Source organism: Cannabis sativa, chromosome 9 (assembly GCF_029168945.1).
Source record: "Cannabis sativa cultivar Pink pepper isolate KNU-18-1 chromosome 9, ASM2916894v1, whole genome shotgun sequence".
NCBI classification, from domain to species: Eukaryota; Viridiplantae; Streptophyta; class Magnoliopsida; order Rosales; family Cannabaceae; genus Cannabis; species Cannabis sativa.
This window is the reverse complement of record NC_083609.1, coordinates 8,425,879-8,543,288: the sequence shown is the minus strand read 5'-3', so window position 1 is coordinate 8,543,288 and position 117,410 is coordinate 8,425,879. Positions and strand designations below refer to the sequence as shown.

The window sequence follows — 117,410 nt, the reverse complement described above, 5'->3', positions numbered from 1 at the left end:
TTCTGTAATATTAATGTATATAATGTATATATATAAAAATTTCCCAAAATAAAATGATATACTATACAATAAAACTTATATACCATATAACATAAAATATATACCTTACAATAGAAATATATATAATAATAACAACAAATAAAAATAAAAATATATAAGAAGCTAATAAAATTATATATCATGTCCATAAGAGTACAATAGAAAAAAAAACTAAAATTTTATTTAAAAAAATTATATACCGTATAACAAAAGATACATATACCATACACCAAAACATATATATATATATATAAAAAAAAATAATAATAACAATATAGATTACTAATATATATATGTATGTATACTATACAAACCAAATTATATACCACAATTAAAATATATATACCATAACCATTGTATATAATAAAATAAAAACTAATTAAATATTATTTAAATTAAATAATCATACAATCAAAAAATATAAAAATAATAATTAAATATATGTAGCATGACAATAAAATTATATACATAATTTAAAATATTTTTATTATGTTAATAAAATTATATACCACTATTATATATATCATAATAAAAAATAAATAGCATCTAAGAATAATAATATACCATACAACAAAATAGAAATATACCGTATAACAAAATCTATATACCAACAACCCAAAACAACTCATAAAAAATTAAAAAAAGTGACATAACTTTAAAATAAAAAAGATTTGAACAAAACTAATATAGATATACCATATTGTTTAAATAATTTGCTTCTAATTCTAAAAAAATAAAAATAAATTAATGATTTTGAAATGAGGACATTTACTAACATAGTCTTATGATTTAGGGTCATTTGCCATTTTTTTTTAAATGAGGACATAAACTAACATAGTCCTATGATTTGGGGTCATTTACTATATATAATTTCCCATATAAAAAAGTTATTTTTTTTCTTTTTTAAAAAATAAAACACTAAAATAAATTAAAAATGATCTCAATTGTAGATGTTATTTTTTTTACAGAAATTAAACTTATTTTTTTTTTTATTTAAACTACTGTTTGTTTGTTTTTTCTTTGTTTTTTCATTAAAAATTAATTATTTCATTAAAAGCAGCTGAAAAAAAAGATCCAGTTTCATCAACATCATCCTTGAAAAAAAAAACAATATAAAAAATTATAATTTAAAAATAATACAAATTTTAAAAATCAGTTTCATCAACATTGAAAGAAACTAATAATTTTATTAAAAGAATAAAAAAAAATAGTTTCATTATGTTATTATAAATTTTTTATTTTAAGTTATTTTTTTATTATTTTGTTTCTAGGTTTGAAACTTACACTTATATTTTGTTTTTAAATTTTTGGTATGCATTGTGTGTTGTTTTGATTATATTTATGATTAGTATTTTTTTTTTTTTTTTGTATTTGTGTGTGTGTGTGTTTATTTTTTCTATTTGATTGTCTGATGAAACTGGTTTCAGTTAACTTTATTATTAACATTTCATATTTTGTTATGATTTTTTATAGCGTCGAAACTGGTTTCACAGGTTTTAACTATTCAATAACGGGGTTGTTCTATTTTTATGATATTATTGTATATTTTTTAGTTTGTATAAAACCAGATTATTGTATGATATTTGAACAATAATTTTTATTTTATTTTAAATAATCAATTTCTGACATACATATTATTTTATTATTTCATAACTGGTTTTTTTAAGTAACTAGTTTTTTTTATTATTATTATTGTTGTTCAGTGTACAAAGTGAAATAAACTGAATAACATAATTTTCGATTAGAAAAATATCTAAATACACATATTTAATGAAATAAATAAAACACACTAAGGATAAAAAAGACAAACTCTCACTGAATCTAGATATCATCATAATCTAAGATACCAATACGAGCAGTGTGTTCATGAAAGATTTTGGGTGGCAAAATCTTAGTAAGGGGGTCTGCAATCATGGAGTTTGTACCTAAGTGTTATATGTAAATCAGTCCATTTTTCCCCTTTCTTTTACAACAAGGAACTTGATGTCAATATGTTTTGACTTCATCGAGCTCATGTTGTTGTTGGAATACAATATAGTTGATTTATTGTCACAATACAACTTAAGTGGACTTTCAATTCCATCCACAATGTGCAACCTGGTGACAAAATTCCTCAGCCATATACCATGATTGGATGCCTCATAACTTGCAACAAATTTTGCTGCCAAAGTGGATGAAGTTATGAGTGTTTGTTTTGCACTCCTCCTCGATATAGTTCCACCACCTAACAGATATATGTAGCCCGAAGTGGATCTCCTACTATCTTGACATCCCTCAAAGTCGGAGATAGAATATCCAATGATCTCAAAGTGATATGACCTCCTATATGTGAGCATGTAATCTCCTATTCTCTTCAAATATCTCATAACTTTTTTGGTTGCTTTTTAGTGATTAATTCCTGGATTGCTTAAGTATCTACCCAACACTCTAACAATGTACGCTATATCTGAACGCGTACAAATTTGAGCATACATTAGACTCCTAACAGCTAAAGCATAGGGAATCTTTTGCATTTCTTGAATTTCAAGGCTTCTTTTAGGGCATTGCTTAAGAAAAAATTTGTCTCTTTTAACGACAAGGGTATCACATGGTCTACAGTCTTGCATGCCAAACTGTTTGAGTACTTTATCGATATAGCTCTTTTGTGATAATCTAAAAATGTTGGGTTTTATGCCCTAAATAAAACCCATTACAATCTGATTAGTTATCAATTTAGAATTTTGAAGTGAATCATGATTACATGTATGTTACATGTTTATGGTTTAATATATATATATATATATATTTGATATATGCACAAAATCAGTTAAATCCAGAACATATAGTTATTCACAATTACAGTATTGTCAGTACAGTGAAATGTGATTGTGATTATATGATTCAAAAGATTTGGTCCTTGTTCATCAGTGTTTTGGATTTACACTGATGTGATAATCAGCGATGAAGTATACTTATACTTGGAGTAAGTGTTATGTTCTTTCCAGAACATTGGCAAAGTATACTGGTTTCAATGTATGGAGCATGCATTGGACTGGACCGATATTGAACTTGGTCAAATATATTGTAAGCTTACCGTTGTATCTTTCCAAGTCAATGTCAGAAGTTGATCTTAGATTAAGAGAATCTAAATCCTGATATGCTTAGGCTCAATCTCAGGAGTGCTATTCTTGTTCTTTGATTTATTAGTTAAGCCTACCTCTGGGTAAGGATAATACATATATTTTGGGAACATGATAGCATAACTGAGTGGGAGTGCTAAACATAAATATGGAAATCTATAGCTTCTACTGGTGTATAGAAGTAAAGTGATGATTCCTTTTGAGCTTAGTTAAATAAAAGTAAATGGATGAGCTCTTGTTTCAGTGACTGTATATCAGATCACTAAAACATCATTTACAGGTAACTAAGTGTTCAAAGGGGTAAAATACATTGAGGGGTGTAAACGGTAAATTGGTCCCATCTCGATGTAAATCATCTATATAGATGATCTCTAAATCACATTAAGATTATAACAATGGTTAAATGAGATAGCATATTGATATCGTGAAACATATGATATGCTCTATATAAGTCTGAGAGTGCAATTCCAAGTTCTAAGAGTGGATTCAACGAGGAATTAATAAGTTAGGGATTTACTTGGTAAATCGGTTCAACTTATTGGAAGCTCAACATATAGATCCATGGTCCCCATTCTAGTTGAGACTATACTGTTTGTAAGACTCTGTAATTGATTTATGATTAATCAATTATAATTCTAAAAGTTAGACTATGTCTAATTTGTGAATTCTCACAGTTTAAGGATGAAATTGTAATTAGGAGGATTTCTAGGTTTAATTATTAATTAAGAGACTTTGCATGTCTAATTAATAATTATTTTAAATGGCAATATTATTTAATAATCTATTTTAGTTATTAAATAATTAGTTTTGGCATTTAAATGATTAGAATTAGAAAAATGGTATTTTTGGAGAAATAGAAATAAAATTGAGGAAACTGCAAAATTCATGTGAGGCCCATACACACCATGGCCGGCCACATGCTTGCATGTTTCCTAATTATTATTTTCAATTTAAATTGCCATATAATTGCTAATCAAAACCTAGCCTAAATAAGAAAGTGGTGGATCACACTAAATAAGGCAGTTATTCAATTACACAGTAAAAGAGGAAACTGTCTATTTGGAAAGTTGTGCTCTTCCCTTTTCCTATTTATAGCCGCCCTTCTCTCTACTCTTGATAAGGTTTGGGCAAGCTTTGCTTTGCTTTGTGTCACACGAAATCAAGAGAGAAAAACAAGAGAGAATTTCGAAATTCCTAGTGAGAGAGAAGTGCCCACACACATCACTCAGTACCTCATCATAGTTTGGAAGACTGTGAAGGATCACATCCAACTGAAGAACTTTCGAGCTCAGATCTTGATTATACTCTGCTACAGACAGGAATCAAGGGTTAGAGATCTGAGTGGAAGGAGACATTAATTCTGCTACCATCACTGTAAGTTATTCTTAACTTTTATGTGTTTAGTTCATCGTTTTAGAAGTTCAATATTAGGTTGTTAAATTAACATACTTGTGAGTAGATCTAAGATCCTGGATAAATATAATTCCAACAACTGGCACAAGAGCCATGGTAATTGATTTGCTTGCAAGAAATTTGGACTTAAAACGATTTGTTTGTGATTTGGATGGTTTCATGATGTGTCATATTGATGTTTGATTGGTGTTTGTGAATTCTGGGAAAAATAATTGATTGTCTGTATCTGGAATTATTTTTATTGGATAGTTTGGAAAATTCTAAGCAATTTACTTTTTTACAAAACTCGATTTCGATTTAATTTGAATTAGTTATGAATTTTTAAAAATCGGGAAAAATCGGGGTGGTGATCACCCTACCCATGCGCGCGGAAGGGCTGCTGGCAGCCTCCCAGCGTCGAAGAAAGTGGGCAGATCACCTTCCTTGCGCGCGCGGATGGTATGCAACGCATACCATCCGTACAGTGTGTGATTTTTCTTCGTTTTCTTCGATTTTTCATGCTATTTCATGGAATTAAATTCCGATTTTTTGTGTAGTTTTGTAATTTGATTTTTATTTTTCAATTTTCAAATCTAATCATCAGAAATAAATTAATTTTATTTTAAAATTAATTTTAGATATTAGTGTAATTTGAATTTGAAAAATAGGATAAAATCAAGTATTGCTTACCCTTTTTCTTATTTCTTTTAAATTTTGATTATTCTATCTTATTTTGAATAAAAGGTTAGATTTTTTGTTAAAATTTTCTTTTGGTAAATTGACCTTATTTAGAATAAGATTACTATAATCATGGTATTTTAAAAGAGGAAATAAGATATTTTTGTTAACTCTTTTAAATTTTGTTATTTTACCTAAATTAGATTGTAAAACAAGAAAAGCGTATGTATTTACCATTTTCTATTTTATTATTTAATTTATTAAATAACATGAAATTTAAAAGGAAAGTTAGCAATTTATTTTGAAATGACATTTAGGTTACCCAAAAACCTAATTTTTCAAAATGGTAGGTTTAATTTTTTAAATTTTATTTTTCGAAATATATGTTTTAAAAATTAAATAAATCCTACATCCAACTATTCAAATCTAACCTTGTTGCAGGAGTATGTGTTTTAGATTGTTTGTAAGTTTTCTAAAACCTATTATTGCTTGATCTAAATTGCCAGGGTTAACTTGATGACAGATCAAATGATCAGATTTTAACCCATGGTTCAATTGATGATAGATTAAGTAAACAATTTGTAACAGGTAATTTTTACAAACTTCTTTCATCTATGTATGACCTAGTAACATGATAAGATCCATCCAAATCTGTGTGCCTGTGTGAGCCTATATGTTTAATTTCTGTTATAGATACATATAGGTTGTTGTTGCTAAATAAAATGTCATAACCTGATAGATTTTATTTAGGCTCATTTAGTTAATGGGCCTATTCAATTAATAACAGTTGTTCATTTTAAGGTTAAATTCCTCTCTTTTGGGCCTTGTGTGAGAGTTGGGAGCCTTAGAAGTGGGTGCGACATACTGGACCCAGCCCCCCTCACATGAACAACCCCAATTGTGAAGGCCCATTTGCTTGATTTGGATAACTGTGCTAGGTTAATTATACTAGTTTGACCTAATAAAATTGAATAACAATATAATTAATTTCTTCGAAATTAATTTAAGAAAAACATAGTTTAATGAATTTCATTTCTAGATAAACTATTTGTATTTTTCTTGTATTTAATTAAATAAAGAATTTTAACTAACTAGATTCTTTCTGAAACTTATTATTTCTTTAAATATTCCTATTTAAGTTATGAATTAGTTATTACTAATTTTTCCTTATAACTTAAATTTGAATATATTTTGAATTTAATATTAAGTTGAGGAATTCTATGAATTAGTTATTGAAGATTCTTGAAAGATATTGTTTAAGTTGGTTTTAAACTTAAAAAGGGAATATCTTTAAATTAGGTAGTTACCACCTAATTTTGATATTTAATTAAATTTTGTTTGGAAAATTTTAAGTTTGTAAATTATAGATTCTTTCTATAATAACTTAAATCAGATATTTTCCAAATCTTGAAAAGATACTTAGTAGAATTGAGATATTTTCTAGATAGTTATTTCTATACTTATTATTATTTCTAATGTAGAAAAATATCATTGATTGTGAAATTAATTGTTTAATAGTTAATTTTGGTACAATTCAATTAAGGATATTTTTCCTTGTATTAAATTGAAAATTAATGATTAAGCCTTCTCTATACTTAATTATTTATTTCCTGAATTTAATGCATTTAATTAAATTGAAAATTAAATATCTAAGTTGATTTTCATAATGATACTTAGGTATTGTTATTTTCATGATATTTAATTAAATAAGAAAATTATTTTAAGTTGGGTATTTCCATAACAACTTAAATTTGAATAATTTTTAAAATATATTTTATTTATTTTATTAATCATTTTTTTTTTTCAAAATTGCATTTAATTATGCAAGATGATTTTAAATTTATCTTGAAAGATAGATTGAAGTTGTAAATTAATTATTTTAATTAATTTTGAATCAACTTAAATCAATGGTCTTTTCATTTAATGATTAATTTAAAATAAAGGAACTGAAATATATTATTAGAAATTGGATTAATCAGTCAAGAAAATCTAGATAGATAATATTTTTGCTTGTAGTATTTTTTCTAAGTAAAGTTTGATTTATTTTAATGTATTTCGAAAATTGTATATTTTTGGAAATACAATATATATATATAGAAAATTTTAGTTTGAGTTGCAAATTAATTTAAATTAATACAACTTAAATTAAGTAATTTTCTTAATATTTGTTGGAAAATTAATACTAAGATGGAAATAATTTATTTTATTTTCTTAACCATCTAAGTTTAATTTTACAGATATTAAATTAAATTTTATTTAGATTCTATTCTAAATTTAAAATTTAACAAATATATATATGGATTTAAAATAAATAAATAATAGAAGAAAATACAATTTTAAATAATGAGCTTTATTATTTTAAGATATTCGATCTCCATTGTTGGTTTTACATAGCTATTGTTTTAGTGAGTAATCCTCCCTAATGGAGGAACGTTCATTAGCAAGTTAGCGTCGTTTAATCTCGAAAGATAAGTATGTTTGTAAATGTTTTATATTGGTATTGATCACCCTAATGGTGGCTACTGTATAAGACTTACAAACGTATGAAACAATGGTAGAAGCTCATGAAATAGGAATGACCTTGACTCTCGCCTAAACGGGACAACGTCAGATTCTCTTTTTGATCGAATAAAAGGTTGCTAGAATGTTTGCCATTTTAGATGAGCTGACAACTCTATTCAATGGATGATAGCTTTGACTCTCGCCTAAACGGGACACTGATATCAGTTTGTTGAAAACCTTGGAAATTATTTAGGATTGAATTTCTTTTTGTATTTTCTCTAGTCATTCCTACTTGTTGTGTGCTAATAATTTCTGAATAAGATTTTGTGATAAACCATAATTGATATCTATGTGTTATCTTGTAGTATCCTGAATTGCAATGTCGAATCCCATGTTGTCACTCTTAACTGAAAATAAGCTAAATGGGTCTAACTTCCCAAAGTGGAGAGAGAACATTAATATTGCTCTCATAGGTGAAAGTGCCTTGTTTGTGTTGACTGAGCCGTCCCCTGAGCAGCCAGGTGACAATGCAACCAAAACTGTGAAAGAGAAGTTCGAGCGTTGGCAGAATGCTAACAATAAAGCTCGTTACTTCATGCTTTCCAGCATGGTTGACACCTTGAAAACAAGGTTTGCAAACACTGTCATGGCTGCAAATCATGACGCAGCTTAATCGAGCTATTCGGTATGGCATCTATCCAAGTCTCGTTTTGACGCGACTAAGAAATTCATCAACGCACCTGCGATGGAACCCCATCGAATGTGCGTGATCACCTACTCCAGATGGCTAGTTATTTCCGGGAAGCCCGTAATCATGGTGTCGAAATGGATCAGACTACTCAAGTGAGTCTCATCTTGAATAGTCTGACTCCAGATTTTCTGCCCTACACATCAAATTATGTCATGAATAAGAAGGAACAAGACTTTCATACTTTAGTCAATGACCTTCAGACATATGAAAATTTGATTGGAGGTCCCAAGAAAAGAGGGAATAAACCTCGGAATTCTGGAAATGGTAATAAGACGAGTAATCTTGAGGCACATGTTGCTTCTACTTCCAAATCCAATCATAAGAAGAAGTGGAAAAATGCCAAGAAGCGAGCTCAAGCTGCGAAAGCAGCTAAGAACAAAAAGGCTGGAGCTTCTGGTGATACACTAAAAGGAAAGTGTTTCTACTACAATGAGAAAGGCCATTGGAAATCCCAATGTCCTAAGTATCTCGCAAAGAAACAAGGTATTTTCTTTATAAATTGATGAGTTTCTAGTGAATTATTATCCTTTTGGATTATTAATTCTGGACTACTAACCTTGTTTATTATTCTTCTTATAGCTCAAGCTTCTTAAACTCGGATGCTGTCTTAGCGAGTTAGATTAGAAAGCTGGATGGTGGATGGAGATCGTCTACGATAAAGAAGAAGCTCAATTTTTTTTGAATTAATTGTTTAGTTTTTCAAACAATTTGGATTTCAAGTTTTGGGATTTTATTCCCTGTTTGGTTCTCATAATATTGCAAATAATTTTTATTTTCTTAAATAAATTGCAATTTATGAGTTGAGCTTCAGTACTTTATCTTATTTATTACCAATTGTTATATTTATTATGTTTGTATGTGTAAGTATTTTTATTATTGATACAAATTCTAAAGGTATTTAAACTCCTTACAGAGTTATTACTACATAAACATTAGAAATTATTTCTATGTTTATGAATAATTGTTAGTTCCAAAACAATTATTTGAGAATTTGTTTAATAAAAGGATCTTTTGATCTGATAGGGGTGGAGAAAAGTTAAGAATAATATGCAGTTCAAACGATCTTTTATATATAATGAACTCTGGATTATATTCAACTCCACAGACTCTCTATCACACACAGAGATTTACAACTTTTAGGGGTGGATCTTAATCTCTATAAACTTAGGGGTGGACTTTATTCTACAGTACCCTTTGTGACACATAATGTTAAACATGGAAATAATATAATAAATTAGCTATTATCAGAATAAATCCTTGATCTTGATTATATGTTCCAGTTTAAATTTACTGTTGTAATAGTTATTGATACCATTGAAAGTTCTTTGATAATGTATCACATTACCTTAGTTGAGTGGGAGAATATTAAAATTCTTTACCCATCTTCGTTTGGTTGATAATTGTGATAGGAACTTAAGAACACCTCTGATAAAAACAAGTCTAACCATTCACATGGATAGAAATAACTTATCAGAATTATGAGAGTAAGATAGAAGAATTCTTGCATAGTCTATTCGAAAGACTTGATTCAAGATGTCTATTCCTCATAACATTTTATGGTATCTTGTTTTGATTGCTTAAATCTCTAGCAAGTATTTTACACTTCAAATACTAGACTGCTATTTTGTTGACTTAGTCTTAGAGAAACTTATAGTTTCAGATTAAGATAATAAGTCACAATGAGATATTCCCAGAAACAATAGTAGAAGGTTAAAAGTTTCTAACCAGACATCTGCTATTGAGTGGGAGCCATCTGAGATGTAATCAAATGGGGAACATTAGGGGACAATCAAGAAAGATTTATAAAAGTGACGTATATGTTATTAAGGAACTATGCATTAGTGATCGCTATATCCACACCGACTCATTAAGAATTGTGAGATGGTGGTTACTCTGGGGGTGGAGGAATCATTATAGAAGAGTGTTAAAAACCCATCTATAATAATTCAAGCTTCATCAGAGAAGATATAACTTTGTAAATTCGAAATTACCAGAAAGTTATTTTACTGAAGAAAATTCTACACTGCATTATCTCAATTCCAAATTTTAAAATTTGAGAGATATATCTTCTGTTTGTTCAGATGTACTTAATGGGCAGTAAGGATTTCAGTATCCCTTAATGAGTAAAGCATATAGTTAAGGAGGTTTCATAAGTTTTATGAACCTGGTTCCAGATATATGGGTGGATTCAAGTATACTACAATTGATCAGAGGATCGAGGTAAAAGATTGATTGTAATGTACAACTTGTTTTATGTTAGTGCAAGTGGGAGTTTGTTGGGTTTTATGCCCTAAATAAAACCCATTACAATCTGATTAGTTATCAATTTAGAATTTTGAAGTGAATCATGATTACATGTATGTTACATGTTTATGGTTTAATATATATATATTTGATATATGCACAAAATCAGTTAAATCCAGAACATATAGTTATTCACAATTACAGTATTGTCAGTACAGTGGAATGTGATTGTGATTATATGATTCAAAAGATTTGGTCCCTGTTCATCAGTGTTTTGGATTTACACTGATGTGATAATCAACGATGAAGTATACTTACACTTGGAGTAAGTGTTATGTTCTTTCCAAAACATTGGCAAAGTATACTGGTTTCGAATGTATGGAGCATGCATTGGACTGGACCGATATTGAACTTGGTCAAAGATATTGTAAACTTACCGTTGTATCTTTCCAAGTCAATGTCAGAAGTTGATCTTAGATTAAGAGAATCTAAATCCTGATATGCTTAGGCTCAATCTCAGGAGTGCTATTCTTGTTCTTTGATTTATTAGTTAAGCCTACCTCTGGGTCAGGATAATACATATATTTTGGGAACATGATAGCATAACTGAGTGGGAGTGATAAACATAAATATGGAAATCTATAGCTTCTACTGGTGTATAGAAGTAAAGTGATGATTCCTTTTGAGCTTAGTTAAATAAAAGTAAATGGATGAGCTCTTGTTTCAGTGACTGTATATCAGATTACTAAAACATCATTTACAGGTAACTAAGTGTTCAAAGGGGCAAAATACATTGAGGGGTGTAAACGGTAAATTGGTCCCATCTCGATGTAAATCATCTATATAGAGGATCTCTAAATCACATTAAGATTATAACAATGGTTAAATGAGATAGCATATTGATATCGTGAAACATATGATATGCTCTATATAAGTCTGAGAGTGCAATTCCAAGTTCTAAGAGTGGATTCAACGAGGAATTAATAAGTTAGGGATTTACTTGGTAAATCGGTTCAACTTATTGGAAGCTCAGCATATAGATCCATGGTCCCCATTCTAGTTGAGACTATACTGTTTGTAAGACTCTGTAATTGATTTATGATTAATCAATTATAATTCTAAAAGTTAGACTATGTCTAATTTGTGAATTCTCACAGTTTAAGGATGAAATTGTAATTAGGAGGGTTTCTAGGTTTAATTATTAATTAAGAGACTTTGCATGTCTAATTAATAATTATTTTAAATGGCAATATTATTTAATAATCTATTTTAGTTATTAAATAATTAGTTTTGGCATTTAAATGATTAGAATTAGAAAAATGGTATTTTTGGAGAAATAGAAATAAAATTGAGGAAACTGCAAAATTCATGTGAGGCCCATACACACCATGGCCGGCCACATGCTTGCATGTTTCCCAATTATTATTTTCAATTTAAATTGCCATATAATTGCTAATCAAAGCCTACCCTAAATAGGAAAGTGGTGGATCACACTAAATAATGCAGTTATTCAATTACACAGTAAAAGAGGAAACTGTCTATTTGGAAAGTTGTGCCCTTCCCTTTTCCTATTTATAGCCGCCCCTCTCTCTACTCTTGATAAGGTTTGGGCAAGCTTTGCTTTGCTTTGTGTCACACGAAATCAAGAGAGAAAAACAAGAGAGAATTCCGAAATTCCTAGTGAGAGAGAAGTGCCCACACACATCACTCAGTACCTCATCATAGTTTGGAAGATTGTGAAGGATCACATCCAACTGAAGAACTTTCGGGCTCAGATCTTGATTATACTCTGCTACAGATAGGAATCAAGGGTTAGAGATTTGAGTGGAAGGAGACATTAATTCCGCTGCCATCACTGTAAGTTATTCTTAACTTTTATGTGTTTAGTTCATCGTTTTAGAAGTTCAATATTAGGTTGTTAAATCAACATACTTGTGAGTAGATCTAAGATCCTGGATAAATATAATTCCAACAAAGAATACCCTGAGAACTGTCTCGATGTATTTGAATTTTTAAAACAAATTAAAGAGGCGTCATCGAGATCTTTCATCTCAAAATGCTCAAAAAGAAATCTCTTGGTTTTGTGCAATAAGCCTATAAGCCTATATCATTAGTGGTAAACAATATGTTATCGACACATAGAATTAGAAATATGCACTTATTCCCACTAAACTTGTGATACACACAATCGTCAACATCATTCATCTCAAAACTAAATAAGAGAATCACTTGATAAAATTTGTAATACTATTGTCGGGAAACTTGCTTGAGTCCACAAATAGATTTTTTTTTAATTTACAAACTATTTTCTCTAGGTCACCACACACAAAATTTTCTGGTTTTTCCATATAAATTGACTCATCAATGTTGCCATTGAGAAACGTTATTTTAACATCTATTTAATGTAACTCAAGATCAAAGTGAGCAACAATTGTCATTATTTTCCTAAAAGAGTCTTAATTAGCCATCAAAGTGAGCAACAAGTGCCATTTAGGCTAATTAGGATTTTTACCCCCAAATTTTAACATGTACCAAATCATGCTGCTTGAACTTTTAAGGTCGTTAAAAATGCCACCTGGATTATTGAAATTGTTGGATTTAAATACTTTTGTCCAATTTTAGTAAAAAAAGTCTAATATGGAAAAAAGTTTAGGAGACATGATTTAATGCATGTAAAAGTTCGAGGAACATGATTTGGTAGATATCAAAATCTGGGGAGCATGGTTTAGTACATAAACAATCACTAAGATAGTAAAATTGAATGAATCAGATAAAAATCTTTAAATCTAACAATCTTAATAATTCAGGGAAAATTTTTAACAACCAAAAAAGTTCAGTGAACATAATTTAATACATATTAAAGTTAACATATTAAAGTTTAGATGACAAAAATCTAATTAGCCTAATATTTAAATTTAAACTATTATAAAAATTAAATTAGAGTAAAAAGTTTCTACATACCTAAAGTAGAACAATCCGAGTGTACTTTAAACTTACCCTAAAATATTTAAAACTTTCCATTATTTTAGGGGCGAACAGAGCTGAGGGTAAATCTTTGGAGTACATACATACTACATAGGCCAGGGTTCCGATTCCATGTCCCGCTTCCTCATCCGCATATAGTGCACCTCCTCACTCTCTCAAATGTTTCGCAGAGTTCTCTGCAATTCTCTCCAACTTCATCCCCAACTCCAAATCCTTCGCCCAAAACCATTGAAACCCATTTCTCCAATCCAAAGCCTCAAACCCATTTCGCAATTTTCAGAGACTCGCCGGTTCTCCTCTCAAATGAGCGATGCCCGAAGACCCATTTCGGTTCCCATTCCGGAAGTCGAGAAAGCCGACCCCACCGAGCTTTTACGCGCTTTAGAGACCTCTCTTGGTTCGGGTTTCAGCCCCTTCCCATTATGGCCTAACCCAAACCCTCTCATCATCGTCGTGAGCGGGCCCAGTGGTGTGGGCAAGGACGCTGTGATCAAGAAACTGAGGGAAACCCGTCAAGGTCTTCACTTTGTGGTTACGGCGACGAGCCGAGATATGAGACCCGGCGAGGTTCATGGGAAAGATTACTACTTTGTTAGCAAAGATGAGTTTTTGGGTATGGTGGAAAGGGATGAGCTTTTGGAGTATGCTCTTGTTTATGGTGATTATAAGGGTATTCCTAAACAGCAGATAAGAGAGTTCATGGCTAAAGGTTATGATATTGTGCTGAGAGTTGATATTCAGGGTGCTGAAACTTTGAGGGGGATTTTTGGGCAGTCTGCGGTTTTCGTGTTTGTGATGGCCGAGAGTGAAGTGAAGCTCGTGGAGAGGTTGATTGGTAGGAAGACTGAGACTAAAGAAGCACTTCTTGTGAGAGTTGCTACGGCTAGGGAGGAGATCAAGCATGTTAAGAATTTTGATTATGTGGTTGTGAATGCTGAAGGGAAGTTGGATAATGCGGTTAAGTTGATGGAGTCCATTATTGATGCTGAGAAAGCTAAGGTCCGCCAGAGGAATGTTGTCATATGATTTGGTTCGTTGGAGGTAACTGTGAATTAAGTTTTGGCTGAAATGTTTTCCTTTGATTTGAATGAATGAAATTATTTTATGAGGAAGTTTCTGTGTAAGATTCAAATGATATGCAATTTAGTTTGCGTTTCAGTTAAATGATATGAATCTGAGGGAAAACTCAGTGCTTTAAGTTATCAATGTTTTTGGCAATGCACATTTAGCTGCTTGGAGAGGAAGGAAATATTATTCTGTTTTATTTGGTTATCTCATGACTTCCATTTGCCTGTTGTGGAAAGTTTCTAGTGGAATTCTCTTGTTGCTAATAAAGAAGTTCAGTTCAGTTCAGGTAAGGTCAGCACAGTTTTTGTTGAGAGTTCAAGTGAACACAGCTGTTTAGGGAGTTTCAAATGCATTTTAAATATTTATAATAATTAAACTCAACTCTCTTAAGATGCCACCTCATGTGATGCTGTTGGAGTTGGGCTTGGACACCTTAAGGGGCTGTTTGGTATACCGTTTTCCTTACTCGGGAAAGGGACTATGAAGTCCAACCTGTGTTTAAGCCTATTCCCATGAAATGATATCAAACACAGCCCCTAAGGTGGAGTTAAGATACCTTATAGCAATACTCATTTGGAAAAATTAACCTGCCTAACATTAGTAGTTTTTGCATTCTTACCTTTGTTCTCAGGGCAAGCGGCATTCCTATTAGTTATATTTAAGTTTACAGAACAGGTTCTTAGTTGTTTTGAGTTTCTGATAGGCACACACAAACACCAGCAGAGAACACATAGGAATAGAACAGTACGGCAACTTTATTGACAAGAATTAAGACACAAAGATTCAAGAATACACAACCAATTCCCACAGGACTCTGAGGAACACAAAGATTCAAGAATACGCAACTAATTCCCACAAGACTTTGAGGAATAGAAAGATTCAACTTTCAAGAATGTGCAACCAATTCTCACAGGACTTCGAGGGCCTGGTTCCTCATATTTCCCAAAATTGCGAAACCCCTAAGGCTATGTGTGGAAGTTGAATTTTGGTGAGGAAAAAAATAGGTAAGAAAAATGTAGGAAAAAAAAGTTCTCATGTTTGGTATGGAAAGAGGAATTGTTTGGAAAAAAAGTTGATTCAACAAAATTTTCCATACTAATTTTTTTATACTCTACACTTTTTTTCCCAACATTTTCTTTACCTTTTTCTTTGCACACCAAAATCCAACTTCCACACAGCCTAAAACAATCTCTAACTCCCCTTATATTTCCCTCCACGTCAGCATCTTACATCAGTTTCATTTCTGAGCTAAAATTTGACTGATTGGAAGATGGAAATGATGATCTTTTTAATTGTTTCCGGAAACTCATGCACAATAAGTTGGTTACCTTTTTTTTTATTTAATTCTTTATCTGTGACTAAGTTGCATCGGTTGTAGACATAAAATTTCACTGATAGATAGTACTGGTTGCTCTAGGGATTTCTAAATTCCTCTAGCTGTCTGCCTTTTCTTTTGGTAATCAGATGCAAATAATGGGGTTCTCTGCTCCCTTTTAAAAATGCTTGGATTCTTTGTCAAGTCGAGTGTTTATTTTTGCGCTCTGCCATACATGCTGCTACAACATTTTTATTCCTCTTGCAGGTGATCATGGCTGCAAGAAAAAAAAATTACAAGCTTAGTTTTTTGTACCCCATTTCCAAGTTGTGTGAAAACAATCATCAACTATACATGTTTTTGCTTCTGGTATTTTTTCGGTCATTAGATGCCATGGAAACAGATTTGTTGTCTACATTGTAAATCCCCAGTCATACAGATGATGATATCAAAAGGGACATCATAGAAATTTGATAATTGCATAGTGATCCTTCTTGTGTTCAGAGCAACTTCAGGGCTCAAATGTAAAAGTTCATACTGATATTCTTTGGAATCTATAATAGGATGTAGCAATTTTATGAAATTAGTTTTCACTTTTTTGTTTGATATCATATAAAATAGCTTGTTAATTTTTCTACAAGGTACCAAGATACCTCTTTGATGAATGTTGAGCATTACTTGGCTTGCCCCTATTAAATTCAGCTCCTTTTTGCTTTCTAATTATGACATTACATATACCTTATGCAGCTTTGAATTCACATTTTAAAGTACCATATGAGAAATTAATTATCTGGGGGTGCACTGAGAATGCAAAAATTGGTTACCATTTTTCAGGCCTGAGGTTACTTTAAAAGCTTCAAATCAAACATTGATGAAAGCCTAATTTTACTATCTTACAGGCCTGAGAAAGTGCATTAGTACAAGCAACTCTTTTTAAAAGAGTTTTTTATTTTGATCATGGGGAAAAATAAAACAATCATTTTAGGTTTGTATCCTGTATATGGATTTGGGTTTTTTCTCCAGTATGAAAGATAAATTTATTTTAATTAAATTCATTGATTGAAGATGTTTTACTTGATCACATTAAATTAGACATTTTGAAGAAGTATTAATGCTAATAAAGACCTGCCCTCATATACTCTTTTACTATGATTTATTTACTTTTTGTTATTATTATGATGGATAAATTGCAGCATAAATACATAATGTTTTAGATTTTATACACTTAAATACTTAATGTTTATTTTTGGAGGCAAAAATACCTAATGTTACAATTTTGTTATACTGTTACTACTATTTCCGTTAATTCATAAATATAGACACGTGGAGGGTTCAGATGCGTTACATTTATTTTTATTTTATTTTAAAACTTAATATTCTTAATATCAGAAGTAAAATGTTACTTATTCAAAAAAAAAAAAACAGTTCTCGTAACAATTTTCACATGATATTGGCACTTCAATTCGATAATCATGTTCCATATACTGCACCGGTTCACTCAGTTATGGTAATTTAGTATTGCATCTTTTTTTTATTATTATTTTAAACAAGTAGTATTTAGTTTTTTATATTAAGTATATTAAATTTTAAAATAAAATAAATAAATGTAATGCATTTGAGACCTCCACGTGTCTATATTTATGATAAGTTAACGGAAGTGGTAGTAACGGTGAAGAGAATTGTAACATTAGGTATTTTTACCTCCAAAAATAAACATTAGGTATTTAAGTGTATAAAATCTGAAACATTAAGTATTTATGACACAATTTACCCTAATATGATTTAACAATCAATCAAATCCCCCTTCACCTAAATTAGTTACAAAGGCTACAAAAAAATAATTATAATTTGTCAAAATGAACTTAAGAATATTTTGAGATTTTAAATAAAAATCTTATTAACATATATATGACTATAATTTCATCAGAGTAAAGGTTATAAGTTTATATCTTATATTTGGCAAACAGTTAAAAGAGTTTTCTATAAGATATTGATTTCTTTAACATAAATGATGAAGTGCATGTAATTGACATGTCACATTTTGGTTGTAACATGTCATATTTATACAACACAAAACAAAACCATTAATTATTGATCGAACTCTTTATTAAAGTTGTTAATTGTACATTTGTATTATTTGATATATTGGATTGGAAGAGCATAAGGGCAATGAAACGACATCAATTCTATAGAGGCCGAATTTGGTCAACCAACTTATGTTGATCATCATCGTCTGCCACGTGTACGGCCTGATTTGGACGCCTAAAATCCCTGATCCTTCTTGTGATGAGTTCTTTACATAATAAGATAGTTCTCTTTCGTGTACTCAATGCTTAAAAGGGATAAGCTACTATGAGTTTGGGATTGGGACCCATTTAAAGCTTTAGCTTAACACAATTAAACACTCTTGTCACCAATCTCCTTTAAGCATCATCCAACTAAAATGCAAGATTACACGTTTTAAGAAAATATTTTTTTTTATGAAACCAAACCACTAATTAAGCTAATAGTAATTTCTTCATTTTGTATGAGATATAGTAATAGTGTAATATTAATCCATCAAAACATGAAATGAAAAACACCATTTCCGGGCATCATGGTATCATTCTTATTCTTGTTATTATTATTCAACATAGTTTCTCTATCATATTTTAAAGTTTATCTTTTTTTAAAATACCAGTTTAGACTCTCAACCACAAACAATTTACTAACAAAAAACCATTTTGAAATAACAAAAATATGATACCAAAAAATTTTAGATCATTTTTGAGTATATTGTCGACTAAATTGGAGCTAATACTAGAAGATACTAATTTTTATTTTATTATTTTTTTTCTTAACAATATTGACAGTTTCATTTGTAATTGTTTGAAATGGATGGTCCAAAATGATACTAAAAAAGCATAGTTACACAAAATGATATAAACCCCTATGTTAAACCATTGAAACATATTTCAAGTGTAGTTAGTTCTCATTAAGGAAATAAAGAATGAAAGAGGGGAATATAGTTAATTAATTATAGAAAACAGTTGGGGTTTATGAAAGTCAATGTCTCAAAGAAGAGGACTCTTGTACTTGGAAATTGACAAGAAAGAAGATGAGATTCCCTTTTCCTTTTCTGAAAGAAAATGTTAAAGTCACAATACAAAAGTATATTTGATGAATAAAAAAAGCTATATTCCAGCTGGGGCAGGCAGAGAAAGGGTCCACAGTACACCCTTTGATTTAAGATAAAGTGAAGAAATGTGAAATTGAGGTAAGAAATGAAAATGAAAAGTAGGCTATTGTGCCTTTTTGTATGAGTAATTTAATGAGCTTTAAAAGTTATAAACTAGCTAAAATCACAACATAACTAACACTTTTTAGAAGAAGAAAAAAAATGACAGAAATAGAAGCAATAAAAACGTTACTCTTCCCTAACTAAGACAATTGCCGCAAAAGAAACGTGCCACCCAAGTTGGGTTTCCTCTACGTTAGTAGTTAGACCAATTCAGACCTTTGTTGTCTTCCCACATATCTCAAACTCTCATTTATATAACTCTAAATGTTCTAACACTATCTCCAAACTCCAACATACCATTAAAAAAGAACATAAGAAAATATGAATCGTTGGGATTCTGAGGAGGGTGGTGGAGGAAGAAGCATTCACCTCCAGATATCAGACCTCAACAGGCTGAGTGATAACATTAGTCCAGTCACAACAATGTTTGAGCCTCAAAATAGTATAGAGAAAAGGGACAATAGTAGCAATGCAAATTCTGGCTCTGCAGCCTTAACAAAAACAGTAAGAGCACCAGAAAAGAAGCTTACCCTCTTTGCTCTTCGGCTTGCTGTTCTTGAAAAAGCAGCAACTGGCCTTGGAACACTTGGTTTTATCTGGGCAACAGTTGTTCTTCTTGGTGGTTTTGCCATTACTTTGGACAAGACTGATTTTTGGCTCATAACAATCATATTGTTGATTGAAGGAGCTAGAATATTTAGCAGGAGTCACGAGCTTGAGTGGCAACACCAGGCAACATGGTCCATAACTGATGCTGGAATCAACAGCTTTCGCGCTTTGAAGTCCAGCTCGAGTTTCCTGATTGGGAACATCAAAACAGTTTTCAGTCCCTTTTTTGTAGCAGGGAAAAGCAGGCAATGCAGTAGAGATATAGCAGGAACTGGTGGTGTAGCTAATGCACAGAATTGGGATTGCCAAAGAAAACCAACTCGGAGATGGACAAGCTCAGAGGTGCCTCTATTGCCATATGCCAGATGGGTTTTTGTTACAAAACACATCAGTAAGCTTCTTTATTGGCTTCAAGTTTTGTCAGCAACAGCTTGTGTTGTTCTCTCAGCAATGAAACTCATCAAACACAACTATGGGGATGTGGCTAAAGGAGACACTGACAAGAAGAATAGAAAGGCTGCTCTTACTATTTTCTATGCCTTGGCCTTGGCTGAAGCTCTGTTGTTTCTAATGGAGAAAGCTTATTGGGAGTGGAAGGTCACTTACTGCAAGCTGCTTGATGAGGTGAACAAAGAGAGTGAATTGGGAGGAGCTTCTGGTATGGTTTCAATCAGAAGGTTCTTCTATGATGCCTATTCGAGATGTGTTAATGGAAGCATATTTGATGGCTTGAAGATGGACATGGTCACTTTTGCCATGGATCTTCTGGCTTCTAATTCCCCTGATGAGCAGCTCATTGGGGCGAGAATTCTTCGCCAATTTTCGCTGAATCCACGCTTCTCTGATGACACCTTGCAGAAGATTGGATTGAACTTTCCAGTTATTGAAAAACTAGTTGAGATGTTGAATTGGAGTGATCCACAGGAAGAAGAGAGCAGAAAATATGCTGCTGAGGTTTTGTCAAAGCTTGCAGGAAAGAAGCAAAACTCGCTTCGAGTGGCTGGGATTCCTGGTGCAATGGAATCAATATCATCTCTGCTACAAACCAACCGAAGTTCAGGTGGTGCAGCTGATGAGATTGGTGAAAGAAACATCATCTGTGACCATCCAAACTATGAGTTTTGGAAGTTCAATCACTTGGGACTTCTCATCTTGAAAAAGCTTGCTCGTGACCATGACATCTGTGGCAAGATTGGAAACACAAGAGGTCTCTTACCGAAGATCATTGATTTTACACATGCTGAAGAGTGGTTGCTGAAGAATGACAATGCTGCAGCATCCCAGATTTTGACAGTGAAACGATCCTTGCAAGTAGTGAAGAGGTTGGGGAGCACAACAGGAACCACAGGGAAACTTCTAAGGAGAGAGATTTCTGAGGTAATATTCACAGTCAGCAACATCAGAGATATTCTAAGGTATGGAGAGAAACAACCAATGTTGCAACAACTTGGGATAGAAATCTTAACTAGCCTGGCATTGGAAGAAGATGCAACCGAAAGGATTGGGGGTACAGGTGGAGTTCTTAAAGGGTTGTTCAATATCTTCTTCAAAGAAGGACTGTCTCAGAAATATGACCAAGTGAGAACTGCAGCTGGTGAAGCTCTAGCTATGTTGGCATTGGAAAGCAAAAACAATTGTCATCGTATGTTAAAGTTGGATATACTTGATAGGCTTGTTCAAGCTTTGGAACTTCCCTTGCTGCGAGTTAATGCTGCTAGAATTTTGAGAAACTTGTGCACTTATAGTGGAGAAAACAGCTTCAAACAGCTCAAGGGCATCACTGCTGCAGCACCTACAGTAAGTGTTTTTCTCAATCTTATATCATTTGGGTTATAATTTTGACATGTAAATACTAATCATTTTGGTGCTTATTTCAGGTGATTCAAGCAATCATGTCAGGAGAGAACAAACTACAGGAAGTAATGGTTGGACTAGCAGCACATGTTTTCAAATTCATGGATTCACAAGAATCAAGTCAAATGTTTGAGAGAGCTGGGATAACTGAAGCTGAATTAGCTTATGCTTTAGTTCAAATTCTGAAGAAGTACCAAAAACCCCATATTAAAATTCCAAGAATAAGGAGGTTTGCCATTGAATTGGCCATTTGGATGATGACAAATAAAGCATCAAACATAAGAATCTTCAATGATTTGGGGTTGGAGAAGGAGTTGGAGAGTGTCTTGGAGACCACTGCAGAGCTTGAGAGCTTTAATATGTTCTCAGGTACTGTTGGAATGAGCCGCCATAGCACAACTATTCATTCTTTGGTTGAGACTGCATTGAATTTGCTAATGGAAGAATAATATATAAATATATATATAAAAAGAAATGAAGTTTGTATTCATGTCATTCCTTCTGGTCTCAAATTGCCCCGGACTAGATGTAATAATCTGTAAATAAGCCTTGTATACCAATATTGTCTCTAGATTCTTTTTCAATTTTCTTTGATGAAAAGTACATTATTACATACCAATTAATACGAATGATTGAATTTATTGTTAAAAGTTTTCTATTTTCTTCTAAGAGAAAGTAATCATAGAATACTAATTCCATATAACTAACATTCCTCAAGCAAATTATATCTCAAGAGATTAAGATTTTTTGTGAAGGAATGGTTTTAAGCTAATCCTTAGACCATTAAGTATGATACTTCATAGTCATCCATTTGTAACCTATGCCTAAAGAAGAAAATAGTTTAAGTGAGCTCTGAAATGTGATTTGAGTGGGAAGTGCACTAATTTATGTGATGTTCCAAACAAGCCTTTAATCAATTCCATCAATCTGACTTTGCGAAAAAATAAATTCAATACCATCAATCTGAAATGTTACATAAAACATATCTGTGTTAAGTATATTAGTATTGCATACTTTAAAAGTCGCAATAGATAGTGGCAAACCAAACCATGCATTTAGATTGAATAAAATAATGAGAAATGAAAGTGAATTAATCGAAACCAGATATGCTAACTTTGTTTACACACATTCACAAAAAAAAAATTAAAAAAAAAAAAACCCCTTTCCTTTACCACTTTTTTCTTCTTTTTTTTCCCCTCTTTCTATTTGGGCAAGCACCCTACAAACTACAGCTCCAGAAACTTTTCTTAATTACAAAACAAATGCAATATATTGTTTGCTAGAAGTAACAAAACATCTTTAAAAAAAATGAAAATGAAAATCTCTATCTACTTTGATTGTTTCGAAAGAAGCTGAAATCCCAACGACGAATCAAACCATCCATGACATTGCTTGCAGGATTTCGTTCAACAGTTAATGTGGCTTTTGTATTTGCTGACAAATCAGTTTCTGGTGCGCTTTGGGTGCTTGATGAGGCAACTTTTTGAGTAGGCTGTCCCGAGCTTCCGGATTCTTTGGCAGGAGTTTTATGCTTGGGATCAGAAACATGAATCTTGGTTACTGAAGTTGAAGTAGATTCTGCTTTCAAAGACTCGTGTTGGTGTACAGAAGTGGAAATAGATTCTGTCTTTAACGAGTCATTATTCTCTGCCAAAGAAACAGCACCCGGTTTGACATCTTTCTGTAAATCTTTTGAAGAATCTGATCCAACAATAGACGGTGATTCGTCTCCATATGGTTGAGGATGTCTCATATCCAAATCTTTCAATGACAACAGCATTGCTTCCATGATCATCTAAAGATGTTGGAAGACAGATTATTTTCAAATACAAGCAGCACATCAGAGGACTAAGTTAAAAGATATTACAACTCAACAGTGTACTTACCTTTTCTTCTTCTTCGACATCAGTTGGAAAACCTGCCAAGTCGTCAAGTTCATATTCTACGTATTGATCATCATCCATGGTTGTCGGAACATGGGGTCCACAGGGATCACCATTGGTGAACTCAAAACTAATCATTTTGGACGATGAAGAACAAAGATCGTCATCACATTTTTGATCCTGTAGAATCAAGTTACAAGACTTGGTTCAGTTTTCATTGTAGTCCTATTTTAGGTTTTGCCATAAAACTTGTCCCCTATAACCCATTCCTACCCCTTTTTCTCTAACCTACAAGTACTAAAAAAGTCAGAACAGAAAAAACTTACAGCTGTCAGACATATCAGTTTACATTTCTAGTCAAACCCATTCCTACCCCTTTTTCTCTAACCTACAAGTACTAAAAAAGTCAGAACAGAAAAAAGGTTTGTTTTTTTTTTGTTGTACAACCATCCAAATAACATGTGATGTTTAAAATTAAAAACAAATAAATACCATCATGCACAACACCAGCCTAGACTTCAAAAATTCACGAACAGTTGCTCAGACAAGTACTGTACCTTATTTTTGGATTGATTTTCGTCAGAAGGAATATCCGAAGGAACCTAGGAAGGAGCAAAAACGAAAATAATGAGTATATCTTCACTGCATGAAGTAGTATGCCTTCCAAACCTTTTACATCTGTCACATTTTGACATCTGAGCTATCCCAAACTAAGTAATTACTACTAACCTCTGTCCGACTCATAGGTCTTCTTGAACGAAGTTTCTCAATGGCGTCTTCTGTGCTGCCAGTTGTTGGTTCTGCATGCAATGAACAAATTGAAGGTTAATAATGAAGTTCCAATTGAAGATAGTAATAATATTTGCAGGCAAACAGTAGAAGAGACAGCAAGTTTTTATGTCCATGCCTGATGATGGACTTGAAAATTTGAGGTCATGGCCATGGTCTACTGGAGGTGTCATTCTCCAACCAACCTGAAATTGCAACAATTAACTACCCTCTGTCTAAATAATATTATATTATAATATGGAAGTCAAAACAGATATTAAATGTTGTTTTATTTACCTTACCAAAGTAATCCTGCATGGAGTCAAAAAATGCTTCCCCCACCTCATCATCAGGAGGTTGCAAGACATTATGGAAAAATATATTTATAGAGTCAAAGTAAAATTGAGGTCTTGGAGAGTTGTGATCTCCCTCAAATTTGATAATATTTTTGTCTCCCTGCAAAAATATTCATCGAATGACAAGCCAAACAACATCCAATGCCAAACCAAAAATGTCCAAAATCATAACCGACAGTGGGCATCAACAAACAGAAGTCTACTAATTTTATTGCTGACAATCAAAATATGTATGCTCAGAGACGACCAAAATGCAAATTTGCTAGTTTCTTTGACTTGATACACAAGGTCATTGGTAGAAAATTTTGAGATTTCAGGTTTGTTTGGTTTAGAAGAATTAGGCTAGAAAATTGCAAGATATGAAAGGCATGCAAAAGAAAGTATACTTTGATTTTTCTATGCATATTATTTTATACTTTTCTTACTATCAAGAAAAAAACTTACAACATAAGCATCAAATATACGATCTGAATGGTGGGGCCGAATGAAATCATCATCTGTAGCATGCCCAAACAGAACTGGAACAAAGCATGTTTTTGCTACCTACATAGTATGAAAACGAATCAAGTCATTTTGATAAGAATAAAAACGAAAAAAGAAAAAGAAAAATTAACAATATACACTATTCTTTTATTACATGTTTTGAATAATTGAGTGAGCACAAAAACATGCATCTAGGTTCATTTATTTTTCCCTTGGACGCATCTCAAAGTAATCAAGAAGAAATTCCATCCTAATAGATAAATAAATCATTAAGAGGTTAATACCTTGATTGTGTTCAGACCAGTTATGTCAAATTTTGCCTTTTTCTGAATAGCTCTTCGCATATATTGTATTGCAAACTTGACCTACAAAAAGCAGAGGAAAGAAATTAAAATTGAGGAAACCTTTCACAAAAGATGCACAATTGAAAGTTTACACAAGTATATACTTACAGTGAACTTTGGTAAACGGACTTTGTACGTATCCACCAGCTCCATCATCAAGTCAACCAAATCAGAAAATGGACTATCAAGAACCATTCCAGCAATCGAAGGATCCTCGGCTCCATACATAAGGCTGTGCAGAATAGCAGAAGTTGTTAGTAAAAATGGCCTAAACTATTGAAGGTTGCCTAAGTTAACGAGGAAAAAGAAATGGTACCACATTTAACTGTATTTTATAAATCTTGTTAACTTAGTATGACTACTCAATTGCTTTGCTAAGTACACAGATAGCTCCTAAAAAACCACATGTTCCATATATGAGAAATGTTTATGAAAAAAGGAAAGAAAAGTAAATCAATCCTATATGTTAGGTGAATAATGCATGACATGTAATCAAACATTTAAGATTTTGTCTACGATTTTCCAAGGCTTTCAATTGTTAATCTACGGTAATAATGATTTAAAAAACTAGCTATTGGCACCAAAAAAAAAAAAGAACAAGAAGAAGAAGAAGCCAAATTGATCTTCATTCAATAAAAGATCTTTGCTAATCTTCAATGCAATTATGGAAAGATGATTTTTAATTTTACAAGAACATTTGATATTTTTAATTGTTTGCATCTTATATTATGCAAGCTTACAGGAAAACACTAAGTGAATGAATGAAACTGAAACCTAGTGACTGCACCCATTGACCGGCCCCACAAGCCTATCATAGAGACATTTCCATCTGCTCGCAAATAATCGACCACAGCTCTTAGATCGTCCTTCTGCAAGGAAGAAACAAGAAGAAAGAAAGAACTAGATTGTCATATATCTGCATTTTATGATAATAGAATACATCATGGAACACACCAACATGCAAAATGGCAATTCACTACTAAAGGATCCTACACTTATGAAAAAGAGTGATGAAACACCTTACGTAAATTTAAGTTGATTAAACTATATCTCTTGCTTCAATTCATGTTAGACACAATTTTATGGGGCTCATATATTGAATAAACAAATAAACACGAAAAAGTATGTACAAAATTGCATTATAAAGACTTATAATTATACTTTTGGAAGCATCTGATACGATCAGCATGCTGCTACATAAAAATTCAGATGTAACAAAAAATATACTTTCAAATTTTGAACTATTATTGTCATTTAAGTACAGACAACATCATACACGACATTCGTCCTGTAAAAATGGAGAAATTGGAGACCTAAATGATCAGTTATGACACTTGATGAATGTAATATGGCTTTAATTTTAGATAATTTCTCTGTACTTACTTCATTCCACCCAAGAGTAACGTGATCTCCTCCAGATATACCAGACCCAGAGAAATCAAGGGTGAAAACTGTAATGTTTGAAGGCAGCAAAATAATAGCTGCTTCACTGGCATCAGCCCTGCACCCACTGTGAATATAGTGTATCAGTTAGTAAAGAACTGAAGATAATTTTTTCATATTAACAAGGCAGCTCATTAATAAGTTAAGCATAAACAATGAAATGTTGACTACATAAGTGATTTTGTTTTTTTTAAAAAAAAAAAGAAAAGAAAATTCATTTTTCACTGGTCTCATAAATCATGACATCTGTGTAGATACTGTGAAGTGTTGTGATAAGGTTGCAAGTCAAAGTCAATTGGGTATGCACAGTAATTACATACCACAAAAGCATGTGTTTAATTCTGGCAGTACAAGTAAACTTAAAAAAGGGATTCAGCTGTAGTCACTTTGCAAACAATGTCATGACCAGTATCACAGATTCACAATGAGGCACAAGGGAGTGCAGCATTAATTTTCCATTACTTACGAGTAAGTATAGCCCAAATTATAAGAAAGCAAAACGATTTTTGTTTCCTCAGTTATGATAGGGTCAGTACTAGAGACAAAATACTCTGAGGTTTGTCCATTATTGTATCAGTCATGAATGATCAAAACCTTAAATCGAGGAATTACCTGTTTCCATGGCAGTATATTACACAGGGCAGAGGCTTCCCTTCAGGACTTACAATGGGCACATAATGACTACACTGAAGCAAATCTCCTCGACAATTCTTAATCTGCAAAATATTCAAAATACTTTCTAATGAAAAGGAAGTGATCATTAAAAATAATAAATAAAAACAAATCCTGTATTATACTTTGTTTATATGCCCAAGTAAGATAAAATCCCTTTCAGTACCAAAGCACGTAACACAAATACAACACTCGTTAATGATTTCCCCTAATACTGTATATGAAAGAAACCCCATATTCTAATATGGATTACCATACTCTTTCTACAGGCAATTTCTGAAAGTAACAGCTGATTTTCTATAGCATCTGACTTACACACAACATGGGAAGCAACCATGAAAATATAAATCTTGAATAAGTAATGAAATACTACACATAACACTTAAACTCACCTCCAAATCTTTTCTTTGATACCATTTTCCCCTCAGCATAAACTCTTGTTCCAATAGATCATGTTTTGGATCATACTCAGCCCTGCAACCCAACAATATTTTTAGTCAGCACATTAAGCAATTGCTATAGTTTTCTGATCCCCAAATATTGTAAAGTTCAGCAGGTATTCTAGTTAAAAAACAGGTTTTAATTCCAAGTAGAAAAAAAATCAACAAAGTGATAAGTTATATCAAATTTGAGCAAATTAACCCTTCATATAGAATATGTTCACAAGAATACATTAAACAAAAACACGATTAAATCAAAGCAGACTACGTAGATCTCAACTTTTCCACAAAGGGGGAGAAAAATGAAGCTAGTAAGTGCAAATCCCACGTGAATAATTCTACACCAGTTTTAGAAAGAAAAGAAAAACACAAAACAGAAATATGTTATTTCCAACCACAAGAACACTAAAATGAATTCTAGCATAATTCTACTTGCTCCCCAATAAATAAATTCCTTCAAATTACCCAAAACCATTATGGATGCTACAAAAATTCAAAAACTTCCAAATCCTAAAATTTCACCAAGACCCAATAATGATTAAAGAACAACCAAAACCCATACAGAATTTTCGTGATACATATACTCAAAAGCCTCGAATTCTCCATTAAAATAAAGGCAAAGAATAATATACCTGGGAGGCCGAATGATAAAGTTGACGAGTTGCTCCATAGATTCAAAATGATGAAGGTGATCTCCTACTTTGCTACCTCTCTCTTTTCTTAAGATGGCTTTTTTTTAGTTTTTTAAAGCGCATAAAATATTACACAGTATTAAAAAATTATACATATATATATTTATATAATATAATCAAAACAGCCAGGAAAAAATTTAGTGGGCAAAGAAGAATTTATCAGACCAATAATAGAAAATAAAAAAGAGAAATCGAAAAGAAACAAGAAGAAGACGAACCTAAGAAGCTTTAGCTTATTGGTTGATTATTAATGGTGGAACTCTTAATTTATGCATCTTTTTTAATTATTTTCTTGCAATTATTAATATCAATAACTATGTATTATTAGTTATATAAATATATATTTATAATATTATATATTCTTCCATATCTGAACCCGTATCCGGTTCTGTTCCGGATCCGACCCGTTCACACGTGTATGACTCGTCCCGTTATAGAATTGACCTCCCACACGTGTTATCACTTTCTCTCTGTTTACAGTCTGTTCTGATCTGAGTTCTGAATTTGTTGGACTTTGAACCAATGGGCTTTTTCTCTGGACTGGGTCCAGGCCCAAGTCATGATCGGCTCTTAGAAATTATAATATTTTGTCTAACAATTTTTTATTAAATAATTTTTTCAGTATTACCATATAAAATTGTTTTTTTTTTCTTCCTAATTAATGTTATGTAAATTAGTCATCCAATTCCACATTAAGTGTTCGAGTAAACTTTATTCACTATTAAAGGTATCTGGCAATACGTGAAAATTAATACTTTATAAAAGTAACCAACCAACAAATGAAACAAAGGAAAACTTAAAAAATATTAGAATTTAGAATAATTTTTACAAAAATACTGTCACATGGAATTTTTTTTAAAAATACTATATTTTAATAAAACAACAGTGAAACACAAAACATAACAACTAAAAAAACAGTGGAACAACAAAAAAATAACTGTAGAACAACAGTAAACACTTAACACAGTACACAGTATTTTTTAAAAAATATTCGCCCCACAATAAAAAAATTAAAAAAATAACTGGTTTTTTATTGGATTGAATCCATCCAATTCATTTTAGCTACCATTTAAGTTAATTTCATTAAAAAGAAAATATATATATATAAAAAAAAAATTAATTTAAAACCTAATAATTCAACATACTTAATAAATATTAATTTAATCTAACCTAATTCTCATAATCTTATAATAACGCCAAAAAATTAAACTTATTCGCATTGACAATTTAATTAGCGTTTAAGAAAATAAGAATTAATATTTTAGATTATTTTTTTTTCTTAATCTCATGTGTTAAATATATAAAATTATAGATATATTTTAAAATATATAAATATAATTAGATGACCACTGGATAATAATTTGATCGGTTCGGTTATCTATTGGATCGGATGTCTCATCCAACAACCGATCTGATCCGATTCGATTGATTTTTTAAAATTTACATTCGGTCCTATCCAATTATGATTGGATATCCGATTCTATTGAATCAGTCGATTATAATTGAATTGGATGACTTTCTAAACACCCCTAGTAGATATTTCCTACCCCCGAAATCTAGATACCCACCCCATGTGTAACCTTCATAAAAATATTTTTTATTCCTATTAAAACTCCTCTAATACCCGTATCAAAAAAAAAAAAAAATCCTTGAAAATGAGTCCTAGTTGTTGCGCTACGATATGTTTCTCACTTTGTTTGTAAAAATTATAATTTTTTTATTTATAACATTGTATACTGTAATTATTAAAATTTTACATAATATTTAATAATTCTAAACAATTTGATATGTCAAAAATAAATTATTAAATAGAAAAAGGAATAAATAAATCAATTTTTTCTTTTATTTTATTATGAAATAGAAAAAGAAATAAATAAATAAAAATGCCTAGATACATTTTAAAAGGAATCTTTAATTTAAAAGAAAAAAGGTAGAGATTCATTTTTTTTTTAATATTAAAAAAAAAAAGTAAAGATCTTGATGAGCAATAAAGTAGGGTTATTCAAAATGTTAAATTCAATCCAATTCTGATGATTCAATCTAATTTTATTTGTAAAGTGCATATATTTATATTTATAAGGACTATATTGAATTGGATTGGAAAATTTAAAATCCTTACGGTGTGGATTGGATGTTTATAAAGAAAATATAATTTAAAATAAAATTAAATAATTCTTTATACATACAATATTTTTTATTTTTCCTTTTCAATTTATTGTTTTATGTTTTAAATGTTGTTGAAAACATAAAATAACAATCATTTATTTTATCTTGTCGTTAATTATGTAAAAAAAAATATTTTAATAAATATTAATTAAATCAATATTAAAAAAATAATCAATTTAAAATAACTAATTAAATTTGTATTTTTACGAATTAGATTAGATTAAATTTAAGTTATTATATGAATTTAATTGGATCCAAAATATGAAATTCGGATTGAATGTACAATAAATAAAATAGTATATATTTAATTTGATAAATAACCTTACAACAAAATAAAGGATTTTTTTTTAATTTTTGAAAAAGAAAGTTTATGTTGTTAATGTTTTTCTTTCAAGGAAATTGATGATGTGAAACATCACCTAACTTTCTAAATTCTTGCACGAATAAATATGTTTGCTCTAAGAATATTATGTATTCTATAACAAATAAGATCTCCTGTAATAAATATTCTATTTATTGATAAATACACTTTGCCCAAAACTCAAAATGGAATTAATGGCTTTCTTGCTTTAAATTCCAACCCAAAAAAGAAAAAGGAGTATATAGAGTCCTTGATAGTAGATTATTGCCAATGTTGTCCCACCATACTAAGAAATATAATGTTTTTTAGTTATTTGAAAGGGGAAAATGTAGTGTGTTTTAAGAAGCATTAATTAATTGGTTAGTCTTAAATCAAAGTGTCTTCTATGACAAACATTCATGTCAAGTCAATCAAACTTCATAATAAATCGGAGGTGGTCCCATTTTACCAAGTTAATAAAGTTGGATTTGAGTTAATAATTATTAATATTTTATTGTATTTATTGCTTGAATAATAATATGGAAATTTATAATAGTATTAGAATATACATTATATATTTACTATCAATATACATACCTAATAATTTATTTTTGTATGAATTATACATTTTATACGAAATTATTTTAATTTATTGTATAATGTATAATAAGTATTTGATTTACCTATCACTACCTATGAATGATTTTATGTTGGTGATTATTTTATATTTTTTTTTAATTAATTTTGAAAATCAATTATTATTATAAATATTAAAAGTCGTGTATTATAATAATGTTTACCGAAATTTTCAAAAATTAAATTAAAATAAAATTGAGCTAAAGAAATTGTATTTAAGAATTAAATAAGATGAGATTTTTATGTGGTTGAGATGTTAAAGAATCTTAGTCCACGAGTCAATAATATTAAACTCTGGCTATAGAGTATTTTTACTATTTTTTCTATTACAAAAATGACTGCCTAAAACTGGTAACCCTTTGCATGAAGGGATAAAACATTATTTATAGGTGTTTTAACTAATGGGTTGGGCTAACTTGGCCCATTAGGGTGTGTAAACTGGAAAAATCTCACTGATGTGATAAATTACATTTAAATAATGATTTTTGGGCCGATTAGGTGAGGTCCAATGTGTTGGTAACCTTCGCCCGTACGCGGACATACTATTGACAGTGACAACCTTGCATGAGTCGTCAGATTGTTGGAGGAATGTCAGAGTAGTGGGCGTTAGTCCAAAAATGTGACTTCCTTTTGTTGTGTGCTTATCTGTAACGCCCTAAATAATTAGGCACGCTACCTAAAATACTTATGAAACTCCAATCCCCTAAACGGGATTACTAATAAAAATTAGCACAGAATTTAAACTTTAATAACAATAAAAATGAAAATAAACTTGTAATACTTTAAACTTTACAAACTAAAAGTTACAGTAGTTGGGATCCCAAAAACATTTATAAAATATTATTACAAGTCCTTTTCTTTTAGCCGACCTAAGCGGCAAAACAGAGTCTCAAAAATACAACACTGGTAAACCCCAACCCGCTTGGTCTGATATGGCCCGGACATGTACATTCTTCGTCCAACTCCAGCACTCATGGCTGATCAGCAATATTCTTACCCTTTCCTGCACAGTAGAACACCCGTGAGCCAAGCCCAGCAAAACAGTATAAATAATAACAATGATATGCTTATCATGCTACTTAAACAGTAATGACATATATATATATGTCTGTGTGTCACAGACCTGCATGTTGCACTCACATGCCTATTTATGTCTACGTGGCGTAGACCTATGTGTTGCGCTCACACATCTATTTATGTCTACGTGGCGTAGACCTACGTTTTGCTCTCACACGTCTAAATACAATAAGGCCTTAGAATAGTTCATCTCGGCTATGGTTACCGAGTCCAACCTGATTATGCCTTAAGCGCATAATCCTTGAATCTCATTACATTTAACATGGCATGGCATTTACACACATATATCGCTGGGGTAATAACCCTAGGTTATTAGACCGTTCTTATTAGGGTAATAACTCTAATCCCGGTTATTCAACAATCATATATATCATTTTCAATATAAGCGCCACTACGCATGCTCTACGTGCTAAATACTGTCTTACCTCTTGTCCCGCAATAAAAGAGATTCTGAATCCCCAGGTGCTCCTAATCAGGTGCCGGTAATCCTAGTCACACAATCTAAGATTTTCAAACATAGGGTTAACCCCTAATTCCATACTCATAAAATATACACATGGCATTTAAAACTCAGATAATCATATAGAGCTCGGAACGTGCTTTCCAACGATATATAGAGCTCCCAAATCGAAGTTCGAAATCAAAAGTTATGGAATTTCAAAGTTTGCACTCAAACTACCCTGAAAATCTACCGCGGCACCTGGGAAAAATCCCAGGTTCCACCAAAAGGGGTGGGCCGCGACATGCTCAAACCATGCCGCAACACTTAGGTTTCAAACCCAGAAATCAGCAGCCTGAAACACGAATTTCAGCAAACAAATCCAACCAATTCATCCCAATTCACAACCAAACTTATAAATCACAACGCAAGGTTTCTACCAATTAATAGAGAGTCAAAATAACTTATTTCATGCATCAAAATCTAACACTAAACCCCCAAAAATCAGATTGCAATATCAACTCAAAATCATGCTCAAACATACAACTTTCAAGCTCTAGAACTTGAGCTAAAATCCTTCAATTTCAAATATATTTCTAGCAGCATATCACAAAATAAACCATTATTTCCAACCTAGAAAATACATAAAACATATCATCCAAACCCAACAATTAACCCACAACAACAACTAGCAATTTCACACACTAATTCATCAAAACAAGACCAATTCTCATAACATGCAACTACAAGATCAACACAACTTTTCCATGCTTTTACAACAATAAAATTCAGCACGAAAACAAGGTTAAAAAATCTGTAAAATCTACCTCAAATCCTTGCACAATCAAGCTCCAAGCTTTCAACACAATTTTCCCAACAATCAAGCTTTAATCCTTGTTTTTCACCAAATAAACTTGAAAAATCAAGAGGGTTTAGAGAGGGAGAGAGAGTCGGGTTTAAGAGAGAGAACACACCAGAAATTTCCAATTTCATTTCATAAAAATTTAATCTTCAATTCAAGTAAATCAATAGGTCAAAAGACCAAAATGCCCCTAGGGCCAATTCTCACATATTCATACATATAAGGGCATAATTGTCATTTCATGCACATTTAATTTGAAATAAAATTCAGATTATCCAATATCAAATCAAATGCCAAATAATTCAATCCAATTTGCATTTCGGGCCCGAACCCAGTTCGACCCGAAATACCCAGTTGTGACTATACCGCGCCAACCTGTCAGAACACACCTGAAAAGACAACACAGGCATACTATATAATCATATAGTTCCATTAAGCATGTAATTAAATTAATTTTATCAATTTACCCTTCTCGGATCATAATTACTAAAATACCCCTAACTCACCAACGGGGTCTTAACATATAATTAATCACATTAATTTACATATATTGAACTATATAATAATATAATTTCTCAATTATTCTTAATTATCTAATTAGGATTTTGCTAATCCATTTCTTAATTTTAGGGTATTACACTATCCAAGGCCTGGCACAGGGGACAAGTTGCCAGATTTCTTGAGATTCTTGTGAGAGGTGTGCCATGTAGGATGGTTCCCAAACACTTGCACGTTTTACGCCTTTTTGACTATCATTCCCGAATGACCCTTGAGGGTATACGACTTCGCCTCTTTGAATGCTTGCTAGTTGAATGTATGATTACCTTTTAGAACTATTAAGCTTAGTCACAAAGAAGCGACTATCTGATCCAGAAGTGTCATTTGGCTTTACTTATGGGTCGACTGATCGATCCACTTGGACCCAGTGAATGGACCCGTCATTCTTAATGGGCTTACTTGAACATACACGTGTCACTTATTCAGAAATGCAGATAATATTTACCACCAAGCCTTCTAGGCTCAAGAGTCACAGAGACTTGCAACCATCATCCGACTTTGTCATCGCAACTAGGGCCATGAATGGTTTGAGTCTTTTGGGATTCCATGATGACATGTTGTGGAAGGTCCTGAACCCTTCATATTTTGCTAGTAGAGTACACATGTCGAATATTCTTTGGGTCGTGTATGTTACGCGGTTCACGGTAGCGCGTGTTGCCTTAGGTTGCAAACTTATGGTTGGTTATGCCAACTAGTTACTCGAGGCGAATATTATCATTAATGTGCATGTCATTGGTTTTATAAATTGCATTAAATGTAACTTTTGGCATTCTCGGACCATTGGATCCCAAAGATTATGCTTTCTCAAACTCAATTTGAGCCCTTGGATCGGAGGCACACGAATTGCCAAGATTCTTAGAATAAAAGCTCTCCCAATATGATTCGGATGCCTCAAATATGTTCGTGACATGTCTAGTTCATGTCTCAGTATAAATTTTGACCCATTTACACTAAGACGGTCCCAAAAAATGAAACTCTAGATGGGTTGTTGACTTGGGCGTTAGGTGAAATCCTAGACACCTAGGTTGATTTTTGTGGTGTTATTTCATGTATTTTTAACTCCCGGGCCTTGAACTTGGATAATTTGTAACACCCTATTGCCTAGGCACGCTACAGTAATTTTTCTACTTACTGTGCACTCCTTTGCTAATCAAAAGGTTTTTCAAAAATCATGACAAATTTAAACTTTTAATTAAATTTAAACTTTTATAAATATAAAAATATTCGTACAAAAGTCGAGATCCTGTCTTTAAAATTTACATTCTTATTCAAAATACACTTTAAAGACATGCCACTCCGCGACTACAAAATGAAGGCCCAAGTCGTCCCGAGACCGAACTCTCTAGGTATAACCATCCTGATATGTACAATTATCCCTAAGTTCTGGACTTACTGGTGCTCAGCCTTAGCCTTTCTCTTACGTACACATGCAAATAATATTTGTGAGTTAACAGACTTAGTAAGAAAAGCATAAAACATATAATATATTACTGACTTGTATTTTAGCGCCCACACACCTATTTACAAGGCTTAACAGATGATCAAGAACATTCTTAACATAAGTACGACCTCTGTACCACATGCACTAAGTACTCATCCCGTTCTAGTGTTGGTAAGGCTGAATCGTACCTTGAGCACCACTGAGTGTTGTATCACATGTATTATGTGCTTGACCGTACTAGTGTTGGTAACACTGGATCGTACCCTTTGAACATCATATACTATACCAATGCACTTTGTACTGCTACCGTACTAGTGTTGGTAGTATATGAATCACATAACATATCATGCAATTTACATACATACACATATACATGTTTTATACTAATCTTACCTCATTTCCAGATTCAAGTGTGTCAGTCGACCTATATAGAAATTCACACACTGAATAGAGGCCCTATGTCACAATCACATAAATCGGGTAAACAACTTGCTAAAACCTTCTCGGGGACCTAAACTCAAAATTAAAAGTTGATAGATAGCATGACAATACCTTAAATATCGAGGAAACACAAAAACTAAGGCTCTCAAAACTACTAAAATCGATAAGCTAGATTTCAAAACGGTAAACTATTTTCTGGGATCCTTCCTGGGAAAATGGTTAACCATTTTTGGAGAAACGATTCTGCAGAAAAACCCAAGAGCTTCGAAACTTGCTCAAAACTTCCCTAAATGAAGTAAAACCTTCCAAAACACCTAATTCAACATCCACAAGCATAAATCAACATGTCATCTACGTAGACCTCTATGTTACGCCCTATCTGGTTCTCGAACATACCATTAACAAGACATTGGTATGTCGCTCCAGCATTTTTAACCCAAATGACATGACTTTATAATAATACAGTCCCATATTTATTACGAAACTTGTATGCTCTTGATCTAGGATATGCATTTTAATATGGTTATAACTAGAATATGCATACATGAAAGTCATTAGTTCATGTCCTACTGTTGCATCTACCAATTGGTCAATCCTCGGTAGTGAAAAGCAATCTTCAGGACATGCTTTATTCAAGTCAAAAAAATCTATGCAAGTTCTCCAGTCCCATTTGGCTTTGGGACAAAATTTGGGTTAGATATCCATGAGGGATAAAATGGTTCTCAAATGAAGTTATTGGTCAATAATTTGTCAACCTCTTCTTTTAGTGCATTCTATCCCTCTAGATTTGAAGGTCGTCATTTCTGACGTTTTGAAGGGTAAGTTGGTTCGATGTTGAGATGATGGCATATCACATTTGGGTTAATCCTTACCGTGTCTGTATGGCTCCAAGAAAATTGATCTTAGTTTGCCTTCAAAAAAGCAATTAATTACTATCTTGGATGTATAGAATTCCTTGTGGTGGTATTAGATACCACCTAGTGGAGACAGTTTGACCTGTGGATATTAGTGCGGTACAAGAGTTCTTGGATGTATTTCCAAAAGAACTTTTAGGATTACCACTACAACAAAGATAGACTTTGTTCTTATTTTGGCATTTGAAGTAGAGGTGGCTTCTAGGACACCCCATAGTATAACTCCAACAGAATTTAAGGAATTAAAGTTATGATTTTAGGGGGATGCTTGATTTAGGGTTTACCTGACCCTGTGTATCGCCCTGAAAAGTTCTAGTTTTGTTTGTTAGGAAGAAAGATGGCTCGCTTCATATGAGCATTTGTTATCAAGAACTAAACAAGTTGATGATAAAGAGCAAGTACCCTCTACTTAGGATGGATGGTTGGTTTGATCGGCTTCAAAGAAAGATAGTCTTCTCCAAGACTAATCTTCACTCAAGCTATCATTAGTTGAGAATCTGAGTGGAGGACATCTTAAGGACTGCCAATCATACTAGGTGTGGTCATTATAAATTTCTGGTGACGTCTTTGGGGACTAACCAATGCACCGGTAGCTCTTATGAATTTGGTGTTCAGGGTACTCATGGATTTTCTTGATATGTGCTGTAGTAAATATCGATGATATCATTGTGTATTTTTTAATCAGAAACAGAGTATGAGCAACATCTATAGATAGTTTGTAGTGACTATAGTCGCATAGACTGTGTATATCATATTAAGAAGTATGAATTTTGGTTATTCTGAGTGCCTTTCAAGGGCACGTAATTGGTAAAGATGGGATCACAGTTTATCTGGGAAATAATTAATTTGATGAAGACTGGCAAAGGCCAAAGATAGTCACTAAGGTTAGAAGTTTTCTAGATTTAGATAGTTACTACCATTGCCTCGTCTAAGGGTTTCTAAGATCTTTACGCCCTTTACAGGGTTAATCAAGAAGAAACGACTATTTGTATGACCAAACAAATGTGAAAATTAGATTCGAGAGCTGAAGCAATGATGATTGATTATGATTTTAGTGTTAGCTTACGCATCAGATCAAGAAAACTCGTGGTGCATTGTAAGGCATCCAGACAAGATTTGGAGTGCATTCTGATGCAAGATGTTAGGGTTATTGCTTATTCTTCTCGTTAGTTGAAGGAGCATAAGTAACGTTTAACCAATTTATTACCTAGAACTTGTAATAGTGATTTCACTTTTAGGTTTTGGCAAAACTATCTCTATGGAGGAAAATATGAAATATTTTATTATCAGAAGAGACTGGAATAAGACAAAGGTAATGGTTGGAGTTAGTCAAAGATTAAGACTATGAAACTCTCTATTACCCCAGGAAGGCCAATCTAGTGGAGGGAACCCTAGGTAGGAAATGTCTCAGGTGGGTTTTTAGTACAACTATGATTTCTCCTTAGTTAACGATTGTCATGGTCAGGTTAAGTTTGGAGTTTGCATGAGTAAACTCAATAAGTTAACACTTCAACCAAATTTATTAAACAAAAATAGAAGTGCTCAATTGGTGGATACAAATTTAGTGAAAACTCAAAAATATGTTTTAAGCTGACTAAGTCAGAGAATTCTCAGTATCAGATCACAAGATGTTACATTAATAAACTCGAGTTTGTGTCTCAGGCAGTGTTGAGCTCATAAGAGAGACTCTAGGAAAAACTTATACCACTCCTTAAATTGTTAAAATTTTGGTACTATTAAGATGTACGAAGACTTGAAATTCTACTTACTAATGAGGTACAATGCAAAATGATGTGGTAGATTATGTATTCAAGTGCTTAATTTAACAGTGTACTAGGTTTAACCATCAGAAACTGGAAAGGTTATTATGATTTACTAAATTTTCTCGAGTGAAACAGGGAGATGTTACTAGAAATTTATATAATTAGAATACTTAGAACTGCAAGCATATTTGCTTTTGTATGATTGAAAATGAAATAGAATACTAATTTTGGTATAAGAGCTAGTATGGAAAATTATTTAAGGGAAATAGTATGACCTTATGCGATTCTAAAGTTTATTATTTCGAATAGAAAATCGAAATTTACCTTTAGGTTTTAACAAAGTCTATAGAGGGTCATGAGCGCGAAGCTGAAGTTTAGTATAACTTTCTACTCGTAGATAGATGGCCAGTCTGAAGGACAATTTTAATGCTAAGAAATATGTTGCAAGTTTACATGATGAATTATAAAAACTCACAAAACAAGTATCTACCTTTGATAATGTTTTTACACAACAAACAATTATCAATGTATGTTAAGGATGGTTCCTATAAGATGTTGAATGATATGAAATATTATTTTGAAACTCGTACCAGAAAATATCTAGATCCGAAGTCAGATCATCAGATCAATAAGGCCTTAGATATGTAGATCTGTAGCTCGAAAATACTGAGATTCCGAGTATGGAAAATCATGTCTTTCTATGAATATCATCAGTGAAAGAAGTAAAATATTTTTGGGACAAGGGAAAAATATGCCCTAGGATCCCCAAGACTTTTACAGCTTCTCGAGAAAATTAGATTAATAATTTCTCGTTTACCCTTATGATTAACATTGTCAGTATACATGATGTTTCCATGTTGTATGTTAAGGAATTTGAATCATATCCTAAAGATAAAGGTATTTGATGCAAAATCATAGTATTGATTTGGGTACTTAGCTAAATAGTAAGGTGGGAAACCACTGTGAGGACTCGGTGTTTGGAGTATATTAGATGAAATTTCAACGGGAGTATAATTGTAATGAACACATGGTTAAATCATCGGAACTAGTAGATAATTAATGATTTAAATAGTAATTTATGATTATATGCCTTTTAGTAGAAATTATGGCTTATTGTCAGAAATAGACCTTAGAAAAATATTTTCTCAATTACAAAAATATATTTGAATGCTAGATGCATTATATATGTTATATGTGAATTTTTATGAATTATATATTTTATGCCCGGTAATAACAGAATGTGACGTTTTGGCTATTCGTGTCACTTTGATATGGTTTAGTAACTTATATTTATCAGGGAAAGATAGTTAGACATTTAGAATATCGGGTTCCTTTCATAATTATGGCGTTAGACTATTTTATCCCTATATAGTTAAGTTACTTCTTAGTGAAGTAAGGGGCAAAATGGTCTTTTGCTCTTATATGTTTTACTTTTGGAGTTAGTGGATTTTAGAATATCCTTGGATTATTGTAGTATGATAAAAGCTGATATCAACTAAGGATAAACTTAATACACATAATCAACCTACCTCTTCACTCTCTCTCTCTTAAGCTTCAACCAAGCTTGAACCCAAGGGAAACAAGAATTTTCTCAGCAATTTCAGACCAAAACTAGAATTTTTGGGTTGGTGGAGAGGAAGATCAAAGGTAAGCCTAGCAACCTTTCTTTCTTGAATTTTATAGTTGAAAGTTTAGATTTTCATGCAATTTGTGGGATTTTCAATTTTGATTGTTTTGGAGTTTTAGAGAATATTTTCTCGGGTTGTTGTTAAGTTATATATATGGTTATATTCTGGTTTGAATGGTTATGGTTGAGATTGAACTAGGTTTGGGCTTTTGAGTTCAAGTTTAGATCTTTAATGGTGATTTTGCTTCTAGGGGTTAAGGATGTTTTTAGTTGTTAAAATAGGTTTGTTTTAGCCTTATTTGAAGTTCTGGACAGTTTGGCAGGTTTGGTATCGTTTTGGTTGAGTTTTGAGGTTTTGGGGAAAATTTGCTATAAAAATGGCAGACCGTTTCTGGTAAAACGACCTACCATTTTTCCAGGCAGAAAACCCAGAAAAACGGTTTGCCATTTTCACAAAAATGGCCTGCCGTTTTTTGGGGTACTTTTCTCAAAATTTTATTTTCTGTGATTTTCTCAATATGTAGGATTTAGTTACGCTAATTATCGATAGGAAAACTTTTAGTTCCTAAGTCCCCGAAAGTGATTTAGCGAATCATTTACTAGTTTTACGTAAATTGTGACTTAGGACCTTAAATCGTCGAGAAGCAGTTTCCACTCAGAGTTATCGGCACGCTTGCATTCGAAATTAAGGTAAGGCTAGTATAATAGTTGCATATATGTATACATGTTTAGTGTGCATGTTAGTTTCCGTCAAAATAACATACTAGGACATCAGTGAGGTGTACATAGAGTTGCACTGAGATGCCAACTGATACATGGTAGGTAAATCAGTAGCCAACAGATTAGCATATTAGGATATCAGTGAGGTGTACATAGAGTTGCACTGAGATGCCAACAAATATATGCTAGGCTTTCAGATAGTATGAATTAACTGCTACCACATCAGTACGACTAGAGTACTGAGTATAGGTTGGATTCATAGTTAGTTATACTTAGTCGAGAACGTTCCTGACCTAGTTATCAAATCACGAGTAGGTGAATGTGCGCCTAGTTACGGTATGGATATATGTTTATGTTTATGATTATGCTTTCTTATTGAGTATATCGACTCACAGTTATTACGTGTATGTGTAGGTAAGAGCTAGATGCGAACCGGGATGAGTCTAGAGCTAAGAGTGAGGATTGTACATATCAAGACGGTTAGACCTAGATCGTTCAAGATAGTTGGGACACTTTAGGCTCACATTTTGATAGTCGCTAGATGACGACTTTTATAGTACAAGTATTTTGTAAACTTATGAAACTTTTAAACGGGATCTCAAACTTATGTAAATCATGTTTATTTGTTAAAGTTTAAGTTATTTAAGAAAATTTTAATTATCCATATTTTTTAATAAACCCTTTGATTAGCAAAGGAGTGCACAATAAATTAAAATCACGATAACATGCCTAATCTATTAGGGCGCTACATCGAGCCTTTTGATTTTTTATATTTCCAATATTTGGTGGATTTTCTCCATCCATTGGGATATCCCTCACATTCCCAAATTGTTCTTCTTGAGTATTTGTAGGATTACCTTGATTGTTCCCTTATCTCCTGGTCCTAGAACCTCGGGGCATTTCCCGTGGTCGTCTTGCAGATGGATCAGGTTGAGTTTGAGGAGTCGCCCCTTGTGCAGCCCTTGTTGTCGCTACTTTTCTTTCTAACTCGGCATTCCTTCATGTTCGACTCAGCCAGACGCTGTCAAAGTTACCTATTTTCTAGTTCCACCAGTGGGACATATCTGGTTGGATCATAAGCATCCTCGCTTCGCCTTTTTGGGATCTATTCACCAGTTGGATTGAAATCTCCATCGTCCCTTCCAGAATAGGGAGTTTCAATAGTGTTAGTTCTCTGCGAAGCCTGAGGCTCCTTTCTAGGGCAATGGGTTGTCTCCTCTGACTGATTCTCTTCATCATACTAAGTATCGTCCGCCATAAAGGATAACATTAAATAACTGCATAATCGCTCTTTGTCTTTATCCATCAACGGTTATGCTGACTGTGTTAGATTGTTCTCTCCATTTGCATGTTATCTCTCTTATCCATCTTTGTAAAAAAATATTGTGTAGAGATACAATGCTTCCTGCTGTTCTCTTTTGCCGTTTGGATGGTATTAGCGAGGCGGTTACTTCAACGCGTCAAAAGCGAGGTGAACGAATGTTGTTGTCATTCTTTAAACATACTCACGAGTATATGGATCAATTAGCTGCAAGTTCTTTGGTTACTCATTCTGAACAACTTTCATTGTGTATTCTGTTTATCCCGAGATAGACTTGTTATCTCGCCAATCTCACCTGTTAATTGTTATTATTCATATCTCGCTATTGCTTATATAGTAGCGAGTTCGAATATTTCTATTAACTTTAATTTCTAAGGCGAGTTATTTAATGTGCATTTAATAATGTATGATTTTGGTTGGTTCGTATCACTGTCTTAGTACACGTGTCAGCTTTTTATTATTAGTCGAAATTTGAGTATAAAACAAAATATCACTTTTCCTTTATATAAATATATAGATATATATTTTTTTTTAGTGCTTTACACACTTTTTTTAATATTAAGATTTTGACAGAATAATAAATAAAAAATTTATAACCACTTAAACAAGATTAGATTAAATAATAATAATATTTTATTCAACCACCATATATAAATATTAAAAAATTAATTTGATTATAAATAAAAATAAAAATTAATACTTTATTTATACTATATAGTATAACATCCAAAATGGTTGCTAAGATTATTTTTAAAACATGTATAGTCAAATTTTTTTCATAAAATGAGAAAGTCTTACAAATGAGTAAAAATAGAATAAAATCACATAAAATGTCACATAATTTCTTATATTTTTTTTTGTGTCATCCTTTATATAAATACATAAATATATAAATTTATAGATAAAAAATTCATAGTTGATTGGATACAATTAAACTATACATTAAAATTACATGTACTATTGGATCTACAGTAGTAAATATACCAGCAGCTAAGTTCGTTTGGATCTTGACTTTCTTGTTATAGTGAATCACAATACCTATAATAACAGCCATAAGATTACCATTTTCATATCAATATGTATATAGTGACCTTTCTTTGGAATTATAAACTCAAATCTAACCAGATAGTGACTAAATTATTGGTTTTGATTACTAACACTAGAAAAACCTTATCTGAAATGTTACCAAGTTAGAAGCTTCTTTTGGTGCCTCTCAAAAGGCCAAAAACCATTTTCCTCCACTCATAACATATACCCCTATCTTCTTAGCAAAGGCCAATATTTCATTTGCCCATCAACCACAAATTTTTTTTTTTCTCCTCTCCAAAGATAAAAATAAAATAATTAATAATATTAAAAAAAAAAAACAATTTCTTATATTTATGACACCTCGATTAAAGACATCACTTCTCTCTCATTTCTTCAATAGTGATCTCTTTTTACAGACATAACACACTCTCAAAGCTTGCTCCAAGTAATTTTTCAGCAGTCCTCCTCAGGTACTCTTTTTGGAACCAAATTTATTTACAATATGTTTGATTTTGTTAATGGAAACATGATAATTGTGTACTAAGCTTTAGGTGATTGGAGGTTCAAAAAAACTTCTCAGTGGTCTTAATATGTCAATACCCTGCTTTTTAGACTATGATATCAGCATAATCTCACTCTTGTTTTATTGGAATTTCATTCATTTCTTTTTTTTTATATGTATATTTTTTTACTCTGGTTTTTCACTCAAATTGACAAGTGGGTTTTGTGATGGCGGGTAGATCTGTTAGAGATTTGTTGTTTGGGTTTGATTTGATTATTGTTGTTTAAAGCTTATACATAATAGTGTGCAGTGTTCACACTTTTGTCACGGCATTTCAAAAGGCAATAGAGAATAGATAAAGTAAAAGGATAAGTTAAAGTGAACAATAGGAAAAGTTGACAACTTTCTATCTGGGTTTTATATTTAGCTTCCATATATATGACTGGCATTGTATAACTTGAGGCTTTTGGCTGTGTTATTTCTCAGTGAGGATTACTATCATTAGGGGAAGATGGCACAGATTTTGGCACCTTCTACACAATGGCAGATGAGGCTTACCAAAGTCTCAACTGATGCAAGTCCACTGTCTTCAAAGATGTGGAGCTCTCTAGTTTTGAAACAAAATAACAAGAGAGGTGCAATGAAAACTTCTGCTAAATTCAAAGTGTTGGCTCTCAAATCTGACAACAGTACCATCAACAGGCTTGAGGGTTTGCTAAACCTGGATATCACTCCCTTCACTGACAGAATCATTGCTGAATACATTTGGTACTGCTCACTTCTTTGCTGACATCTGTATCCTATAGCACCTGTAAGCTATCTTGTAATGAACATTACCAGGAATAACAATGTCATAGTTTTTTGGTAAATTTTTTGTTCAATGCACTAAAATGGGAAAGTCAAATATGAATGTCTGCTCATTTAGGCTATTAGGATCACATGACTTTGTCTCTCATAGTTACATGTGAATGCACTCCTAGAATGTAATGACATTGTGTCATTTTTGGAACAGGATTGGTGGGTCAGGAATTGATGTCCGTAGCAAATCGAGGGTACAATACCAAACTCTGTTAAAACATTCTTATCAATTTGTCAAGGATTGATTTCGTAAGTCATTTTTTAACATGTTATTATCACATTCTTGTACAATCTTTTCAGACAATTTCAAAGCCTGTTGAACATCCTTCTGAGCTTCCCAAGTGGAACTATGATGGATCAAGTACAGGGCAAGCACCGGGCGAAGATAGTGAAGTAATTCTATAGTAAGATCTCGAAAACAGAAGCTATTATTGGTGTTGGATATGTATTTTATTATACAAAAGTTTCCATTTACACCTCTTTTTTTGCAGCCCTCAAGCTATTTTCAAGGACCCTTTTCGTGGTGGAAACAATATCTTGGTAAGTATCTGAAGATCAAACAAAAATTACATAAAAAGTAAACCTTGTTAATATCAAAAAAGTAAATAAGAATAAAGTAAGTTCTGTAATACATTTTCATCTACATAGGTAATTTGTGATGCATACACCCCAGCTGGTGAGCCTATTCCCACAAACAAAAGATACCGAGCTGCAGAGATTTTCAGTAACAAGAAGGTTGCTGATGAAATTCCATGGTAATATTTACGTTGAGATAAGTATGTATGAATATTTTGAGCAATCACATTCTTTACCTGACAAGTGTATGGTCTTATCAGTTATCATCAATGGTAAATGTGTGTATATATATATTTATATAATTTTCGTATATTTAAGGATGGAAACAGCTTGCTGATAACTTATGACAAATTATATGTAGGTATGGAATAGAGCAGGAGTACACTTTGCTTCAGCAGGATGTTAAATGGCCTTTAGGTTGGCCAGTTGGAGCCTACCCTGGTCCTCAGGTAGTAATCTAAATCATTACTTCTATGGTTATCAGATCATATTAATTTAGTTTAAGAAAATCAACATGACTAGTCACATTATATGGTGTTTCTATGATTCTATCAGGGTCCTTATTACTGTGGTGCCGGGGCAGACAAATCGTTTGGCCGTGACATATCAGATGCTCACTACAAGGCTTGTTTATATGCTGGAATTAATATCAGTGGTACCAATGGAGAAGTTATGCCTGGCCAGGTTTTATTCTCTTACCATATGCAGTTTTGTTCTGCTCATAAATATAGCCTATATAATTACTGTATGTGTCTGAGCTTATGTTGCCAACAATAATTACTTTGACTAAAATTCAGTGGGAGTATCAAGTTGGTCCAAGTGTAGGAATTGAAGCTGGAGATCATATCTGGTGCTCAAGATACATTCTTGAGGTAAATCATGAAAATTTTCATTCTGGTTATTTTTTTCCAGTTCTGACATTTGGGGTACAATACTAGTTTCTTTATTCTCAAATGCTCCTTATTCCATCTGATGACAGAGAATCACTGAACAAGCTGGTGTTGTTCTTACCCTTGATCCAAAACCAATTGAGGTATCGTGTTGTGATTCAGAACATAATCTAGTCTGTTACAAAACATGAATTCTATGTCAATATGGATAGTTAAATATAACATTTTCTTACTTTGTTCACCTCAACAGGGTGACTGGAATGGTGCAGGATGCCACACCAACTACAGGTACTCAAAAAAACTCGATTGAACAAAATGAGTAATATTTATTCCGGGAATTCTTTTTGTGTGAGTGAGTTTTTCTAGCAATATTGAATAATAATTTGTTTTGTAGTACAAAGAGTATGAGGGAAGAAGGAGGCTTTGAAGTTATTAAGAAGGCAATTCTGAATCTGTCCCTGCGCCATAACGAGCACATTAGCGCCTATGGAGAAGGAAATGAGAGGAGGTTGACTGGAAAGCATGAAACAGCTAGCATTAACCAATTTTCTTGGGTATGTACTGAAAAATATACTAATTTTCTGATGTGAGCTTGGCCATTTTTTGTTGCACATTGTGAAAAAATGCATCCATAAACACTGCTAAACACAATATAATGCTTATTTTATTCATGGAAGCTCTAAAATTTTAACTTGCAGGGTGTTGCTAATCGCGGTTGCTCAATCCGTGTGGGGCGTGACACTGAGAAGGAAGGAAAAGGTACCACTATTAACATTTTATTGTATTAGCATGAACTTTTTTGAAGTTTATGCATCAAACACTGATCCTTTACATGGTGTTTGGTAAATGTTGTTTAGGTTACTTGGAAGATAGGCGTCCAGCTTCGAACATGGACCCGTATGTGGTTACCTCGCTACTGGCAGAAACTACGTTATTGTGGGAACCTTCACTTGAGTCTGAAGCTCTAGCTGCTCAGAAGCTTGCTCTGAATGTCTAAATCAATTCATTGACAATAATCTGAAGGGGCCTCAAAATGCAATTTATTAAAGACAAATTCATCCAACCACTTTAGAGCTATCTCCTTCTAGATCCTTTAGGGAATTTCCTTGTGTAAATAAAAGTCTTGAAGTGAGTAGTTCCACATGCCCAAGTTTGTACAATGGGTTTCCCATATTGGAATGAACCTTGCAGATTGGCATGTCTTCAAGACTTAAGTTTTTCACTTTCACATGGAATTTTATTTTGGACATGTTTCCATTCAATGCCAGGACCCCATTTAAGTTTTTCTGTTTGAAACTTGTTTGGCTCTAATTTTGATATTTGGATTTTAGATATCGGCAATATAGCATAAATTGTCACATTAGATGATGCAAGGTCTTGGTATGGTATGGTCAAAATGTCTACCTAAAACAAAAGAAGAAAAAGTGTAAAGTTAGATCTAAACTGCAATCTCTATTATTTTAATGCATATTTTCATAACAATTAGTAAAGCTCTGGCCAATGGCTTATAAAGAATTCACAAAAGGGAAAGCTTACACTCCAAATATAAGTATATTAATTACTTTTCTTCTTTTCCATTGAAAAAAGAACTAAAGAACTTTATTCTCCCTATTTCTTCAGCTCAGCAGAGAAACTATATTCCAGTTCAGAACTTACAAACTAAATTACTGCCAAAAAACAAAAAGGCACTCTTGTCATGATTCTTTTCCTTTCCAAGAGGCAAAGCCTAAGAAATGAAAGGAATTTAAATGTTTCTTTAATTTAAAGACAACTAAATATAATAGTTCCTTATTCAAAATATGTTGTCTTGGTTGGGAAAGGAACAACTCAATTCTTGTATATAACTCTCTACAAGTCTCACAAGAGACATGATCCTATCCAAGTCTTATTTCCTCTACTAAAACTCTAAAGTTTCAAAGCCATGGCATCTCAAGGATCAAAATCAGTAGCTTCCATTCTCTTAGTCCTCAATCTCGTCCTATATTTCATTGTCATAGTCATTGCTTCTTGGGCTGTAAACCATGGAATCAAAAGGTCTCATGAATCAGGTAAGGACTGTTAATTTTCCATGATTATGAGCTAACCAAAATCACATTAAATGCTAATCTTCATTACTCATAATCATTAACCAAGATTTATATTTTATTTAGAGCATCACAAATGTAAAACACATACCTCCCATATTGCTATTCTCCATTGTTGCTAAGACACCAACACCTTCAATGTGAAAAACACCAAATTGGTAGAAGAGAACCTATGAGAGCAAACCCTTTTCTTTTCACCACACACCCTCTCTTAACTCATACTAAACACATATTACCCTTTTTATATACAACACTTAACCCTAAGGGGTTATATTAGGCTTATTGGAGTAATGAGTATAATTAATGGTGGACTATAATTTAATGGGCCAATTATAGTTTTAGGGTGCTCCCATGTGCCTCTAATACATTTATTAATTATTAACCATCTCATTATGGTAGTGAATAAATATTGGGCACATAGTTAATGATTGTGATTATGGTATTATATTAGTCCACAAATAAATAATTACAACTCATACACATAATCATTTGAAATATATATGTATAAACACTCTGCATGGTTTTATACATATTTATATATGTATGTGCAGCTTCTGTTCTGTCCATTCCAGCTAGAATATTTCCAATCTACTTCCCAATGGGTAACATGGCAACTGGTTTTTTCATAATTTTCTCACTCCTTGCTGGTGTTGTGGGCTTTACTACATCACTCACTGGACTCCATAACATTTTTCAATGGAATGGCCCAAACATGCACACTGCTTCAGCCTCTTCTCTCCTATCTTGGGCTCTCACTCTTCTTGCAATGGGGTAACTAACTCAACATAATAAACAATAGTTAATATATAAATAACACATGTTTTCTTGAGAGAGATAAAAAAAATGGCAATACAATCTTTGAGATTTAAAAAAGTAACAATTTTATTTTCCTAATGGTATATTTTCTTACAAAAAAATAAATAATGCACAAAATTCAGTATTTTTATTTTTAAATAGGAAAAATCAAAATTTTCGGTTAAAAGTCAAATAATTGTGTAAAAATAAAGAACTTAACGACTTACAAATATAATATTATTATTGGTATAAATAAATATTAGGTCTCTCTTTTTGTTTAGTAATTATTAAACTACTATTAATATTGGACACAATCAAGGACGACGGACCCACTTGTATTAATGTGGGAGCTACAGCCCCACTAATAAAAATATTGTCTTTTAAAAAATTAAATTATTTTTTTTTAATTTGATAATCATAAACTAAAATAGTAGAAAAACTCCTACAAAATTAAATAAATCGTGTAAGAATGATTATAAATTATAATATATGTATAAATATTTTTTAATAATAAAAAGCCCCAAAAAAAAAAATTCTCGATCTGCTCATATTTCTATTTAGTAATTATTACGAAAAACTGCTTTAGTATTGGGCAACACTAGACAATTAAAATCCTAAACAAAAACAAAGCAATTTGCTTAATCTCAATTGGATTCTATCCTTATATTTCTATTCTTCTTCCTATTTGTAGATTGGCTTGTAAGGAGATTCAACTTGGTTGGACAGATGCTAACTTGGTAAGATATGGTGATGTTAATTCAATAATGATAAACAAATTATGTCTTTTTTTTTTTTTTATTTCTTTTAAATTGAATATTCAAAGAGATGACTTTATAAGGGCTTTGAATGCAGAGGACTCTAGAGGTGATAACAATAATAGTGAGTGGAACACAAATGTTTTCCATATTTGCTATCCATGGTGGTGTGGAGGAAGCTATTGCTCATGAAAGGGCCAGAACAGGAAGAGTTTGAAGTCCCTCATATTGATCTTCAATTAACAAATGCTTTCATATATTCTTTCATTCTCTAAGTTCATGAAGATTGATGCTTATAAATTATATGTAACTTTTGTTCTCTCTCATATTTTTTTCTTTTTTAAAGCAATAAAGTTGTAATGTAAATTCTTTTGATTTTAATAAAAATGTTTAAGGGTGTGAGTTTTTGCTTCTTTCTTTTTTCTTTAATTTTATGCCAAATGTTTATGATACCTTAAATAAAATGCACAATCAATAGAGATACCCACACTTTTTAAATTGCATCTTATCATGTAGAGTAGTTCTCTTAAGTCTCCTCAATGTATCCTTTCTATTTTCGAAATGTGATAATTATATTTTTAATTGTTTTTCAAAAGGGTTGTGTATATTGTAATTATTGCATGCATCCTACTAATTTTTGAATTTCTTTTTAATAATTTATGGTATTAGTTTTAGGGTTCTATAAGAATTTTTACACTTAGTTGATGGTAGTTGCCGGGTTTTCCCAACTCTTTGGAGCTCATTTGCTTGTCCATATAAGGAGTTTTAGTTCTCAATTCTAGGTGACGATCTAGTGAGAGAAATTAAGAAGAAATTTTTTTGAGATGTAGGTTGTACACAAGTTGTATGTGTTTTATCACAACTCCCTCAAGCGAGTTTTTTATAGGTACAAGACGCCATCTTTGTCCTTGATCCTTTGAGATCACTCTCTAATTTGAGCTACTATTCTGCATAAATATTAGTCACAAGGTGATTTCCTGGGGATTAAATCTAAGCAAAAAATTATTTGAGATTAAACCTCGTTAAATTTGTTGTCTCCTGTTATCGATGCTACAACATTCTGTCACAGCTTGTTTTTAGTTATTTTTTAGGTTTTACTTAATTGCCATTATTGTGTTATTCCGCATTATTATTGAAACTGACTTGTTCTTGAAGTGTGTTAACTCACAACAATTGGTATCGAAGCTCTATGCCTAAGATCAAAGATTTAAGAACCAAGTTTCAAGTTTCAAGAACTTGGCATCAATGGCATCAACCAGATTCAAAGTTGACAAATTTACAGGAAAAAATAACTTCGATCTATGGAGGATTAAGATGAAAGCTCTCCTAGTTCATCAAGACATTTCTAAAGCACTTGATGCTATTGTTCTCAAAGAGCTTGGAGATGACAAGAAGAAGATTCTAGAAATTAGATCGAAGGCTCACAGTGCAATCTTGTTAAGCCTTGGAGATGGAGTACTTTGAGAAATTTTTGATGGGTTTTTGGATGAAGCTTGCAGCCATTTACATGAAGAAATCTCTAGCCAATTGTTCAGTAAAATTCAGTATGCAAATATAACTATTTTTCTTTGTTTTCACCCTTACTTCATAGTATTAGAATATTTTATTTATGGAAATTATTTTCTAATTAAGGAAATGATTTTCTATTTAAGGAAATAAATAAATAATTGATTTTCTGTTAAATGAATATTTTATATTCATTGAATCTGGACAAAATCAATTATGTAATATTCTATATATAGTCAGATTTCTATATTCATTACCTGATTTGATTTCCTGAATTAATTGTCAAAATATTCTGACAATTAATGTGGCGCAGATACTGATGGAAAGATCTCACCTATAACATGTGGTCTCTATTCCCCGAGCGACTCATTCATTCTGTTCATAACAACAAATTCCATCTAAAGAGAGTTGAGAGAGCAAGGAAGCCCGATTACCCACATCAATTAGTTTCTTTTGCAGATCAAGCTTATGTGGGACTAAAGCTCAAAGATTCAATGGCTGGAGGTATTTCGATCCTTAAGTTATATAGTGTATATATTTTAGATTGTTTATTCTGCATTTTATATATACATACATATATTTCAGTTTATACATATAAATGTCTAACAGTTGGTATCAGAGCAGTTTTTATCTCTGCCTTGATTTTGTTTGAGATTCATATATATATACGTATATACGGTGTTCATATATATATATATTATATATATATTCGTTTTCGGGGTTCGTATATATATATATACGTTTTCTATACGTATATACCTATATACATTCATTTCTATATATATATATTCATATACATTCTGCTTATTATATATACATTCACATTATTTTATCATTCAACCAACATAATGTTTTGAAGAGTTAAAAACCTCAAATCCCTAAGGTTCATAATCTTCCATAATAATAATAATGACAGTTAAATAAATAAATAAAAAAAGGGAAATTTTATTTACACCCCAAAATTTTCTAAAGGCACCCCATTTTAATAATTTTTATTTTATATAAAATTTATATTTTTAATTGTACTAAATTTTTTTAACCTTTTTTTTTTCCAATTCATATTCTTAAAAAATATACTTATCAAACAAAAATAAATTATATTTTAAATATTAAGTTTCATAAAAAATTCATAAAATTATTCATAAAATATTCATAAAACTTCCTAAAATGAATAAAATATGAATAAAATGTAAGTAATTTTATGGTTTGACATAAGAAAACATGAACTTGGGACAAATGCTCATATCTAGAACGGTTTTTAATGATCTTCGGACGACCACACTAGGAGCACTAATCTCAGTGATTGTTTATTATGTTAATAACGAAATTACTTTTAGGTAGAGCCCAATACCTAATGTCAAAGTGAAAATATAATTTTACATAATTAGGGAGTAGCCACAGCATCCTTATTTGTATAAAATTATATATTAATTAAAATTCACCTTAATGGACATAACTTGTAATTAATTATATAGGTATAATAATTTTACCCCACATGGATTTTATTATATTTGTATAATTAATTAGGATAATATGTTAAATTAAATTCTCTTAATTTACCCCACAGGGAGTTATGGGGATTTAATTTAATAGTGTTATCACAAATTTAATTAAAGATAGATAATAATCCTTCATTTTCCTAAACTAATTGTTTAATTAAATCTATCATAAGGTTCATCTAATTTTATTAAACTTAAAATTTAGCCCACAGGCAATTTTAGATTTAGTAAAATTTTAATCTTCAGTTTATACTTTGGTGTCTAGTGAACCACATAATTTTAAATAATTAGGGAGTAGTCACATCATCCTTAATTATATAAAATTATATATATTAAGTGGATTAAGATCACATAATGGACATGAATTATGTGAACATAATAATCTTACCCTACAGAGATTTTATTATTTTTACATAATTAATATGTTAAATTAAATTCTCTTAATTTATCCCACAGGGAATTATGTAGATTTAATTTAATAATTTTATCAAAAAGTATAAAATTTTGAAACATTTATAAATAATTAAGTGTTTCATACTTTTCATTGAGATAGAAATATTAAGAGTAATTTTTAAAAATTATTTAAGTTTATATTTTTTTTAATAAGATTTCATATTTAAGCATGTTTATTCCACATTGGTAAAAACATGATTCATTTAAACCTCAAAACTAAGTAATTTTATTACATCCTTATTCATAAATTTCTTCCATACGGTAGAAATTTTTAAAATTTATTACGATAACTTCATTTAGAATATACGGTTTTTTTCTTGTATTATAATTAAGAAAAATAAATCACACTTTATTATCACCGATTAAATTTTAATTTGTGTGTATGAATTCATTCTAATATAGTTAATGTGATTATTAACACATAGTGGATTATTTTAGATTGTTATTCCCACATTCATAATTTCTTAGGTTCTACAAATAAACACTAAGAAAGTCGATATTTGTAATGAGCAAATCTTATCCACGGACAAGATAAGTTCTCACATTTAGAAGTTTAAGGAACAAGCAATATAGTAGTGACTTTGTTTTAAAATTGGCAAAGACCTTTATAGTTCCGAGATTCTATTGAAACTTGATTTAGACACATTTTAGAGGGTCTTTACTACGAAAACGATGTCACTCATAAAGATATCTGTTAAATTCGGATAATACGACGATAAGAAATGTGTTATTAATAAGAATTCTTCTACATTATAGCACCAAAAATTATGGAACATATCTCCATAAACAGAATAAATGTTAGTAAATGGTGGGGATATTCATTACACTTGATTTTACTAACTTTATTTAGAACTTGTGTGAATTTCATTAAAAATATGTATTCCAACAAGTCAAAATCGGTGCATACTAGAATTCTATCATATTAGAAATCATACAAGTCAATTAATTTTGAAGACATGGACTCAAATTTTGCATCTATTTTTTAACGATTACTCACATAAATAATTTTTCTACAAAAGTATAGATTTATATGTTTCAAAGACATTTAAATCTTAAGTAGAGAAATGGTGCATTTTGCATATTAAGATAGTGAGATCAAAAATAAAATGGAGAATACTACATTAAAATTCGTGAGTATATGGATAAACTCCCAGTCTATTTGCAAAGTTTCTTTAAAAGGATGGGTTCATTGCCCGATACATATGCTTGGTACACCCAAATTATAGTGTGTGATAGATTTAAGAAACTAAGTATTTTTTGGATATGGGGTGGAGCCTACATAGCAAACTCCAATCTTTCCTAAATCTTTGTCTATTGATACTCTTCAATGGGGTGTACATATCGAATCCTGTTCTAACCAAAGTTGTTTCTCAAACATATTTTGAGTTGTGATAAGGTTGAAAACCGACTTGAAGACATGTACACATTTTATAAATACTCATATATAGTTAGAGTACAATTGTCAAAGAAAAGATCTGGGTCCTAAACCATAAATGAGCATATTTCATTTGAAAAGCTATAAGGTTTAAGGGTTACATATTTTATTATCCATCTCACAACACTAGAAATGTGGAATTAAGAATTGACTTGATCAGTGGGAGTGATCAATCTAGGAACCTAGTTTCTGAGAAAAATCATTCATATTTTCTCAAACTTCCACCTCAAGTATTAGATTAATTATGATTCACAACAACCCTTAAGATTACTGGTTATTGAGAATTCATAACTAATCATTAATAATATACAAGTCATTGGTAAAATTCTAATAAGTTACGTTATTTAGTAATTGCTTACAATTTCTAAAATAACATGCTATTGAACCATTTGCTCTTTTAAGAGTTTGTTGGTCCATCCTTAAGATGACTTATTAGAACAGTAAGATCAATGTATTCTAGTGATCACATTTTGTACAATAAGAGTTCAACTACAATATTAATTTGAGACACAAATTAAATTATAGAATGATAAAGAATTGAAGTTGTAGTACAATATGCCATGAATGAAGAAATGAATATCTTAAATAGCAATAAAGTTTATCTTTAGTAAAGTTGCCTAATGGGGTGGAGAACATTAATTAAGCATAGGTTTTTTCACCAATAATATTCATTAGGCAACATTGAGAAACATAAAGATATAAAAGAATATTCATTGCTAAGAAGTTCATTTTGAAATAAGAATCAATAACAAAGGAGATTTACATTCTCACTTGTTTTTATAAAAGATTCTATTATAGACCTTGGCATTTGTTGCTTGTTTTAATTCATTAATCAATTCCAAATAGTGAACTAGAGGAGAAGGTATATAGGTTTGCCATAAAGATTTTCCTCTAATAGTGGTGAACATATGCAAGCTTAAAGTGTCTACCTATAGATTAAAACAAACATCTCACAAATTGGTATTATATCACCTTTTCTTTAGGTTTGAAAAGAGAATTATGGAAACAATTATATACCAGAAAGTTAGTGGGAGTAATATTTGTTTTATACGTCGACAGTATGTTACTTGCAAATGATGATAAAAGTTTTCTATATAAGTTGAAATCATTCATATCTTAAATTATTATTTTGAGATAAGGAATATAAATAATATATATAATTTTAATTAATTAGAGAGTAGCCACAGCATACGATTAAATAAAATTATGTATTATTCATCGAGATATAACTTTTATCTTTAAGTGTGATAAATTCAACTCGAACCGGCATACGAAAAATGATACAGGTGAGAATAAATTAAGAACATTCATTTGCTTCTATTTTAGAAGCCTAATGTATGCCTAAGAGTCTGAATAAGACTTTGCATTACATTTGTTTCAGGATCGTTAAGTAGTATCAGAATAACTAAAGTTAAGACCACTTTATTTTTCATACAAAGTGATGAGGTATCTTTAAGATACTAAAAATTATATTCATACATATTTTAAGATGAATTGACCATCTGGAAATATAGTTAACCAATTAGATTCTAACATACTTCACTGGTTGTATTGATTCACGTAAATCAATATTTTATTACGTCCTTAAGATTACCAGTAAGTTATATTGTAGAGAATCTTGATTGTTATTTCCATTATAAGTCGATTCATTTATTGTTTTGAGGATACATCTTGTATGATGTATTATAGAGTTTCATAGTAGGCACAGAGTTCGGAATTACGGTTTCATTAGGCCATTAAGAAAATTTTGCGATAAATTCGGCTTTATATTTATGGCTAATAACTAAGCAGTCTTGGTCGAAGCTAGCATATCGACATTAAGTATTTAGCCATAAAAAGGCGTGATAAGTGGTCATTAATCACGCAAACTAAATTGGGTGATCGCATAGATCCTTGACTAAAGGCATGCCGCAACACAAATTCAAGGATCATAAAGTAAATATGGGATTCAGTTAACTCGTACGCAGTTTTTTTTTTTATTTGTACAACCAAAAATTATTTAATGAAACTCTAATTTCGATATTTTCTCATATTTATGTGCACCTTAATTTTCATACGAGAGAAAATTATCGTAAGAGGACACGAATAAACATAAGGGTTAGGGTTTATTCGCTTAAGTACATTGCCACATAAAGTACATTGTTATATAGTAAATGTATTGTAATACATGGAAGATAATACTCGATTCATAATGAGGACATGTCGCTATGATTCGTATGTTTATTATATAATGAGGAACGTTGGGTTTGAATATTTTAGTGTAAATGCTGACCAAGTGGGGAGAATATTAGAATATTTTATTTATGTAAATTATTTTCTAATTAAGGAAATGATTTTCTATTTAAGGAAATAAATAAATAATTGATTTTCTGTTAAATGAATATTTTATATTCATTGAATCTGGACAAAATCAATTATGTAATATTCTATATATGGTCAGATTTCAATATTCATTACCTGATTTGATTTTCTGAATTAATTGTCAAAATATTCTGACAATTAATGTGGCGCAGATACTGATGGAGTATCTCACCTATAAATATAGGGTCTCGGTCCCCGAGCGACTCATTCATTATGTTCATAACAGCAAATTCCATCTAAAGAGAGTTGAGAGAGCAAGGAAGCCCGATTACCCACATCAATTGGTTTCTTTTGCAGATCAAGCTTATGTGGGACTAAAGCTCAAAGATTCAATGGCTGGAGGTATTTCGATCCTTAAGTTATATAGTGTATATATTTTAAATTGTTTATTCTGCATTTTATATATACATACATATATTTCAGTTTATACATATAAATGTCTAACACATAGTGCTTATTTTCTCATCGTTGAATTCCAAACATGCACTTTTTTTTATCATCCAACATAATATTTTGAAGTGTTAAAAACCTCAAATCCGTGAAGGTTCATAATCTTCCATAATAATAATAACAGTTACATAAATTAAAAAAAAAAAAAAAAAAAAGTAGTAGTATTTATGGAAAAGCCCCTAATCATTATCTAAATTTCAAGATGGGCCTGAGCCTTCATCACCTAGATGATCAACCAATCCAACGATAGTAAATCGTTAAACTCCCGCCAAACTAAAATATAAGAACCCGAACCGGATATAATCATCGAACTCTCCAGCTCCACTGTTGGGGAACCTCACCAATGAATTGCACGCACTGTACCGTACCAACGGTTACCTTCCCTGCAAAACCAAACCTCGCTTCCCCCAAAACCCTTCGTCTTCTACCTCGGTGTTTCACTAACCAATCTCTTAAAACACCCCACCTTCAGAAGAACATAAGCTTTCGAGTCCGAGCTTCGGCCACCGATAGTAGTGGAGCCAGGAACTGGGTCAACCGGTTGCCGACTGGAGCTTTGGCCGCCGATAAGGTTCTTCGACTGATTGCCGGCGCCACTTCCAGTCCCATTGGCCAGTACGTCTCTTCGCCTTTCACGTTTCTTCATTCTGTTGACCCAAGAATCAAATTGGTATGCTTCATTTTTTTCCTTTATCGGTTTTGGTTTTTGTTATAGTTTTCTAATTCGAATTGCTGGAGTTGTGGGTTTTGATGTTGGACCATTTACCTTTGTTTATTAATTTAGCTCAAATTCATGATCCTTTTCTTTTCATGGAATATATGAATGAAAATGGTAGCTCGTATCAAATTTGTTAACATTTTTTTTTAGGAATTTGTTTTCTCACTGATTCGCAATTTAGGAGGTTCAAAGTACAAAGTATATGAATTTATTAAGGTTGGTTTCGTTTATTCTTTCTGCTTTTGTGACCAGTACGAGATTAAGGACTTTTTATGTTCTAGTATCTCATCTTTGATTTGAAGTAGCCCAATTTGTTCATAGAAATTATAAAGGAATTTCTCAAATATATGTGTACTTAACAACTTCTGTAAAGAATTTTCAGAAAAAAGAAAACAACTTCTGTAAAGATATCATTAGTTAATCTTTGCTAACCAGTGATGACAAAAGTATCATTTATTCAAAGAAATGGCTTCAAGATGAAAAACACTTTGCAGGAAGAAATTTTACTAAATCAAGTGTTTTACTTCATGTTTAACTTACTAGATTTGATAACTTTTATGTTAAAGTTCCTGGCACTTCATTGCCATAAAAGTAAATTGGCTTAACCCTTTTCAAACAATATACATTCAAGGAAAATGATAAAAGAGGTTATTATTATATGCAACAAGTACTAGTTCTGTGATGGTTTCTCTAGCTCTTGATATGTAAAGTTATTGATGCTGCAGGTATGGCTATTGGCCTTAGTTGTTTTACCAGCAAGGGCGCATATAATATTACGACTTGGATTAGTAATCTTCTTGGCCATTTTGTCAATATGGATTCTTCCAAGACAGACGTGGATGGTAATTAACTCCTGTTTGGCTTCTGCATCATAAATTTCCTTTTGTAACTGGTCTTCGGTTCTTTTTATCGATGCTACTAGGACTTTGGTTTGATTCAAAAACAAACCTTACCACAATCATATATCAGTTTTAGTAAATGCTAATAGATCCATCTTAGCTTGGATAAATCATAGAATTGTCTTTGAATAACAAATTAAAAATTTTGTATTCTCTTTTTGTCAACACCTCTAGGACCAACTGGGAAGAGTGTCCTTGCTTTCTGGAATTTTGTTCATCATGTTGGGGCTGGGTTCTGATGGCGTGCCATCCCTTGTTCAATCACGAACCCCACCTTCTTCAGTGACGGGATTGCCAAATCTTCCTTCATCTTTAGTAGGTTATTCATATTCAATTATGAAGCTAGGACCATTGGATTTTACAAGGAAGGGGTTGTCGATAGCTAGTACGGCTGCCTGTTTAACCTTCACGGTAAGCTTCTTTCTTAATTTGGCTCGATCCTCGTCATTCTTTTACAAATCTTATTCTGAAAACCATATCCCATATATTTATAATAGGTCTTCCAAAGTGCAAGCCTTTGCTTGACAACCACGACCCCCGAACAACTTGCATTTGCCCTACGGTGGTTTATGTTTCCCTTAACTCATATTGGTGTGCCAGTGGCTGAAATTACTCTCACCCTTATGTTGTCGTTAAGGTTCATCAATCTAGTGTTTGACGAGGAAAGTGAAATTCTGTTAAGCTGTTTCTGTATGATTTTCTTTTTTTGGACTTTAAAGATATTTTGGTCCTTATCTTTGATTGGAAGGAACAAAACTATCATTGTTTATACACATCCTCTTGAAGAATTTGTCTGTTGGCAGGTACGGAATGTAGCATTGGGGATTATATCTCGTAGGATAAATTGGGATCAATTGACAATGTTGGAGTCCATTGATCGTAAGCACTAATGCATTATTCATTCATGAAGGGTTTTATTGTGATTTGCTGCTTATTTAGTTTATGAAAATCATGTCTTCTTATAATAGGATTTAGTTTCTCAAAGGAATAATGTTCTTAATGCTATCAATTGGGGCTCTACATTGTACTTATTGTTTTGTAATCTGTTATAATTTTACAGAGGTAATTACATGGTAATATATATCGTATCATACTAGATTACTAGTTACCAAGTTCTAGTTCTTTGTATACTCAGAATCGTATTCATATTTCCAGTGCTTTTACCATCTGATCTTTAATGTTGCAGTGTTCTTTGCCTATTTCCGTCGAATTTTCAAAAATATTTTCAACCATGCTGAGCAGATTTCACAGGTTTGCAATATCTATTTTGTGCATAATATTTTTTCTTGTTCATACTTCTGGCTTAAAGAGCATTACTCTTCTCTTTCCTTGACAGTCTTAACATAAAAATGTCATTTACATTCCTTTGTACTGATATTTCTGACAGGCAATGATTGTCAGAGGTTTTAGAGGAGACAGCAAGTCTCACACAATTTATAACTTATCGGAATCATCCTTTGGTAGAGCAGATATTATTTCTTTGTTGTGCCTGGTTGGTGTTACCGCTGCTTGTGTTCTCTCAGACTATCTTCTTGTCTAACTAACACGAGGTACTAACTTATATATCATTATTATTAAGTGAACAGTTATCTTAGAAAATTCTGGCTTATTTCTATGTCTCATCTACTCGAAATTTGATTGGCAGAGTTAAAAAAGGTTTCAACAACTTGTTAACATACACTCGCACGGGCTGTTGGATGAGGAGCTAGCATGACATGATTGGGGGAATGAGTGACATATTAGTTGGAAATGGCGACCATGGTGGAGTCCATTAAGTATAGAACGGTCTATAAAAAGGACTTGGGAGATACATAATTTCATATTCTTTGTTTACATTTTTTTCCCATCTAAGTTCAAACACATTACCAATTGTGGTCATTAGCAATGTTTAGATGCTGCCCTTGTTATCTTTTTAGAGTTCATTTTAAACATGTCTTGACTGCTAGCTTTTGTGTTTATATCAGCCCCAAAATTTTCGTGTGTTGGACAGGGATAATGCTGTTAAGAAACAAATCATAAATGAGCAATTCTTTCTTCTTCTTTTTTCAAGGAAAATGAAACAAAAGAATGAAAATCTAAAATGCCTTGCAATTGTATATAGCTCCAGTCTGTTGGGAGACAAGGACCAAAAAAAGAAAGAAAGACAACCAAGTACACCAAAATGACTGTAGCCACTGGCCACTGACTGGTGGATGAGATTTGGAGAACTGGGTATGTAGAAGAAATGTATTCCGCATCAAGCACTATATATACAACATCTTGGTTTTGATAAGGGCAAGAATTATTACCAAATGGGTACATTTATGGTCTGCAGTTACATAACTAAGGTCCCCATGAAGCAGAGCAGCTACACATATGGAGTTAACAGCTACAAAAAGTTATCCTTGGAGAGATAGCTGACCTTATTCAACCAAGCACTTTACCTTTGCCAACAAAGCTTTCTTCCACCCTCTCGCATAATCTCATAGGCAAGTTTGTGCTTCTCAAAAGAAGCTGCTCCAGCCTCTATGTATTTAGAGGCTGTTTCTCTTAAACTCCATACCATCAGAGCCTTGAGTTCTTGAGAACTCCTTGCTGATTCGAAATCGTGAAGAGTACCGTACTCGGCATTTCTTGTCCACCGATGCAAAATATAGCGAGATGGGATTTCTCTTATGTCCAGTATTTGAAAAACTCTCAAGATATGTCTGCACAGTACACCTTCGAATTCAAACATTTCACAGCTGCAACTAACATTGAGATTGGTTGCACTAAAGGTCACAACACATTTCTCATTGTCATTCCCACCCTTACGCACCAAATATCTGCTAATGGCCCCTTCTTCATAAATCTTGAAACCAAGATATCCATAAGATTGTAGAAGTTCTTTCTGAAATATCTTGAACACAGAAAGTGTATAAAGCCTTCTACATTGTTCTTCTACTGGTTCTTTTGTCTGCAAGAGAACCTGCAAGTTATAAGAATTAAAATCCTCTTTTCTTTCTTCTTCACGACGTCGCTCAACACCTCTTTCATATCGTGAAACAAATTCTACTAGTTGTGTTTGAGCATTCAGGAATGCCCCAAAGAACGATTCAACATTATCATTCAGAGTAATGCCAGCAAAAAAGGTGCTACGTAAGTATGCTGGGACCCAACTTTGTCGCTTTTCATACATTTCTTTCAGCCAAGCGTTCTCTATCAAGCCAAATCTGCTTAAAAGCATAGTCCACGAGGCTTCAAATTCATCGACTGTCTCACTCTGGTAAATGCACTTTTCATATTCGTACCGCAAAGAGCCTTCCATCAAATTCAGATATTCCCTTTCCTTAGCCTTAAGTTGCCACAACGAAAATCGGTGATGGGTTCTTGGAAATACTTTCTTGATAGAATGCTGGATGGCCTTGTCTTGGTCAGCTATTATAGAAAGCGGATGGAGCCCTGATACTGCCCTCAGCCATGTTTGAAACAACCAGGTGAAAGCTTCTTCAGATTCATCAGCAATTAGGGCACATGCGAGAAGTACTGGTTGCTTGTGGTGGTTAATTCCAATAAAAGTGGCAAATGGCACCAAATAGATACTTTTCCTATAAGAGGTATCAAGAATAATAGCATCACCAAACTGACTAGCAGAAAATCTTGACCTTCCATCAGCCCAGAAAATACTCATGCAACTGCCATTATCCACTTCTACAGCATAAAAGAAACTTGTATCTTCAGCTTGTCTGGTTTGAAAATACTCTAAAAGCACACGGTACCAATCACTTCCTATGTGATTTTCTCGACTTCTTTTGACAATGTTAGCATTGCTTATGTTGAAAATGTCCTCATTTTCTAGTCCACCACTCTCCTCCTCTAACAACCTTTTTGAAGCAATAACACTTTTTTTATGAAGTTCTAGTTGAAGCTCAAGTTCATGGTTGTGGCCTTTCTGAAGACGGTCCACTACCCATCTTCCAGATTCTTGTCTTTTAATTCTCATGAAAGCCCCACAGCCAAGTCTTGATGGGTGCTGAAATCCTTCCTTTGAACACACAAACCGCCGAGATGTGATCGATCCATCAAGCTTTGAACGAAACAATTGACCGATCCTGATACTAAATCCTTTACTAGCTGCATAAGCCTGATAAAATTGGTATGCTTCATTAGCTGAGTTGAACTCCAGACCAGAAAATGGTTCGACTTTGGGTTGCAGTTCCTCTCCATCCCTTTTAAGGCGTTTGATATTGATAATTCCAGAGGGAGAAGGTCTCCCATCCTCAGCTTCCTCAATCAACTTCGTTCTTGGCCTATGGGGCATAGTAACTACTGACTTTGCCGTTAATGAAGTCTTCTGGAGCAATGGAGGAGGAGGAGGACTTTCCCCAGCAGCTAGTCCAAGTTCGTGATTGTGATCTTTCAAGAAAAGGTCAACCACCCACTTTCCAGAATCACGTCTCTGCACTTTAATCAATGCTGGACATCCTGTCCTTGAATTGAGCTGAAATCCCTCCTTCGAGCACACAAATCTTCGAGAAGAAACTGTCCCGTTTGTTCTTGAGCGATACAATTGACCAGTCCGAATCTTAAATCCCACACGCCTAGCATACAAATTGTAGAATTCTCGTGCCTCGTCTGCAGAATCAAACTCCAATCCCACATATGGTTCTAATCTAGACTCCCCTTCATCCTCTATAACATCATTCATTGCAGGGACCATACCAACTGGATAGGCCTTCAAAACCACTGTGTGCCCAAAACCTATGCCGTTAGGATCGTACCTGAACTGCGTCCACAGGGAAATTTCAGGTGAAAAACACTAGAAAAATGAAAACATTGAAAGCTCATATAGTGCTCTCCAAACTAAAATTTGCTGGTTCCACAAACACAACGCAATATACAGAAAGACCTTCAACATGCTAACTACATATCAACTCTTTATAATCGAAAAAGACGATGCATGTCTGCTTTCACAGGCTTCACTTTATAAACTCTTTTTCTTTTCTTTTTTGCTGAATTACCCAATATATATCAACTAAGATCCATTCGACAAAACCCATACCCCATCATATCCGAGTTCCATTCTCATGTTTCTCAGGAAAACAAAACATCCGGAAAAAAGAAAACTCAAAAAAAAAAAAAAAAAAAAAATCAAACCAAACCAAACCAAACTATAAAATCAGATCAAAGTAAATCAAACCAGCCCATAAAGTTTCTCAAAATAAAACGCATCAAACACAGATTAACAACAGCCAAACAGGCACCGATCAAAACAAATCAAACAAAAAAAATAAACTTAGGGTTTTCCCGAATCGAAAAATTACCTTCTAAAATCCGTGAAGTGGCTGGAGCTCGGTTCCACGCCCATATCTAAGACAATTAAAATATCGAGATTGAGCTAATTTCGTTAACCAGATGTAATTTAGAGAGTGGCATTGGATTATTTTTGGCGCGAAAAAGGTGTTTGGGAAGAGAGAAAATGAGAGAGAGAATCTGAGAAAAAAAACTTATGGGTTTTCTAGATATAAATGAGTTAGTAATAGTATAGTAGTAGTAGAAGAAAAAGGGTTAGAAGTCATAGAAAGGAAGAAGATTTTTGGGGATTTTGGTTTTGGTTTATCTTCTTCTCTCTAAAGTGTTGACCTAAATATCATATATCTCATCTCAATACTCCATCATTTTACTATATTTTATTCATTTCTGGCTGATCCATTACCTAATTAATTCTCCTTATTTTAAATCGTAATGCTATATTTAATTATCTATTTTCATATATTTTCTCGAAATATCATTAATGCTAAAAATATATGTAATATAATTAAGAACATGGACATGGAAAAGGATTGAAATGTTCATACTAGTATATGAGTCTAGATCTGTTCTTCCTTTTTAGTATGAGTTGATGTCGTTTAATGATATTATATGGACCCACTTGATATGGTACTACATTACACTATACTAAATACTAAGTACTTCTCCTCTCCTCCCATCTTTGTGGTTCAAAATTAAATCATTTTATTTTAACCCAAAAAAAAAGTTAAATCATTTTACTGTTTTTTTAACTTTATTTTTTTAAAAAAATTTACGGTTTCTAAAGTGGTTGCAGCGCTAGTTGTAATAGGGGTTTTTATACAATTTTTTGTTGCAATTTAAGTTGCAGTGCCAGTTGCAATAGGAGTTTCTATATAGAATTCCGTAAAAATGCAAAAAAAAAAAATAGTTTAAAGTGTAAAAATAAAAAAGCCTCGTCATTTTATCCTCTCACATAATATTAAATTTATATAAATTAAAGAATTATACTGCATTTCGCGCCATTTTTATAATAATTGAGAATTACATATATTATAAGAATTTTATATATTTTTTAAGATTTTATTCAATTCTATTTTTAGAAAAATAATAATAATTATTATATTTGAGGTTAAAATCGTATCATCATTAAGATTGCATCAACGTAAATGTAATATAAGGTCATTTTTTTCCAAAAAATTATTATGGCATTTTTTTAATGAAAATTATTAAGGCATTCTTACCTATATTGGATAGTTTTTTTAAAAGACTATATTGGATAGTTTTAAATATTTTTATATTGGCATACTAAATACATATAAAAAGATAAAATATAAAAACAGGAAAAACATTTAATTCTGCGATTGTTCTGGTGTTGGATGCTTGGATGGTCAGGGTGGTTATATGGAAGCGGAGACTTTGACGTTATTTCATGAAGTGGCTCTGGTTTTGAGTAAGGGTGCTACTAATTATATTTTATGTTTCTTATCTCTTAGAGCTCTTCCAATAGTTCCTCTAAAATAAAGATTCTTTAAATAATTTAAAAACAATAGAGTATAATCATCTTTCAATAAATAAAATAAATGATATAAATTCTTTCTCTATTTTAAGGTAAGGGTGTTTATAAATTGGTTTGATCTGAATTTTCTATTTTTTCAAAATCTATTCACATTTTTCTTTCCATATGACTATAAGATATGAAAAATGGATGATAAGACGCTTTTGAAATGACAATCTTAATGAAGTCAATTATATGAAACAATCAGAAGGGTATGTGTTAAAAGGGAAAGATCGAAAGGTGTACAAGTTACTTAACTCTATTTATGGATTGAAGCAAGGCTCTAAATCATGGAATATCACCTTTAATAAGACTATTAAAGAGTATGACTTCGAATAAAATGAAAACAAAGCCTGTGTATACAAATACATTAAAGGTAATATAGTGGTATTCCTAGTTCTTTATGTTGATGACATTTTACTTATTGGAAATAATGTAGAAAGTTTATCAGATGTGAAGAAGTGGTTAGTCGAAATTTTTTGAATGAAGGATTCAGGAAAAGCAAGCTATGTTCTCGAGATCAAAATCTATAGAGATAGAAAGAGGAGAATATTAGCACTTTCTCAAGCAACTTATATTAATAAGATGCTAGAAAGATTCTCAATGGAGAATTCCAAGAAAGGACAGTTACCGTTCAAACATAAAATTACGCTATGTAAGGATCAATGTCCAAAGACTTCTCAAGGGGAATAAGACATGAAAAAGTACCCCTATGCATTAGTAGTTAGGAGCTTGATGTATGCAATATTGTGTACAAGGCCCAACATATGCTACGCTGTAGGGATTGTTAGTCATTATCAATCTAATCTAGGTTTAGAACACTAGATAGTTGTAAAGCACATTCTCAAGTATTTTCGAAGAACGAAAGATCTCATGCTTGTATATTTCGGTGGAGAGTTGAATCCTACTAGAGATACTGATTCTAATTTCAGTCGTTATCAATCAGACAAAGATAGTCGAAAGTTGACATCTGGGTCAGTATTTACTCTTAGTGGATGAGTTGTAGTCTAAAAAGCATTAAGTAAACCAGTATTGCAAATTCAATCATGGAAGCTGAATGTATATCAGCTTGCGAAGCAACTAAGGAAGTAGTTTGATTGAAGAAATTCTACACAACTCTAGAAGTAGTTCCAGAAGTAGAAAAACCATTGGTGTTCTGCTATGACAACAATGGAGTGGTGGCCAACTCTAAGGAACCAATGAGCCAAAAGAGAAGGAAGCACATTGAGAGGAAGTACCATCTACTAAGAGCTATAGTAGAGATAGGTGATGTGACGGTCTTAAAGATCGCATCGGAACATAAGCTTGCAAGTCCGTTCACAAAGACCTTACTAGCGAAATCTTTTATGGGTCATATAACTAATATGAGATTAAGGGAAATGCCTAGTTTGCTTTTAGGGTAAGTGAGAGATTGTTAGGGTTTATGCCCTAAAAAGCCTATAAAGATATTTCTAATTATTAATAAAGAGTTGAACATTTAGAAATATGCATGAATGTCAAATTATTAATATATATTATTGGATAATTTATATATAAATATTAGAAAATTCTTTATTCATATAAGGTGTTGTGACTTATAGCTGTACAGAGAACTAATTAGCTATAAATAAAACAGTCAACAACATATTAAAGTTATGGAATCTTTAATCAATGGTTGTTAGAAATTGGAGCTTCTGACACTTAGCCTTTTTTTGTAATACCATCTCGTGAGAAATAAAAAAACTCGAAGTAAACCTAGCTCCATTATAGCCACGATACAGGGAGTGAACTATTATAAATTTATTGTGTCTCTCTTATAATTACTAAGCAAATATTCGAGTGGGTGTGGCTTAGAAGTCTAGTCCAGATTTTTGAGTCAACAATATCTATATTGGCTATAAAGCGTTTTGTGAATTTAAGAGTACAATTCTGAATCTATATGAGATACAAGAAAATAATAAACTAGTAAATTTACGATAAACTTATTAGAGTTTGAATTTTTGGGCCTATATTTCCCACATTGTCTTCAATTAATTAATCTGGATAGACTCAATTAATTATTTCAAGTAACAATTAGAACTATTCAAATTTAATAGGTTAATTTTGGTAGTTTTCACTAGGTAGAAATAATTTCAATAAAGTAGGAAAAATAAAGGGAGATAATTAATTATGATATTTTTCTATCAAGTTAATAAAGTATTTAAATGAAATTTCAAATTATAATATAGATTATAAGCTATATATACACAATAGTTCAATTTATTTCGTTAAAATTATTGTTAACTATAGTTGCTTCAAGGCATTATTCCTAATATTATTTTCTATTTTTTGAATGCATACTCATATATTTATTAAATCAAATCCCACCATAATTGGATATAGATATGCCCAATCAAATAAATCTTCTAACCCTTCTCATTTGTCTCTTTTTTCCTACTAGTTGGAACAACACGTACGTAACTTTTTGTAAGTAAATATATAATTTTTATTAATTTATTAAATCAGTTAAAAGATAAGATTCTTCCTCAACAGAAACATCGCTTTTGTTGAACACTCAAATTAGAAAAGAACAATATGCTCCAGCAAAATTATGAGCAACCATCATTAATAAAAAACAAGGAAACATTGTTTAAAGATAGAAGAAGTTTACGATAATCTTCTATAATAACCTCAAAAGAAAAAAAAATATAGATAATAAATTTCGAATAGCTTGTACTGCTACTAAGTAATATGACTCCAACTCCACTTTCTGCCATGGTTGAGTCTTAATTCAGTATAGCATGAGTCATGTAATGTACTTAATAGTAAAATAAACTTCACTTAATATATTCAAAAAAATATATAATTATCATATGGTTATTAGCGTGGCACTCACATGATAATGATCATACATCATCCATTAAAGAGTTGCACAAGTGTATCTCGGTGATGCATCAAATAGATTATGAGTATAGTTTATCTTGCAAAAAATTTGCTTCAACACTATTTAAAAAGTTGTGCCAAAATTGATACATTAAAAAAATTATACTAAATTTAAAATACAATATAACATAATCTAAAATTTATATCACTATACATACACTATTTTTTAATATTTTATTAATATATATAGCTATCGACCATAACGTTATATTAATATTAAACTATTTACATTCTTTTTTATTGTTTTAGATAATTATAAGATAATACTAGAATTATTGATAAATATTTTTTTTTTGTATTTTAATAGAAGTATTAATTGAACATAAATTTGCATGAGTTGAATTTTATAATTGTGTATTTGAGTACAATACTAAAAATTAATATAAATATATCACAAACTAAATATTTGTATAAAATATAACACAATTTTTATATTTCTCATTGAATACGATCTGAGCATTTTGTTAACCATATGCGATAAAATCTAACATAATTCATTTATATTTAACAATAGAATTAGTTCAAAGATAATTCTTAAAAAAAAGATACAATTTAGTAGTGGTCCTAAAAAATCTTTAATAAATACTTATTTTCTCTTCTAAAAAAAAGACCAAAAGTTTAAAAAAAATAAAAAATAGAAGAATGTATACTACTAAAAGTAGAAAATTAAAAATATTAAAATTATTTTTTAATGTGAAATTATAATATGTAATTCTTAGTAAATTATATAGGTAATAAAGTTAAGGCTAAGTTTGCTAAAAAAACTCTAAATATTTATTTTTGCATACTATTATTCTTACAAATATGTATCTTTATATATATATCTTTATATATTAAAATTTCCTATCTAACGGCAATTTTTGGTTTAACAGTATATTCTTTTTTTTATTCAGTTAACTTTAACGTAGGGTTAACAGATATTTCACGATACATATATACGCAACATTCCCCTGTTTCTTTTCAAACCCTAAAACTTTTAACGTTTTCGAGTGGCCAGTGTTCACGAAAGCTTCACTCACGACCGCTCAATAATAGTAACCAGAAGTCTTTTTTAATCACATTTGGGCTTTGCCTTTGGAGGTATGCCTACAACTTTTCCCACTCACATGGTATACATTTGTCCCTCCAAACTTTCTTGGGCTACCTTTTTTTATCCTTCATAGACTTATTCAGCCTGAACATTCTTCATAGACTACTTTTACTAATATGTAATTGATGAACTTGTAAAGGGAATATTTTGTTTAGGTGTAATCATAAATTGAATATTTTGTCTTCCCCATTGTTGATCAAAATCCCTAGAACATTTATCATTGATCTGTGATTGGAGATGACTTAGCCTATGCCGTCACTATTGACCCCACCGTCCATAATTGTCGATCATTTTCAACTTCTTTTTCTACTACTACTTCAAGTTCGGAGGCAGTTCAAGCCATTTGCTTTCAAAAGGTGTGTTCTTTACATCATTCTTCAATTTTAATTTAGGTATTTTTATGATAATTTATGACTTTTTTTTTTTGGAGATAAATGTGAAACTTATTTACTCCCAGTTTTACATGTTTGAAATTAGATAATGAATTTATGTATTTGTTTGAGGCAATTAACATAAAATTGCCGATTTTTTTTAGAAAATAGTAGAACTTATTAACTCTCAGTTTTGGATGTTTGAAATTAAATGATGAATCTATATATTTATTTGAGGCAATATTTAATAATGCCCGCAAACTGTTTAGTGAAATGTGTGAGATACAAGTGTTGATTGATGATGTGGTGATTGTTTCATTATCTTTTCTCAATACTACTCAATAAAGATGTACATGTGAGTGAATGTATTTTGTGCATATAGGAAAATTGAGAAGCAAAGGGCTGAAACCATATACTTGCAAGTGGGACATCACTCATTCAGCTAATGAGTTGCGATAGGCTTATGAAAATTTAGAAAATGGTGAAAAAGAATAGTGAGACAGACAATGTATCAATAGCTAGAAAAATTGTGGCTCGCCAAGCATTTGGAAAACTTGCATTTCTCACTCCAAGAGATGATTCTTAAGGTTAATTATGTTTTCTGTCCTTACAGTGGTTTTTCCATCTATTTTTTAGATCTATATAAAAAAAAATTAGTTATAAGTTCCCTAAAAATGAGCGGTTTAGCTTTTAAAAGCATGTATTTTTTATGGACACTTAATTTAAAATATATAAGTTAGTTACCGAATTGTCATTGGTATTTTTTTAGGGGTTGAGTTTTCCAAAGTTTGTGCACCTCTGTTTCTTTCAGGAGGGGACACTTTGGAGATTCTACAGCTCTTCGAAAAGATGGCTGAGATCTACTACTAACCAAGTTATTTATCGTTGCTTGTAGCTCATTATAGTAAAGACAATGAAGCTCATTTTAGCTCACGTGTACTTGCTTCGTTGTATTCCTCTATTTGTTCATAATTTTATGTGGAATATCTGGTTTAGTTAGTGGAAAGATTTATTTTGTGTTTCAATGTGCTTCTTTTTTGTCCCCTAAATGAATTGAACTTCGTAAGTTTAATCAGAGTTATATTTATAGGCATTTTTTTAGCCAAAGTGATTGTTTGAATGCATAATGATTGAAGACATTGGAAATATAGTATTAGCTTGAGTTAAAATGAACGCAACTTTCTAAGTTTTCTTCACATTTTTTGCCTAAAATTTGTTTTAACAATTTGAATTTGTGCTGTTTAGGTCTTTTGAGAGTCAAAATTGTGGTTCAAGTTGTCATCTCTCTCCCACTCTCTCTTAATGATTTTTTTAGTCTTGTATTTAGAGATGGGAATGGGATGTATGTTTGTGTGCATGGACGTTTGAAAAGCTTCCACGGTAAAAGAACCTTAAATGAATTCTCCATAAGGTAAGAATTTTTTTTCCTTATCATTTTAATATATCATATTCTTAAAAATATTTATATTTTCCTCTGAGTTGTGCAAAGTAATAGGATTTATATGGTTCATTATGCAATAAGTTGGGGCTAGGCGATGTGTCTAGACATGTCAGACACTAGTCAAATGTGCAATTTCTATAAATGTATGTATATTTAAATAATATATATTTATTTAGATGTCATATCCTTTTTTCCTTTTATCAATTATCAATTTTTCATTTATCTTAAAGTTTATGAGGATATTTGTTTCCATGTTCGGATTGCATGAGTTGGACTGCTTTGATAAAATTTATGTTGTGTAGTATCAATGTAAATATTTGTGGAATATCTTGAAACATTAAAGTAAGGCTTGAAGCCACTTTGGTGGCTCTTTTTCTTTTGCATTCATTCATCTATTTCCCCTACGGTAATTCTGTTAGTGTCCGTTTCCTTTTATATTTGATTTTATTTATCATTGTTTTTGGTTTTTAGTATTTTATTAGCTTTTTAACACTGTATTTTTATGTTGTTTTCAGGCCCATAGAGGAGGAAAACGAGATTGCGTACCATTATTGAGTGCATATATGTTCGTTTTTACAGCAAGAAGGTCAGAGCATTGGTCTAAGACTCTTTTTGATCGAAAGTTGAAACAAGGCTCTGTGTTGATGTTTCATTTCGATGTGGACTTCTGCTCCAGTTTCTGATGTTGTCTGTTTGTAACAAAAAGTACAAGCACAAGGTAGTTGTTTCATTTTGATGTGGAAAGATTGGGGCTTTATTTAGAATTTTATTCTTTGATGTTTTTTTTTTAAGACGACAATCATTGTATGCAGAACGAAGATGAGTGCAAAATACAAACATTTCACTATTTAAATTGCTGAGTTAATAGAAGGTTAAGATAAAATTTTTGTTTTAGTTTTTCTAGATTATTCTATCTTTAAGACTTTATTTAATAATTCTTTACCTTTATTTTTATTTTTAGATGGTAATTTTTTTTTTTTTTGCGATATAATGTTTTCTCTTAAGTTTTGCAAAATATCTTTGAATTTTTAAGAATTAAATAATAAATGTTCTCAAACTACTATCTCACCATTTACTTTAATAATTTCATTTATCTAAACAACACTATGTTCTAAGATTTCTTTACATTAAAGATAAATGTTAGAGTATGTTAGAGTATGCATATATTGAGATTAATGTATTGTTTATTGTTAATAACAATACATGTAACATTTGTTTATAAAACTATGTACTTACCAAACACAAGGATCTAACGTTTGCCTTTATTAGTCCAATCGTTCATGTGATCAAGGCACTTTACATAATTTTTCTTCATTTACAATTACATTACAATAATATTCTAAAAAAAAAACTAAAAAGAATAATCTAACATTTTAATTAGGAGTGTTCATCCGATCCAATCCGCACTTTTTTGGTCAAACAACATCCAATCCGCACTAAGTGCAGATTTCATATTTTGGATCCAATCCGATCCGCATAAGAGTTTAAATCCAATCCAATCCAATCCGCAATAGTGCGGATTGGATCGGTTATTTTGGATCGGTTATTTTTTAAATAATAAATTATTTAATATTTCATAAAAAAAAAATAAAAAAAAGACTATTGTTTTTTAATCTCCAATAATAATCAATTTCCATCTCTATATATACAAATTAAACCAATATACATATATATCAATATACTAGGTGAAAATTACGTGCCGTTGAAATTCCGTATTTTAATATTCCCAATTTGATTATTTAATTAAATGCGGAATAATAAAACTGGTACTGAAAACAGTTTTCTGTAGTTACAGAATGCAACTCTGTAACTCCAGAGAAACCCAGAAAAACAAACAGTGCATAAAAGTAAAAACACACAAGATTTTTGTACGTGGTTTCAACAATCCTTTCAGATTGTTACTAGTCCACGGGGCCACGCCCAGAGATAAGATTCATTAGATCAGTATCAAAAATACAAAGTAATTGACTTATGCATAAATAGACTCCCTCTTATTGTATGCCGCAAGCTTGATGTATTCCACCTACTAACCGAATCTTGATAAAACTCCAAGAGCTCGAACTCCCTTCGATCACCTTGAAGAGTGCTTGAATCCTCCCGATTCAAGGCTTAAAGGCTATCTCCCGAAAGCCTATACAACCATCTCCCGAAGGTTGTGTGCTTGTATCATCCCGATGCAAGACTTCAAAAGCAATCTCCCGAAAGCTTGTAAAAACCCTTCTCCCGAAGGTGTGCTTGTATCCTCCCGATGCAAGACTTCAAAAGCAATCTCCCGAAAGCTTGTAAATACCTTCTCCCGAAGGTGCACTGATGTTCTTCTTCGTTGTAGACTTGAATACAGACTCAAGACAATACAAGCAATAAATAAACAGAGTAAGAGTAGAACAACTCTTCTCTACAAAACAAAGACACTCTTTTCTTATGATATGAAAGTGAATAAAAGAGTTAACATAACGAAGACACTCTTTCCTTAAGATATGAATATAATTCTAAGTGTATGAAAGAGATACAAAACCTAGCTACTATAAGATGTATTTATAAGGAATATACATCTCATAGACAGCTTACATTCGGTCTGAACAAGACCTCAACCCACTAGAAACTTCCCTAAAATAATTCTTCAATCAGTCCAGGAATTTCCGTTTCTGTACCTACAGAATCGTGGGCAGTAACTACAACTTTCCTTTTATAGAAAAGGAAAGTTTAGCTCCGGTTTTCTCTTCAAGAAACCTGATCTAAGAAAATGGGAAACTCAACACAAGATCAGATTACACAGCTGGTTAGATAAAAACGAAATGGGTAACCAAACTTACCATTTTTACCTTTTTTCCAAAAATAGGAAAGCTAGACAACTTTCCTTTCAAGTTTGAATACACCAAATAGGAAACCATATTAATGTATACCAGCCGAAAATATACAATGAATAATAAAATATTTTTGTCAATTAAATATGTCAAAAATGGAATTAACAATCTCCCCCTTTGGCACTTTGATTGACAAAACATTTTATTATGAGAAAACCTGCATCAAGTGTTAGAAACCAAAGCAAATAGCTTTTTAAAGATACAAGAGTATAGAATATACTCCCCCTGCATGAAAGCTCTCTAACACATAAAACAATTAACTTTTTTTGGACGGAAAAGCTTGCAAACCGATAACACAACAACTTTTTAAACGGAAAAGTGCAAAACCACAAACAAGACAACTCCCCCTAAAAATAAGGATCCAGAGTTGTAACACATAATCCAAAAAAAAAATAAGTACTACTCCCCCTTTTTGTCTATCAAGGAGCCAAAGATAGCAAAAACCATGAACAAGGTCATAATAGTTTAAGCATTCACAAATAAAAAGCAAGAGATAGAGAATTGAACCACTTATTCATCATCATTGGGTCGGAAGTATTTCATGATGTTGTCCATCTTCTTGAGAAGCAAGGCTTGACTTGTCGCTATTCTCCCTAAACACAAGTTGAATTCACCCATTTCTGTAGAAGCAGAAGCAGTAGCAGGTTCAACAGTAACACCAAGGGAAGCAAGGTTGTAAGTCGACTTTCAAGCTTTGGTCTTCGACTTTCTGGCAGATTTCATCGGAGTAGAAGACGAACCAGAAGCTCCGGTTGCTGGTGCAGGCGGCGCAGGCGGGGTGACCGGAGAAGCAGAAGCAGAGCCACGAGAGGGCTTCTTGGACGATTGGGCATTCTTAGTTTTGGCCATTTTCCTTTGAAAACCCTAGAACACAAGCACTCTTACACTTTGAAAAAAGTTAGACCTTTGAGAGAGAAAAAAAATAGAAAGAGAAGAGAGAGTGGTGATCGTGGGTTAATGGGTAGTTGAGCATATATAGCATTTGATTTTACTTACCCAAAATCAGAAAAATAATTGAAAAGGAAAGTAACCTCCTTACCTTTGACTCACGTGTGGAGAGAAAAAAGGAAACCAAAAAAGGTTTTTCAAAATTTGGTCAATGTTTCCTTAAATGGAAAAAGGAAACCAAAAATCCCCACAAAATTTAAGAATTTAAAAACCCTTACCAAAACCGAAATAGCCACCAAAAAGACCAAATCTCCACAAAATAAAGGAAACATTCTAAATAAATACAATTAAAACATGTTTCCATAAAATGAAAAAATAAAAGAAAAAATTTACAAGGATTCGAAAAAAAAAATTCGAAAAGAAAGAAAAAAAAAATATGCCCTCCTTTTTCTTTTATTTTTTCAAAAATGTCTCCCAAAAAAAAAAAATTGCAAATAATGAACAAGAGAAAACACAAAGACACAAAAAGCACTAATCACCACTTAAGAGCAAAAAATTGTGTCTAAGAACATAATGAAACATAACAAAAAATAACAAGAATTTTTAACAAAGCTCACTTGACAACTCGATCACGAACCCTTTTTTTTTTATATATATATATATATTTTTGTTTAGTTTTTGATTAAAAGACAGGAAAATAAAATAACCTTGATATTTTTGCAACTAGAATTCACAATGTCCATTTGTCTTTGTCCCTGATGAAAAAATCAAACTCATAAGAATAATCAGAAATTATTTTATCAAGCTAATGAAGTAATAGAATGAGGTCATACCGGTTCACAGGAAAAATTGACTCAGTCACCAAGAATACTAAAGCAAATCAAACAGTATGTAACAACTTTATAACACCATTTTTGAGAATAAACAATTTTTACCACAAACTGTGTCAAGCATTAGTGTGTGAAAGTGTAAGCAGGGAACATTGCCCAATTTGTCAAAAAGACTTTTTCTGATAAATTGTACCCATAGGAGACGCTGTCACACTACCTCAATGGTAGCCCTTTTCAATGGTAGCGTATCTTCTACATAACTCCTAATTACATAGTTCCAACTTACTCAGAGATGGCTTTCACACATTGAGATAGGTAGCTCTATTCATCCAATGGAGCTTGAACACACAGTTTTTGAACAACATTATTCGAAAATGGTAGCTTACATAACACTGTTTGATGAACCTGAATATTCCTGGGAGGAGTGAACAATTTTCCTGACAAACCTGTATGACATCATAACATTACAACATTAGCAATAAAATAATGACTGAAATTCTTATAAGGTTGAAATTTTCTTCTAGGACAAAGACAAGACATTATGAACTCTAAGACAACTCAAATATCAAGGATTATGAAAAACAAAAGCATTAAACAATACAACCCCTAAGGATTTCCTTAGAGAAATAAATCGGATCGAGTCAAGAGCTTTAGTAAAAATATCTGCAATTTGTTTGCTAGTTTCAACATATTCTAAGACAAGAATTTTATTTTCCACAAGCTCTCTAATAAAGTGATGACGGATGTCTATGTGCTTTGTGCGAGAGTGTTGAACAGGATTCTTAGAAATGTTTATAGCACTAGTGTTATCACAGAAGATGGTTAAAGTTTTCAAATCAAACCCATAATCAACCATCATTTGTTTCATCCATAACAATTGGGTACAACAACTACCCGCCGCAATGTACTCAGCCTCAGCTGTGGACAGAGAGATTGAGTTTTGCTTCTTGCTATGCCATGAAACCAGATTGTTTCCAAGATAGAAACATCCACCACTAGTACTTTTTCTATCATCTGCATTACCTACCCAATCAGCATCACTAAAGCAAACAAGGTTAGAATTAGTGTCTTTTGAAAACCAAATCCCAAAATCAATAGTGCTATTTACATAGCGAATGATTCTTTTCACAGCAGAAAGATGGGATTCCATGGGATTTGCCTGATATCGTGCACAAACACCAACACTATAACAAATGTCAGGACGACTAACAGTAAGATAAAGCAAACTACCTATCATACTTCGATACAAAGTTTGATCTACCTTTACTCCTTGTTCATCTTTGCTTAATTTCAAAGTTGTGCTCATGGGAGTGTTGGTATGTTTGGCTTTCTCAAGACCAAACTTTTTCACCAAATTCTTTGCATACTTGCTTTGAGCGACAAAAGTTCCCTCATCTGATTGCTTCACTTGAAGACCGAGAAAATAAGTGAGTTCACCTACCATACTCATTTCAAACTCCTTTTGCATTTGGGAAACAAAAACCTGCACTTCAGAGTTAGAAGTAGTTCCAAAAACAAGATCATCAACATATGAAAGAATAATATCAAGTTGAATGTGTGTGATGAACTGTGTTTTAATAACATTTCCTTTTCTATAACCATGAGAGTGTAAAAACTCAGATAGACGCTCATACCAAGCACGGGGTGCTTGTTTCATGCCATACAAAGCCTTGTCTAAAACATGATCAAGAAGGTGGGAATCCTTAATCGCTCCATTTTGTTGTGGGATTTTAGGAGCAGAAAGATTATGAAAAATACCACAAGATTTACAGAATTTACCATACACAGTATTTTCAAAATCTTTTCCATGATTACTCTTACCACGAACTATCTTACCAATGTTGCAATCTTTTTGAACTTTTAATTTCAAGGAAAGATACTTAAGAACATCAAAAGTATCAATGTTTTCTCTAAAAAATTCTACCTATGAAAACCAAGAGAAATCATCAACACACATAAAAATATACCTCTTACCATTCAAGCTTTCAACCTGGATTGGACCCATTAAGTCCATATGTAGGAGTTCGAGAACTCTGGAAGTATTCACATCAGAAACACTCTTATGAGAAATTTTCAGTTGCTTACCAAGCTGACATGGTCCACATTTTCCCAAAGACTCCTTACCTAATTTAGGTAATCCTCGAACAATTCCTGCATTAGACAATCTCCTCAGATTTTTAAAATGAATATGACCAAGTTTTTCATGCCATAAATCGGTGGTGTTATCAATAACCGAATGACAAGTAGCATAGGTAGTGATGGTGTAACAGTTATCATTAGATCTGAACCCTTGCAAGACAATTTCATCAAGAATATTATACACATAACAATGATTGCTATCAAAGCTCACAGTATAATCCTAATCACAAATTTGACTAATGCTAAGAAGATTAGCTTTTAGTCCATCAACCAACATGACATTCTTCAGTCTAGGAAGCCCTTCGAAATTGAGGGTTCCTATCCATATGACTTTTCCAACAAGACCGTTACCAAAAGTAACTTCTTCACACTGCATTGGTCTAATGTTCTCAAGAAATTCTTTTTCACCTGTCATGTGTCTAGAACAACCACTATCAAAATACCACATGTTAGAAGCAGCTTTAAAACAAGTAGAACCTACCAAGCATTTGTTTTTGACAACCCATTTTTGTTTTTGTAAAACATGTTTATTTCCAAGATAATTAGATTTAAACATGTTTTGCATGGTTATGCACTTAGGTCGAATGTGACCTTTTATTCCACAAAAATGGCAAATAGGAATGAAACGTCTTCCAATCCCTTTGAAATTGTCAAACTTACTGTGCTGCTTCTTTTCAGAATAACGAGAAGTGCTTTCTTTGTAGAAACAGAAACCTGCGAAGTAGAAACAGTTCTTCCAGAAATAAAACTATTAGTTTTAACAAAAATGGTATTAGAATCGGGTTGATTTGGAACATAACCCAGCCCTGCATGATTAGATTGGCCAGATTTTTGAATTTTTTCAAAGATGGTGGAACCTGGATTTAGCATTTTAACATTCTTTTTAATGTTATCAATTTCCTTGGTTAAAGAAATAATCTTTGAATCTTTTAAAGACAGTTCAGATTCACAACATTTAAGTTTATCTTCCAGCTCATTAATGTTGTTACACAAGACTTTATTATCTTTAACCAGGGAGCGATTTTCAGCACATGTTTCCAACCACTTACCAAACATTACCTTGTAGGATTCAGCCATAGAATTCTCATCAATTTCTGACTCATCTGATTCGGATCTAGATTCTTCCTTGTTGTCATCGATCGAAGTATTATTCATGCACATGAATTTTTCTTTTTCCTGCAAATTTCTTGACAAAACACTTGTTAGAGCAAATTTTTCTTTTTCATCTTCACTACTTTCAGAATTATCACTCCAGGTAACATTCAATCCCTTTTTATTTTTCTTTAAGGTATTGGCACATTCAGATTGAATATGACCATACCCTTCACACTCTCTGCAACGAATACTTTTGTTAGATGAAAAAGGTTTAGAGGGATTGTTACTTGAAATGTTACCATTTGAGTTCTTTGAAAAGTTCATTTTATTTCCAACAGATTTCATGTATCTTTGGAAATTTTTTGCTAACAAGGCCATTTCATCATCAGAAACAATAATTTCAGAATCATTGAAAGCATTACCATTGATTTTCTCATTCGAGAGACTTTGCTTACTCTTTTTCTTGATCTGTTGATTCAACTCAAAAGTTCTTAAAGATCCCATGAGTTCCTCAACCTTCATTTTGCCAAAGTCTTTTGCCTCTTCCATTGCAAGCAATTTTGTATCAAACCTGTCAGGAAGAACTCGAACAATTTTTCGAACCAAGACAGATTCATCTAATTTTTCTCCCAAGGCAAAGAACTCATTAGAAATATCAGATAATCTTTCATAAAAATTATTTAAAGTTTCAGTATCTGACATTCTCAATTCATCAAATCTAGTTTGCAACATGGTAAATCGTGATCTCTTTACATCAGGAGTACCTTCAAATTGAATTTGAAGGATTTCCCATGCTTCCTTTGCAGATTCACAAGATGAGATTAATTTAATAAAGCCTTCACCAACACCATTAAAAATAGCATGTAAAGCCTTATTATTATAACCAGACAATTTTTCATCTTCAGTGGTCCAACTGAGTTCAGATTTTACCTGAGTATTACCTTTTTCATCATTTTCAGTAGGTTGAGACCAACCTGTAAGAATAGCTCTCCATGCATTCTCATCTTGCGATTTGATGAATGCTCTCATTCTGACCTTCCAATAAGGATAATTCGACTCATTCAATAGAGGAGGTCTAGAGATAGAACTTCCTTCTGCAAACAAAGACATCTCACACAAAACAGGTTAAACGGAATAACCTCAAGATCTCACTAAGAATTTAGTGACTTGCTCTGATACCAATTGAAATTCCGTATTTTAATATTCCCAGTTTGATTATTTAATTAAATGATTAATTAAATGCGGAATAATAAAACTGGTACTGAAAACAGTTTTTTGTAGTTACAGAATGCAACTCTGTAACTCCAGAGAAACCCAGAAAAACAAACAGTGCATAAAAGTAAAAACACACAAGATTTTTGTACGTGGTTTCAACAATCCTTTCAGATTGTTATTAGTCCACGGGGCCACGCCCAGAGATAAGATTCATTAGATCGGTATCAAAAATACAAAGTAATTGACTTATGCATAAATAGACTCTCTCTTATTGTATGCCGCAAGCTTGATGTATTCCACCTACTAACCGAATCTTGATAAAATTCCAAGAGCTCGAACTCCCTTCGATCACCTTGAAGAGTGCTTGAATCCTCCCGATTCAAGGCTTAAAGGCTATCTCCCGAAAGCCTATACAACCATCTCCCGAAGGTTGTGTGCTTGTATCATCCCAATGCAAGACTTCAAAAGCAATCTCCCGAAAGCTTGTAAAAACCCTTCTCCCGAAGGTGTGCTTGTATCCTCCCGATGCAAGACTTCAAAAGCAATCTCCCGAAAGCTTGTAAATACCTTCTCCCGAAGGTGCACTGATGTTCTTCTTCGTTGTAGACTTGAATACAGACTCAAGACAATACAAACAACAAATAAACAGAGTAAGAGTAGAACAACTCTTCTCTACAAAACAAAGACACTCTTTTCTTACGATATGAAAGTGAATAAAAGAGTTAACATAACGAAGACACTCTTTCCTTAAGATATGAATATAATTCTAAGTGTATGAAAGAGATACAAAACCTAGCTACTATAAGATGTATTTATAATGAATATACATCTCATAGACAGCTTACATTCGGTCTGAACAAGACCTCAACCCACTAGAAACTTCCCTAAAATAATTCTTCAATCGATCAGAATTTCCGTTTCTGTACCTACAGAATCGTGGGCAGTAACTACAACTTTCCTTTTATAGAAAAGGAAAGTTTAGCTCCGGTTTTCTCTTCAAGAAATCTGATCTAAGAAAATGGGAAACTCAACACAAGATCAGATTACACAACTGGTTAGATAAAAACGAAATGGGTAACCAAACTTACCATTTTTACCTTTTTTCCAAAAACAGAAAAGCTAGACAACTTTCCTTTCAAGTTTGAATACACCAAATAGGAAACCATATTAATGTATACCAGCCGAAAATATACAATGAATAATAAAATATTTTTGTCAATTAAATATGCCAAAAATAGAATTAACAGTGCCGAGCCACGTAAATGTTAGTTTTATTTAAGGTTTGATTTTTTTTTTTAGATTTTGGTAACTAAAGTAGTATGATTATTTAAATGATTTGCTTTATAAAAGTAAACTTGTCGTGTATTTGGTATGTAAAACATAATTGTGTCTATAAACTTATGATATGTACATTGTTATTAATAATAAAAATTACTAATCTCAATATTATATCTACTTTGAGTATTAAGTTATATTTTAGATATGAGCAAGTGAAAAAAAACAGATCAATAGTTAGTAGTTATTGTTTTCGACGTGGAAGAAAGAATAAAATCAATCATTCAAATCATTTAAGAAGGAAAGACACATCTCGTTTGAAATACGCTACCAAATGCATCAAATGAAGATCCAAATCCATTATCTCCAAAAAATTGTGATTCCACTTTGCCTTCACTGAACCTGGAACAATTCAGCTTCAGTAGCAGTGTCGCAGCAAAGTTAAGAAACCTAAAGCATGGTAATTTTCTTTGTAACTCCTTAGAACTCCCAACTCTTACCACTGTATCCTGCAAATATGAATGAAACAGATTAACACAACCAATCTTTATTGATTGCTACTACTTTAGTATATAAGTAGAAATGTTTGTTTTGTTTCATGCACATGTAAAACAATTCAATAATTTTAAAAATGAAAGTTTTGATACATTTTTTTTATGCAAGTTTTGATACATTTTATTATTTGATGTTTGAGATAAATTATCACCCTGTGGCTAATACAATAAGAAGAATACTCAAGGAACTAAATTTAATCTATATGGAATTTTAAAATAATAAGAAACAAACATGTAGAGAATATTGACTTGCTGGTGCAATGTATGTAATCTTTCTCATAGCATATGGAGGCAAAGCAACACGATGCTCCATGAGACTACTTTACAAACTATTTAAAGACAAGAAAATAGAAGAAATCAAGTCCTAGAATAAAATATTAAAACTACTTTACAAAGTATAATTCCACATTAGAAACTTACAGCATACAATTACTACTACAATTGTATTGATAGCATCAGGGTCATCTCTCTCAGCTAATCTCATGTCAGAATTATTTTTTATCATTTTCCCGACATCAACCCTAAAGTTACAACTCCCTTCACAACTATTTCCCTATTAGAGACAATAGAGTTGGAAGAGAATGAACACTTTAATAAAAAAAGGTTTTATATTATATTCGTCCAACAAAAATCTGTATGATAATGATTTAAAATAAAACTTTGCTAATACTCATTAAAATATCATGTTTACTCCATTGGATGCCAATTAATTATATTGAGGTAGAATCATTCTATACAAATTAATCTCATTACTCTGTTCTCAGTTCAAGTTTCCAACTTTATGTAAGTAGACTATTAAATTGAAATCAGATTGTAGTCCAATAAGCTCAATTATCTCAAAATCATACTTTACCAACAAAAGAGCAAAATAGCGAGTAATGTCAAACATGGAGCCCACTTTATATAATCTACTTGACGCTCTGCGATGTCGATGGATACCCAATATTTCAAACTTGAAGAATAAAAGTTCAGTTTATTCATTCAAAGAAGAGCACAACCTATAGCAAAAATCTCTAACTATGAAATCTCAGAATCTATTCAACACCAAGAACTGATAACAATAACTCAAAAACAATTCCTACTAACTGAATTGTTTTACAAGAATTAGCATTTCTAGGTACTACTTACTAAATCAAAATACATATCTCTGAAATTAACATGATGTTTCAAGATTTAATCTTTGTGATGCTCCGAAAAAACATGTAAGTCATAATCAAATACTTGAAAGCCAACAATAAAAACCAACCCTGTAAGTAAAGTACCTACCTCTCTCAAAGGAATTGAGAAAATTGTTCATGGGAAATGCTCTTTTTGGTGAGAAACCCAACTATTGATTCCCTTATCAGCTATCAGATTAAAATGCATCTTCTTCCTCGTCGTACATTGTTGATGGGGTCTCTCTTTCTGTTTCAATGAAGTTGAGCAACACCAGCATCCATTGAAAAATCACACACAAACACGACAGATCTGTAAGGAAATTAGATCAGTACCTGACACCGAAAACAGTGACGGGCTTCTCACCGAAGAGAAGGATCTTAGAGTCCCTGACCTTAAGCTCATGATGCTTCCATGGTCCATGAACGGAATCGTACTTAAACATGTATGTCTGAAAAACAAAAAAACATCAATCATTTCACATTTCCATAAATCAAAACAAATACAAAACAAAGCACCGGTGTACATATATATATAAGCAGGTGTATTACTCACCATGTAATCAATGTAAGCCCGGGTGCGGATCGGGATGGTAACTGCTTTCACAATACCAGTTGTGACAACCCCAGTTTAGGATATTAAGATAATTTATAATTTTAATTTGTTTATAAAAAACTGTCATATTGTAGTTAGAACGAACTTTCAACACAATTTTAAAAAATTATACATAATTTAGTGTGTTTTAAAATCAGAACTCAAACAATAAGGTGCACCACTTGAAAACAAATTGTTTAAATGCTGAAATAATTCAACACAGTAAATTATTCATAATTTCTTAAAAAGTTAAATAAAAATTCCCTATAACTATAACTTACACGTATATAGAAACAAAATTAAGATTATAGTTTATCCAAATGTATACCCTAAATAGGAACATAAAAGAAAATACAGTTTATTACCACAGCAGCTCCGCATATATTCTCCATTATTATTTGCACAAAGAAGTTTAAATCAATGGGTAATAAACTGTAAGGAATAATTTAGTTGGTTAACTTTACCTTTCATAACCAGCATTCATGTCCATTACATTTCTCACACTTGACCAACTTATAGGAAGGTCAACCAAATAAACCTCTGTTACAAGTGCAGACCAAACCATAGTATCCTCCTCAAACTTTTGGGCAGTATCTTGCTCACTTGATAAGCTTACGTTAACAAATTTTTCACTTAATCTACACCCAACATTCCATCAAAAGACAAGAAAAATCAACAGCAGAGATTCGTTCTTAAGCCCTTACCATCGTTGAGATCAGTAAACGAAAAAATCAAGTGAATTAGTACACAAAAGAAAGCCAAAAAGAGAGCCAAAAAATCAAGTCTGGCTTGTATTCGTTCTCATTGACACCAACAACGAACATAAGTGCATCTTTACTTGGGGCAGAGATGATAACCTTCTTAGCACCACCGTGCAATAGCGAACCAATTCAAATTCAAGTCTATATTACCAATGAAATAATAAAAAGACCTAAATAATAAATCAATTCCAAATAATGCAGGTTCCAACAATAACAATATATGTCACCATAGTCGTGATAGTCTAATTCTACCTAATAAGTAGAAAATTAAGATTAAATCATTAAAAGAAAATCGAAGCAAACCTTCAAGTGAGCAGCAGCTTTGTCCTTGTCAGTGAAAACTCCAATTGATTCAACAACAAAGTCGGCACGGGTCTCGCCCCATGGGATTTCTTCTAGGTTCCTTCATATACAAAACCAAAAAGATTAGCCACTCAAAATTCAAAACACCAGCACCCATTGAAAAATCACACACAAACACGACAGATCTGTAAAGAAATTAGATCAGTACCTGACACCGAAAACAGTGACGGGCTTCTCACTGAAGAGAAGGGTCTTAGAGTCCTTGACCTTAAGCTCATGATGCTTCCATGGTCCATGAACGGAATCGTACTTAAACATGTATGTCTGAAAAACAAAAAACACATCAATCATTTCACATTTCCATAAATCAAAACAAATACAAAACAAGCACCGGTGTACACAAACGACGACGAATTAGAGAGAGAGAGAGAGAGAGAGAGAGAGAGAGAGAGAGAGAGAGAGAGAGAGAGAGAGAGAGAGAGAGAGAGAGAGAGAGATTTCAAAAAAAAAAAAAAACAAACAGAGAGAGCATCGCGATAATGAGAAACTGCATATAAAATTTGAGGTTCAGGGCATTCAGTGATATTTCAGAGACAACAGAATAGAAAATTAGGTCACCAGATGCGATACCTAGGGAATGGAGCGAACCGTGAGGAGAAGAAGCGAAGAGCTCATCGTTCTTGTTGAGGGAGAGGCGGAGAGACGAAGAAGAGGTTGTTGAGTAAATCGATTGAGCAATGGCATCCTTGAGTTGGAGAAGAGAAGAGGCATTAGGGGAGCTCGATTCTGATGGTCTGTTTGGATTCAATCCCAATAGAAAAGGCCATCTGCGATAGAAATAAGGTTTTTTAAGGAGCAATCCCAGTTAACGGCCTTAAAAAGAAAACGTTTAAAAAAAAATAAGAATTGTTCTCTTGCCGTTAAAAAAAAAAGAATCGTTAAACCAAGAATTGCCGTTAGATAGGTACTTTTAATATATAAAGATATATATACTTATGTTTAGATTTACACTAAAATATATATGTATCTAATTACTAAAATAAATAAGCTAGTATATATATATATTTAAACTTTATGTGTATGTGTCTATGTGAATAAGAATTATTTTTCTTGTGTTTTTTATTACAAAATAAATAAAATGCACCAACTCAATATATTACTAAAAAAGATTACGAAATTAGAAGTTTGTGTCTTTTTTTAATTAATATATATTACATATTATAATTTTTTAAAAATATATATAATTAAGTGCGGATTGGATTGGATTGGATCGGTTACTTTTTGAGGTCAAACAACATCCAATCCGCACAAGTGCGGATTTTAGATTTTTCAATCCAATCCAATCCGCACAAGTGCGGATATCCGCATTTTGCGGATTAGATTAGATTGGATCGTGCGGATTGGATTGGATCGGATACTTTGTGAACACCCCTAATTTTAATATTAAATTTATTTAGAATTTCATAACTACACTATCACCGCTTTTAATACATTTAAATTACATTTTCAATCTAAATATTATTTCTTCAAACAAAACACACTATATTCCATAAACAAAAAAGTGATAAAATCTAAAAATAAAAAAGTCAAAATCTAAAATAAAACTAACAATACGTGGCTCGCCACGTAACATCTACCTAGTATATATATATATGCAACTACATTGAATAAAAAAAACTATAAAACATGTTTTTACATATATTGAGTAAAATTTAGTTTTATTAATCAATTAAACCAAATCATTCAAGATATAATTGATATTTAGTTAAAAAAGAAAAAGCAATTAATCACCACATATTTTGTAAGGGAAATTTCACTTTTTGGCCTTAATAATACAAGCCATATCAAAATTTATACCCTCCCTTAATTTGTACAAATTTAGTCCATTAATTACATGAACTTCCCATTTTACCCTTTTTTTTTCAAAAAAAAAAAATAAAATAGGTAAAATCTGAAATTGATCTTTCTCTCTCTCTTCCCTCTCTCTCGTGCACCACTCTCTCTCTCTAGAAAAAACTGAAAAATTTATCAAAAAAATTCCCTCTGTCCGTCCCACTCTCTCGTCCCTCTCTTTCTTCCCTCTTGAATGGTTGTTTTCTCGGTGGGTGTTGGTGGAAAACCGAAGCACAACCCAATATCACTCAAGAATCTTACACCATTATAATGGGTAAGTTGTGTTTTAAGCATTTTGTTTGACTTTATGTAGTTTAAAATTGTTATATGTGTGTTATTTGTTGGAACTGCTGTTTTTTGGTCTGAAATTGTTGAGATCTGGCAGATCTGGTTTTCAGTCGAATTCTGGGTTTTCCAGTGTTATCGATGATATATCGATAATATGTCGATGGTTTGTCGATGATTACAGAAGGAAAGGTCAGTGACGACCATTATCGACGTTATGTCGACATTAAGCAACAAACCCACTAAATACAATTTGTCGACATTTTGTCGATAGTTGTCGACAATATGTCGACAACAAGCGTTTATCTCTTTTTAGAAGTTGTCGATATTTTGTCGACACTATGTCGACAAAATATCGATGCAAATGAAAAAAAGCCGTAAATAACATAACATAACATTAAAATAACATAAAATAAAAGGGAAATTTCATTAAAATAAGAAAAAAACATAACATAAAAAAACATAAAAAAAAAAAACAGAAAATAAAGTTCATAAAAAAAAACAAACATTAAATAAAACTCACCACAAGCCATAACATAACAAATTATTTTTTTTTAAAATTCTTTGGCTTGTGGGTGAGCCTTGCAATACTTGCATAATGTTCCAGGCTTCACCGGTTTACCGTTAAAGATGCCTAGTTTGCAACGACGGCATCCTTCGGGGAACCCTGGTGGTGGAGCCGGCCATACACCAGTTTTGCAAAAATGTGCTTCAAGTTGCCTGAACCTGAACTCGTTCCCACATCGTTCTCTTTCGAAAGCTCTTTGGGCGTCAAAAACTTTCTGCATTTCAAGAGTAATTATGCCAACATCAGGCTCCTGCTTCAGCTCTTCAGGAGTTAAGATGGGGAATTTGCCTTTGTTCTTTCTTGGGGTCATAACACTGCTAACTTATTTGTCGATACCATGTCGACGTCATGTCGATAGCTTGTCGATAGGACACGTGTCTGACATGCAACGTGTCAGTTGGGAAGGGTTGTTGGGAACGTAGGTAAAATTTATTAACATTAAATGTGTAACCGTAAAACACGAAACGCATGCACTGTGTGTTTGTCGATTGAATGTCGATGGTATGTCGATGTTATATCGATGGCGAGTATGCTTGGTGTGGTTGTCGACGTTATGTCGATATTATGTCGACACAATGTCGACAATTAGTGCCCTAATTTCTGCTGTTGTGATTATCGACATTATGTCGATTGATATCGATGGGATGTCGATTTTTATTTTTTTTTGGGTGTTTTTTCCTTTACTGACCTTATTTTTTTTGTTTGCAATTGCAGGAGAGAAAGTGTTCCTTGTTGTATCGTACGATGGTGTTTGGTTATGTGAGAATTATAATTGGATCTACAAAGCAAATAGCAGCTTGACGTTGACAGTTACAACTGAGACAACCCTACAAGAACTGCGACAAATTTTATATGAAGAGTTGGAAGTTGATCCGGTAGCGTATGATTTAAAGTTGGAGATTTGTTCCTTGTACATGAAGGGAAAAATGGTTGCGCCAGAGGTTATTAAGAGAGAACGCCAACTGAGAACGTTTTTAGAGATGAGGGCAACAATGTCAAATACAGAGTTTATGCCATTATTCGTGACCAAGGTGAGAAAAGTTGGAAATTCGGAGCCTACGCCGCCTACTAATCCTCTCCCTCGAAGTGTGGTAGGGTCTTGCGTTCCCGAAACAGATGTTGGGATTGGTGTGAATGAGGAGGTTCCGATCAATTTAGAGGTTCCGACCAATTTAGAGGTTCCGACCAATGTAGGGCAAGAACAAGAAGCGACAGGATTTCATCAGTTTGAAGAGTTCGATACACCCTTCTACAATAACGATCCTATTGTAGATTTGAATATGGACGATGAACATGATTTGGCAGTCGATGAAGCCGTAGCGGGACCATCGTTGAGGTTAGAGTGTGTATCGAGTAACCAAGGTACACAGCGAGAACGACAACCTCGTAGTGAAAATCGCACTACACCTGGAACTAGCAGTAGTCGACAAGGCAGAACTGAAGAACATGCTCGTCATGCAACCTTCTCAACGTTCTCCTCTTTTGAAGTTTGTACCAAGTTCAAAGCTCCCATGTGGACAAAGGAAGATATAATGGAAAATCATGAGCTAACTACTTGTTTACAAAGTAAGGAAGCAGGGGTGATAGAGCTTGGTAATTTTTATGAAAACAAGGAAGAACTGAGACAAGTAGTGGGTAGGTTTGCACTTAATAACAATTTCGAGTGGATGGTGAAGAAGTCATCCCCTGATGTGTTGTACGTTACATGCAAGGCTCCAGATTGTAAATGGAGATTGAGGGGGAGGAAGAAGATGGATTCTGACAACTTTGAGGTCACTGTATTTCACAATGAACACACATGTAACTTGAATGCGAGACGTTGAGATCACCGTCAAGCAGCACCATGGGTAGTTGGCCACCTTATTAAGGGGAAGTACACCCAAGATGGAACTAAGTACAAGGCTAAAGACATACAGAGGGACATGTTTGACAACTATGGTATAAGTATGAGTTATGTGAAGGCGTGGAGGTGCATGGAGATGGGACTTACGTATGCTAGGGGTACGCCTGAGTTTTCATACATGAAGCTTCTTGGGTACTTGTACATGCTGGAACAGAAGAATCCAGGTACCATTACTGACTTGTACTTAGAGGATGAGCGGTTCAAGTACTGTTTTATATCACTCGGTGCATGTAGAAGGGGCTTTTCTTTTTGTCGTCCTGTTTTGAGTATCGATGGCACCTTCTTGAAGACGAAGTACGGCGGTATAATGTTAGTTGTTGTGGCATACGATGCGAACAACCAATTGTTGCCGGTTGCTTATGGTATCGTTGACAGTGAGAATAACGACTCCTGGACGTATTTTTTACAGAAGTTGAGGGTAGCAATTGGCGTGGTTGAGAACTTAGTGTTTGTGTCAGATAGGCATCAAAGCATTGATCATGCTGTTGAACTCGTTTTTCCCGAAGCAGTCCACTGTGCATGCTATCACCACATTGTTATGAACGTGAACGCCAAATTCAAGACTGATGCTTTTCACAACCAAATATATAATGTTGCTTACGCATGGTCGAAAACTGAATGCGATAGAGAGTTCGAGAAGCTTAGAAAGATGAATCCGGCCATTGCTGCATATGTGGAGAGTATAGGGTTTGAGAAGTGGGCTCACCCTTATTGTTTGGGCGATAGATACAACATCATGACGAGCAACGCTGCTGAAAGCTTCAATAGTGTCACAGAAGAGTTCAGGAAATATCCAATAACTACTTTGGTTGAATTTATCAGGTTCACACTCCAATCGTGGTTCGCTGATCGCCTCGAAAATGCTGACAAATGTACCACCCCTTTGGCCACGCTCTTTGAAAAAAACTTGGCAAAAATTCATGAAAATGCAAGGTACAGGCGCGTCCAACGAAATGGAGCCAATTTGTATAACGTTGGTAGGGGACCTAACGGTGAAAGATGTGGTGATGTGAATCTAGTTGAAAGAACATGCACCTGCGGCGTGTTCACGTTATTGAAACTCCCTTGCCTTCATGCATGTACCGCAGCATTGAAAACGAACACAAGTGTGTACACGCTTTGCTCACCTTATTATTCAAAAGAAACGTGGAGGAAGATTTACGATGATACCATCAATCTTGCTGGTGACGAGGATGATTGGGTTCTCCCAGAACACATCAAGAATATGAAAGTTGGGGTACCTGTGGAAAAGAAGCCTGTAGGTCGTCCAAGAAAAAGCAACGCTGGAAGAAGACGGGAGAACCGTTTCCCGTCTGGTGATAAAAAAGGTTCTGTACCACGAAACTGCAGCCGCTGTGGCAGTTTAGGCCACAACAGAGCAACATGCAAAGCCCGCATTTGAGGCGTCCTATACTTATTCGTTGTAATAACATTTTTCTATTGGGAAATTTGATATATTGTAATGATGCATATTTTGTCATAGTTATTTTTGTTGAGGTTGAATATTTTTCAAATATTTTAATTATTTTTAGGTTTAATAGTTATTTTTGTTGAATAATATCGATATTTTATATTTGAAACCACGAATAATTATCAAAATTTGAACGAAGAGGAAGTCTATATATACATAACTGTAATGTTAATTACACAAAATATACAATGTCCCAATAATTACACATATAATCAGCCGACATTTTGGTAAAATAAATCAACACACCACCGTTGACGAAACATAGCTATCCGGTCTGGCGTCACATCAGTCAATCCACGCTGCATCATGAGATGCTCCACATACTCAATGCAATAGACGCCACAATCACCACTAAATGCAAAATAAAATGTAAAGTCAGTCTAACGTAAAACATATTTTAATACTATAGTACTTTTTTATCGCTATGTACCTGGTTGTTGACTTCGGAACTAAGTCGTGAGTGGCTCGAGTCGAGTGCATTTTTGGAAGCACCGTGATGTCCTTGTTAGTTAACGCCATAATCTGGTTGTTATGTGAAAATTCCCCGGTTGCAAGGATTAGCAAGGGCAGCAGTTCTCCCCAAGTCTTCAGGATGGGTTCCATGGCGGTCCAATGACAGACGCTGGAATCACAGTCGTAGACATTAATTTTCCACAGCTCTATGTCGACTTCAAGTGTGACCCTGTGCCTTGCCTCGGGAAGATTCAGAACGAAGTAAATAAACTCGTTACCCCTCCATCTCTCAAAGACTTGGGACTGTAATTACAGAGAACAACGAAACAATTAACAAACCATAATAATCCTCCCAAACAATTAACATTTAAAATCTTACTAAAACAATACCTTATGAACCCCTCTGCAGTAGTCCAGGATATAATCTGTAACGCCCTAATCTATAGGGACGCCATGTGTGTGATTTGATAAACTAGTTTAATACTACTAGAATAATTAATTATTAAAAACTGTGATAATACTAAAAACTTGACTAAAATAAAGCACTAAAAACGGACATTATAACGACATAAAAACTGTGTTCCGGGAATCCCTGTTATAAAAAGTTTTGCTAAAGAAATATATACGACAACCATTTAAACATAAAATCAAAATACACAGCAGATACAGCCAGTCTAAAACAACTCCTGGCAACTCGGCACGCAGGTCGACGAGGTCAATATGTACATTGCTGGAGAAGACTGTCACCTCATGGTTGATCTAGCTTTTCTTTGCCTTTACCTGCACCAGATAGCACCCGTGAGTCACAAGGACTCAGCAAGAAAAGTAATAATCACAGTCATATAGTTTATTATTCGAACATTGTCATTTATACACAAATAAGAATCAAACCATCACACTTTGTTCATAAGATGAAATCCAAATCACTACTGGCATCTGCCACGAATAAACATTAGTATACAGATATTTGGTAATACAAAACCATTATACCAATAATAGAATTCATATTCATTTAATCATATAAATAATATATATGTTACCTTATAAAGCAACCATCTTCATGACATCATGTTGCCTAATCAGGCAAGTCGATGCTTTAATCTGATGATTTTGTATTGTATCGCCTAATCAGGCAAGCCCATGCCATAGCCTGGCACCCATATGTCGCATAGCTGTATCACCTAATCAGGTGAGCCTGTGCCAAAAACCTGCACCCATATATCATATAATTGCATCACCTAATCAAGTGAGCCTGTGCCACAATCTGGCACCAATATATCGCATCATCTAATTAGACGAGCTCGTACCTACGCCCGGTACTTATCATGTCACTGACGCACGTACTTACGCCCAGTACGTCGCCAGGAAAATTGCATCACCTAATCAGGTGAGTCCGTACCTACACTCGGTACTCATCATATATCACTGACGCCCGTACTTACGCCCAGTATGTCGCCAGGAAAATTGCATCACCTAATCAGGTGAGCCCACATATCACATGCATAATATTATCACATTATCAATACTCAACCAATCAATCTTCTCAATATATAACAATATTAACTATATCTCAATATTAATCAATTCATAACAATACTAATTGTATTACATACAACTACTATGCAGTACAATATACTTTTCAATATATAACAATATTAACTATATCTCAATATTGATCAATTCATAACAATACTAACTGTATTACATACAACGTACTATGAAGTACAATATACTTTTCAATATATAACAATATTAACTATATCTCAATATTAATCAATTCATAACAATAACTAATTGTATTACATACAACGTACTATGCAGTACAATATACTTTTCTTACCTTTAATCTAGGTTCATATATTTCAACCAACCCAAGTGGAGAACTATCCTCGATAATCTCGGCCCTATGTCACAACAACGATAAACCAATAAGTGTTTATCCCAAAATACTGCTTATATTTACATAAGACAATCGAGGGTTTTCTACCAAATCCCGCGGTATAAATACACTAAAATAAAACTTATATTTTGGCTCTAAAACATATACCATATTGTAAAGCTCGTCACAAGCTTCGAAACGGTATATAGAATGTCCAAAACGGACACTTGAGTCAAAAATTGTGACAAAAATACGATTTCTGATCTCTTAGGAATTTCTATAAACTGTGAAATACGAAAATTTCAATTTTCGCACTCACCGAAACACTACCAAAACTTATCCAAATCACTCCAAACTTCACAGGGTGCATGTATGCCATAAATACTACCATCCTTATGTAACAGAAATAAAAATCGACCCCTTAAATGAAAAACGCCATTAACGTTCGGACTAAGCTTTAAAAAGCTCCAAACTCGATTTCTAACTCAAAAATCACTTCAATTTCAACAAGAAAATATCGGAACTAGTCCCATGACTACCGGAGAACAATTCTATAAGGTCAGAACCTTCATAACTATTCTAATTCACAAAATCCCTATACGAAACCAATTATTTTTAAACTTAAAACGAAATTAAACCATACCTTAAGCTTTCTCTCTTCAAAGATTTGCTATCCTGCTACTACCAGAGCTTAGATCGCTAAATTTCGGATTGAAAATTGAAGAAAATGGATATAAGGGGAGAAAGTTTTATCGAAGGAAGGAGGACGAGGGTTTCGTTCGCGTTCGTTCTTTTCTATTTCACTGATAACTTAATATATATATATAAAATTAAGTTATGTTAACTTATATATAAATAAATAATATTATAATAATATATTAATATTAATAATAATAATATAATAATATATTAATAATAATAATATAATAATATTAATAAAAACTTTATTATTAATAGTTATCTTATTATTTCTTAGCCACTAAGAAATTTCTATTTCTAAGGTATTTGGCCAACTTCGAGTACTCTAAAATACCCCGATATTTCTAAAATCAACTTATCCCAATAATCTTATCAATATTTCTAACTAAAACTGTTGTGACATTTTTGACCTCCAATCAGGTCTCCTGGGTCGCCAAACTTGAAAATATTTTTATTTCACAAATGACTCATATTGTATCCACGTATTTCAAATAAATCCCCGTAATTAATAAATTACGCTTATATATCCACTTATTGAGTCTCCAGGGTCGCCCAACCTGAAAATATTTTTATTCCACATATAGCTCATATTACATTCACACATGCTATATAAATCTCTGTAATTAACAAATTACAATTATTTACTCACTTATAGCAAAATTTAAATTTTATACTGAAATAGATTAGTAAGATCATAATCCCAATAATTACCTGATTAACCCATAGTATAAATATAAACTCGAATTATTTACCATTAGGCTTATCGGGATATTACAACCATCCCCTCCTTATAAAAATTTCGTCCTCGAAATTTATGTAAACAATTCGGGATATTACCCCCATATTTATGATTCTAATTCTCAAATTGTTGCTTCTATCTTGCTGTTTTTTTTATAGCACTTTCTTAACTAGTAGAATTGTCTCATTTCATCTTTCTAGTCCAAAACCTGGACAAGATATTTTTCTCATATAATAAATTTGTCTAAAGTTTAACATCGTCACAACTCAGAATATGGGTCGAGTCTGATTCATATTTTCTCAACATGGAGACATGAAACACATTATATACTCTTGACAACGCAGAAGTTAAGGCTAGTTAATAGGCTACCTAACCTATTTAATCCAGTGAACAGGTATATAATATTTCTCTTATACCACACTTATTAAAGTACCTAACCAGTGGTATATTTAATTATCACTTTTTTAAAAAACATCTCATCAGGGAAGATATTATTCTAAGATATTCTAACCTTTATCAAATATGCTCACTGTACATTTCTAATATTCTATTGATCTTCGCAGGTTACCCACCTTTCAAGAATAAAGCATTATACTATTTTCGGTTTAACCTCCATGGTTCTCAATAACCTTCTTTAATTCTTAACATCATAGCCAAAAATATCAACCTTAGAATTTCACAAGATTAGACTATTCCTTCGTATGAATTCTGTATTCTCATTTATAGTATAAATTGTCTACACTGATAGACAACATATTAACTATGTATGTCCAATCGTTACTACTCGGTCAAAATCATAAGATCCCATAGTACATAATTCATAATTATGTCTTTCTACTTCTTCTATGAGATCTCCTAAGTTGATCTACTGACTTAACTTAGTAACAAGTTAAGTATTCATTTCTGATAGATATTCAATTAGAGCATTTCTTATTTCCACCCACTTACTTGTCTCAATACCTTGTAAATTTCTGCTTATTAACACATCACTTCCTCTTGATAATCTCTGGAACGACTATCGATTCTGCATCCTAATATGAATCTTTTTAGCGTACTTTGTCCTCACTCATACGCTTTTTGGGATGACTCCCCGAAAGATTTCCCATCTTGAGATTACCCAAGTTAAGTATGCTTAACTCCAAGGTAAGCTCATGGTGGGTTATCAGAAAGTAGATGCCCCTTTTTTTGTCGTTCTTAATTGTATTTCTTGCTTTCATTCTTTCATTAATAAAATTTAATTGCCATCACCCCCTTCATAAACCTATTGCAATTCCTCATCGGTTTTTGTTCACTTAAACTTGAGGAATTCCCATCTTATTGTCAACTTAAATCTTGTTCATCTCCACTTATTTTAACTTCTATCAATTTCCTTTGAATTGACACAACTTTTAATTAATTTTTTTTTTCTAATCATTTACGATTAACCACCATTATAAAGTAATTTGATTAAACATATACAGTAGAGGCAACACTGCTCATACCAGGTACCCACAACTAAACTGGAAATACCCATTTCCCGAATTCTCAACTAATAACAATTAATTAAAGATCATTCCTTGATCCTGAAGTTTCTTTTCTGTGTTTGGTAGAAATATTGATAATCTTGTCAAGCACATCCAGAAAAATACATACCTCAAGTATATTCTTTGTTTTATTGATAATCCCTTGGTACAAATTACCATACTAACTTATAGTGAGTCTCCCATTGATGATGCTAATTCATCAACATCTGAGACTCTCGTGTTCTCTTTTTTTTTTTTTTTTCCATCATCACCACTAAGGTTACACTCCCTGGTTCATATGATACCATTGCTCCCTTGCAATCATCACTATCTTCATACTTCGTTAACCACTTTTAAACTTATTCTACACTCAATTATATAACTCGTCGTTTAATAAACAACCTACTTTGTGATCCAATATCCACCAATCACTCAATTACGTGTCTATTAAATTGCATCTCAATTCATAAGCTTTTCTCTATTCTGGGTGAGTATGCCTTTCCATAATTGCATAATAAAGTAATCTTTTCCCATAATGTCAATGGTCTCCTTATATACCATATTGACTATCTAGTCAATTATAAAGTACTCTCCATCATTACCGTATCACCTTAAGTAATTTAGGTAATCTTCTTTACCTTAGTGATACACTACTCTTCCTGATGTTCTTTTATACGTTACCTCGGTAACGTCACTGCTTCAAGCCTCCATTGAGCCCTTATTCCCATTAAATAATGTCTTTTATACATGACTGCATCACTCTAGCTGTTTCTTGGACTGACGGCTGGTCCAACAGACCAATCCAAGTGTTTCTAACGTGCTTTGCTCTTACTCGCACGCTTCATGGGAAATTTTCTTAAATGAAACCACCCCAAGTTAAGGACACTCAACCATGGAGTTCCGTCATGGTGAGCTACCAAAAAAAAAAAAGATGCTTCTTGCTAACATAGGTAGTCCCACTCCTACATAATCTCAAAATTACTACACAGTCGTCACCTTCAATTCATCTAGGATTCCAGACAATACTCATAAATTGTCCCACCTTTGGTAATGCTAGATCACTTCTAAACAAAAGATTTTGTTATTTTAATCAATTAGCTCGATGCCTCCATTAACTACTCATTTTTTATATTCCACAAGGGAATATCAACAATTTAACTCATATTGTCATCCTTCTAATCTGTCTACCCTGTTAAATGGGTTACCACTAAATAACATACATGCACAGTTCATTCAGATTTCTTGATGTCTCTAACTAAATGTACAATGTTTAATATCAATAACAATTATAATATTGCCAATAAATTCTATCTTGAGTCAGTCGAAGGACCGATATCCCTGTCCCCTTGAGTCATAACCAGCACTTGGGCAAGACCCGTACACTTTTCTCCTTTAACATAAGTCTTTCTTAACCATGTAGGTTCTTTTCAGATGACCCACTACCCCATAAAAAAATAAGATATGGCTCTACATTGGCTCAAATGGCACCTTTTTGCATCTTGAACACTCAGGATAAGGTCGCCATTTCTTATACTCACTTTGACCGCTATCATGGTCACCCTAGAACCTTTCGTTCTATCCCATAATTTGTGGTTCATTTAGTTTTTGCTTCTTGATCTACTAGTAAGTTGGCTTCATATATTCCACCACATCCAGTGGTACAACAGGAAGTGTCGGTAGTATAAGAACAGACACAAGATGAGCCTGCTATCTTTTCAAATCTTAGATTTTTTTTTTCTCCTTGTCGTCTAATCATGTCCTGTATAACAAAATTTACATGTTCCCAGCATTATGGAAATAAATAATTCTCTTCCATATTGTTTGCCCTGAGCCAAAATAGCTCGCTAATCAGACTCTTTGATTGCCCTCACTGTATAACTTATCACATATTTAGTCCACATCTTCTGACTATTTGAAACTCAGACGGATATTAATATCAATATGCATAGCTATCCGGTCTGGCGTCACATCAGTCAATCCACGCTGCATCATGAGATGCTCCACATACTCAATGCAATAGACGCCACAATCACCACTAAATGCAAAATAAAATGTAAAGTCAGTCTAACGTAAAACATATTTTAATACTATAGTACTTTTTTATCGCTATGTACCTGGTTGTTGACTTCGGAACTAAGTCGTGAGTGGCTCGAGTCGAGTGCATTTTTGGAAGCACCGTGATGTCCTTGTTAGTTAACGCCATAATCTGGTTGTTATGTGAAAATTCCCCGGTTGCAAGGATTAGCAAGGGCAGCAGTTCTCCCCAAGTCTTCAGGATGGGTTCCATGGCGGTCCAATGACAGACGCTGGAATCACAGTCGTAGACATTAATTTTCCACAGCTCTATGTCGACTTCAAGTGTGACCCTGTGCCTTGCCTCGGGAAGATTCAGAACGAAGTAAATAAACTCGTTACCCCTCCATCTCTCAAAGACTTGGGACTGTAATTACAGAGAACAACGAAACAATTAACAAACCATAATAATCCTCCCAAACAATTAACATTTAAAATCTTACTAAAACAATACCTTATGAACCCCTCTGCAGTAGTCCAGGATATAATCTGTAACGCCCTAATCTATAGGGACGCCATGTGTGTGATTTGATAAACTAGTTTAATACTACTAGAATAATTAATTATTAAAAACTGTGATAATACTAAAAACTTGACTAAAATAAAGCACTAAAAACGGACATTATAACGACATAAAAACTGTGTTCCGGGAATCCCTGTTATAAAAAGTTTTGCTAAAGAAATATATACGACAACCATTTAAACATAAAATCAAAATACACAGCAGATACAGCCAGTCTAAAACAACTCCTGGCAACTCGGCACGCAGGTCGACGAGGTCAATATGTACATTGCTGGAGAAGACTGTCACCTCATGGTTGATCTAGCTTTTCTTTGCCTTTACCTGCACCAGATAGCACCCGTGAGTCACAAGGACTCAGCAAGAAAAGTAATAATCACAGTCATATAGTTTATTATTCGAACATTGTCATTTATACACAAATAAGAATCAAACCATCACACTTTGTTCATAAGATGAAATCCAAATCACTACTGGCATCTGCCACGAATAAACATTAGTATACAGATATTTGGTAATACAAAACCATTATACCAATAATAGAATTCATATTCATTTAATCATATAAATAATATATATGTTACCTTATAAAGCAACCATCTTCATGACATCATGTTGCCTAATCAGGCAAGTCGATGCTTTAATCTGATGATTTTGTATTGTATCGCCTAATCAGGCAAGCCCATGCCATAGCCTGGCACCCATATGTCGCATAGCTGTATCACCTAATCAGGTGAGCCTGTGCCAAAAACCTGCACCCATATATCATATAATTGCATCACCTAATCAAGTGAGCCTGTGCCACAATCTGGCACCAATATATCGCATCATCTAATTAGACGAGCTCGTACCTACGCCCGGTACTTATCATGTCACTGACGCCCGTACTTACGCCCAGTACGTCGCCAGGAAAATTGCATCACCTAATCAGGTGAGTCCGTACCTACACTCGGTACTCATCATATATCACTGACGCCCGTACTTACGCCCAGTATGTCGCCAGGAAAATTGCATCACCTAATCAGGTGAGCCCACATATCACATGCATAATATTATCACATTATCAATACTCAACCAATCAATCTTCTCAATATATAACAATATTAACTATATCTCAATATTAATCAATTCATAACAATACTAATTGTATTACATACAACTACTATGCAGTACAATATACTTTTCAATATATAACAATATTAACTATATCTCAATATTGATCAATTCATAACAATACTAACTGTATTACATACAACGTACTATGAAGTACAATATACTTTTCAATATATAACAATATTAACTATATCTCAATATTAATCAATTCATAACAATAACTAATTGTATTACATACAACGTACTATGCAGTACAATATACTTTTCTTACCTTTAATCTAGGTTCATATATTTCAACCAACCCAAGTGGAGAACTATCCTCGATAATCTCGGCCCTATGTCACAACAACGATAAACCAATAAGTGTTTATCCCAAAATACTGCTTATATTTACATAAGACAATCGAGGGTTTTCTACCAAATCCCGCGGTATAAATACACTAAAATAAAACTTATATTTTGGCTCTAAAACATATACCATATTGTAAAGCTCGTCACAAGATTCGAAACGGTATATAGAATGTCCAAAACGGACACTTGAGTCAAAAATTGTGACAAAAATACGATTTCTGATCTCTTAGGAATTTCTATAAACTGTGAAATACGAAAATTTCAATTTTCGCACTCACCGAAACACTACCAAAACTTATCCAAATCACTCCAAACTTCACAGGTGCATGTATGCCATAAATACTACCATCCTTATGTAACAGAAATAAAAATCGACCCCTTAAATGAAAAACGCCATTAACGTTCGGACTAAGCTTTAAAAAGCTCCAAACTCGATTTCTAACTCAAAAATCACTTCAATTTCAACAAGAAAATATCGGAACTAGTCCCATGACTACCGGAGAACAATTCTATAAGGTCAGAACCTTCATAACTATTCTAATTCACAAAATCCCTATACGAAACCAATTATTTTTAAACTTAAAACGAAATTAAACCATACCTTAAGCTTTCTCTCTTCAAAGATTTGCTATCCTGCTACTACCAGAGCTTAGATCGCTAAATTTCGGATTGAAAATTGAAGAAAATGGATATAAGGGGAGAAAGTTTTATCGAAGGAAGGAGGACGAGGGTTTCGTTCGCGTTCGTTCTTTTCTATTTCACTGATAACTTAATATATATATATAAAATTAAGTTATGTTAACTTATATATAAATAAATAATATTATAATAATATATTAATATTAATAATAATAATATAATAATATATTAATAATAATAATATAATAATATTAATAAAAACTTTATTATTAATAGTTATCTATTATTTCTTAGCCACTAAGAAATTTCTATTTCTAAGGTATTTGGCCAACTTCGAGTACTCTAAAATACCCCGATATTTCTAAAATCAACTTATCCCAATAATCTTATCAATATTTCTAACTAAAACTGTTGTGACATTTTTGACCTCCAATCAGGTCTCCTGGGTCGCCAAACTTGAAAATATTTTTATTTCACAAATGACTCATATTGTATCCACGTATTTCAAATAAATCCCCGTAATTAATAAATTACGCTTATATATCCACTTATTGAGTCTCCAGGGTCGCCCAACCTGAAAATATTTTTATTCCACATATAGCTCATATTACATTCACACATGCTATATAAATCTCTGTAATTAACAAATTACAATTATTTACTCACTTATAGCAAAATTTAAATTTTATACTGAAATAGATTAGTAAGATCATAATCCCAATAATTACCTGATTAACCCATAGTATAAATATAAACTCGAATTATTTACCATTAGGCTTATCGGGATATTACATAATCCTCCCACACAAAGTTTCTCCTCGAACCCTTGTGGCTCGTCCATGCACTGCTGATCATGCTGGTCACGAATGTGGAGAGAATGACACCCTTCTGAGGAAATGTCAGTGGATAGTCGGTGCGTCGCCTCCTCAGCATATGCATTGCTGCATCTATATGCTGCATATAAAGGGAAATGTCAGTTAGACAAAAAAATATATTAATTGCACATAAAGTTGTAAAGTGAAGTAATATTATAAAATACTTTACTTACGTCATCTGTAAGCCATTCCTTTGGTGTGAGCATTATCCAAAAGAATCCTGGACCGTAATCACCACTTCTCAAATCCCGAAGTCGGTGGTTCGGAATGAGTCCAACACACCACTTTCGGAAAGTAATTAACAATTTCTCATCCGGTGGCTCCAGGGGATCAAAAGTCGAAGATGGCCTATGTCTCCTCTTCATCTCCGTATAGTCACCGAACCATACAGGAGGCTTTCTCTTCCTCTTCCGACTCTTAACCACTACAGGTGGTGCCTCTATCGACAGAATCTCACCCTGCGACTCGGTGTCATGTACATGGATAACAGGTTGTGCCTCGATCGGAGTCGCTGGAGTTCCCTCATAAGGATCGTAGTCGTCGGGGAAGACCTCCTCCTCTTCTACTGGGGGTGAAGCAGCTGGTGGTGGGGTAGATGGATCTGCTGGGGCCTCCGGTGCTGAAGCTGTCGTTGGCGGACGATTCAACATGGCCAATATGTCTCTGAGCTGCTCCATAATTACGTTCTGACCACCCTTCAGCTCTACATGGCTGGTCTCGTATGCCTTCTTCAGCTCGACATGAGCAGCATACAGACCCTGAGTGTCAGCCTCGATCCTATCCAACCTCGCCACTAAATCAGTGTACTCGGCACCCCGAACGCCTGATGAAGATGGTGCACTGGGCTGAGGTTCTGAACCAGTGGCCTGAAAAAATATATATCAAAAAAATACGGTAAGCATACGATAATTCCACAATGTAACAAATATCACAAAACAAAAACAATAAAAAATAAAGACATAAAAAAAAAGTTCCAAAAATTGGTACCTGAGTGTCTGTTTCCTGAGTGTCTGGGACCTGAGTCTCTGGTACCTGACTACCTGCCTCAGCCTCTGTGTCATCCACACCATCATCAACCAGGTTCTCCACACCATCGTAAGATATGGTCCTCACAAATGCCTCCTCCTCTGTCCGTGGAAGTAGCCCCTTCACCACTTCAAGATTCTGTTTATGGTTCAAAAAATATCAAAATAAAACCATTTAGCATTTATTACAAGCATTTATGTTAAATAATTATTCTGAACATAAGTGAAAATCATACCCGTCTAGAAAATAATGCGCTGACGTCTTTCTTCCCAATATCGCCTTTGCTCGTCCAGCTAAGCATCCTGGGGAACCGAATCCTGTGGTTCGTGCCATACCTCTTCCCAACCTCCAAAATGGCCTCGTACGCCCAATATTGTACTGCAAGTGCGAAGCCATATGCTGTGTATTTGCACCCGTGCTGAACATCCGAACTCAGCTTCTTCTCGTAGTTGGCCTTCTGTTTCAACATGCCTTTTTGAAGCGAGTGCATGAGTCTGGCGAATGAGTGCTTCCCCCAAGGAATCCGGAAGAAGAACTCGAGGTCTTCCACATATCTAAGTATGTGAGGCGTAATCAGCGCGTTTGCCTCGCGGCCCAGAAGCACTGACTCCACAAACAAGCACAAGCCGAGCTTGTACAAGTCTTCCGGGTTCTGACAGTTTGTGAACCTATCTTGGAGTGCTTCTGTCTTCACACTATCAGACCGGTTGAAATATTTGTTGATCAATCGGTCTGACCCCGAGCGCGCGACCTGCGCAGCCTTCTCCTCTTCTGTTGGCCCCGAGGAGAAGTCCAGGCCAGTAATGAGTGCAAACTCCAGCACCCCGAATCTGACCTCCTTCCGACCAACGTAAAACCGCATCCTCAACTCCTCCTGAGCATCCACTTTCATTTTGTGGAGCATCAGCTGGTGAAATAACACCGAGGAGAATGTCAAGGGTACGGCATTCCAGAAGCTCCCGAAACGGCTTTCCTTCGCCGTGTTATTAAGGTTGAACTCCTCAAACCGAGCTTTGATTTTTGCAAAAATTCCAGTGCCTCTATATGTGACGCGGCCAGTAAAATGCTCGGGTGCTGGAATAATGAGTCTGGGAGCCATCTGAAAAAACAAAAAACAAATCAATATAACTGCCAAAAAAATTAAAAAATGGTCGACATAACATCGACATCATGTCGATATTCAGTCGACATTACCAAACAGTTAGTAAACAAATAATTTGGTCGGCAAACTGTCGATATACTGTCGACATGTTGTCGACATTATCACAAAAGCAGTAACAAAATAACTTTGTCGACAGCATATCGACAAACTGTCGACATCCTGTCGACATACAAAGAAACCTGGACTATATTTGCAGTAAACAAAAATCGTCGACATAAGGTCGACATCATGTCGACATGCGATCGACATTATCAAACATATATCAACTACATAACAATTCAATCAACTGGTCGACAAGATATCGACATAAGGTCGATATGCTATCGACATTATAGACCTGCACTTTTATTCCAAAAAAGGTCGACATCCTATCGATACACCAACGATATCCTATCGACATACACTAACAACAGACAATTCTAATGGTCAAACAACTTTCAATCTTGTCGACATTATATCGATAACCTATCGATATGTCATCGATAACTTGTTTGAACAATAAAACACTACTGATTAATATGCAGAAAAACAAGCACAAGTTCGTATACACAACCTAAAACAATCTAATCAGAATAACATACACAAATTCCCATCCAAATCTATGAAAATTCTATTTTTTTAATAAGAAAAAAACTTACCTTTGACTGTTCGTGGTTTTTGTGGCTACGACCTCTGTTCTGTTTCGACGAACACGGACCTTGGTGGTTGCGACAGTTCGTGGTGGTTTCTCTGAAAATTTGTTGGGTTCCAATGTCGACCGTGGGTGTGGGTGGGTTGGGTTCCAATGTCGAGAGCAATAGACAGAGAAAGAGAGAAAGAGAGAAAGAGAACAGTAGATAGAGAGAGGGTTGGGTCAGGGTCGTGGGTGGGTGGCCGGAGTGGGGTCGTGGTCGTGGACTGCGTTGTTGGGTCGTTGGGTCGTCGTCGTGGGGCAGCGTTCGAATAGCAAACGACAGAGAGAGAAAGAGAGAGGGAAAGAGAGGGAAAGACGGAAAGAGAGAGAGAGAATAGGAAAATTAAATTTGAGGGGTATTTTGGGTAGAAATGAGTAATAGTGGAATTAATTTGTATAAATTAGTAGAGGGTATAAATTTTGAAATGAGGTATTTTATTAGGGTCAATTAATGAAATTTCCCTTTTGTAATGTATATGATCAACCTCAACATAATAAACTAAGGGTGAGAATTGAGGACTTTCTAGTAATTTAATATGTGGAAGCCCAAAATAAGATTGTCACTTTTATAGTAGTTATAGATAAATAGTAGTCAAACTTTCTCATTTGCAAGTATAGGAATAATAAGTTAAGGCTAATTATGATTTTTACCTCCAAACTTTGACATGTACTAAATCATGTCTTCTGAATTTTTAAGGTCGTTAAAAATGCTTCCTGAACTATTGAGATTATTGAATTAAAGGACTTTTGTCTATTTTTAGTAAAAAAAAGTCTAACATGAATGAAAAATTCAAGGGGCATGATTTAGTATATGTCAAAGTTCGAAGGGCATGATTTAGTAGATATCAAAGTTTGGGGAGCATGGTTTAATACATAAACAATCACTGAAATAATAAAATTGAATGAAATTAGACAAAAGTCCTTAAATATAACAATCATAATTGTTCAAGAAAAATGTTTAACGGTCAGAAAAATTCAGAGGGCATGATTTGGTAGGGGTGGGCATCATCCAATCCAATCCAATTGAACCGAACCGATCCAATCCAATCCAATTACAAAAAGTTGGATATCCAATTACAATTGGATTGGATTGGATGCTAAAAGTTGGATTCTAATTGGATTGGATCGGTTATTGGATGTCAATCTCAAAATCCAATTAAAAACTGATCCAATCCAATTACATTTATATATATTAAAAAATTATTTATATAATAAAAAAATTGTAAAATATAATAAATATTTATTATATTTTTCTTAGATTTTTTTTTTGTATGTTGAATTTGTAACACTTAATTGTTTAGTGTATTTATTTTCATAATATTTTGTTCTATTTTATTACTTAGAAATGTTGTTGTTTTAATTATTTAAAATTTTTAGCTACAATACACTTGTAAGAATAGTATATTTATGAAGTATTAAACTTAAATAAAAAGTGATAGTTAGTTTTTTACGTATTTTTCTTTATATTTTTAAGCTAATATTAAAATTTAGGTGTGTAATTGGATATCCAATTAAAAAACCGATCCAATCCAATTAGTAATTGGATTGGATCGGATTGGATTTTGAGGTCTAATTGGATTGGATCGGATGATGATTTTCCAAATCCAATTACTAATTGGATTGGATTGGATGAGCAAAAAAAGGTTGGATTGGATCGGATGCCCACCCCTATGATTTGGTACTTGTTAAAGTTTAGGGGGCAAAAATCTTTATTAGCCATAAGTTAATTATATTCTTAATTATTTTAAGCTTAATATTTAAAAGTTTGATTTTTTTTTTCATTACTCCATATATAAAACATTTTGCAATCTGGAAAAAAAAAAACATACAAATAATAACAAATACAAATTCACATTAAAAAAACTAGTTAAATTGAAAAAAATAAGATGAGATGTATTTTTATTTATTTATTGAAAAAAGCTTTTTTTTTTTTAGGAAATTATAGTAAATGGCACCAAATTATAGAACTATGTTAGTTTATGTCCTCATTTCAAAAAAATATAGCAAATGACCATAAATCATAAGACTATGTTAGTAAATGTCCTCATTTCAAAATCATTAATTTTTTTTTTTTTTTTAGAATTAGAAGCAAATTATTTAAACATTATGGTATGTCTATATTAGTTTTGTTAAAATCTTTTTTATTTTAAAGTTATGTCAAATTTTTTTTAATTTTTTATGAGTTATTTTAGGTTGTTCGTATATAGATTTTGTTGTACGATATATTTCTATTTTGTTGTATAGTATATTATTATTCTTAGATGATATTTATTTCTTATTATGATATGTATAATAGTGGTATATAATTTTATTAGCATAATAAAAATATTTTAATGTATGTATATAATTTTATTGACATGCGACATATATTTAATTATTATTTTTATATTTTTTGATTGTATAATTATTTATTTTAAATAATATTTAATTAGTTTTTATTTTATTATATACAATGGTCATGGTATATATATTTTAATTGTGGTATATAATTTGGTTAGTATAGTATACTACATATATATATACCCATATGTATAGTTTTTATTATCTATATTTTTATTATTATTATTTTTTGTATATATGTTTTGGTGTATGGTATATGTATTTTTTGTTATACGGTATATAATTTTTTTTTAAATAATATTTAAGTTCAATTTTCTATTGTACTTTTGTTGACATGATACATAATTTTATTAGCATTATATATATTTTTATTTTTATTTGTTGTTATTTTATATATATTTCTATTGTAAGGTATATATTTTATGTTATATGGTATATAAGTTTTATTGTATAGTATATCATTTTATTTTAGATAATGTATGTTTAATTTTTATTTTAGTATACCTTTATATATAATTTTGTTAATATGATATACATAATTTTTTTAATAATATTATATTATTTTATTTTATTTTTTATTACAGGTATATACGTTTTATTGTATGGTATATGGTTTTTGTTGTCTATAATATATCATTTATTTAATATGATATTTAATTTCTATTTTATTATATATATATTTTTTGGTATGTATTCATATTTTAATGGTGGTATATATAATTTTGTTAGCACGATATATATTTTTTGAGTATTAATTTAGTATTGTTATACTTTCTTTGTGGTATATAATTTTATTACTGTGGTATATTCATTTTCAGTACTACGATATATCTAATACTGCTATATATATTTAAATGATCAAATATATTTATTTAATTTTGTTACAATATAATAATATGCAATACTAAAAAAATTATGTAACTTAATTTTATTATTATATATAGTTTTTTTAAAAAATATGTGATAAATGTATTTTATAATTTTTATTAGCTAATTTATTAGATTTGGTCATTTTCTTAATTTTTTTAAAAAGTGAACATTTACTAACTTAATTACTAAATTTAGGGCCATTTTACATCTCAACTTTTTTTTTTTTTTATATAGAAGAAAAAAACTTGAGTTAGGGGTCCAATCCAATGTTTATATGATTTATGTACAAATACGACATGTCGTACAATTGATGATATGAACGAAGGTATGTCGTTTCACAGAAACGCTGATGCTTTCAACTTCTCCTTCTTCACCAGTTTGCGGCCCCAAACTCTCTCCCACTCTCTCGGTAAACAGCCATTGCAGTTCTCAGAATCTTGAATCGTTACCTTACCTGGATTTACATTGTCACATTCAAGCTTCGAATTTATAAATCTTTTTTCTCAAATTTCTTATTTCAAACTCCAAATTATTTTAGATCGGTATCTTCATCTTTGTCTTTGTTCGTTGTGAATTGAAAATCAAAGAAAGTGTTGATGAGGATTCGATGCGGGGTTTTATGCTCTCTACGCCATAACGCCAATACCCAGTTCAGAAATCTCGCTATAGAAGCTAAAGACCCGGACTTTACCCAAGTTGCAATGGAAGTTTCTAAGATTACTCGAATGAGACCCAGGTGGGAGCAGACTATTCTCTCCGACTATCCTTCCTTTGATTTCTCTGACCCTAGGTTCTTCCACGAGCTTTTGAAGCACCAAAACAACGCTTTTCTTTCGCTTCGTTTTTTCACATGGGTAAGCTCTAATTCTGGGTTTTTACCTGATTCAATTTCTTGTAATGTGCTTTTCGATTCATTGCTAGAAGCTAAGGCATGTAAATCTGCGAAAATGTTTCTTAAGCTTACTGGTTTCACTCCCGAACCGGCTTCATTGGGATGTTATTTTAGGTGTCTTTTTGAAAATGGGTTGGTTGAGGAAGCCATGGACGTTTTTGCTAAGTTGAAAAGTGATGGAGTGTGTTTGTTGACAGAGACTTGGAATTTGGCTTTGGTTTGTTGCCTTAGAATTAAGAGGACTGATCTTTTTTGGCAATTGTACCAAGAAATGATTGAGTGTGGTGTTAGTGGGGATGTGAAGACTGTTGAGTATCTCATTCATGCTTTCTGTGATGAGAATCAAATTTCCAAGGCTTATGAACTCGTTAGGCAGGTTTTGGAAGATGGTTTGGCTCCTAAAAATGCTTCTTTTAATAAATTAGTATCTGGGTTCAGCAAAGAGAAGAACTACGAAAGAGTTTCTGAGCTTCTTCATATGATGATTGCAACAAATCGTAACCCAGATGTTTATACATATCAAGAGGTGATCAATGGACTTTGCAAGAATCGAAAAGTTCTTGAGGGTTTTCGAGTTTTTAATGACCTCAAGAATAGAGGGTATGCTCCAGATAGGGTAATGTATACAACAATCATACATGGTCTTTGCACTGGAGGTTGGATTGGAGAAGCTAGGAAGCTTTGGTTCGAGATGATTCGAAAGGGTTATCTTCCAAATGAATACACTTACAACTCAATGATTCATGGTTTCTGTAGGGTTGGTGAATTTGGGAAAGGCAGAGAGTTGTACAAGGAGATGTGTGATAAAGGTTTTGGTGATAATGTGGTAAGTTACAACATAATGATTGTTTTGCTTTGCTCAGAAGGAAGTGTAAGTGAAGCTGATCAAATGTTTAAAGAAATGGCCAAGAAGGGTATCATTCCTGATTTGAATACTTATAATTGTCTAATTAAAGGCTTTTGTAAAGAGGGGAAGATAGAGGAGAGCATTGAACTATTAAATCAGCTCATGTCTCGTGGTGTCGAAAAATCGTCTTCCTCTTATACTCCTTTAATAAAAAAGCTTTGTCAGGTGGGAGACATGAATGCAGCAAAGATGCTTTTGGATGAGATGATTAAGGCGGGTTTGGAGCCGAGGATCGACACTCTTGATGCTTTCGCTGTAGGATATTGTGATGTAGGAGATGTAGATGAGGGTATGGAGTGGTTGGTAGAGATGTTGAGGAATAAGCTAAAACCAAGGAAGCAAACGTTTTTGAGACTAATAGGAAGTTTCACTCGAAGAGATAGGTTAAATGATTCTTTACTTGTTGTAGATTATATGTTGAGGACAGGTTATATACTTCAAAAAGACATGTTGAGATTTCTGGTTCATAACCTTTGCCAAGGAAATTCTAATTTTGTTGAAACATACTTAGAGATCTTAGAGAGAAGTTGATTCATCATGCTTTTTTGGGTACGTTTTTTACAACTTTGTACAATTTATTGGTGAGAAACAAATAAATGGAAGAGGGTTGGTTCATTTATTTTTTGATAGTTGTGCTTACAACTGATATTCATTGATGGATTATATTTCCATTTTCTATTTTCTTCTTGGGTCTCTAGGCTTTATATGGACCTCATCTTTTTTTTTTTTGGTTGAAACAAAAGTCCATTTAGTAACCATTACAATTACAAAAAAATTGGCGAATCTCACTGTAAAGCATGACTCTCCCACAACGGGGATTAATCTCAATTTATATTGCACTAGTTTTGTTTGTCAAAATTTGATTGGCTAATACATGAGTTACTCCATTAATTTTCTGAAATAATAATAAGCTTCTAATATAATTCTAGTATACCATCAATATCCTTACAGCCATTCTCCTTGCGATGAATTAATTAGACAGCTTCTACGCAATCAGATTCTATATTAAACCTTTGTAAATATCGTTGAATTTCTATCTTCAAACCAATGCGAACATCTAACATTTTCCCCCGTAATGGTGAACACTTCTGCTGCAGCACAGTAGAAGTTGCAAACATAATCCAACTTCCTCATTACTACCCACTCAACTGATCCCAGTACAAACCTTACTCTTTTTCCAGCATCCACATTCAACTTTAATGTACCTTCTGTAGGTGGAACCCAAACCGCAACTAGTCGTTGAGTCTTCCTTTCTTTCACCACGCATAGCCCTTGTACTATTATTTCTAATGAACCACAATTTCAAGATACAAGTAAGAAATATTCAAATACATCTCGCACGTGTTGCTTGAAGCCACACATCTCCCACACACTAATTCACCTTACAACCCCACAATCCATGAAACACATTCTCATTTGCACAATTAGAGCACTTGTTACAACTTTGATTAATCTGAAGCCCTCTTGACGATTACGTCGAATGAGTAGAGAGTCATGAATGAGCCATTTTCCACACAAAGTGCTTCACCTTTGGGGAATTTTCAGCTTCCACAACAATGCATGGGGGGATTTTCAAATTTTTGATGGATTCCCAAGGACATAGTGGTGGTTTAGAAATGTTTTGGAAGAATTTGGAGGAGTTTACATTCTCAGGTATTCACAACATCATATTGATTAACACATTCATATTGGTGGGATGCAAGAGTATCTGGTCACAGGGTTATATGGGGAGTCGAATAGGGTATTAACAAAGCATACATGGGACTTGTTGGGGAAATCGAAGGAAAAATCTAAGTTGTCTTGGTATGTAGTTGGTGATTTCAATAATGTTTTGAGCCAAGATGATAAAAGAGGGGTCAACCATACTTAAATTGGTTAGTGCAAGGTTTTTGAGAGATAGTTGGAGATTGTGGTTTAATTGCTCTTAAGCTTGATGGATATCAATACACTTGAGAAAAAAGGTGCGACACTGATAATTGGGTAGAGGTGAGGCTCGAAAGGGCACTGGTGTCTCAAAGTCGGTATGATATTTTCAATATGGATAAAATGTTTAATATGTGTCTACCTCATATCGTAATTTGTTGTCTTTGGATCTTTGTATTACTATTTTCGTCCCTATTCTTAAAAAATTTAAATTTGAAAATACTTAGTTAAGGGAGCCATTTTTTAAAGTTTATTTTAAAAATTTAAATGTATAAAATTATTAAATTACATGAAAGATAAAATATTACATATTATTTACTATTAAATATAGTAATTATTATACAAAAACACAATTTCAAAAATTGTAAAAATGATATTTATATACTAAAAAAAATACAAACGCATATATAAAATATAAAATATTAATAAAAAAATAATTAATAAATTAGACGGGTCCCCGTCAGGGCGGAGAGTGTAATTCCCGTCCCCGCCCCGTTTAACATTCGGGGACAAAATTTGATTCCCGTCCCCGCCTCGTTCTCCATTTAGACGGACAATTTCCGCCCCATTAAGGGCGGGTCCCCGCGGGGCTCATCCCCGTGGGAAAAATGTGCATCCCTAGCTGAGAGATGTGTCATCATAGTGATTTCTTATCAAGCTTTGACATTATAGTAAGGAGTTAATAATTTGGGGTAAAAATATACTGGGAGTTTCAAAAAGAGAATTTGACAGTGTCAAAAGGTGATAAAAATTCTCAAAAATAAAAAGGATCTGATTTCGGTGAAGGACTAGAAGGAGGCTAAGAAAAATCTATCTTAGGTGTATACACGTAGGAAGATTTTTTGGAAGTAATGCTCAAAGCAAATGTGATTGAAGGCAAAAGATCAAAATAGTAAATTTTTCCATGGCTACTAATAGAAGGAAGATCAATCAAATTGACAGCTTGTTGAGACTGGATGGGGTTTGAGTTGATTTGAGTAGTGGGCTAGGGGTGATGTTAGACTATTTTAATAATTTTTTTCAAGGTTCAAATACTAATTTTAATGGGGTTTTTAATTGTGTTCAACCTTCCATTACCGAGAATCAAAATTAATTTTTGTTGGAAGATATTACACATGTGGAAATCCGAGCTGCTCTTTGTCAAATGCATCAAGATAGTATGAGTCAGTCTTTTATCATCATTGTTGATACTATTGGGGTGAATCAGTAGAGTTGATTGAAAGATTTTTTTTTTCAAATAGGAGAGTTTCCATTAGGTTTGAATTATACTAATGTTGTGTTGATTCCTAAAATAAAAGGTCCGCAGAATATGGTGAATTTGAGACCTATTTTGCTTAGCAATGTGATTTGTTGAGTTATTTCTGAAGTTCTTCCGAATAGGCTGAAGCAACTTCTTTCCACTATTATTTTAGGTGCACAAAGTACTTTTATTTCAGGAAGATCAATTGCAGATAATACTATGGTCTCTTTTGAAGTCATCCCCTATTTGAAGAGGAAGTGAGTTGGTAAAAAAGGGTATATGACATTAAAATGCGACATGAGTAAAGCCTATGATTGTATTGAATGAAATTTTTTAGTTTCAATGAAGGAGAAGATGGGGTTTGACAAGAGGTGGATTTCTTTAGTGATGCAATATGTGGTGACAGTTCGATACGTGGTGGTTCATGGGTCGCATGAAATGGGTCCTGTTATACCTTTTAGAGAATTGAGGCAGGGTGATCCCATTTTACCTTATTTAGTTATTAAATGTGTTGAAGGCTTTTTTGCATTGATTAGTAATTATGAGGCTAGGGGTGGCTTTGGGAATGTAAAGTGGCTAGCAAGATTTGAGAATGTAACACATATGTTATTTGTTTTGCCCAGCAAATGAAAGGGAGGCTCATAATGTGGTGAGTTTGTTGTCTCAGTTTGAAAGATCTTCAAGCTAAAAGATTCATTTTAATAAGTCTTCAATTTTTCTTTAGTATAAATATTGAAGTTTAGGTTCAAAATCAAGTGTGTTCAGTGTTACATGCTCAAAAAGTTGGGGATAATAGTACTTAATTGGGGCTGTCGAATATAATAGGTAGAAATAAAAATACAATCTTTAGTTTCTTAAAAGAGAGGTTGCGAAAAAGAATTGAAAGTTGGGATGCAAAGTTACTTTCCTGTGTTGGTAAAGAAATTCTTCTGAAAATTGTAGCTCAACTATTGTTAAATTATGTAATGAATATTTTTCTCTTACATGTTACAATGTGTAGTGATTTAGAAAAATTGATAAACAAGTTTTGGTGGCAACTTCTTTTAAAAGATTTTGTTTTCTTAGAAATTCGTTAACAATAATTGAGCCACTTGGATAACTAATACTTTAGAAATAATTAGATGAAGAATGTAATAAGTACTTATAAAAATAATAGTATGAACATAGTATTTTTATGTAATACAGTAGTTAAATCTACCTATCTCATAAGTCAATGTAATTTTTAGATATTCTTTAAGTGAATATAAATTTTAGTAGATTTTTTGTAAGTCAGATTTGTTGTCCCTTTTCCCTTCGAGTAAAGCCTTATTTGTAGTGTTATCTGCTTTTCTGCTTGCATAACCCGTAGGGAATAATTAAAGAGAGACAAGAAATCATTAAGCTACCTAAAGGCCTCAATCCGTGATCCCGAAGGGTTAAGGCTCTAACCCTATGGACCAGTCCTCACAGACCTCCGCGAGCAAGGTCCTCACGATTGGAGACCATAAGGGATGTGTCCACGAGTCAACAACCCTCTCCTTTGAAAGGCGGGACCTCTTGCTCCTGCGAAGATCATAAACCTTCCATTAAGATGTGTTAGTCTGGGGTGCTTCTTTGACCTGCGGGGGTTTGGTCCGCACGTGCCAAGCTAAGGGCCCACCGCTCGCTCCTTTCCTATGTACGATGTCAGAGGTTGTCTCTCACGCCACATAAAGCGTGCATGCCCTTGTGTACCATGCAAAATGATCTAACGACTAGGAGCAAGGGTAATTCAAATGAGGAAGGCCTTGAAGTGACACGCGTCCAAAGCATCGTCAGTACAGCCAATATCATCTGACATCGGTAAAGACCATATGAAAAATATGCCACCTACCAATCTAACAGTGGGGGTTCATTCTCATGAAGATCCATCAACGGTGATCCTTGCAAGAGAATCGGCCTATAAATACCCCCAGAGACACACAAGGCAAGGGATTCCGATCCAAGCTTCGACTTCTTCTCCTATAATCCCTTCGACTCTCCACCTTAAGATCGAAGGCAAATTCTTTGTAAACACACTACTGTAATTATTAACTCTAGAATATTACTACTAGGCTTCCTTTTCTTCAAGAGGAATATGGTGGATTGGAGAATCACCATAAATTCCGGTTACTTCACCTGAGAAGAAGACCGGAAGAAATCCAAACACATACAATTTTAGATTCATGCAAAATCAGGCAGAAAAATTAGTTAAAAACTAAAATTTAACTGTGAATTACGATTAAAATCCCAGAATACTAATCCTCCTAATATCAATTTTCAGATTCATAAAATGTAGATCTATCTGAAATAGATCTGGAGTTCCTAATCAATCCAAATTAGGTATAAACTGAAGAAAAATGTATCAATACACTAGTTAATGTTTCTCATGTTGCATAACATTATTTTCAGATTTTCAATGGTTGATTTATTCATATTAAATCACGAATAACAAAGAAAATTTGAATTCATCTAGAGCCACATACATAGAAACATTGTGCTAGTTTTTAAGTTTCTGCATAGTTGCATTACAGTTACATTAATATTTTACCAACGCTCTGAAACTAGACGTATCAATGATTACAAACTATCAATGATACAATAGTTTTTATGATATTTGCAATTTCATATCCACAATCCAACACAAAGCTCTTTAAGAAAAAGATTATAACATGGTTAGTTTTATTAATATATTCATTTGGTTGTTATAAAGTTGGTTTAGAAAATTCTAATAGTTGTTTCTCTACATAATATTATTAAGGTACGATTGATTGTTGATCAGTGAAAAAAAAACACTGACAAATTTTTTCATGACGATGCCCATTTAATTTTTTTTTTATTTCTAGTTGCATTTTAAGTTGTATATTAGTTGAATAATAGTTGTGCTACAACAATATTATTATTATTTTTTTTAAAAAAAACAAGGCTCGAAATTGGCAATACACGACTCATACAGAGAAAACTCGATCGTGGTAAGAAATAAGAGAAGTTAGGGCAAAACGATAAAGAAACTAGAAAGAAACCTTTAGACTCTCATCAACTTGGTTCTTCCCTTTCTTAACTTTAGCGAGGGAAATATTTTTAACAGCATTAACCTTCGATTT

The 117,410-nt window shown here is 32.8% G+C and overlaps 9 protein-coding genes and 1 long non-coding RNA gene across 14 annotated transcripts; 6 read left to right on the top strand and 4 right to left on the bottom strand.

Moving 5' to 3' along the window:
• Window positions 1-13,747: 13,747 nt before the first annotated feature.
• On the top strand, window positions 13,748-16,790 carry LOC115722830 (guanylate kinase 3, chloroplastic). Of its 4 annotated transcripts, none has more exons than XR_009684424.1 (3): window positions 13,748-14,751; window positions 14,870-15,064; window positions 16,361-16,790. XR_009684424.1 is itself a non-coding variant. In XM_030652163.2 (2 exons), the coding sequence occupies exon 1, from the start codon at window positions 13,870-13,872 to the stop codon at window positions 14,734-14,736; it is 867 nt and encodes a 288-aa protein (XP_030508023.1). In that variant the 5' UTR covers window positions 13,748-13,869; the 3' UTR covers window positions 14,737-14,751; window positions 16,361-16,790. The 4 variants fall into 4 exon arrangements, 2 of the variants coding, with proteins under 2 accessions (XP_030508023.1, XP_060959847.1); XR_009684423.1 differs by having other exon boundaries at window positions 14,858-15,064; XM_030652163.2 differs by lacking the exon at window positions 14,870-15,064.
• Window positions 16,791-19,099: 2,309 nt separating this feature from the next.
• On the top strand, window positions 19,100-22,486 carry LOC115723179 (uncharacterized). Its single transcript, XM_030652612.2, has 2 exons — window positions 19,100-21,779; window positions 21,860-22,486. Exons 1-2 carry the CDS (start codon window positions 19,695-19,697, stop codon window positions 22,283-22,285), a joined length of 2,511 nt encoding a protein of 836 aa, XP_030508472.2. The 5' UTR covers window positions 19,100-19,694; the 3' UTR covers window positions 22,286-22,486.
• Window positions 22,487-22,903: 417 nt separating this feature from the next.
• On the bottom strand, window positions 22,904-29,241 carry LOC115722499 (uncharacterized). The gene is made up of 15 exons (XM_030651721.2): window positions 29,136-29,241; window positions 28,858-28,954; window positions 28,178-28,259; window positions 27,726-27,829; window positions 27,054-27,180; window positions 26,445-26,539; window positions 25,779-25,902; window positions 25,611-25,691; window positions 25,288-25,386; window positions 24,785-24,943; window positions 24,627-24,693; window positions 24,449-24,519; window positions 24,277-24,321; window positions 23,723-23,899; window positions 22,904-23,631 (listed from the first exon to the last, which is right to left on the bottom strand). The coding sequence occupies exons 2-15, from the start codon at window positions 28,893-28,895 to the stop codon at window positions 23,161-23,163; spliced, it is 1,740 nt and encodes a 579-aa protein (XP_030507581.2). The 5' UTR covers window positions 28,896-28,954; window positions 29,136-29,241; the 3' UTR covers window positions 22,904-23,160.
• Window positions 29,242-44,334: 15,093 nt separating this feature from the next.
• LOC115722196 (glutamine synthetase leaf isozyme, chloroplastic) lies at window positions 44,335-48,373 on the top strand. The gene is made up of 14 exons (XM_030651332.2): window positions 44,335-44,721; window positions 45,240-45,521; window positions 45,766-45,805; window positions 45,912-46,015; window positions 46,103-46,151; window positions 46,260-46,366; window positions 46,549-46,636; window positions 46,743-46,871; window positions 46,985-47,059; window positions 47,167-47,220; window positions 47,328-47,365; window positions 47,472-47,631; window positions 47,776-47,836; window positions 47,935-48,373. Exons 2-14 carry the CDS (start codon window positions 45,265-45,267, stop codon window positions 48,072-48,074), a joined length of 1,302 nt encoding a protein of 433 aa, XP_030507192.1. The 5' UTR covers window positions 44,335-44,721; window positions 45,240-45,264; the 3' UTR covers window positions 48,075-48,373.
• A 452-nt stretch (window positions 48,374-48,825) lies between these two features.
• Window positions 48,826-51,124, top strand: LOC115722198 (membrane protein PM19L). The gene is made up of 4 exons (XM_030651335.2): window positions 48,826-49,125; window positions 49,713-49,932; window positions 50,648-50,693; window positions 50,809-51,124. Exons 1-4 carry the CDS (start codon window positions 48,999-49,001, stop codon window positions 50,926-50,928), a joined length of 513 nt encoding a protein of 170 aa, XP_030507195.1. The 5' UTR covers window positions 48,826-48,998; the 3' UTR covers window positions 50,929-51,124.
• Window positions 51,125-58,619: 7,495 nt separating this feature from the next.
• LOC115722197 (protein ABCI12, chloroplastic) lies at window positions 58,620-61,977 on the top strand. The gene is made up of 8 exons (XM_061104117.1): window positions 58,620-59,085; window positions 59,859-59,975; window positions 60,207-60,443; window positions 60,530-60,695; window positions 60,837-60,911; window positions 61,219-61,283; window positions 61,420-61,582; window positions 61,678-61,977. Exons 1-7 carry the CDS (start codon window positions 58,759-58,761, stop codon window positions 61,570-61,572), a joined length of 1,140 nt encoding a protein of 379 aa, XP_060960100.1. The 5' UTR covers window positions 58,620-58,758; the 3' UTR covers window positions 61,573-61,582; window positions 61,678-61,977.
• A 123-nt stretch (window positions 61,978-62,100) lies between these two features.
• On the bottom strand, window positions 62,101-65,915 carry LOC115722195 (protein FAR1-RELATED SEQUENCE 7). Its single transcript, XM_030651330.2, has 2 exons — window positions 65,315-65,915; window positions 62,101-64,771 (listed from the first exon to the last, which is right to left on the bottom strand). Exons 1-2 carry the CDS (start codon window positions 65,356-65,358, stop codon window positions 62,452-62,454), a joined length of 2,364 nt encoding a protein of 787 aa, XP_030507190.1. The 5' UTR covers window positions 65,359-65,915; the 3' UTR covers window positions 62,101-62,451.
• Window positions 65,916-83,162: 17,247 nt separating this feature from the next.
• LOC133030873 (uncharacterized) lies at window positions 83,163-87,172 on the bottom strand. Of its 2 annotated transcripts, XR_009684408.1 has the most exons (7): window positions 86,944-87,172; window positions 86,522-86,637; window positions 85,714-86,413; window positions 85,211-85,251; window positions 84,991-85,106; window positions 84,767-84,904; window positions 83,163-83,455 (listed from the first exon to the last, which is right to left on the bottom strand). It is a non-coding gene; the product is annotated as an uncharacterized LOC133030873 (long non-coding RNA). The 2 variants fall into 2 exon arrangements; XR_009684407.1 differs by lacking the exon at window positions 85,211-85,251 and having other exon boundaries at window positions 86,944-87,168.
• A 15,489-nt stretch (window positions 87,173-102,661) lies between these two features.
• LOC133030764 (uncharacterized) lies at window positions 102,662-106,051 on the bottom strand. Its single transcript, XM_061103619.1, has 4 exons — window positions 104,538-106,051; window positions 104,264-104,440; window positions 103,450-104,142; window positions 102,662-103,355 (listed from the first exon to the last, which is right to left on the bottom strand). The coding sequence occupies exons 1-4, from the start codon at window positions 105,399-105,401 to the stop codon at window positions 103,179-103,181; spliced, it is 1,911 nt and encodes a 636-aa protein (XP_060959602.1). The 5' UTR covers window positions 105,402-106,051; the 3' UTR covers window positions 102,662-103,178.
• A 3,557-nt stretch (window positions 106,052-109,608) lies between these two features.
• Window positions 109,609-111,765, top strand: LOC115724180 (pentatricopeptide repeat-containing protein At5g18950). The gene has a single exon (XM_030653653.2). The coding sequence runs from the start codon at window positions 109,944-109,946 to the stop codon at window positions 111,675-111,677; it is 1,734 nt and encodes a 577-aa protein (XP_030509513.2). The 5' UTR covers window positions 109,609-109,943; the 3' UTR covers window positions 111,678-111,765.
• Window positions 111,766-117,410: the final 5,645 nt, after the last annotated feature.

Coding starts and splice junctions, on each gene's coding strand:
- LOC115724180 (XM_030653653.2), top strand. CDS start 109,944: ATGAGGATTCGATGCGGGGTTTTATGCTCTCTACGCCATAACGCCAAT.
- LOC115722830 (XM_030652163.2), top strand. CDS start 13,870: ATGTTTCGCAGAGTTCTCTGCAATTCTCTCCAACTTCATCCCCAACTC.
- LOC115722195 (XM_030651330.2), bottom strand. CDS start 65,358: ATGGGCGTGGAACCGAGCTCCAGCCACTTCACGGATTTTAGAAG. Junction 64,772..65,314: donor CACTTCACGGATTTTAGAAG/GTAATTTTTCGA, acceptor GACGCAGTTCAG/GTACGATCCTAACGGCATAG.
- LOC115723179 (XM_030652612.2), top strand. CDS start 19,695: ATGAATCGTTGGGATTCTGAGGAGGGTGGTGGAGGAAGAAGCATTCAC. Junction 21,780..21,859: donor TCACTGCTGCAGCACCTACA/GTAAGTGTTTTT, acceptor TGCTTATTTCAG/GTGATTCAAGCAATCATGTC.
- LOC115722196 (XM_030651332.2), top strand. CDS start 45,265: ATGGCACAGATTTTGGCACCTTCTACACAATGGCAGATGAGGCTTACC. Junction 46,016..46,102: donor GATAGTGAAGTAATTCTATA/GTAAGATCTCGA, acceptor CTTTTTTTGCAG/CCCTCAAGCTATTTTCAAGG. Junction 46,872..46,984: donor GAGAAGTTATGCCTGGCCAG/GTTTTATTCTCT, acceptor ACTAAAATTCAG/TGGGAGTATCAAGTTGGTCC.
- LOC115722198 (XM_030651335.2), top strand. CDS start 48,999: ATGGCATCTCAAGGATCAAAATCAGTAGCTTCCATTCTCTTAGTCCTC. Junction 49,126..49,712: donor CAAAAGGTCTCATGAATCAG/GTAAGGACTGTT, acceptor ATGTATGTGCAG/CTTCTGTTCTGTCCATTCCA. Junction 50,694..50,808: donor GTTGGACAGATGCTAACTTG/GTAAGATATGGT, acceptor CTTTGAATGCAG/AGGACTCTAGAGGTGATAAC.
- LOC115722197 (XM_061104117.1), top strand. CDS start 58,759: ATGAATTGCACGCACTGTACCGTACCAACGGTTACCTTCCCTGCAAAA. Junction 59,086..59,858: donor TTGACCCAAGAATCAAATTG/GTATGCTTCATT, acceptor TTGATGCTGCAG/GTATGGCTATTGGCCTTAGT. Junction 60,912..61,218: donor AATGTTGGAGTCCATTGATC/GTAAGCACTAAT, acceptor TTAATGTTGCAG/TGTTCTTTGCCTATTTCCGT.
- LOC133030764 (XM_061103619.1), bottom strand. CDS start 105,401: ATGGCTCCCAGACTCATTATTCCAGCACCCGAGCATTTTACTGGCCGC. Junction 104,441..104,537: donor GCGCATTATTTTCTAGACGG/GTATGATTTTCA, acceptor AACCATAAACAG/AATCTTGAAGTGGTGAAGGG. Junction 104,143..104,263: donor CTCAGGAAACAGACACTCAG/GTACCAATTTTT, acceptor ATATTTTTTCAG/GCCACTGGTTCAGAACCTCA.
- LOC115722499 (XM_030651721.2), bottom strand. CDS start 28,895: ATGGAGCAACTCGTCAACTTTATCATTCGGCCTCCCAG. Junction 26,540..27,053: donor TTACTCTTGGGTGGAATGAA/GTAAGTACAGAG, acceptor TCTTCCTTGCAG/AAGGACGATCTAAGAGCTGT. Junction 25,903..26,444: donor TCAATGGGTGCAGTCACTAG/GTTTCAGTTTCA, acceptor TATTCTGCACAG/CCTTATGTATGGAGCCGAGG.